Source organism: Nomascus leucogenys, chromosome 15 (assembly GCF_006542625.1).
Source record: "Nomascus leucogenys isolate Asia chromosome 15, Asia_NLE_v1, whole genome shotgun sequence".
NCBI classification, from domain to species: domain Eukaryota; kingdom Metazoa; phylum Chordata; class Mammalia; order Primates; family Hylobatidae; genus Nomascus; species Nomascus leucogenys.
In genome coordinates this window covers 4,019,541-4,163,719 of record NC_044395.1, presented here as the reverse complement: position 1 = coordinate 4,163,719, position 144,179 = coordinate 4,019,541, and the positions used below count along the sequence as shown (strand labels likewise).

At 42.9% G+C, this 144,179-nt stretch overlaps 1 protein-coding gene across 11 annotated transcripts; it reads right to left on the bottom strand.

Annotated features, from left to right (window-relative positions):
• Positions 1 to 54,976: 54,976 nt before the first annotated feature.
• Positions 54,977 to 127,363, bottom strand: SNX19 (sorting nexin 19). 11 transcript variants are annotated; one of them, XR_004033575.1, is made up of 15 exons: positions 125,120 to 127,363; positions 122,475 to 122,613; positions 121,119 to 121,219; positions 120,865 to 120,984; positions 118,766 to 118,896; positions 117,405 to 117,501; positions 116,732 to 116,912; positions 114,087 to 114,216; positions 90,913 to 91,097; positions 89,915 to 90,002; positions 88,027 to 88,852; positions 80,946 to 82,454; positions 65,032 to 65,195; positions 56,397 to 56,461; positions 54,977 to 55,314 (listed from the first exon to the last, which is right to left on the bottom strand). XR_004033575.1 is itself a non-coding variant. In XM_030828773.1 (12 exons), exons 1-11 carry the CDS (start codon positions 126,791 to 126,793, stop codon positions 88,720 to 88,722), a joined length of 2,979 nt encoding a protein of 992 aa, XP_030684633.1. In that variant the 5' UTR covers positions 126,794 to 127,357; the 3' UTR covers positions 86,180 to 88,189; positions 88,695 to 88,719. The 11 variants fall into 11 exon arrangements, 4 of the variants coding, with proteins under 4 accessions (XP_004092898.2, XP_030684633.1, XP_030684634.1 ...); XR_004033576.1 differs by having other exon boundaries at positions 82,320 to 82,454; XR_004033577.1 differs by lacking the exon at positions 80,946 to 82,454.
• Positions 127,364 to 144,179: the final 16,816 nt, after the last annotated feature.

Genomic DNA, 144,179 nt, shown 5'->3' with positions numbered 1-144,179 from the left:
TCAACATATGCAGAAAATCACATGAAAAGTCTAACATCTATTCCTGGTAAAAATTTCCAGCAAATTAAGAATAGAAGGGAACTTCCACAATCTGAAAACAGATACCTACAAAAAGCCTACAATGAATGTAATTCTTACGGTTGAAAGACTGTATGCTTTCCCCCTAAGATCAGCAATAAAGAATATCTAATCATACTGTACAGTACTGTACTGAAGGTTCTAGCCAACGCAATAAGACAAAAAAAAAAAAAAGAATTAAAAGGCATTTAGATTGGAAAGGCAGAAGTCAGACTGCCTTAACTCACAGATGACATAATTATATATGTAGAAAATCTTAGATATATGAAGAAAGTAAATAAGCTACAAAATGCTGCTAAAATGAATAAATTAGTTAAGCAAGATTGTGAAATCCAAGATCAGTATATAAAATTAATTATATACCCATATGCTAGCAATAGTCATTGACATTAAATACTGAATTGTGATACTGGGCCTTTCCTGGTCTCCAGCCTGATATATGTATATATTTTTTCTTTCTTCTTTTATCCCCATATCATGTAATAAAAGTTATATTGACTTTATATTAGAATGTTTGAATATTGCTAACTTTACATCCTAGTATTTAAGTACTGTTAACTTTATATTATTAAGTTATTAATATTAGTAAAGTGGCATCATTATTTAAATTATGGAATATTGAGAAGAATAAACATCACCCCAAAATCTTGCGTCTTCTTCTGGGGAAAAGTTTAATGTATTTTCATTTGTATGCAGAATACTTGTATCATGTTAGGTGATACAAATATTCTTGTAATTGTGACCACACATTCTTGACATGTTATTGAATACTTGACATGTTATTGACATATGTTGTTGACATCAGGCCTTCAACTGATGTCATTGTTATTGTATCTACCCCAAATTTATGTGTTGAAGACCTAATCCCTAATATGATGGCATTAGGAAATGAGGTCTTTGAGATTAACTGGGCTTAGATAATGTCATGAGGCCGGATCCCCCATGAGGAGATTAGTGCCTTTACAGAAGGTGAAGAGATACCAGAGCTTTCTCTCTCTGCCATGTAAGGATACAGCAAGAAGGAAGCTGGCTGTTGGCAAGCTAGCAAGAGGGCCCTCACCAGAGTGGGACAATGCTGGCCTTCTCATCTCAGACTTCCCAGCCTCTAGAGCTGTGAGAAATAAATGTCTCTTGCTTAGCCCACCCAGCCTATGGTTTTCTGTTATGGCAGCCTGAGCTTACCAAGATACCTGACTAGAACAAAAGACTGACCTCCCATAAGTAAGAATGAATTCTATCAGCAGACAGCCTTTGGACTAGAACCAGACATTGGCTCTCACCTGGGTCTCTAGCCTACCAGCTCACCCTGAAGATTTTAGACTTGACAGCCTCCATAATTGCATGAACCAATTTCTCAGAATAAATCTCTCTCTCTGTCTGTCTCTCTCTGTCTCTCTCTCTCTCTCTCTCTCAACATCCTATTAGTTTTGGTTCTCTGGAGAACTCTCACTAATGCAGTCACTTTGGAAAACAGTTTGGTGGTTTCTTAAAAAGTTAAACATCTACTCATCACACGACCTAGCCATTCCATTTACCTCAGGGAAATAAAGCAAATGTCCACACAAGGACTGTCCATAGATGCTTATAGCATCTTTATTTCTAATAGCCCCAAACTGGAAACACCCCAGATATTTATTAATGGGTAAATTGATAAATTGTGGCATATCCATACAATGGAGCAGCACTCAGCAATAAGGGGGAGAAACCATTGATACACACAACCGCATGGTGAATCTCAAGTAATTATAGACTGAAAGAAGCCAGGAAAAAGAGTGCTCACGGCATGATTTATTTTATACACAATTCTTGAAAATGTAAACTTATCTATAGTGTCAGAAGCAGATCAGTGGTTGCCTGGAAATGGGAGGAGGGACAGAGGTTACAAAAGAGCATGATGAACTTGGAAATGATAGATGTGCTTATTATCTCGACTGTGGCAATGCTATCGAATATGTCAAAGCTCATCCACTTGTACACTTAAATCTGTGCAGTTTATTGCATGTCAATTATACTCAGAAAAGCTGTAAGTGCCCCAAACAACAATGAAAACAAATCAGACACAGGCTATACCTTCATGGTGTTCACTGTTTAGTGGAATCATTGCTAACATTTACAGAGAGCTTCCTATGTGCCAGGGAGAGCAGTGTACAGCTCATTTCTTTTAACACACGGGTTGTATTATTATCTCCTTATTGTAGAGGAGGAAAGTGAAGTTAGCGAGTTAAGGCAAGTTGCCTAAACTCGCTAACTTCACCTTTCTAACCAGAGATGTGAGTCTCTGACTGCATAGCCCTTCTCAGGGTTATGTATGTATACTCAGATGTTAGTATAGGGGGAGAGCAAAGTATGAGGAGAGACAGGAGGGTAAATGAGCCTCAAGACAGAAGCCGAGGCCTGCATGCCAAGCTCAGGGGCCAGACCTTCATCTTGCAAGTCCATGGCTTTGCCAAGGGCTGCCATCCATCAGTCAGATAAGATAGAATCAGCAAAAGTAGATCAAAAGAAAGGAAGGATAAAAGGATGGAGACAAGAAAAGGATGAAAGAAAGGAAAGAAGAAGGGAAAGGAGAAAAGGAAAAGCCAGTCTTATATTCAGGGACTTTACATAATAATTTAAGCACAAAACAGCATACTTCTGGCTGCAGGGGACAAGTGCGTAGAGAGAGAACAGTCTCAAGGCTTGAGGCCTGGATGGATGAGGCAGACTGGGTAAGGTTGGTTTGCTGAGTCTCGTCCTCATATATACCTCCTACTTAGCCATTCATACTCTTCATTTTCCATGTGTTAAGGATAGTGGGGAAAATTCACTCTGATGATATACTGAGTCAGGAATGGCCTGTAATGCTGAGAGATGATGGGCAGAGTGGGAGGGGGGAAGGGGAAATCAGTCAATGTTCCATGGAGTTTCCCTGGAAATGCTGAATGATACCTTAGGAAGAAAACCTTGTGTCCCCTGTGGTCATAACACAATGACACACAGATTAGGGATGCTCACCCACAATGGGTAATCCCACAGACTTCAGGCAGAATGACTCACATGGGGGCCAAACAGAGAAAATATCTCCATTATAGTATTTTATGATGGTTACACATTACAAATGTATTTAACTTACTGTAAATGTCATACGATGGCTCCCAAAAGGAATTCTTTACTTTTAGAAAAATGAATATTCTTTTTTTCTGAAGAGGCCAAAAGGTACAATCTGAATAATCAACTTAAGACAGAATGCTATGGCTTGAATGTGTCCCCCAAAATTCATCTGTTGAAGCCCTGATCACCAATGTGATGGTATGTGGAGAGGGGCCTTTGAGAGGTAATAGGTCATGAGGAAGGGGCCCTCATGATGGGATTAGTGCCCTGTGAAGAAGAGACACCAGACGACTTCCTCCTTCCACCATGTGGGGCACAGAGAGAAGGTGGCCACACGCAAGCCAGGAAGCTTGCCCTCACCCAGGAACCAAATCTGTGCAATCTTGGACTTCCAGTCTCCAGGACCGTGGGAAATAAATGTAGGTTGTTGAAGCCACCCAGTTTGTGGTATTTTGTTATGGCAGCCTGAGCTGACTAAGAAACAGAACTACTGCAATTAATTCTGGGAAGAATGAAAATGGAATAATCTCCAAACATCACAGCCCAACCAAGCTACAGAGAAGACAAAGTGACAAAGAGGAGATAAATGTTCTAGTTGTGACTCTCCAACTAACATAACATGTGTCTTTAGGTGAGGCTTCCCTTTTCTGCCTCTTACTGTATTCAGCTATAATATAAGTGGTTGGACTTAAATGCGTTGAGCCCCCTCTAGTTCCTTCAGACTCTTCCCTTCTTTTTTATTGTTGGTGGAGTTGTTACGAACTATACCTTTACCTAGCCTAAATGGGTGACTTATATTTGTTCAAAGAGACTGAACAATTAAACATTTAAAAAATTTATTTTTCTAATTGATCCGTAATTATACATATTTATGGGGTACATAGTGGTGTTTTGATACATATAATGTATAGTGTGACCAGATCAAGGTTTTTTTCACATCCATAATCTCAAATATTTATCATTTCTTTGTGTTAGAAACATTCAATATCCTCCTTCTAGATATTTAAAACTATATATTATTGTTAACTATAATCATCCTACAGTGGAATAGAGCACCATAACTTACTTCTCCTATCTAGCTGTAACTTTGTATCCTGTAACAAATATCTTCCTTTTCTTCTTATTCCCCTACTTTTCCCAGCCTCTACTATCCTCTGTTCTACTTTTGACAGGAAAGTAAGTTCTTTCTTGAAAGTATGTTCTTTCTAAGAAATTATGAGATTAACATTTTCTTGGCTTCCACATATGAGTGAGAGCATGTGGTGCTTAATTTTGTTCTTGGCTTATTGCACTTAACATAATGTCCTCTAATTCCATCCGCGTTGCTGTGAATGACAGGATTTCCTTCTTTTTTATGGCCGAATAGTATTCCATTGTATATTTCACACATTCTTTATCTGTTAATCTGTTGTTAGATACCTAGGTTGGTTCCACGTCTTGGCTACCGTGAACACAGCTGCAATAAACATGAGGGTGCAAATGTTTCTTCAAAATACTGATTTCCCTTCCTTTTGGCTAGATTCCCAGTAATGGGATTGCTGGATTATCTGATAGTTCTATTTGTAGTTTTTGGGGAACTTCTATATTGTTCTCCATAGTGGCTATTCTAGTTTACATTCCCATCAGTAATGTATGAGTTCCCTCTTCTCCATATTCTCACCAGCATTTGTTATTTTTTGTCTTTTTTGTAATAGCCATCCTAACCGGGGTGAGATGTTACCTCATTGTGCTTTTGGCTTGCATTTCCCTGATGATTAGTGATGTTGAACGTTTTTTCATGTATTTATTGGCCATCCGTATGTCTTCTTTTGAGAAATGTTTGTTCAGATCATTTGCCCATTTTATAATCACATTGTTTTTTGCTGTTGAGGTGTTTGAGTTCCTTGTACATTGTGGATGTTAATCCCCTGCTGGATAAATAGTGTCAAGTATCTTCTCCCATTCTGTAGGTTGATCTTTTCACTTTGTTGATTGTTTCCTTTGTTATGTAGAAGCTTTATAGCTTGATAAAAACACATTTCTTTATTTTTTTGGTTTTGTTGCCTGTGCTTTTGATATCTTCTTTGTAAAACTTTTTCTCAGGCCAATCTATGTTTTCTTCTAGTAATTTTGTAGTTTTGGATCTTACATTCAGACCTTTAATCCATTTTGAGTTGATTTTTGTATAGATGACAGGTGGGAGTCTAGTTTCATTCTTCTGCGTATGGATATCCAGTTTTCCCAGCACCATTTATTGAAGAGATTCTCCCTTCCCCAGCGAGTGTTCTTGGCACCTTTGTCAAAAATTAGTTGACTGTAGGATATGTGGATTAATTTCTGGATTCTCTATTCTGTTCCATTGGTCTATATGTCTATTTTTATCCCAGTACCATGCTGTTTCGGATTCTCTATTTCTTTTTTCTTTCTTTTTTTTTTTTTTTTTTTTTCTGAGACAAGAGTCTCACTCTGTTGCCCAGGCTGGAGTGCAATGGGGCGATCTCGGCTCACTGCAGGCTCCGCCTCCCGGGTTCACACCATTCTCCTGACTCAGCCTCCCGAGTAGCTGAGACTACAGTGCCCGCCACCATGCTGGCTAATTTTTTGTATTTTTAGTAGAGACGGGGTTTCACCGTGTTAGCCAGGATGGTCTGGATCTCCTGACCTCATGATCCACCCACCTCGGCCTCCCAAAGTGCTGGGATTACAGGCGTGAGCCACCGCATCCGTCCTGGATTCTCTATTTCTAAATGGTTCTCATTTATCTGCAAGTTATGCAATTTCTTAATTTCAATAACAAATTTTCCTAAACCTGGGGCTGACTGCAAGAGGTTTCTGGGGCTTTGGCACAATCATAAGTGGTTAATACGTGAAGTGCCTGAGGGCAGGTTTGGTTGCCAGACAGCTAGTTTTAAGTTTTTAAAGAACTAAAACACCAGGGCTGGTTCAGCAGCACCTGTATCTCTCCTGTCATTTAGAGCTGCTTGTGGTGAGCTTGTGCCAGCAACAGGTGTTCAGGCTCAACTGTCATCACAGGTAGGTGGGCAAGACCAATTAGGCAGTGCAAAATCATTAGTGTGTGTAATTATTCCAGCTTCCCTTTGAAAGTCTGGCCATGGGAGAGATAGATGGACAGTAGAGGGGTCTGGCTGTCTGGGTGGGTGGAGGAAGGTGGGAGTGTTTCATGGAATTTCACAGTCTCCTTGGCAAACATAACTTGAGCCATTAGACTGATCTCATCCATCTTGATGTTATTTCCCTCAGCAAGCAATAACCTCAGCTTTCCATGGCCTGTGGTTTCTGTGAGTTGGGAATGAATTCCCTCACTCTGAGTGAAGGTGTCCAACTGGAAACAGAAAAAGCAGAAGTATTTAGTCCATAAAGGCTTTTTGTCATCAGGGAGTGGCCATAATTTGGAGGAGTCCCATGGATAAAGGTCACTTTGGACACCAGTATAAGCTGGAGGGGCGATGAATCAGTCAGTCAGGCATTCTTATAACAACACTTATTAAGCATCCGCTGTGCACCAGACCCTATACTAACTGTTTCATATACTGGAGATGAACAACTGTGGTTCTTGTGTTCCAGGAATTTATATATTAACAAGAAGGATGAAAGCAGAAACTATTAGACTTAATAACATGGATTGCAGGTATTCAACCACCTTGGCTTATTTAAAGAAAACAGCAATTTCTTAAGGGTCAGCCATGTGTTACGTCTTAAATATAACATGCTTTGGGCATGCAGAGGAAAAAGTGACCAATTTAAATGTTAGAGAGTTGTGAAAAAGGGTTTACTGAGGAGATGACATTTAACTTTGGCCTTGAAGAGATAATAAGATTTTGAAAATATTTTAAGAAGTGAGTTGCAAAGGAAGGAAATTGCATGGATTCCATAAATAGTTATGGAGCATCTCGTCTGTGCAGCATGGTATAATATGCTTGAGATACAATGTTCAGCCTATATAGCTGATAGTCTCTGTCTTCTTGGAATTTACATTCCAAAGAGGGAGGCAGATCCTACGGAATAAATGTCCAATTAATCATTTAACTACAATTCCGAGAGGTGCTACGAAGAAGCGAAGTCTGCTCTGAGAAAAAATAACTAGGAGCCTGACTTGGTCTGTGTGGCCCGGATAAGCCTTAGGTCGATTCTCCAGGATAAGAAAGAATTAACCAGAATAAGATACTAGTTGTAGACAGCATTCCAAACAGAGAAGTTAGCATTTGCAAAGACCCACAGTAGGCCAAGGAGGCAGCATTTTGCCCCTTTGGGATTTTAAGATTCTGAAGAGTATGCTTCTCTCTGATATAATCCCATTTCTAGGGCTCTGCCTCTCTCTAAATATACACCAGGAGACCTGGGTTCTAGATGCAGCCAAATCACTAAGTAGGGGATAAGCGAAGGTATTTTGGCTAGGAGTCACTAATCATAAAATGACTTAAATAGATCATTCCCGCAGCAGCTTATCGTGTTGTGTATCTAAAATAGTTTTATAAACAGATGCCTAAGGAAGGATAGCTCCAAGCGCTTAGGTTGGTGCTTGCATTTTGTGAAATTTCTATGTTCAGATAAAAACTTTAAGTGGAATTTCTTTTTGTTTCCTAGCTTGACTCAGCAATAGGAAGCATTTTCAGGAATGCTTATGGTCATAAACTTTGCTTTGGTCTGATGATGTTAGTAGTGCCCCTATATTCTGCTCCATCATTCCTTCCCTTCACCTGCAATCTAATGGTCATCTTAGTTTATTCTTAGACCTCCCGGATGTTCACCACGGCCCCCCTCCAAAAGACCTCCAGAAAAACTTGCTCATTAGAAAAAATCTGAGTTTGTCAGACTTACTGCAATATGAAAGAACACCATCTTTTTTTTTTTTTTTGAGATGGAGTCTCACTCTGCTTCTCAGGCTAGATGCAGTGGCTCGATCTCAGCTCACTGCAACCTCTGCCTCCTGGGTTCAGGCGATTCTCCTGCCTCAGCCTCCTGAGTAGCTGGTATTACAGGCACTCACCACCATGCCCAGCTAATTTTTGTATTTTTAGTAGAGATGGGGTTTCACCATGTTGGTCAGGCTGGTCTTGAACTCCTGACCTCGTGATTTCCCCCACCTCAGCCTCCCAAAGTGCTGGGATTACAGGCATGAGCCACTGTGCCCGGCCTGGAAGAATGCCATCTTGACAGAGTGTTAGCAGTATCTCAGAAAGGCTAAGTACGTTACAGGGTTTTAGAACTTGGACAGGGTGATGTTAAATCATGTCCTGAAAGGTAGAGAACTAGTTGAGATTGGGTAGAGTTGATGACATGTTAGTTTTGGGTTAATGAGACCAGTGAGGAGAGGTCTTGAGGTACGTCTTATTGGATAAGCTATTAGTCTTGTTAAGCAAGCTGTTTTATTGGTTCACCATCCTATCTTTCAGGAACAAATATTTTCTGGAGCAAGTCACTAAGATTTGTTTTGCCCAGCCACAGTCTCGTTTATTGATAAAAGAGGAGCATATATTTAGTCCCAGAACTGTTTAGCATAAGTGTGAGAAAACATGTTGGTTTCATTTCTCACAGGTCAGTCAGCTAAAGGGGACACGCATCTGTGTGGAAGGAAAATTATTTAATAAAACGAAAACAATAAAAATGAAAGCAAAGTAAAGTAATTAAGGCTACTGGTTTTTTCCAATTGTTCTTAGATTTTCAGCCTCCTTTTCGGATTCTTGCTGATTCTCCTTAGGCCTTATGCCCGGGAAGCCCTAGGGGAAAGGGGCTGAAAACCGTTGGGAGCTCTTACCTGAGTATCAGAGTCACCCACAGTTGTGGGGCACAGGCACTTTGCAAGTGTCTCCCCTTCCAGACACGTGTGGATCACCTCGGCAGGGCTCAGCGTGCTGGTGAAGGAGCTCCCAATGGGCTCCAGCTGGAGAAACAGTGCCCTGAGTCTGCCAGCTGAGGTCAAAATGGAGACAGGGCCGGGCGCAGTGGCTCGTGCCTGGAGTCCCAGTACTTTGGACAGCCACGGCTGGAGGATCACTTGTTGCCCAGGATTACCTGGAAACATAGCGAGACCCTGTCTCCACGAAATAAAAACAAAAACCTGAGTGAGACTGGCCTGCGATGCTGGAGAGGTGAAGAATGGAGTTGGGAGGGAAATGAGAGGCTGGACAGCTGGTGCAGCCCGAAAGTCTCTGTGCCTCTTTCACGGACTCTTTGCTTCCTGTAAACCGAAAATAAAATTATAAGCCCCCAACCCCCAACCATCTGAATGCCCTCTTTAGCGAGGACACTCTAAGATTTAACCTGAAAGACTGGTTGAGGCTGTGATGGGAAGTGAGGGTTGGAAATGCCTCATTAAACCTCTCTAGCATTAAAGCAGACCTTCAGTCTGGCAAGAAACATGTACAATCTGTTCTCTCTGAAGCCTGCTACCTGGAGGCTTCCTCTGCATGACAAAACTGTGGTCTCTACAACCTCTTATCAAAACCCAGACATTCCTTTCTACTGATTCCAGCTCTTTAGATAAACTCTTTCAACTAATTGCCAGTCGGAGAAATTTTAAATCTACCTATAACCTGGAAGCCCCTGCCCCCACCTTCAAGTTGTCCTACCTTTCTGGACCGAACGAATGTAAATCTTAAATGTATTTGATTGATGTCTCATGTCTCCCCAAAATGTATAAAACCAAGCTGCACCCCATCCACCTTGGGCACATGTTCTCAGGATCTCCTGATGGCTGTGTCACGGGCCATGGCCACTTATATTTGGCTCAGAATAAATCTCTTCAAACATTTTACAGAGTCTGACACTTCGTCGACACTCTTCTTCATGTCTAGCCACTTGCAGCCTTCAGTGAAGGACTGGATGCCATCATCTTAAAAATGAGGTGGTTGGGCCGGGCGTGGTGGCTCACACCTGTAATCCTAGCACTTTGGGAGGCCGAGGTGGGCGGGTCACCTGAGGTCGGGAGTTTGAGACCAGCCTGACCAACATGGAGAAACCCCGTCTCTACTAAAAATACAAAATTAGCCAGGCGCGGAGGCGCATGCCTGTAATCCCAGCTACCTGGGAGGCTGAGGCAGGAGAATCACCTGAACCCAGGAGGCAGAGGTTGCAGTGAGCCGAGATTGTGCTGTTACACCCCAGCCTGGGCAACAAGAGTGAAACTCCGTCTCAAAAAAAAAAAAAAAAACGAGGTGGTCACCCTCCACAGACAATGGAAACGAGTCTGCAGGTTCCAAGACTGTTGTACTCCACAGTCATGCTCTGTCTGTAGCTTCAACTAAAAACAAAATTCTGTGGACCTAAGCGACTAGCTGTGTACCAGGCTCTGGGAACACACAGTGAGTAGCACAAGCAGTCCTGCCGCGGGAGGCCTGGTCTAGGGGCTGCACATAAGGACAAGGACAATGTGGCTTGAGAAGTTCGTTAAAAAGAAGCCCGGAGGTCAGAACTCATGGGAACAGCATTTGATACAGACATGGGGCTAAAGGGGCCGGGGGTGGGAAGAAGCCATATCACACTATTTCTTTCAGAAAAAGTTGGATTTCATTTTTGAAATCTAACAAGTTCACTTGCATCCCTATGACAATTGTCTCACTTCTGAATCCAAATTCTTAGCTAAGGCATAAATAGCCTTAGCCTGGGCTTGTCACCAGATGAAGTCCAATACCTTCACCTCCAGTATTTTCTAAGGAAAATGTGTCCTTACGTCTCTGTCAGGGGAATCTCCTTCAGGACAGATAAGTTCCAGAGCTGTCCCTGTGTGTGGCACCCAGGAGGTTTTCACAGTGTGAGAAATGCATCCTTGGGAGATTGAGGATGGGTGAGAGGCGCACAGTGTTTTTATAAAGTGGAAGTTGGCTGGGGGAATAAAAGAGGTCAGAAATGTGAACTACAGAAGCAGGTATATTATGAGGCAGCAAGAATACACATCTAAGTTGAGAATCTGAACATTAATCCCATCCCCTTGAAACAGTCAATGCTTGACTAGTCCCTAGAAAAATTTTCATGGACCCCTATTTAAAGAATATTCATTTAAAAATAACTCTCATTTGCAAACTTAGCTGAGAAGCACTCCATTCAGTATTTAGAATGCAGGAGTCACCCCTCTCCCAAGTTTATGGACCTCCCTTCTCTCCTTTTAAAAGAACATACATGTTTAGGCCAAAGAGTGGGCTGGGGCAAAGATGCCAAAGCCCACAGGCTGAGTTCCCATTCCCCTCCTCCCACCCTGCACAGCTTCCCTCACCTGAACTGTGGAGACTTCTAAAGCAGGGGCACCACTCTGCCTTGGGGTCAGTCCTTTGGGGAAGTTAGTAAGGTTAATTGAGCCTCAGGCTGTTTCCATGACAACAAAACAAATGGTGTGGTTCATAGAATCACAGTTTTGCTACAGCTGAAAGAATTTCAACCTGTCCAACACTTATTTTATAGGTATGGGAACTGAAGCCAGAGAGATGGGTGATTGATGTTCCCCACGTTTCACAGCTTGTCAGTGGCAGAACTGGAGCTGTGAGACAAGGCTTCTGATTTTCAAAACCAGGGCTGCACCTGCAGCAATGAAGTTATTTGACACACAGGGAGAGAACAAATGGGTGGACTGATTGTATTGTTCACTTTTCACCTAGCTGCCCCACTGTCCTTTAGGCATGCTTGTGATTTCTTCATCTGGGAAACCAGATGACCATGTACATCTCAGGGATTTTCAGAGGAACTGCAGCTGCAGATGACTGAATAACTCTCCTAAGAGTTTTTCACAACCTTGATCACCCCTCAAGTAGCCTCAGAGTCCCCAGGATTCCTACTGGGCTAGAGCTGGACAAGAGTCTGAAATGCTTCTAATTATTCCAAATTACAGATGTTTCAAAATGAAAACCCTGAGCAAAATCAGCTGCTTCTCTGGAGCTTTTTCATTTAATTTGGACTTAACTGCCCATTCCACACTTTGTACCTGCTGGAAATTCCAGAGGATCAGAGCAGGCCAGCCATGACCAACTCCCAATTAAAGACCCCCGTCAGCTGCACCTGACCCAGACATAAACAGCCCTCCATGATTCTGGGAGAGGCCAATACCTGTTGTCTCAGCCTGTTTATGCTGTTATAGCAAAATACCTTAGACTGGACAATTTACAGATAACATACATTTATTGCTGACAGTTCTGGAGGCGGGAAAGCCTAAGATCAAGGAACTGGCAGCTTTGGTGTCTGGTTTTGTCTCTGCTTCCAAGATGGCACCTTGTTGCTGTGTCCTCACGTGGCCACAAGCACAAGGGTAAAAGGACTTCGACAGCTTTCCCAGCCCTTTTTTAGTTTTTTAATTTTTATTTTACTTTAAGTTCCAGCCCACTCATAAAGTCACTAATCCCATTCACAAGGGATCCACCCTCACGACCTCCTAAAGGCCCTACTCTTAATACTATCATATTGGTGTTCAGGTTTCAGCATGAATTCTGGAGAGGACACACATATTCAAACCATAGTCTCTTGTTGAGTGGGACTTCAGAGTTGGAGAAAAACACATCCCCCTTGCTTGGACACCATTACCTTCCCATTCCTCTGTCTGAAAGGATCCTGAGATGTGTCTATAGACGTCAGCACGATGGTACATCTGAAACTGAGCCTCCACGGAGCGTGCAGATGAATCAAGTCTAAAGAGCGAGGAAAAAACAGAAATGAGTAATTGGTGAATTTAGGAAGAATAGAGAGTTCATCAGGGTAATCAGAAACAGTTTTAACATCAAAATTAGCAATCTCATTTCCTGAATCCATGGGTACTTATGTCTCATCATTTTAGAAATGCCTATAATAAATCCTTTAAAAATAAATTCCAGTAACTTTGCAGAAAAATAAGAACCCAAATGAATATGACAATTATCTAGAGTTTAAAAATATTAGGATGAGAAGGGATTTTTAGAAATCATCTGTAAAATGCAGATGATACACATACCACTTAGAATTTTGGTGAAGATGAAATGTTAGAATGAACGTGACCCACTTGGCCAGAGCCTTGTAAATACTATTATTATTTCAGCAAATATGGTTTGATCACTTTATGGGCCAAGGAAAGATGTGAGGTCTGAAGAGACTGACTTGTCTGTGGTCAGACAGCTGCCACTGAACAACCCAAGATTAACATCCTTTAGAGTGATGCCCAGTATGGAATCCTTTCTGCTTTGCACAGTTCCAACACCCCACAAGTTTACATCAACATATTGTAACTCAACCCCAAAACTCTAGAAAATGCTAAGGAAGATGAGATTTTCTCAAAGACTCCTGGCACATTTCAGTCACTACACATCGTTTGAGGTTGCTGGAGGCATCACGGAAGGCTTTACTTCCACCAGAGCCTCGGGCATTCATGTTGGTTAGGGGGCTGCTCAGGAGCGCCTTTGGGAAGAATTGGGAAGAAGGTGGTTAAGGCTTACATGGTAAGTGATGCCTTTTGAAAAGGACGTGATGAAGCCTTCTCTTTTACCCCAAATTTCCCGAAAACTCACCTACAGTGGTTATTTACTTTGGCCTCTCTCAGAATCACTGGAGTCTGCTTCATATCAGAATTCTGAGGAGCCGATTAGGGAGAGAATATGAGTTGGCAAAGCATGGGGTTGGCTGGCCAGGTTTGTCCTACCAGAATCTCCACGAGGGGCTCTTTAACGGAGAAAGGCAGAGGTAGACCACGCAACTCATGCACCTATTAAAACTTTCCTAATGACATATAAATCCTCTAACGTTTTTTAGCTTGGAAAAAAAGCTATTAAATACTTTGTTACTAAGATATTCTATTAAATTCATTCTTTTAAATGCTGGCATATCTTTCCCCCTCTATTCATTGGATTTGGCTATTTTTTTATAGCTTTAGACCCTTTCTATTCAAGTTTATGTTTAGCTGCTTTTTAAAATATATTTTTTATTCTTGTTTTTCCCTCCTTCCCTCCTCCCTGGTACTGTCCTGGATTTTAAAGAACATACTTCTGGGGAGGATTGGAAGAAAAGGCTGAGGCTAGAGCTTGCTCAGTCATACATACCTAATCACAGCCATTCATCCTTCACAGCATTCCATTCCCTCTTTGTGTGTGTGTGTGTATGTGAGTCTATCTATATATATGAAGGCTGAGATATATCAACTTTTGAAAAAAAGATGGGTAAATTAAATGTATTTATAATTTTGCATTCCGTTTCTTTGTTTTCTAGATGTCAGCTGAGGCCTCCCTGCCTCTCTTGAGATGAGGCAAAATTAGCAAGAATTTCCCACCACTATGGCCAATGGATTTCTGAAGTTCCCGCCAATATTTCTTTGAATTCATGGGGAGGGGACAGAGTGAAGCTGTGTTCTTAAGGCCTCTTCTGTGTCCTGGGCTACTTCTTTCCTGCTTGCCACTTTGGCTGCATTTATATCCCATAAAACTCTTGTCCATTCTAGAAATTAAAGAAACCAAAACACCCTCACATAAAAAATTACGGTGAACAGAGAAGACATTTCTACAGGTTTTAGGAGGATGGAAAAGGAGTATTAAAATTGATGTATGACATAGAAACACAAACAGCCCCACATAGAAGAGTAGGCCTTACCATTCTTCAAATGTGCTTTGGCCACACTGTCATTTCACTGGCATTCCTGCCCTGGTACAAACCCTTGCTATTTCCTTGGCTCTTCTCTTTCCCTTCCTTTTAAGAACAAAGACTGAAAATTTCTCATTTTATTTCATGCAGAGCTCCCCTCTCCTTTCTCTGGTGTGTTGGTTCTAAGCAAAGGAGGCTTACAAATGTTCTTGCCCAAAATCTCTACCCAAGGGGAATTCTAGTGCTGCCCCTGTGAAGGTAGCTGCACCACAACTAATATTATTTTTGTATTTACTTCATGTTTAGTCCACATACTGGCTATTTTGTATGGCTTTAGATGAAAGCTATATACTACATATCTATAGAACAGCAGAAGGCATTTGTATTGCGAATCCTTTTGGATTCAGGGTTGTTCCTCTGATTATCTGGTAGGTGTTGTTGAAATACTGCCTGTTTTCTCTCTCTAAACCCGCACAGGAAATAGGGTAGGCCTCCTGGGGTGTCTGGCAAACTGGGAAGTGGCAAGATTCAGTCCACAGAAGTAGAAGTGAGGGTTTCCCCACAGGTGATCAAGAATGGCAAGAGCCCAGTGGTTCGCCTGAGTCAATAGCTCTTGCAGAGCACCAAGGATCATGCTGGGGAATTGAGATTAATTGAGAAATCCAAAGATCAGGAATAGAGTTTAAAAAGAAGCCAAAAAAGTGTGCCCCCGTGTGTATGTGTGTGTGTGTGCGTGTAGTGGGGAAGGGGCTCAGAGGCAAAGCCAAGGATTAGAGGCCAGGCAGAGCTAGAATAGCCTGGAAGGATACAGGAACATCTACAACTTGCCGTTTTAGACAACATGCAAGCAGAGGGCTGTTCCATCCCTCACAGGGACGTACAGGTACTCCTGGGCACCCTTTTGTCCATAGGAAGCCACGGCTCCTGTTCGAGTTTCGTGTTGTCAGGGTTCACTGGCATCGTGTTCTTTTGTCAGCATCAGTCACACCTCTATGATCGTTGTTGTTGGGGTAGTATTAAATGTTTGGAGTCCCCCAAGGGATTTTTACGGGGAGCAAGTTGTATTTTGAAATCTAAGGAGTATACTCTGACTTGAAGACTAGCTGCAAAGGCAGTTTTATACCAATAGATGTGTCTTGTGATGTAGAATAATTTGTCACTATAAAATTTGTAAATTACAGAACTCATTTATTAGCTTCTAGCTGAACCCTCATATTTAGGCATTTATTTTATTTTATTATTATACTTTAAGTTTTAGGGTATATGTGCACAATGTGCAGGTTTGTTACATATGTATCCATGTGCCATGTTGGTGTGCTGCACCCATTAACTCGTCATTTAGCATTAGGTATATCTCCTAATGCTGTCCCTCCCCTCTCCCCCCACCCCACAACAATGCCCGGAGTGTGATGTTCCCCTTCCTGTGTCCATGAGTTCTCATTGTTCAATTCCCACCTATGAGTGAGAACATGCGGTGTTTGGTATTTTGTCCTTGCGATAGTTTGCTGAGAATGATGATTTCCAGTTTCATCCATGTCCCTACAGAGGACATGAACTCATCATTTTTTATGGCTGCATAGTATTCCATGGACATTTGGGTTGGTTCCAAGTCTTTGCTACTGTGCATGGTGCTGCAATAAACATACATGTGCATGTGTCTTTATAGCAGCATGATTTATAGTCCTTTGGGTATATACCCAGTAATGGGGTGGCTGGGTCAAATGGTATTTCTAGTTCTAGATCCCTGAGGAATCGCCACACTGACTTCCACAATGGTTGAACTAGTTTACAGTCCCACCAACAGTGTAAAAGTGTTCCTATTTCTCCACATCCTCTCCAGCACCTGTTGTTTCCTGACTTTTTAATGATGGCCATTCTAACTGGTGTGAGATGGTATCTCACTGTGGTTTTGATTTGCATTTCTCTGATGGCCAGTGATGATGAGCATTTTTTCATGTGTTTTTTGGCTGCATAAATGTCTTCTTTTGAGAAGTGTCTGTTCATGTCCTTCGTCCACTTTTTGATGGGGTTGTTTGTTTTTTTCTTGTAAATTTGTTTGAGTTCATTGTAGATTCTGGATATTAGCCCTTTGTCAGATGAGTAGGTTGCGAAAATTTTCTCCCATTCTGTAAGTTGCCTGTTCACTCTGATGGTAGTTTCTTTTGCTGTGCAGAAGCTCTTTAGTTTAATTAGATCCCATTTGTCAATGTTGGCTTTTTTTTTTTTTTTTTTTTGAGACGGAGTCTTGCTCTGTCGCCCAGGCTGGAGTGCAGTGGCGCAATCTCGGCTCACTGCAAGCTCCGCCTCCCGGGTTCGCGCCATTCTCCTGCCTCAGCCTCTCCGAGTAGCTGGGACTACAGGCGCCTGCCACCACGCCCGGCTAATTTTTTTGTATTTTTAGTAGAGACGGGGTTTCACCATGGTCTCGATCTCCTGACCTCGTGATCCGCCCGCCTCGGCCTCCCAAAGTGCTGGGATTACAAGCGTGAGCCACCGCGCCCGGCAATGTTGGCTTTTGTTGCCATTGCTTTTGGTGTTTTAGACATGAAGTCCTTGCCCATGCCTATGTCCTGAATGGTAATGCCTAGGTTTTCTTCTAGGGTTTTTATGGTTTTAGGTCTAACATTTAAGTCTTTAATCCATCTTGAATTAATTTTTGTATAAGGTGTAAGGAAAGGATCCAGTATCAGCTTTTTACATATGGCTAGCCAGTTTTCCCAGCACCATTTATTAAATAGGGAATCCTTTCCCCATTTCTTGTTTTTGACAGGTTTGTCAAAGATCAGATAATTGTAGATATGCGGCGTTATTTCTGAGGGCTCTGTTCTGTTCCATTGATCTATATCTCTGTTTTGGTACCAATACCATGCTGTTTTGGTTACTGTAGCCTTGTAGTATAGTTTGAAGTCAGGTAGCATGATGCCTCCAGCTTTGTTCTTTTGGCTTAGGATTGACTTGGCAATGTGGGCTCTTTTTTGGTTCCATATGAACTTTAAAGTAGTTTTTTCCAATTCTGTGAAGAAAGTCATTGGTAGGTTGATGGGGATGGCATTGAATCTATAAATTACCTTGGGCAGTATGGCCATTTTCACGATATTGATTCTTCCAACCCATGAGCATGGAATGTTCTTCCATTTGTTTGTATCCTCTTTTATTTCATTGAGCAGTGGTTTGTAGTTCTCCTTGAAGAGGTCCTTCACGTCCCTTGTAAGTTGGATTCCTAGGTATTTTATTCTCTTTGAAGCAATTGTGAATGGGAGTTCACTCATGATTTGGCTCTCTGTTTGCCTGTTATTGGTGTATAAGAATGCTTGTGATTTTTGTACATTGATTTTGTACCCTGAGACTTTGCTGAAGTTGCTTATCAGCTTAAGGAGATTTTGGGCTGAGACAATGGAGTTTTCTAGATATACAATCATGTCATCTGCAAACAGGGACAATTTGACTTCCTCTTTTCCTAATTGAATACGCTTTATTTCCTTCTCCTGCCTAATTGCCCTGGCCAGAACTTCCAGCACTATGTTGAATAGGAGTGGTGAGAGAGGGCATCCCTGTCTTATGCCAGTTTTCAAAGGGAATGCTTCCAGTTTTTGCCCATTCAGTATGATATTGGCTGTGGGTTTGTCATAAAGATTCTCTTGCCCTTGTATTTTAATTAAAGAGTTTCTACATTTTGTTTTTGAAATATTTGTTTTTCTGATTATAAAGGTAACATATGTTCATCTGCATTCAAATAGTATAAAAATAGGTAACTTAAAAAGTTGAAATTCCTCTATAGTTCTATATCTCTAGAGATTGTTGTAAGCAGTTGGGCATATTTATGTAACTATATTGAAATTTATATTTTATATGTATTTTGAAATTTGAAATTTATATTTATATTTATTTATAAATGTACCTTTATTTATATAAATATGCTCATATAAATATATATTGTTTAAATATATTTATATTTATAAATCAATCAGTTCTACATGAATTTCTTAAACTCAAAGATATATATTAGACATCTTCACATTGATGCTGATAGATCTACCTTATTTTATTAGTAGTTGAATAATATTCCATTGTGTGATAATGTTAACGTAAATTAACCAAGATTTTATATGCAGTCCATTCTTATTGAATATTTATATTATATTCAATCCTGCACTAAGTATATTTTCACCCATTCATTGTGAATTCATATTTCCATAGAGAAAATGGAATTGCCAGGTTAACAAGTATGCATCTTTAAATTTTTATTTTATTTTATTTCATTTTTTTTTATTTTATTTTTGAGACAGGGTCTCACTCTGCTGCCTAAGCTGGAGTGCAGTGGCACAATCATGGCTCACTGCAGCCTCAGCCTCCTGGGCTCAAGCAATCCTCCTGCCTCAGCCTCTTGAGTAGCTAGGATTCCAGGTGTGCACCACCACACCTGGCTAATTTTTTTTATTTGTTGGAGTGCCAGAGTTTTGCTGTGTTGCTCAGGCTGGTCTCAAACTCCTGAGCCCGAGTGATCCTTCTGCCCCAGCCTCCCAAACTGTTGAGATTACAGGCATGAGCCACTGATCCTGGCCCTAAAATTTAAATATGTGCTACAAAACTGCTCTGCACCAATGTTACACCAGTTGATAACTCTCATGAAATGACTGTTTCTTCACCTCTGACCAATATGGACTGTTTTTCAACCTTGTAATTATTTGCCATTGATATCCAAAATGTGGACTGTTTTAGAATTCTTTTTTCTTTTATTATAATGAAAATAAACATTTTTCATATATTTACCAGTTATTTGTACTTTTATTCTATTCATTTCTTGTTTATGTACTTTGCTTGTGTTTCTACTGGAGTTTCTGTTATTTTTGTATGTATTTGTAAGAGTTTTTTCATTATTGTAGATATTCACCCATTCAATCATTTAACAAACATGGAGATTCCATTATATTCCAGATATTGTGGTAATTTCTGGAGTATTCTGTGGTGAATAAAATACTCGTCGTCCCTGGCTGCATTAGGAAGAGACAGACATCAGGCAAATAAACAAATACACATCTTATTATAAAGTGTGATTTATTCATTCATTCAATGAATTATCGGATGTCTACTAAGTGGTGGCACGGCAGGGCACAGGAGGAGTTCTCACCACTAAGTAGATTATGGTACAATTGTTATGAATTCTACATGATGATATGAGAATATTTATTAGGAAGACTGCACCAACTTTGATAATCCAAGAAGGCATCTCTGATAAAATTGTATTTGAGCTGAGAAATGGAGGAGAGGCCTTAGGGAGGAAGGAGAGCATGTGAAAAGGCCCCGTGCCAGGAAGGAGCACAGATACAGCTAAAGAGTAGGAGGAAGGCCAGCGGAGCTGTAGCACAGAAATTAAAGAAGAGAATGACTAAAGAGAAGATTGGTCTGTGAACTGGGGTTTGAGCAGGCTGGCCCTTCAGGGCTGTGATAATATTTTAAGCAACACAGGTTGAAAAAAACTGCAAATATTCTAATATTTATGATAAAAACCACAAGTCTGCACACACATTTTGTATTCACATACATGTATATAGATGCATCTGCAGGGTCCTGGGATTGAGTGGGCTTGTCAAGGGAGACTTAACTCTTACCTTCTTTTTATTTTTTAAATTTTATTTTAAGTTAAATAAAATGTAAACATATAATTGAAAATACATCATTTTACGGGAAAACTTTTCTGTAAGTTTTTAAAAAGGCACCAATCACAGTCAATTGAAGGGGCTCCAGATGGGCTTTATGTAGGAGGCTGCATTTTTGCAAGGACTTGAAAGCAGAAATGGGGCCAGGCATTGGCCAGTCATGAGCGAGTGTGTGGAGGTGGAGATTTCAGGACATTGTTGGGATATGGTGGGTGAGCCAGGATTTAGATACGTGAAGGGATATGGCTGGAGAGGAGGCTTGAGGAGACCTTGGATTCAAGTTGTTTTTATTGTATTCCATAAACAAAGAGGAGTTTATTGAAGACTTTTGACCAAGGCAATGACATTATCATAGTTATGATTTGTGAATTCCAACCTGGCACAGGCGTCTGAGATGATGTAAAAAGAAGCAAAACTCTAAATGGGAGAGCTAGTGAAAGGTGAATGTAGCAATTTGGCTCAGATTTCCTGATGTCTTGCTCTCCATAGTACCAATAAAAATGAGAAAGCAAGACAGACATTTGCAAATGGAGTTTAACAGTGCAGCAAATTTGGAAATCATAATTTTTTTCTTTATGGAGTAATAAAACAGCCGCTTTGTACCATGTATATTGATGAGCCCACAGAGTCTGACTGTAGAAACCAGCTTACAGAATTTTTCTTAGTCCATTTGGGCTGCTATGACTCAATACCTTATCCTGAGTAATTTATAAACAATGGAAATTTATTTCTCACAATTCTAGAGGGTGAGAAGTCTCAGATCAAGGCACTGGCAGATACTTTGTGTGTGGTGAGGCCTTATTCTCTGCTTCCAAGATGGTGCCTTGTTGCTGCGTCCTCACGTGGTGGAAGTTGAACAGCAGAAGGGGTGAACTCACTCCCTCAGGCCCTTTTATAAGAGTGCTAATTTCATTCATGGGGGCAGAGCCCCCATGGCCTAACTGAAGTGGTGTCGTTGTCTAGGGTAAATACCCGAGATTTGTTGTGTCATGGCCACAGAAAACTGGATGCAGACACACCAGAGTGAGGTTAAGAGTGCAAGTTCAATACACAAAAGAAAGAGGAGAGCTCTCTGTGGCAGAGGGGCCCGGAGAAAATGTGTTGCCACTTCTGCAGTGAAATGCAGAAGGTTTTATAGATGGGCTTGAGGAGGCGGTGTCTGATTTACATGGGACACGAAAGATTGGTTGGACCAGGTATGCCATTTACATAGTGTGTGAAAAGCTGGCCACCGCACTCTAATCTTTCATTATGCAGATGGGTTCTCTACCAGGCCAGTGCCATGTTGCCTGCTTCTTTACTGTCTGGTGACAAAGGAAAGGGAAGGTAGAGCCTCCATGTTGAGCATACTTGGCTTCCAGGTAGCCCTTTTCTATTGGCACAGCTGCCACCATTCACCTGTTCAAGCTTCCAGCTTGCTTATCTATGTCTGCAGCTCAATTTTTCAGGCTGCTCTTTGTTAGAAAAGAAATGATTTGGGGGCTGCTTTTTGTTAAAGAAACCTTGCTGAGGATGCTTTTGCCCTCACTATCTGCATAAATAATTTCTTTATTGTATCATAATCACCTCCTAAATGACCCACCTCTTAAGACCATCACCTTGGGATTTAAGTTTCAACATATGAATTTTGAAGGACACATACATTCAAACCATGTCAGAATTGTAAAACCAAGATAAGGTGGTCTCACGTATGGGCCACATTTTAAAATTGCATGTATGTTATATCCACAAGGTCCAGCAGCATTATAGGAAGAAGCAAAGGAATCAAACTATTACATTACTGAAAGCAACAGGTAGCATTTTATATGCTTAGAGGTTCACCTTAAAACCAAAGCATCATACATAAAGGCGTCTGGTTATGTGAGGTGAGGCTGAAGTTCGATTTCACCACGTCTGCTTCTGGGGCCCTCCATCCACATGAACGGAGTGCCAAAAACCCCAAAAGAAGGCAAGTGAAAAACAATTGGGCAGAGCCTTATCTCCAATCAGTTGTGGAGAAGATGAGAACAAAGAGATCATTTTCTCTGGATGCCTCTCTACTCTTCCTTAAGATTTAGGTCATCAAAGCCTTAGAGCTCCTTGTAGCGTCTACTAAGAAATCCTTTGTGTGTGTGTGTGTGTGTGTGTGCGCCAACGTTAAGAAATACTTATGTGAAAATTGTATAAGGTAGGTCCGTGAGAGATCATACCAGTCATTGAATATTTTAAATAGAGGGAATTTAATGCAGGGAATAGGCTCGCAGGGGCTGGATGAGCTGAGAAGCCACATAGGGGTCAAGGAGGTAACCCAGAGATTGCAGCAGCAGGAAACCACTACCTCTTGTGCAGCCGGAGGTAGAAAGAAAGGGGATGGCACTCTTAGATCCAGAGAACAGTCACCTCGAAGAAGCTGAAACCACTGCAAACCTGGAGCCAGGGAGGAAACACAGCCTGTGCCAGAGATGCCAGCCGAGGCAGAGAGGAAGGAGAGATACCTCCTCCTTCTCTCCTCCTGCCCTCCAGTCTCCTGCCAGGGTCCTCATGGCTGGACCGTCAGAGCCCAGCTGACAAGGGAGTTTGGGGAATACAGCCTGCAGGAGTTGGCTGTGTGATACAGTGAAGATGGGAAACCAGGAAGAAAGGTGAGCTGGCAAACAGCCCCAGGACTGACATGGTATCATTATTTCACCTTGTTTAGCACAGTTTCACTAATTTGAGTTTTCCATAGATTATTAATCTATCATTTCCTCCATTGTCGGGCTCTTCCTTTCTTTGCTTTTTTTGCCTTATACTTCTGTTCATTTCATGATTTCTTGGCTAATGAGGAAGCAAAATCCTAGTTTTCTGGGACACAGGCTTACTTCTCTGTTTCTAGAGAGAACCACCTTGTCTTAAACTAGAGAATGGATTAGAGGTAGAAAGGGTGAGAGTGTCCTCTGCTCCATGGAGCCTGCGCTCACCCACTGATTAGGTGTATATCACATCAGGGGGTGAATTTAGACAATGAACCAGGGCAGGTGAAGAAGGAAAACGGATTAAGCAGAGGTGACTCACTAAAAATTGTTAAGATGAGACTGGCCTTCCCACTGGCCGCTCCGTCTCTTAAGTATCAGGTGTCCTGTGCTCTTCTCTACTCTATAGCCTCCACAATCCCACAACGGAAACTCTGTTTCTACCAAACAGGTATACAAACAGACACAAGCAGTATCTATGCCTCGAGCAAAGACCATGAGCTGTTTATACCATCCTGTGGGTCTAGTTGAGTATTCCTCTTCCAGAGGTACTTGCATTTAAAATTTTATCTCAAGTTATGCAATGAAATGCCTCTATTAAGTAAATAATATGTGTAGGAAGTCTATTTCACCTCTCAAAGCATATCAGATGCAGGTCTGCTATTCTGCAGGGCAGGCCCTGGTTCTGAAGGGGGTCAGCTAAGACTGGGAGGACAGACAGAGTGAGAGGGAGGCTAGAGTGAACTACTGGGGAGCCGAGAGTCAGACAGCCGGGAGAGATGTGCCCGGTGCTCAAAACTACACATTTGTCATGGTTAATGTCAGGTGTCAACTTGACTTGATTAAGGGGATGCCCAGATAGCTGGTAAAGCATGACTTCTGGTGTGTCTGCGAATGTGATTCCAGTAGAGATTGGCATTTGAATCAGTGGACCAAGTAAGGAATATCTGTCTCCACCCAATGTGGGAGGGAATCATCCAATCAGCTGAGGGTCCGAATAAAACAAAAAGGTGGAGGCAGAAGGCAAATCTGTACTGTCTCTCTCTTGTGAAGCTGGGACACCCTTCTTCTCCACCTTTGGACATCAGAACTTCAGTTCTCTAGCCTCTGGATTCCAGAATTGCGTTAGCAGCCATTTGTGTCCTGAGGCCTTCAACCTGAGAGTAACACCATTGGCTTCCCTGGTTCTGAGGCCTTGGACTTGGACTAAACCATGCCACAGGACTCCCTGGTTCTCCAGCATGCAGACAGCCTATGGTAGGACTTCTCAGCCTCTATAATCATAAAAGCCAGTCCCCTGATAAATCATCTATCTATTATCTATCTATCTATCTATCTATCTATCTATCTATCTATCTATCTATCTGATTTATCTGTCTGTCTATCTAATCTATGTATCCTATTGGCACCCTACTCTCTCTGGCCTCTTGGGTTGTAAGTCACATCTCTTAAGATCTGAAAATCTTGATGGAGTAGATTTTCTGCATTGGATAAGAAAATGAGGCTAGTAAAGCCCCCTAATGAGATTTATCAGATGCGGTTAGAGGGAGAGTGGTTAGAAACCATACCACTTAAAGCTGCCCAGTTAGCTGAGTCTATCCTGCAGAATCAGGGTGGGCTCAGTGCCAAGGAAGGCAGGGGGAAAGAAGTAAAGGAGACTAAGTGATAAGGTTATATAAATAAAAATAGAAGGGAAAACATTGCCTTATCCAAAAAGAACATATTTACATTTTGATTTTATGTAATACACCTCCTGATCCACAAAGAGAATTCCCTAACCTCCCCATGCTATGCGATACCAGGCAAGGCTAATCCCTGAGCCCTGGTCAGAACAGCACTCAGAAAACCATCTGTATGGATTTGCTGGCTTTCCTTAACAGGAGGGCCGGCTCAACCCCTTCAGGGCCTGGTGAAGCTAAATTGCTGTCAGGCTGTGCAGGGAAATGCAAGAAGTTTCTTCCTCTATTACAAACGGGCTCTGTTCTTCCAGACTAGGGCTGCAGAGTATTGGCTGAGCATAAGAGCAGTTCAGGTTAGGAGTGAGGACTTGAGTGCAGAAGATCTTAAACTGGACTCTGCCCTAGAGAGAGAATCCACGAAGCACCAAGGACCTGTCCCGCTCTTGGACGCCCCCATAGGAAAGTGGCCCGGGCAGTTTGTTTTGCAGACAGTGGATATGCGGGGAAGAGAGTCAGTGAGGCCAACCCTGTTGTCTGGGTCATAGTTGGGTCAAGAAACAAATTTTGTTCAACAGGAACAACAAGGAAGTAATGCTATAAACCAATCAAATTCTCTCTCGGGAAGTGAGAATGTGTGATGCGCCTAAAAAGGAGGGCCCATCAGGCTTAGACTCTGCCGGAAACATCAATGGGTCCTTTTTCCAGCTCCCAGTGCAGTGTGCAGCTTGTCCCCAGCGTGGGAAAGCTGAATCCTAGTGGGCTGTCCAGATGCTCGGAGGCTTTCTCAGCTGCTCCAGTTCCCCATGTATCTGGACAATGACCCTCGGCCCCAGAGCTAATCTGGGCATGAAGTGTTCTTGTGATTCCAAGTCCACTAATAGCATTTTAAAAAATTATCCACTGTGAGGTGATGATTAGCTACTGTCACTTCTCATGATCACCCTCCCTCCTCCATGCGTATATGCCTCCATGCATATATGCCTAGCTTGTTAATGATCTATAAATCTTCTAAAATGACATCTCAGCTTAAGCATCTTAAAAGTTTTCTGAAACCTAATGACTATAAGGGACTAGAGCAGAGTCTCTGTAGAACATTTGAGGTCATCCTCTCCAATCAGTGGCATTTTTCAGAGGACCTGCACCTTCCTTGCATGGACCCCCAAAGCTGTAGGTACCTGGCCCTGAGTGAGAGGCAGAGCAAGTTTCTCCCTGAGCCTTACATCACCCACCCACCCCCTGCCCCATGGCAGTAGCAGGAGGGTGTGACATTCTGAGGGCCTAGGTGCTTGTCATCTTGACCTAAGTTTGCCTTGATATGAGTTAGCTACATGTGCTTTGGAAAAAAACAAAAACAAAAACAAGCCAACCTGGTGAGAAAGGCTGAGATGGGATTGCTTCTCGGCCTTTTGGGTAAGCCAGGTGGAGAAAGCCTGTGGTGGGAACTGGAGCAATTCACTCTGGGCACTTGTCTGGTGAGGTCTGTCGCTGGCTGCTATGCGGGTGGACCCTGGAGCTCTGCTCCCTGCCTGCTTAATCCTACTTCCATCATTGAGGAAAACAAACATTTTGGCCATATTTACGCAGCATTTGAATCACATTTTAAGTAATAATGCCAGGTCTTATGACTAGAAGACCAGTGATAGCAAAGAAAGAAGCACAAACAGTAGATTACAGGTGTGGCCATGAGACGGGCTCCTGAAGGTCATTGCACCCACCCCCATATTTCCACCTGTCCTAAGATTTCCAGAAAGAGGGAAGGACTGCAAGGAGGCACATTGTTTTTAAGTGTCAATTTTTTAAATGGAGAATCTAATTTTCTGAAAGCATTATTGGTTAGACTTTAAAGGAAGGATTTATGTTCCTATGAATTGTGTAGAAAGGAATTTTAATAACAGAGAGGCAGTGTGAGGCAACATGGGCTGAGATCGTAATTCAGGGACGAAAAGTCTTTCCAGGAGGGATTAGCAGGCACTGCAAACTCTCTCTGTTACAAGAAAGCACTTCTATGTATTGGAGTCCTGCAGTGAATACACTTACAGGCATTTATTCACACAGTTAATAAATAACCCATTGCTTGCCCTTGCATCGATAATAACCAAGATCTGAATGCTAGGAATCCACACCTTGCTGGCTGCAATTTGATTATGTGGAGCAGGGTTTCTCCACTTCAACCTCAGCATTTAGTAATATTTTGAGCTGGGTCATCCATTGTTGGGGTGGTAGCAGGGGTGCTGTCTTGTGCACTATACAATGTTTAGCAGCATCCCTGGTCACTCTCATTAGAGTATTAACCACTGGTACTCCTCTATAGTTGTGAAAACCAAAATGTTTCCCAACATTGCCAAATGTCCCCTCAGGGACAAGTCCCTCTCCTCCCCGCATGTTGAGAACCACTCATGTAGAGGAATGACATCTTTTTCTCCAATGTTTCCCAACAATTAAGTTAGCTCTTTGGGGAGCTGCAGAGGGGCAGACGACGTCATTCCCAATAATGCTGATTCCCAGCAGGCTAATAGGAGTGGGACGTGCTAACCACGTGCCTGCCTGAGTTAATGATTCCAGTCTGGACAGGAGGAGTGGAAGGTCACTATGGCAGCAGTCAGTTTCACTCCCATCGCAAGCACCTGGTTTTCCCATGAACAGCCCTGATCAAGTGCTGAGTGGGCCGGATCCTGCTGAGGCTGAGAAAATATGAATTCTGGATTCAAAACATTAAAACAACTCATTGGCAACAGGCAGTGGCTAGAACAGAGATGAATAATTACACCACCTCCCTAGAAGAACACTCTTATTTTTACAGGAAAGAAAGCTCTGTGTGCTGAAGCAGAGGAGTGGAGAAATGTTGTCCACAGAAAAAAAATGCTCCCCAAACATGTGACATTACCCCAAGGGCTCTGAACAGAGGCACAGAACATCAAAAACAGACAGACAAAAACCTCTTGGCTCTATAGACATAGTGGATGCTTGCTCTACATGTGAAAAAAAAAATGTTTCTGTGGTCAGCAACATCTGAGTGCTGTTGGATGAGGTAACCCTGGGGTTGCCATGGAGACATATTTCCTAGTGGTGCCTGCATCATGAAACTGCATGAAGTTGCTTCTCATCTGCAGCTGAATGCCTCGATATTGAGGGAAGAGAGTCATTTGCAAACCAAGACATACCACAAAAGAGAACAAAGCTGTTGCAACAGGGAGACTCTCCAAGCCCTTTCCATCAACAGATCTCAAAGGTTAGTTTGGACCCAAGGAGACCGATGTGGGGACAGCAGTAGCTTCTGAACATACAGCAAAGGTGAGACAGAGGCAGAGTAGAATAGAATATGCATGAAACAGGCATGCAAGTCTCCGCCATGCTAGCAGCCCACATCCAAAGAGGCATCTGTTTTGAGCACCCCTCTTTTGAAGTGGAAGCTGGCCCCTATGCTCTGTCTTGCATTTTGGATTCACAAAAGAGGAAACATTTCTACAGCCACAAATAGACTAGAAAAACACTTTAAAAATCCACATCTTTGTCAACACTTAATATTTTCCATTTTCTTAAATCATAGCCATCCCAGTAGGTATAAAGAGGAATCTCAGGCCGGGTGCGGTGGCTCATGCCTGTAATCCCAGCACTTTGGGAGGCCGAGGCGGGCAGATCATGATGTCAAGAGATCCAGGACATCCTAGCCAACATGGTGAAACCCTGTCTACTAAAAATACAAAAAAATTAGCTGGGCTTGGTGGTGCGTGTCTGTAGTCCCAGCTACTTGGGAGGCTGAGGCAGGAGAATCACTTGAATCTGGGAGGTGGAGGCTGCAGTGAGCCGAGATCACACCACTGCACTCCAGTCTGGCGAGAGACCAAGACTCCGTCTCAAAAAAAAAAAAAAAAGAATGTCATTGCGGCTTTTATTTGCATTTTTCTAACGGCCAATTATATTGAACATTTTTATGTGTTTATTGCCATTTATACATTTTCTTTGAGGAAATGTCTACTCAAGTCCTTCTCACGTTCTTTAATTGGGTCGTTTCTTTTTATATTGTTGAGTTAGGAGTTCTTTATATATTCCTGAATATTAGACACTTACCAGATATATGATTTCCAAATATTTTCTCTCATCCCACAGGCTGTCTTTCATTTTCTTAATAATGTCCTTTAATGCACAAAAGTTTTATATTTTGATGAAATCTGATATACTTTTTTTTCATTTGTTGCTCGTGTTTTGTTGGCATATCCAAGAATCCATTGCCAAATCTAAGGTTATGAAAATTTACCCCTGTGTTTTCTTTTAAGGGGTTCATGGTTTTTACTCTTTTAAAAAAATTCAACTTTTATTGTAGATACAGGGGGTGCATGTGCAGGTTTGTTACAAGGGTATATTGTACCCAGGTAGTGAGCATAGTAGCAATACGTAGCTTTACCCCTCGGCTATCTTGCCTCTGCGGGTTTTCTCTCCATGTATGGGAAATCTGTCACATGTCCCAGCTCTAGCCATCTTTCTAGCCCCTTCCTTTCTGTAAAGCTTTCTCGGATCCTGACATATTGAAAAAAAAAAAAAAAAGAAGAAGAAGAAGGCTATACCTATACATCTTTCTAATTCCTCTGAGGTCTCTTTGCATGTGACACTGCATCTCTTCCCACCAAAAGGTAGACTCTATTTCTCTATGCTTTGAATCTCGGGCTTGACCATGTGGCTTGTTTTGGCCAATGGCCGATATTGTTACATGGGTATATTGTACCCAGGTGGTGAGCAATAGGTAGCTTTAGAAAATGCTGTTGAGGATAAGACTCGACTGCATTCATGGGGCCTGAATTCTGCTGAAGTACGTTTCATAAGAAATCAGGCTGTGATGCCTAACTCATGCATATGCAAGTGGTGATAGGATGCTGCTGCGTGGGTGTTTCTCACAAGGAGCAATCGAGGGGATCCAAGACAGGTGCATGAACGTTTCTAGATGAAACTCAGGACACTGCCAGTCCCAGTGGCTTTCTCTCTAAGGATGAACTCATACCCAGGGAAGACTGGAATCAGCCTTCAACAGGTGGTGCCTTGTGGTTGATGTATCTGCTTCCAATAAGCCAAGTTTTACAGTCTGTCAGTGGGCTGACTGCAGAGTTATAAATGTTGATCTCATAGAAAAGAAACATGAGTGGTTGACACATCATGTTGTATCTGTGTCGTTCTGTGCTCTGGCAGCTAGACCAGCCCTCGCTTACAGCAATGGAGGTGATATAAAAGCAGAATAATCAGATTTTAATTATAATGGAGATTTCTCCACCCCATGGGGCTCTGGAGGGCAGGACTATTGTGTGACTTCTGGTTTCCAGGGAAATATATTTTCCTGTGCCACTGCTGAGATGCACTTTGTAAATGCTCCCCAAAGAAATACTGCAGAATGGGATGGCTTCTGGCTTTTAATAACCAGAGTGAGAACTGATAAAATATTTGAAAGAAATGGTAACTGAAGAAATACATAGGCTTCAAAATAACACTTTTAAGCTCTCAAGACTTTACCAAATCAAAGGATTTGTCTGCAAATATGATGGCTTCAGTCTCCACTTTATGGTATGTCTAATTGCTAGAAGAGGTGGAGAAAGAATAGCTCATCTTAAGAACAACTCCTCCCCTGAATGCTCACTACATTTGAGGGTCTGCCTCACTTTGCTTCCTGGCAAGATATACTTCCATCCCTGGTCTCCCTGTCCTTTTCAAGATTTTATCCCAACCTATGTTCTAGCCAGGGATGCAAAGGAGAGAATCTCCCACCTCTGATGCAGGGAACTGTACATAACCTGATTAAGGGGACAGAACCATTCATCACCTGGTGCAGGAGACAGGACTGTCCATCATCTGAAACAGGGACAGAATCACCCTTCACATGAAATGCAACACAATCATCCATCACTAGATGCAGAGGACAGAACCACCTATCAATCACCTGATGCAGGGGGCAGAATCACCAATCATCTGATGCAGGGGGCAGACCCATCTATCACCTGATGCAGGGACAAGGCCATTCAAAACCTGAGGAGAAAGAGAATTACCCTTAAATCTCTGCCTGGATGGGGAAATCCTTAGGATCTGAGGCCACTCCAGGGACCTGTCTTCTCTCTGTGTCTGCTTCTCTCTTTTCATCTGCTCCTTCTCTGCTCTCTGCCAGCTGACCTCCTCACCCTCAGCTCCCACATGTCCAGTTTGAACAGGGTTTTGGATGCCCCGTTTGTCACTGAACCTCAATGTGCCCTTCACCTTCACCTCTGCTGTTCATGCCTCCATCTCCAGATTCCTCTTCCCAGCTTACCTCTCTCAGCTCACCTTTTCAGGACAGGCCATAGTAGGTCTTTGGAAGCCTGTAGACTGGCTAGCATAGGTCTTTTGACTGTTGAGTCAGTGGTGGTGGCACTGCAGAAACAGGAGGAACAGGAGGAAACAGGCAGAGCTGCAGGTGGAGCAGGTTCTCTTGGGAGGGCTGTGCCCCTACAAGTGGAGGTCAACCTCTTAGGAGGCTATTGGAGACCGTCCAAGTTCTTAAAGACAACACACTCCATCTCCTCCATGACTGTGTTCCAACTTACTTTCCCAACCTTCCACTAGCCCACAGGAAGCATTTGCTGGCCCTTGCAAACGCCTCAGCTATCTTGCCTCTGCGGGTTTTCTCTCCATGTGTGGGAAATCTGTCACATGTCCCAGCCCTAGCCATCTTTCAAGCCCCTTCCTTTCTGTAAAGCTTTCTCTGATCATGACTTACTGAAAAAAAAAAAAAAAATGGTATACCTATACATTTTTCTCATTCCTCTGAGGTCTCTTTGCATGTGACACTGCATCTCTTCCCACCAAAAGGTAGACTCTATTCCTCTATGCTTTGAATCTCGGGCTTGACCATGTGGCTTGTTTAGCAAAGGGGACACAGGCAGGAGCTTAAAAGAGTATGCTCAGGGCTTTCTCTCCCTCTTGCTGATAGAAATCTTTCATGAGAGGAATCTAGACTAGACTTCTGGAGAATAAGAGGCCACACAGAGAGAGGTCACGCCTTTCCCAGTCATCCTAAACACGTGGATGAGACCATGCTCAATCACCCAGCCCTACTGAGCCAACCCTGAGCGGAGCTGCCCAGCCCACCGCAGAGCTGTAAGAAGCATTAAGTATGTGTTGTTTTAAGCCACTAAATCTTGGAGTGGTCTGTTATGTGGCAAAAACAAACTGATGTGCCATCCCTCCCTATTCCCCATGCTGGAATCTCTCTCCCTTCTGGAACCCCATAGTATTTATCAGTATCTTTCATTAAGTGTCTGTCGCCTTCTACATTTTCTCATGATTGTTTATGGAAATACTTAACACGTATGGGAGAGTAAACTACTTGAGGGCTGAGTGCATTCTCAAATTCATTTTTGTATTTCTTCCAAGCTCTAGTCTTGCAGCATCTGATTGACCCCTGACACGAAGCAAGCCCTATAACGTATATGCAGGAATGAGAAGCAATGTGGAACAGTGATTTAGAACACCAGTGTTGGAATTTCTGAGTTAAAACCCCAGTTCTGCTACTTACTAACTGTGTCTTCTTGGGGAAATTATTAAGCCATTTTATTTTGCCACAGTTTTCTCATCTCTAAAAAGGGCATAATACTGCAACCTACATCATGGAATTACTATGAGGATTACTTGAGTTGATGTAAGTTGTTAAATATCAATAAATGAGAGGCACCTAGTGCTGCGTCTGGCCCACCCAGCATGACGAGGCCACATCATGGTCCTCTCGGTTCTCTACAGCCACCAAATGTCATCATGTCTCTCATCTACTGAGTGACAGGATCTACTGGCAACCTACTGATCTGATAATCCAGCATGAAGAGAGATGGCTGGACTCTCCCCAGGCTCTTCTCCCTCTATGGAGCAGAGGGGTATTTATTTAAAAGGGAGCCTTCAGGAGGTAGGTGGTAAATGTGGGCCTTTCAAGCCGTTAGGACAAGCTGCAGGTGCCTGCTCTATCTTGCATGACTCCAGTGATACTGGGAAGATTATGGTACCTCTCTCCATCTCCATTCCTTCCTCTGTAAAATAGGGTAACTATCTGCTTCACAGGATTGGCATGGGGCATAAGTATGCACGGCTCAATTAAGAACAGCCTTTACTACTCGTTTTCCTTCTCTCTTATCTCAGACACTTGCATTTCCACTGCAATGGTCCTGGCTACGTGGTCTTGCCTGAAGGAGACATTAATTAATGCTGGATATCTGCCAAAGGCCCCATTATAAATTCACCTAAATTTAGGACTGTCTGGAAATACCTTCATCTCCTGTGACCTTAGTTTCGACTTCCACCTCCATATATGGTGGCCATTTGCATAGCTGTAAAACAGGGCTGTGGCACATGACCACGTCTCCTCCATCCTGGGCTTGCCACGAGCTGCAGACCTGCGCTGAATGTCAACCAGAACATGAAAGAGAGTGGTGCTGGAGAGCACGGCTGCAGCAGACTCGATTTAACCTTCTAAACATCTTTCCGAACTCTTCACTGCTACAGCTACCACTGTAGTCCAAGCTCGTATCATGTCTTATCCAAACAACTGCCACTGCCTCCGTCTCACCCTAAGACACATTCGGAAAGCAGAGCCTACAACAAGGGCTTCTGTGCTCGTTGCTTACTGAGGAGCAGCCCCAGGAATCAGAAGTGAGGGGCAGGCAGAGTGGAAAAGGAGGGATGGACAATACTGGGTGTGTAAGTGAGGTTACTGGTTGGGCGCCTAGGGCCTACCTGGAACCTTCTGAGCCTTCACCATCCCCTGCACCTTGCTGAGGGTTGCTCCTGGAAGCACGAACTCCCCTGTACTTCCAGATTGTGCCTACGCATGGGCCAACAGAGCTCATGCAATCGGAAGCTCTGGGGAAGAAAGCACTTGAGGTTGGGGCTGTTAGTGTGAGGTGGGGTGAAGCAAACGTGGAAGTTTCCCCCCTGGCTGCAGCTGGACTCAAAAGTGAGACTGAGTGGGCATGGGCCAGGGCACTGCTCACTCCTTGCTTTTCTCTGCCCTGGAGCTACGGTGACTGTTTTTTCAAAATGTAAAAATGTATCTGTCACAGATGCTTTCTCAACGGTCAGGATACAGTCCTAACATGGCCTGGGAGACACTGACCCAGCTGTTGCCCAGCTCTGCCCGCCACACTTGCCTCTTCTCCTGCCACCACTACCTCCCTCTCTGCAATAGGGCCACGCTGCCTGCTCATCATTTCAACAAAAGTGCCTCTGCACATGCAACACCCTCTTTCACTAGTAAAGCCCTATTTGTTCTTCACTTTTCAGCTCAGGCATCGCTTCCACAGAGAAGCCTTTCTAACTCCATCTCTAGGATGGGCCAGGATCCCTTGTAAGCCTCTTTGAGAATCTTCCTTTACTCACAAGGAACTGGTGTCCGCAGCTCCTCCCCTTACCTGGAGTGAGGTGGGGGGCCGGGAACAGAAGAAGGGAAAACCAGTTCTCACTGCATACTTCCAGGATCTGTGGCCACTTATACTATGTTCTTGTGTTGCCAACTAAAAATATTAGGTGATTAAAAATTAATCAAACTAATAAGAAAGTGCCAAAATTGTTAATGGTTATCTGAGCTTTCTGGTGGCTTTACGCATGAAAGACCCTCCTTCTAGATTCCTGCCTTTTTGCGGTTTCCTCTCTTCTCCTGCGTCCTCTCATTGCACAGCTGGCGTCTCCCTTTCTGTGGGACCTGTGCTATTCTCTTCCTGAGACTAGCTAGGTCCAGGAGAACATATCTTCCTGGTTCTTTGAGTGCATGTCACCCTTTGTCCAAGCCTTGGGCTCCACCACTCGTTACGGGCTTGCGGGAGAGAGCCTGCAGTACGTAGCGTCGGGAGGAGACACCTTGCAGGAACCTCTCAAGGAAGCAGATGTAGATGTTTCAGCCACCTGGTTTAAGCAGATCACAACACTTAGGCAATAAATTTGACTTTAAATCTCTCTGTCAACTACGACCAAAAAAAAAAAAAAAAAAAAAAAATTCGAGGGAAGTTTTCTGATTTGGAGAAATTACATCCAGGAGTGTCTGTTTCGTAGGTTTGGGAGAAGTTGCCAATTTTGAACCTTTCTTTCAAAAGATTCAGGCTGTCCCCGCAATCACTTGGTTTTTTTCTTCCTTACTCATTCCTGGTTTTAAGCTCTTCCCCCTGGGGACACCCCGCTCCTTTTTTTTTGCCTTCCTCATTCTCTTCTGCCTTGGCGCACCCCCTCTCTTCCCTCTTCCATTCCCCTCCTCCGTGTTCCTCCTCCTTTTCTTCTCTCCATTCTCTTTCCTCCCCACCTTCCTTAATGCTCTCCTCTCTCTTCATCTTCGTCTTCTCACACACCTCCCACAGGGTTCCCATTCCAGGGGCTTCTGGCAACTTTAAAGACTTGAGAGAACAAAAGTGAACTCAGCTGTCACTAAATATTCCTCCCCGCTCCCCCACCAGTCCCTTCCCCCAAAGGCTTCGGAATAGTTCAGGCTCCAGCTGTCTCTCTTTTTGTAAATGAGCCTCTGCCACATTTTCCTTATAAATAAGAGCCATTCAGAGCAGTTTTCTCTTGAGCTGAGTGAGGGCCGCGAAGTGTCCATCCCATCTGCATTCCCCAGCCCACCGTGCCGTGCTGTCAGACACCTTCCAGCCACTGCGCCTGAGGCCCAAAGGCAACCCACGGTTCCTGGCCAGCAAGCCCACGGTGAGTGTGGCACCTCCCACTGCCCTTGCACCCAGCTTCAGCAGCCCTGCCCACCAAGGCTCATGGAGCCTTGGCCAGGGAAATCTGCCTCAGGCTTGGTCAGTGTTTTAGGCAGAGGAGTCACTTCTGAATGCAGTTTAAATGTCTTTGGCAGCAACAGAACACGAAGGTCTTTTAAAGCAAGTCGTCCCCTATCTGTCAGAACGGGGAACCAGTTAAGATTTTATTACACTTTATCTCCAGAGGTGGGGGTGGCAAGGGAGAGCTCGGGAGTTATTTGCCATGTGTGAGATAGACTAAGTCCTGAGGCTTGCTAAGTTTATACATCACCAGTTGCCAGAGTTCCTTTTGCTTTTTACCCTGGAGGGGAAAAATAAAACATTAAAACATCCACTTACAGATCAATTGCATCGTCTGCTGCTCAACAACACATGGGCTAGGACAGGAGGCTGCGGGCCAGGCCTCATTATCCGCAAAAACGGGTGCAACCCAGACAGCCTCTCCCTCCAAAGCCGTGACCCAGGGATTGCTGTCCATGCAGCTGGAACAATGAGCACTTGTGGGGGTCCTCCCTCCATCAGTCTAGGGCCAAAGGATATCAGCTAGGGCCCCGAAAGCAATACGAGGTCTTCTACCAATGTTTTATTTTTCTTGCTTGGCTTTCTTTGAAATTTACATCCCAGAAGAATATCCTGGAACTTTTATAGATGAGGGAGTTCCTTGGGAGAGATGGAAAGGAGAGGAAGAGGAAATGGGAAGAGATTGGCGTGGGTGCAAGGAGGAGGAGGTGCAATGATGGTTTAAAGGAGGAATGGAGGATGGAAGTGGAGTGGTGTGCAGAGCTGTGGTGAACTCAGCCTTGGAGCTGGGCTTGGCGGGGTTGGACAGGCCCTGGGCTGCAGGCAGGGGATCCTGCACATTTGAGGTACAGACTTTCAATCCACAGAGGTGTGTGTGTATCGCCCCACTTGATCCCAGCTTGCTTTCCTTCATTCCTTTGTTCATTCATCTGAAAGTCCTCATGAGCACTTGTTTTGTGACTGTTACTGGGGACACAGCAGTGTACAAGACAGGCACGCTTCTTCTCCTCTTGGAGCTTTCGACTTGGCATCAGCCCATTTGCCTCTGTGAGGAAAGGCAGTCGAAGCACCCATGAGTTGTTCGACTCTCAGAATCCAGCTTTGCCCGTGGTCTGACCAAGGCTGAGCCCCAGAGCTGCCACGTGGAGAGGCTGCTTGTCCACAGGCACAACTCCTGCAGGGCACAGCGGAAAGCGAGGAGGCGTGCTGCTGGAGAAGGCCTAGCAGCAGTAACCGCCACCCTGCCAAAACCTGCCCTAACATGGAGAAGACCCAGGCAGCCAATGGCCTCCTGAATTGGGTTGTTTGACAAAGCAATGAATGTAGCCTGGAGAGAAGCGGGCTGGGACTGCAGGGCATGCTTTAGCTATCTTCAAAGATCTGAGGAGGCCATAGAGGGGGCACGGTGGAGGTATGTGTAGTGGCTCCAGAGGACACAGTTTGCAATGCTTGCTGGAAGTTAAAGAAAAAGGAGTTTGGGCTTAATGTAAGAAAAAATTATATAAAACATAGTAATGAGCTCCCTGTTCTTGGAGGCAGACAGGCAGTGTCTGCACCAACCTGCTAGTGATGGCACAGAAGAGGTGGCTGCACTGCATGAAGCTGGGCCTGCACGGTATGCCATGCTCCTTCCAATTTTAATACCGTATGATTCTGTAAAACACCAAGAAACTTTATTTTTAAAGCCACAAACCACTTATTTTTAATTTGGGTGTTCCTTTCCCATATTATTATTATTATTTGTGGAGTGGGAAAAAAAATGTTTCCAAGGCCTTTCCCTTCTTTGCTGCCTCTGAAAAGCCAGACCTGGGCACGTTTTCATATGAGTATTTTACCCTAGAAACTCCGGGCAAACAGGGCCCAGTGCCTTATGCACTGGGAAACTGCACAGCTCTGAGATCCGGAGAAGTGGGTAGTGTTATCTCCAGTTTATTGTTCATTCTTAGAAGGTGCTCTGATGATGATTTAACTGTTTTCCTGTCTTGGTTTGAAGAGGCAGGAATTAAATGCCAGTGAGTATGTGTAACGAGAACTGTATAACCCTGCCCTTTGGGAAGGGTGTGTGGATCAAAGGTGAAGCTAAAATTACTCAGATTATGTAGACCTGCACTTTGAGGTTCTCTGGAGCAAGGCTTGTGATGCCTGGGACAGCAGTACTGGCAACAGCAGGCCTGGTGCCCTGAAGCCCCTGCTTCCTGCCTGTTTCTCTGGAAGCCAGCTGAGCTTCGTGGCCACTCTAGAGCACAGCCTTGGAGCCCCTCTCCGCACACACGCATGTGCTGCCTGTCTCGGGTTAGCCATGGCCCATGAAGCTATCTCTGACTCCTGGGCAGCCAGAGGTGGGGTGGGGCGGCAGGGTGGGAAACCTCCCAGGCACCAACAGTGACCTTGGTGAGGCGCTGGGGGTGAGTCAGATCCTCCTCACAGACTACACACGGCTGCCACCTCCTGGAACTTGCCATAACCCAGGCAACTCTCAGATCCTGGGCCTTCACTTGTGATGTCAGGGATGGGGGCATTGCAAAGGAGGGAGGCAGGGACAGCAGCTGGATGTTACCTGCTCTCTACTCAGGAAACCCAAGGCTGGAGATGGCTGCAGCTCTAGGCGCCCTGGGGGCTTCTGCCAGTCCCGCCTGGCTTCCCTCTTGGAATAGAGTGGAATCCTCGCAGGTTGATAAAACCAAGCCTGATTTCAGGAAAGCGGGTGTCCTTTGGGGCACCTTTGATTTATCCTGCCCTCCTCATCCACATCACGCCCCACATTGGTGAAACCATGGCATGTTTTCCAAGAAGTCCTTTCTCTCTCTCTGAGCTGAGGTGCTGTTACAAGCTGTTCAGAGGACCCCGTGCCCTAGTACCTCTGACACAGGCAGTTGCTGTGGCCAAGGAGAGGCACCAAAGACAGTGGCCCTCTCTAAAGACTTGGTGACTCTAGAGCCAGAAGTCAACAGTGGGATGGACAGATCATCTCCAACTCCTGTCTTCAAAATGCACCTGTGTTTTAATGGCTACCCAGGGAAGGAGATCCAGTCACTGGTTAACATTCTGCGATGGTGTCTGATAGCCCTCATGAGCTCCAGAATGTTCCTAGCCCTCTTAGACTTTCTTTTTGTATCTTCATCACTCCGACATTGGTGGTCTTTCAGGCCCTGTTTGCTGCAACACTGACTGGAGCCTTCACATTTAAGTTCCTAATGAAATCTTCTCTTTGACTTTTGCTCATTTATAAAACTTTGTGCCAGCTCTTGGGGTCCAGAGAAATCAGTTTCTAGACCAAATGCCAAGTGCTGTCTCCCAGATCTGCAGGTGAGGGTAGTCACTAAAATGCCAAGTGACCTGTTTGCAAGCAGACAGCTGAGGGTGACCTTGCTGGCTGGGCTAGGCCAAATGGGCTCCGGCAGTTCACTGTGTCTCATTTCTCTGCTATTCGACCTGGTTCACATTTGGCCGGGGGGACTGAGCCCAGGCAGTGGGCCCAACTCAGCGGTGTCCTCTGGCCTCTGCACAAGATCTTTATCATGAAGCTAGGCAAGGGCTGTACAATCCTTTCTGTTACTTCAGGGTAATGGTCAAGGTAGGAAGGAGCTCTGGCTGACCTGCCTGGAAGAACAGGTTGAGGTTTATAAGGTTGATTTCAGTGGTTTTGGGGTTTAATGGAGAGGGGCTGGCTGATGATGGCCTGGCCATAGCACTGAAGTCCAAAGACCCAAGGTATACAGAGGTCAAAGCTTCAGGATGGGCAGGAAATTTGTGCAGGCCAGCCTGGAGAGCCTTCTTAAGTCTTGAGGATGGTACATTCCCCAAGGGCAGTGACCATTTCGTAAATGTATTTTCACTCCCTTAGAAAACTCAGCACAGTACTGTCACACAGTATACAGACGATGGTCAAGAGCACTGAGTTCCAAGCCCTGCTCTAGGATTTAGCCTTGTGACTTGGGCGAGTTAATTAAATTATCTTCTCTGTGCCTCAGTGGGCTCATCTGTTAAATGGAGATAATAATAGTACTTGCCTTACATGACTGTTACAGGGATTAAATGAGAGGATAAGCAATTACAGCAGTGTCTGGCACATTTGCTGATAGTATAGGCACACAACAGGTATTGATTGAGTGAATGGCTAAAATTCAGATGGAATTATATTGCAGGAGGACTAAATTCCTAGTTTGAGGCTGTTTATCTCCAGTGCTTAATTTCTGGTATTTGTCACCTATTTTATATGCTAGAGAGTTTCATAATTATTTAAATCATGTCACCAAGACAGCCTGGAAGAAACTAGTACATGTATTGAAACCCCTTCCACCTCAAGGCTGTAAGCTGGGGCCAGGCGTGCACTGCCGCCATGTTCTCCACACATGTTTAAGTTCACGGGCTGAAATGTGCAATTCTTTGCTGTTGATGGAGCTACAGCTGCCTGGACAGAGCTCGGTTACGCTGTTCAGCCCCGTGCTGCAGCTGGCTCCTCTCATGACCAGAGGCCAACATACATCCCATGGTTTGTTAGGGTCAGGACAGCCACCTGGGACCACAGACCAGAATGCTGCTCACTTATCTCCTTGGGGATTTGTATTTAGCCCTTGACCTTGCTGGCCCTCTGCTCTGGCCACCTGAGAAAGCTGGCACAAGACAACAGGAAATTGGAAGCTATGTCACAGGTCAGGTGTCCAGGGAAAGGCCTGAAGGTGACCACCCTGGGTGTCATGTGGAGGGAAGGGAGGACACCCTGGCAGGAAAGCCTGGACTCAGCTTGGGCTGTAGCCAACCCCTCTCTCTTCAAAGCACCCACCAAAAAAGCTATAACAGAGCAGAATGGCTGGGCCTCTCTCACCCCTTCCTTTCCCGCACTGAGCTCACTTGTGCACCGGCCTCATGACTCCCCTGCCAAGTCCCTTGGCTTCCCTCCGCAGTCTGTGGAATCTGAGCAGGATGATCCCTGGCCCAGCTGTTAGGAATCATTTTGAAGATGAAAACAATTAAGCTGGGCAAGAAGCCCACCACCGAATCCTGCCGCCTTTTTTGCACCCTTGCCCATTGTTCTCCTTCACCCCTTTCTGGGTCACCTTTTCTATCTATCCACGAACCTGCCGAGAACATTCACTGACAGTGTGCTGGCTTTGGAGGCACCCGCCCAACCCTGTGGATTTGGAGATCCTGGGGTGTGGGAGGAAGGGGTAACCGGATTCTGGAAGCATCTCCCCCCACAGGACGCTGGGCCAGATTCAGCCAAAGTGCTGGCCATCTGTGTAACGTTGCTAAGCAGTGTCGTTCCTGGACTTGTCCTCCCTGCCCTCTGGGCATCAGAACTCTTGGTGCTGACGTAACAGATGTGGACACTGAGGCATGTCTAAGGAAGGCTGTAAGCCGTTTATCCATCCACCCTAGGCAGCCCTTCAGGCTCTACAGGCCAGAGAGCTCACTGCTGCATCTAAAGAAGTTCCTCAGATATTTTGAATGCTCCCTGCAAGGGCAGGACTAGCTGAAGGAAGTGCTAGACAGGGCCCTGGGGCTCTGGACTCCAGCCTGCGAGCCAGGCAAGGGGATGATGGCAACATCTTTGGTCTCTGGTGCTCCACACGGCTCCTGAACTCCTCTGGACGGTGTCTGTCTCCCCTGCCCCCCAGGCCACTGTTCTTCCCGCTGCTGTGTCCTGGTATCTAGGACAATGCCTGGCACATGGTAGGCTCTCAGCAAATTTGTCTCACTAAGGCTGACAATGCCCACTTTCTGCAGCAGGGCCAGCATCCTTTCTTCACGTTAAGGCGTTGCTATTCCTTCTTCACCTGGGTTATTTGCCTTAAGTATCAAAGTCCTAAGCTAAAGAAACAAAACGCTAAGGTGGCTGATTTCAGGCATCGACAAGGGAGAAGGCCTGTCTTGGGGAAGGAGGCGGCAATGGGAGCTTCGGGAAGACAGAGAATGCTTGTGAGGCTCAGCTCCCCAAGTATCCCTAGAACTTCTTCATTATCTCTGTGGCCCCAGGAAAGGGACCCAGACGCTGGCCCGTGCCCAGTGTGAAAGCTGGCAGCAGGCGTGCAGGGGGAGCTGGGAAAAGCAGCTCGAAGTGCATTTCTCAGTGCATTTCTCAGCGTATCACCTTACTCTGATCCACCCTGTTGGTGAGGGCGGCTGTCCCGCCCACCTTCACAGCTGCCGGGGTGTGGCTGGGGAGGGGAGCCTGGGCTGTGAGAACAGATGATTTCAATTTAAGCAGCATTTGGGGAGAGTCCTGTTCCACTTGCTCATTTTTCTTAGCACTCCCCCCACCCCTGCTCCGAAACTTGATTCAATCAGTGGTGGATGGGAAAGGCCTGTTTCCATGACAACCCCACTGTGAGAGAGAAAATGAGCCACAGAGCAGGCTAGAATTTTATCTGGAAGAGGGCACTTGGGTGGGTTTAGAAATGGAGGCCCAGCACACAGTGCAGTGGGCTCGCATCCCATGGGGGGACATCAGACCCTGGAGAAGGCATGGAACACGGGGTGCCATCAAGGATGTTTATGCTCAGAGAGACACACCTGCTCATTGCCTGGTTTCCATTAAACCTGCCTGATCTCTCTGGGCTCCAGGCCTACTGCTTGGGTTTATTTTCATGGCTGATGTAACCCAACCAGACTGATGAGTCTGGATCTTTCTCTTTTATGTACAGTGCTTCCTGTTTAGTTGAGCATGTTCAATATTTCTGTGCACATTCATTTCCCATCTGATGTTTCCAAAGAGGACTCTGGTCTCCATTTCATCTTCCAAGGTGAATGCTCTGGAGCCCAAGGACCCAGATGTGTTGATAGAATGCATGGTGTGGACGTTGTTCACAAAGGTTCAATCCAAAGGGAGGGGATCTTTGGGAAAGATTAAGGGTTTCAGTTCAACCTCTACACCCTTTTAGAGTTGTGGAAGTTGAGTTCCTAAGGAGAAATTATTGGCTGGACTTGGCGTCCCAGCCTGTGTCCAGAATGAGATGTTCAGGAAAGGTGTTTCTAGGAAGCACGTTGCTCTGAAAATGTCCCAGTCTGGGCTTGAGGACTCAGGATACATCGACCGCTATCATTCTCTGAGGTTCTCAGTCTGCTGGTTTCCTTGGAGATCTATATGCAGCCCAGCTCTGGGCCTGGCAGAACTCATGGCCCTAGGTTTGGAAAAATCCCCAAATGTAATCTCCTCCAAGGGTTTTGCCCTTCATTCTGAACTCCATGGGGCCTTTTAAAGTAGATTGAATCCATATGTTTCTGATTCATTTACACTTAACTCATCAGAATGTTCCCTTTTTTTAAATGCATGATTTGTTGTCTTAAGATGCCTTTGCAGTCTTGTTTATAAGCACTTCTTTCCCCTTTAGAAACAAGATACTATGTATTGTCAAGGCATGTGTTGGGGTGGCTGTGGTAGAGACCTTCTAGTTTCAGGTCTGAGTCTCGTTTGGGTTCCTAAGAGGAAATGCACTATTTTTGCAGAGCTGCTTGGTTTGAGTGTTAAAAGATTTCATTTATGCTCTGAGCATGGGTTTGACAGCAAATATTTTTACTCCTTCTCTTAGGGTGGAAACTCAGTGAATGCTGCTTCCGAATAGCAAAGTAATCTTGGGAAAATTACTTAATCCTTTTGGTCCTCCAGTCTTTCCTCTGTAAACTGGGGATGAAAATACCCCCTACGTCACAGGGCTGTCATGGCAATAATGTATTTCAAGATGTTATAAAAACATGAGTCATAGAATTAGCTGGGGTTCCTCTAAACAAGCCCATGCATTGCTCTAGCCTTTCCTTCATATGTCATCCCTTGGGTCCACTGTACTCCAATTAATACATCAAGACTCAGCCCAAACATCACATAGTCTAAGACCTTCCTTGTATATCAGCCTTGACCCCCCAAGAACAGTCCATCAGTCTCTCCCCTGTGTTCGTGCAACACCTTACCCACGTCTCTATCCTCCGACTCATCACTTGTTAGCAATTTGTTTATATAGCCCTATTTTCCCTTTATAAAACTGAGATCTCCTTGAGGGCAGGAAAATTATATTCATCTTGGTATTTCCAAAGACATGGACAGAGTCTGGCTCATGGAGGGGCTCAATAATAGTTGAAAATAAGAAAAAAAAGACAGCAAAGGGAATACAATGCTATAAATTCTTTTGGGAATTCAGGATGAATCCAGTTAACTCCACCTGGCTTTGTAAGAAGTGAGGCTAAGGATAAAGTAATGAGTAAGATTTCTCCTTTTTTCTGTAAGAACTGTTAATGCCAATTAGAGGGCAGCTTCCAAAAACCACCAGTAGCAACAGCACACTTCTTCAGTAACTGTATCAGCTCCTTTAGTCACGCCCAAGTTTTTGAGACAAAACTAGAGATACCCAACCCATAGGGTCATATGTAATAATAAATATCAAAGTCCTGCAGTAGAATTCCAAGCTATTTCCTTCTTTAAGGTATATCATGTGTAATGGGAAAGAGGAAAGTCTTTTCCCATTTTACGAAGGATTTTATTGTCAACACTGGTCCTCTCCTCTCTCTCAATCCATAACCTATGAGCATAGCCTTGGAGAAATAAAAAATAGGTCCATATAAATTCAACATTCAGAGTCATCGAAAGTTAAATATGTAAAAAGCAAAGTGTGACTGCTAGTCACTGTAGATCTTGGGGCAACAAAGAAGCATTGTAAAGATCCCTGCCTTTGAGTATTGGTTGTAGATAAAGATGCACAGCTAACTGCATGGCAGAGAAGATTTTGATAATTGCTAAAACAAAGGAACAAAGCATGGGTACAGAGGAGGGAAAAGTACCTATGACCAGTTTAATCTGGGAAGGCTTCATGGGGGAAAGGTGGTAACATTTGACCTGAACTTTGAAATACAGCTAGAACTTGACAGATGGTAATAGAGAGAGCTTCCAGACAAAGGGAATAACCACCTGAACATAGTTCATAAGGTGGACATGTGCAGAGCATATTTTATGAACATCAAACAGACCAGGCTGGAGTGTATAGTTACTGGAAGGAGCAGTGAGAAATTAGGCCAGACAGATAGGCTTGGGCTTGAAGTTAAGGACTTAAGACTTTATATCACTATTTTTTATTATGGAATGACTTTATCAGAACTATGGTATAGAAAGATCATCCAGGCCACAGTGTAATAATAATAGTCATCCTTTACTGAATACCTGCTATATTCAAGCAACCATTCTAACTGATTTATATGAATTAATTCATTTCATTGTCATTTCAATCTATGAGGTAGATTATATCCCATTTTACAGATGAGTAAAATGAGGCACAGATAGGCTGGGTGATCTTCCCAAGTCCAAACTGCCAGAAATCAATAGAACCAGAATTCAGATCTTGATTTTTGGCCCCAGACCCCATGCCCTTAACACTTAACATTCTCATAGCAAAGAAGCAGAAAGCAGGCAATTAGAAGCTATTTCAGTATCTAGTAACAAGTTCTGAGGGCTGAATGGAAACAGTGGTTTAGAAATAGAAAGAAAACAGGTATGAATGATACAGTAGAGGCACTGCCCCCAATTTGCTGTGGAGTGGAGGATGGTGAAGGAGAGCAGAGTCAGAGAAGACTTTGTGGCTTGGGATTTGAACCACAAAAGGCAAAGTAAATTTCAACGGGAAGGTGAAGAGTTCAGTTTTGAACATGTGGAACATAATACACATGTGAAACTATCTTGCAAACCATTGGAAGTGTGGGCTGGAGAAAGTTTGCAGCTACAGATGTTGAAACATTGTGGGAATCATTGAAGCCAGAGTAGGTCAGGCCATCAGGAGAAGCACAATCTCTTTGATGCCTTGTAACATAAACTCTCATCATTTTTCTTTTTCTGGTTACTTAAGGTATACAATTCAGTTGTTGGTTTGAGATCTTTCTTTTTTTAAATGTAAATACTTACGGCTACAAATTTTTCTCTTTGCACTGCTTTCACGGCATCCTATAAGTTTTGGTATGTTGTATTTTCATTTTCATTTATCTCAAGGTATTTTCTAATTTCCCTTGTGATTTTGTCTTTAACACATAGGTTGTTTAAGAGTGTGTATTTAATTTCCACATATTTGTAACTTTCCAGTTTTCCTTCTACTGTTGATTTCTAGTTTTATCTTATTGTGGTTAAAAAAGATATGTTGTGTGACTTCAATAATTTTAAATCTGTTATGACTTGTTTAAATCTGTTATGACCTGAAGAATGTTCCAGGTAACACTTGAGAAAATATGTACCCTGCTGGTGTTGAGTGAAGCATCCTGTATATGTATGTTAGGTATAATTGGTTTGTAGTTGTTCAAGTTCTCTGTTTCCTTACTGATCTTCTGTCTGGTTGCCTTACCAATTTTTGAAAGTAGGGTATTGAAACCTTCTACTATTGTAGGCATGTGTACTTCTCCCTTCGAGTCTGTCAATGTTTGCTTCATATATTTTGGAGCTCTGATATCTGGTGCATACATGTTTATATTTGCTATATCTTCTTGGTAAATTAACTCTTTAATCAATATATAATAAACTTCTTTGTCTCTTGTAAAGTTTTTAATAGTATGTTGTCTGGTATTAGTATAGCCATTCTTAACTGTTTTTTGCTGATATTTGCATAGAATATTTTTTACTATCCATTTTCTTTCAACCTACGTGTGTCTTTAGATCTAAAGTGAGTGTCTTATAGGCAGCATATAATTGGATTATGCTTTTTAAAAAATACATTCTGGCAACCTGTGCCTTTTGTTTGGGAAGTTTAAGCCATTTACATTGAAAGTAATTAGTAATAGGGAAGAACTTTCTTATGCCATTTTGTTATTTTTCTGTAAGTCTTATAGCTTTTTTTGTTGCTTATTTCCTCCATTCATTCTTTGGGTTTTGTTGATTTTCTTGTAGTGACAAGTTTTGATTTCTTTCTATTTTCCTTTTTTGTATATTCTATACATATTTTCTTTGGGGTTACATGGGGATTACATATAGTATCCTAAAATTATAACATTCTATTTTGAATTGATACCAAATTTACTTCAATTGCATATAAAAACTATACTTCTTTGAAACTACTCCCAATACTTTATGTTATTGAGGTCACAAATTATATATATAGTGTACACATTAACATAGATTTATAGTTATTTGTATGTACTTGTTTTTTAAATACCAAAGAAAATAAAAAGTGGGGTTATAAACCAGAATTACAATGCCAGACTTTACATTTGTTCATATCTTTACTTTTACCAGAGATCTTCATATCTTCTTTGAGTTACTTTATAGCGTCCTTTCTTTTCAACCTGAAGGACTCACGTTAGCATTTCTTGTAGGGCAGAACTAGAAGTAATGCATTTTCTCAGTTTTTGTTTTGTCTTTATTTCTCTCTCATTTTTGAAGGACAGTTTTGCTAGATACCGTTGTGTGTGTGTGTGTGTGTGTGTGTGTGTGTGTGTTTTATTTTGGGACTTTAAATATTGTACAACTGCCTTCTGGTCTCTAAGGCTTCTGATGAGAAACTAATCTTACTGAGGATCTACCATATATGATAGATAACTTTTCTCTTGCTCTTTCAAGATTTTCTTTGTTTTAGCCTTTCAGCAGTTTGTCTTCAATGTGTCTCAGCACAGGTCTTTTTGGTTTTATCCTACTTGAAATTCATTGAGATTCTTGAATTTGTAGATTCATGTCTTTCCTCAAATTTGGGAAGTTTTCAGCCATTATTTCTTCACGTAAGCTCTCTTACCCTTTCTCTCTTCTCTTTCTGGGACTTCCACAGTCATATATTGATCCTCTTGATAGTATCTCTAAATCCCTTATCCCTTAGGCTCTGTTCACTTTTCTTTATTCTTTTTTCTTTCTGCTCCTCAGACTTGATAATTTCAAATGTCCTGTCTTCAAGTTTACTGATATTTTCTTCTACCTGTTCAAGTCTGCTATTGAAACCTTCTAATTTATTTTTCATTTCAGTCTTTGTATTTTTCAGCTCCATCATTTCTGTTTGGCTGATTTTATAATTTCTATCTTTTTGTTGATACATTTATTTTGTTCATATATTGTTTTCCTGATTTTCTTTCATTCTTTTTTTCTTTTTCTTTTTTTTTTTTTTTGAGACAGGGTCTTATTCTGTTGCCCATGCTGGAATGCAGTGGCAGGATCATGGCTCACTGAAGCCTTGATTTTTCTAGGCTCAAGCAATCCTCCCACTTCAGCCTCCTGAGTAGCTGGGACTACAGGCACATGCTACCATGCAGAGCTATTTTTTTTTTTTTAAACAGAGACAGGGGTCTCGCCATATTGCCCAGGCTGAGCTCAAGCGATCCTCCTTACTACAGCCTCCCAAAGTGCTGGGATTACAGGCATAAGCCACTGTGCCCAGCCTCCCTTCATTCTTTATCTATGTTTTTCTTTAGCTCTTTGAGCATATTTAAGAGAATTGTTTTAAATTCTTTGTCTTATATCTCATCCTTGTGTTTCTTCAGGGATAGTTTCTGTCTTTTTATTTCTTTGAACGGGCTATGTTTTCTGATTTTTTTGTGTACCTTGTGATGTTTTGTTGAAAATTGACCATTTGAAAAACAAACAAAAAAAACCCAAAAAAAACAAAAAACCCGTAAACTTCTCCCAGTCTTCGCAGGCTGGCTTTGTGCCAGAGCCATCCTCATCTAATTAGCCAGGCTTGTGTTCTGAGCCTTTGGATCTGAGGAGAAAGATTAAGGTCTTCTCAGGTCTTTTCTGAGCGTGCATCTTGCCCAGATGTGCATGGCATTTCTATCACCCCATATACACAGCTGTTTATACATGTCTTAATTCCCCAGTCTTACCTCAGTTTCTCCTCAGGGACTTAAATTGTCTACTCTACATTTCCATCTGTCAGCCCAGGTATCTACAAGTCTTAGTCTCTCTGCAGCTTTCCCAAGCAATGCCTGCTACTTCTCACTGCCTCAGCTCTGAGTTAGGTGCAAGAGACCAATCTTCAGGAAGCCCTCAGATAAGTTAGGACATTGTGAATACTCACTCCCTCCAATTCAAGTGATGGGATTGAGAACTGCCATCTCCTTCAGACCAAGATGGTGGCATGTCAGAGGAAGGAGGGAAAGGGTGAGTAAAAATACCCCAAAATTTTCTACCATTTTAAACTTGACTTATTTTTGATTGGGCATTTTCTTGACTGCTGTAGACCTTTGACTGTTTTTCATAGCTCATATAAGAATACTTTATCCTGTTTTTGTTTTTTTTGTTTGTTTGGTTGTTTTTTTGTTGTTGTTATGTCTCTCTGAGGGAACAAGGCTTGATACTCCCCAGTGTGCCATTTTGCTGATGTCACTCTCCATTATCATTTTTGTGACTCCTTCTGGCTGCTGGATACGCTTGACAGACCAAAATGAAGGCAGACAAGAGAGTCAAAAACTATGTCTCTTTTCATGTGCCATAACAGATGAATTTTTCCCATGAACAGTATCTATGCTACTCAGGAATGACAAGCTATAAAGAATGAGCATATATAAACAGAGGCCTTGGAAAGCCCCAACTCTTTAAATCTTAACCGCTATTCCAAAACATCAAACAAACCTATCCTTGTATAACCCTAATGTGAACTTTGATTTTGCCATGGTTGAGGTGATTTTGCCATGGTTGGTCCCAAAGCATATCTTGTTCTGGATAGGCAGCTGTGAAAATACTAACTTTCTTAGCTTGGGTTCCCCCGAAAGCAAAGTCGTTTATCTGGGAGGTGATTCCAAGTTGCAGAAAAGAGGGATGAAAGAGAATGAGAAACAGAAGAAGAGGCCAATGTAAGAATGTTGCACTGATGCTGCTGCCATGCACATTGAGAGCTAAATTTTGCTGATATTCCTGAGAAATATACAGAACCATCAACCCCCAGGAATTGCCCACAGAACAGATGGGAAGCCAGAGTATTTATTAACTGTCAAGGGTTTCCCTTGGGGAAATTAACTCCTTCTCTGATTTTCCTCTGAGCTGCATATGTACCTGGGCCTGTCTCTGAGGTATTACGCTGCAGGTGGGGCAGTAGTGGAGTCTGCCACTGGTCAAGGGTGTGTGGGAGCTGGCTAAAGTGGTACTCCGTGGCAACTGGGGATGCTGATGTGTGTTGGGAAGAGTCAAGATGTCCATAGAATGGCAGTCAGGTGACAGCCTCATAAGCATAGATGAGGTGCTCTACCCAACAGAACTCAACAGTGTAAATGTAGAATCTCATCTTTTCTTTTTCTCCTGTTTCCCTCCTCTACTTTTTCCTCGTCAAATTTCATCTATTTATAAAGAATATTCGTGCCATAATAATATGGAACTGAATTCCATGCTTTTCCAAGCCACTGCAGTTACACAAGTTGGCCCCCCACCACCTTGTTTTCTTAGCTTCTCAGTGACTGTTAACCAGAGATACATATTTCAATCCCAGAGAGCAGTCCATAGCATATTCTTGGGCTTTTCAGGGTAACTTTCTATATGTTGAAGAAGCAAGAACTCAGGGTTTTCCAAAAAGCTGTGGGTCCGAGTGGTTAATCTGTACTGGTTTGCATTAGTTTACGTGTGGGAAATGCAACACAAAGGAAGTGCCCAGCAACCCTGCACATAACGTGCAACCATTCATTCCGACTCTTTTCCCTGAGGATTTCTTTTGGCTGAACAGCAAGCTCTCTGGGCTCTGGAACCAGAGAACATCTCTAACATAACATAAACGCTGGGCAGCTGCTGGGAGCTGGAGAGGGCTCAGTCTGAACAGCTGTGTGAGGTTTGACCTTGGGGAAAACAACACCAAATCCCACCACCATAGGCTGGTTTCCATTTGGACTTAGTGCAAATGAGGCATAATAACAATTAAACAGATATACTTGGAAGGGAAGGAAATTAAAAAGGCATTTTATGTGGGGTAAGAAGAGTGGGTAAAGAGAAGAAATTTCGTGTATAATAGCTGAGAGAAGCTTTTCTGGAACTGATAGAGGTAAAAACTATTATGGGTTGTTAGCTTTATGAGAGTAGGAACTTTCACTTTTCCTTTATGTGATTCTGTACTGTTTAAGTACATTTGTTTATTACAAACATGCCCGATTTTCTAACCCATCCCCCTAGAACACAGAGAGACCCTGCAATTGTAGAAGTGTAGACATGTGAAAGGAGAGGGGTTGAGGGGTGAAGCTGTGTTTTAAGACAGCCACAGACACTGATTAGACAGCTTGGGATGCTTCTTTGAGTTGGATACTCAGTGGTAAACATCTTGGCTAAAAGATGTCCTGGGAAAGATTATATGAGGACTTGGGGCTTTAAATCTTGGGAGAAGACTTTTGTAAGATCACTTGAAATTCCCTAGGAATTGCTTACAGCACTATCATAAAAGGAACAAAAAAATCCATGTGAAAATATTAATCATAGGAGACTGGAAAGGCAAAGACATTTGTGGCTGTGGACAATTTCAAATAAATTTTGTTGCCTTCCTTAAGCAATGCCAGCTGTGGGCCTGCTTTCTCAAACCAAGATGAACTGTAAGAGAAGAAAGGGGAGGAAAAGTCCCTCCCCCATACAGAGTTCAAGTGTGTCTGAATTAAGGCAGCTAAATTCTATTATTTTCATGTTCCTCAAATCACTATTGCAGGGTGGGGCTCATAAAGGCATAATAAATGTTTGTTCAACTAAATATTTCAATGACCCAAAGTCTATGTGGATTAAGAAAATTAAAATTATGTTCTATTTTCCTATTGAATTTGAATCCTGAGACTTTACTAAGCTTTCTCATTGTGTTTTTAAATGGTTTCTTAAACAAGTTTACCCAAAGGCTTGGGTCATTCAACGAATGTGTTTGCTTTATGGCATAGCTTAGCATGAGCTTTGCTGTCAGATGTGAGTTCTGGCTCCACCATTTACTAGTTATTTGACTGGGAAAATGGTTTAGCCTATTTAAAAGCGAAGTTTCTTCAGTTACAGAGTGGGTTTAATAACTGTACCTAATCTATGGAAGTTTGGTGATTAAGTGAGATAATACTTATAGAATACCTACCTCAGTATTTTTCACAGAGAAAGCAATGAATGTTAATTGTAGTTGGTCATCAATATCCTCCTCCTCTTCTCCTTCATTATCTAGAAGAGGGGTGGGTAAACTAGGGACCACTGCTAGCTTTTGTAAATAAGTTTTATTGGAACACAGCCATGTCCATTTGCTTATGTATTTTCTATAGTGGCTTTCATTCTACAGGGCAGAGTTGAGTAGTGGTGATAGAGACCATATGACCCGCAAAGCCTAAAATATTTACTATCTGGCCCTTTACAGAAAAAGTCTGCTGATCCTTATTCTAGAAGGAAGAAAATCTAGGGATGTGTTTGTACTTTTCCTGAGCTTAAATTACCAGAAACTCATAGCTTTGATTTGAAGAAACTAGATGAAGAGTTTGAATAAACCCTTAAAGCATGGAACATTATGTTTTCTTCATAGATTTAAAAAATATGCTTAGAGGCAGAGATGATCACATGCTAAGAAAGACATGGGGAATCTTTATTTTTTATTTTATTTTATTTATTTATTTTTTATGAGACGGAGTCTCGCTCTGTTGCCCAGGCTGCAGTGCAGTGGCACAATCTCGGCTCACTGCAAGCTCTGCCTCCTGGGTTCACGCCATTCTCCTGCCTCAGCCTCTCCGGGTAGCTGGGACTACAGGCGCCCGCCACCACGCCCAGCTAATTTTTTTGTATTTTTAGTAGAGACAGGGTTTCACCATGGTCTCGATCTCCTGACCTCGTGATCCGCCCGCCTTGGCCTCCCAAAGTGCTGGGATTACAAGCGTGAGCCACCGAGCCCGGCCGACATGGGGAATCTTTAAACCTAAACATTTTACCTGAAGAGAAAGAACAGTTAGAATCTTTTGGCTTAACAGAAAAGCCACAGAAGCAAGCAGAGAAATCCTAATGAGTTAGAGGACAATCATTTCCAAGGATTTTGAGTGTGTCTTAAGTTATTTTATTGAAATAAAAATTCCTTTTTCTGAGTTCAGAGGCATAATCTGGAGAAGGTCAGAGAGCACTTATAGCCAGGAAGTGTTTGCACATAATAACAGATATGCTATTTGTTCCCAGGAATTTTTTTTTCTTTAAACCTCAGAGTTAACATAGTCAAATACAGAGCAAGTGGAATTCCTGCTCTGTAATTCTAAAATTGTCTTTTTAGACTCATAGAAGAGAAAACAATCTAAAAAAAACCACCTGGAAGAAAGGGTGACTACAGTTGATGACAACAGATTGAAAAGAGAATTAAAAAGGGTCAAAAAACCCACAATGCTTTCAAGATTAGATAAAAACTGCTCTGGGCAGATGAGCTAGAGAGGGTAAGAAAGACAGAGGACCTGCCTAAAGAGAAGGGTTGGTATGGCTCAACATGAGGCCAGGGGAACCATAAGGACAGCGTTAGTGATAGCATTAGAAGTTGGCTGGCTTCGGGCCACAAGCACCACCCTTCAGTGGGGCTTTGTGAGCCACACAAGAGTTGAGTGAGGGGACCACCACCCTTTCCTGAACACATGACATGTGTCTCTTGGCCTAAGGGGCTATTTTAGATGATCTTGTCTAGAAGGAATGATGGACGGCCCTTTGTGCCCTTAAACTTTGCTCATCTCTTTTCAAACTACCGCATATAATTCTCACGTTAAGGGCTAAGGGTGTGTGTGCATAAACAGAGAGTGGGACCTTGGCTACTGCAGAGTTGAAGTAAGGTAGAACTAACAGTTCCCAGTGTCTGTCCTGGGGCTGGAAGACAGTGCAGGGTTGATGTTAGCTGTAGATCTCCCCCAAACCAAGACTGTGGTGGGATCCAGCCTGTGGAACATAGTAATGGTTAAGAGGTTGTTAGGAAATTGATATGCAGAAGTTCCCAAGCATTTCTCATTTGTCTCTTAGCTTGTCCTAAGGTGTGTAACAGTGATCATGTAAAGCACTGGAAATACTGCTTGCAGGGCAAGTGCTCAATGCATGATCGCTAGTTGATTTTTTATTTTTCAGGGAAACAGAACAGATATGTTAGATATAGATATATACAAGAGGGGATTTACCATGGGAATTGGCTCACACAATTCTGAAGGCTGGTGAGTCCCATGATAGGCTTGTCTGTAGATTGGAGAACCAGAGAAGCTGGTGGTATGATTCAATCTGAGTTCAAAGGTCAGAGAACCCTGGTGGGGGATGAAAAGAGGAGGTGCTGATATAATTCCTGGAGTTCAAAGGCTCAAGAACTTGGAGTCTGATATTCAAGGGCAGAGAAGATGGATGTACCAGCCCCCAAAGAGAGGGAAAATTCACCCTTCCTCTACCATTTTGTTGTCCTCAGTGGATTGGATGATACCTACCCAACACTGGTAAAGGCAGATTTTCTTTATTCAGCCTATTGACTCAAATGCTAATCTCTTCCAGAGACACCCTCACAAACACATTTAGAAATAATGTTTCACCAGCTATCTGGGCATCCCTTAGCTCAGTCAGGTTGACAAATAAATTAACAAACACATTGTTATTATTTTTATGGTTGAAACCAAACTGAAAACTTTGTTTTTTGCTGTTTAGCAAATAAATTCTATCTGTTTTTTAAAAACAAACAAGCAAAAGGCACCTAACCCTAACCTAAGAAGTCAGCACAGCTTTCAGATCCTCACCCCTAGAAAGCTCTTGTCCTGGCTGCTCCCTCCTCCTTGCTCTGTGAGAAATTTCTTATGCAGCTATGTGCAGGATGATCCGTGAGCCACATGTGGACTACCCCAATCTGCTTTTTGTTCCTAATTCCTGAATGAGCAACTGAAAATTCCCCATGTGATCACTCCCTCTACCAGCTCTTGCTTTCCCAGAAACACTAGGCTTGCTGTTTTGTACATTTGCAGGATAAAAGAAATGTAAACATTTAAATAATAATGTATTTTTAAAGGCATAATGGGGTTAGTTAAGTAAAACTACCCATCTCACATCATCTGCAGAAGAAATCTAATAAGTTTTGGGGTTCATTGGGGAACCAGAGAATATTCAATTTTATGAGAGGATTAAGTTTTTATTGAATTACGTCTTTATTCAAGGCGCTTTGGTTCATCTACTAAAATAGGGAGTTTAACTCAGTGATCTTTGGACTAGTAAAATGAAAATCATGATAAGAATCTTTTCATAAATCAGTTCTTTCTTTTCTTTTCTTTTTTTTTTTTTTTTTTTTTGAGACAGAGTCTCGCTCTGTCACTCAGGCCAGAGTGCAGTGGCACAATCTCGGCTCGCTGCAACCTTTCCCTCCTAGGTTCAAGCAATTCTCCTGCCTCAGCCTTCTGAGTGGCTGGGATTACAGGTGTGCGCCACCACGCCCAGCTAATTTTTGTATTTTTTTAGTAGAGATGGGGTTTCACCATGTTGGTCCGGCTGGTCTCGAACTCCTGACCTTGTTGTGATCTGCCCACCTCAGCCTCCCATAGTGCTGGGACTACAGGCGCCCGCCACCACACCCAGCTATTTTTTTTTTTTTTTGTATTTTTAGTAGAGATGGGGTTTCACCTTGTTAGCCAGGATGGTCTCGATCTCCTGACTGAGATCCGCCTGCCTCAGCCTCCCAAAGTGTTGGGATTATAGGAGTGAGTGACCGCGCCTGGTCTATGAATCCATTCTTTCAATAAAGACTCTGCTGGGGCTGAGGGCTGCCAGATATTGGGTGTCCCTGAAGATGAAGCCAGTTGTGTCTATTGGCCTCTTCTCCAAATAGCCAAAGCAAGTGTGCTCAGTGCCCTGGAGTGGCCCAAGGGCAGGGGAATGAATAGTAAAAAGTGTCTCAAGAAAACTGAGTTCTAGTTATGGTTTTTCCATTAACAGTTGAGGCTCCCAAGCTTCTCTGGGCTTCAATTTTATCATCTGTAAAAATAAAGGCATACGACTATTGGTGATCTCAAAATACTGATCTCATGTCAAGTTAGTGACTTAAAACCCCTCCAGGAGAGGTTGTTAAAGGTACCCATTTCTTAGCATAAATCTGGAAACAACCTAAGTGCCCATGAGTAGGGGAGTGGTTAAATAAGTTGTGGTATATCCAACCATAAATGCCCTTTGAAAAGTATGAATTAGATCTGCATGTGCTGATATAGAAAGATCTCTAAGGAATATCATCAATTGAAAAAAGTAAAGTACAGAGCAATATATATGGCAAAATTCCTCTTGTGTAATATATGTGTGTGTGTGTGTATCTGAAAATGCATATATATTTATATATAAATGCACATATATATATGGCACAAACTTGCTTTCAGTTATTGTTTACATGGGGGTATACATGAAACTGTTTAGAGTGTTTATCTTAATAGTCTAACAGCTGTATGGGCAGGGTAATATTTAAGGTATTGCTAATAACAATAGTAATGTTAATAGTTAAGGGCTGATTCACCCCACCTATTTCTGATGTCTTCTTTTTTTGTACCCGTCAACATTTATCTACTAATGTGTTATAACAAGAAGGGGACTTGGTACTGTGGGCAGAATACTGAATGGGCAGTAAGTGGATCCGAGTTTAAATCATATTCTAGTTGAACATTCTTGTGCAAGTAACTTAACTTCCCTGGATCTCAATGTCCTCATCTTTTAAATGTGGTAGTAGGACTAGCAATGAAACATGGTGGTTCTATTTTAATTTGCAGGTAGTGTTTATAAGTTATCCGGGGAGACACACAGGAGCGTGCACACACACACACACACACACACACACACTCAAATATAGAAAAAATGAGTAAAGAGCATTGCTAACTCTCAACAAATACTTTAAAGTTCTTTCTTAACACTATGGGCTACAGAGGAGAAATAACCTTTATCCTTGAGGAATTTTATGATCTTGTATGGGAGACAAAACAAATTTGTGTGAACCAACTAGAGAATAATATAAAGCCACATATGACAACCTTGGATTAACCTCATTCTTACGGAGCTCCCTTTAAAATATTACTCACCTGAAACTCAAGAAAACCAGACTCGGCAATAAATGTAAAACCCAAGTCTCTCGGCCACATTTGCACTGAAATGTAAAATAAAGGGTTAGACAGGTACAATTTCCTTCGTAGTGATAAAATCCTCTGATTCTATTATATAATCTCCAAAAGCAGGTCCAAACTGAATAATTTTTTTTCCCCTGAAACTAGATTCCTCCCTGTTTAGTAGAGTCCCCATTTCCAATTTAGGACTTTGCCAACCCCATACAACTTCTTTGCGCAAAATTCCCCAAGATAAGGTCAAGGAGAAGGCCTTACATTACGTCAGCCCCATTATCTGAGCTCGAGAGCCTCCCTTGGCTCCACCCTGTCTGGGCAATGCAGTGGGAGAGGGGACTGGGCTGGGGGTGGCCAGGTGGCTGTCTAGCCTGCCTGGTCACAAAGACCCCAGTGAGTGTGAGATGAGCACATGACAGGGGCTCTGGGCAGGTCAGACTTGATGCCTAACTTGACCCCGCTGACAGCCAGAGTTTGATAAAGACATGATTGAGTTGGGGATTTCTTTCTGACAGTTTAATGGATGGCTATAATTAGGGGCCTCCTCTGAGGGTGTGGAAATACACAGACCCCATTGTAGGGAGGCTAAATGCTACAAAGGTCAAGGCCAAAATATGGTATGAAAGAAGCTCAACGTTTTCCAACATACAGGAGAAGTAAGTCAGCAGTGAAACGTGTTTACTGAGCATGATCAAGCATAGCCAGTTCTTTTTGATGGTTGTCATCAGTGGTGGGTCTCTGAAGCAGAGTTTCAGTCCTTGTGGCTCCAGAGACTAGCACTCTAAAGGTGGAGTTGACAGGACAAACTTCCCACCTGATCTCAGAAAGCAACTGACTTTCTTTTCTTCTCTTGGAAACATCTCCTTGACTAAAAATAATAATGACAACAACAATAACTGAGACATACACATCGAATTTTAATGTTAAATTTAAACAGTATTTGTCGGTTTGTTTATGCTTCTTTGTCAAAATAATGATTAATGAAAGTGGCTTTAAGCCCTAGATACTTTCTGGGATGTTTTAAAAGACTTTCTCTTAGAATAAAGGAGTCATGATGTGCCAGCCATAATAAGATCCAACTAACAATGATCAAAAAAAGTACAGTGAGTAATGGCAATAATGTTCTCATTAAAGGAAAATAGCTCACAACTTAGAAACAGAAGGAATTAGTGAAACTCCATCCATCGAGGGCTCATAGGCTGCCCTTGGAAATACTCTTACCTGGTCACAGTACTAGTGAATTCATTTCCTGGTTAAGTTTGTAAGGTAGGCATCTTGAAAGACATTCATTAATCAAAGAATCAAATAATCCCAGGGCTGAAAAGGATTTTGGAGGCCCTAGAGTGCCAAGAGGCTGACCCACCTCTGCCGTATGGATTCTGATGAACAGAAGCTCTGACTCCTTTACACTGCCTATCCCAATCTGGGTAGCTATGAGTATTAACAAACTTGTCCTGATACAGTAGTCTCCCTTATCTGCAGTTTCACTTTCTACAGTTTTAGTTACCTGCGGTTAACCACAGTCCAGAAATAGTAAATGGCAAATCTCAGAAATACAAATAAGTTTTAAATTGCATGCCCTTCTGAATGGCATGAGAAAAATCTCATGCAGTCCTACTCCATCTCACCCAGGACGTGAATCATCCTGTTGTCTGGCATGTCCATGCTGTCTGCGCTACTCACCCATGAGTCACATAGGAGCCGTCTTGGTTATTAGATTGACTGTCATTTGTTTTGCAGTGCTTGTGTTCAAGTGACCCTTAGTTTACTGAACAGTGGCTCCAAAGAACAAAAATAGTGATGCTGGCCATTTGAACATGCCTAAGAGAAGCTGGGAAGTGCTTCCGTTAAGTGAAAAGTTGAGAGCTCTTGACTTAATAATGAAAGAATAAAAATTGCAAAATTAAAGTTGCTGAGATCTACAGTGAGAATGAATTTTTTACCTGTGAAATTGTGAAGAAGAAAAAAATTCATACAGTTTTGCTGCTGCACCCCAAACTTTATCATAGGTATGTATGTATAGGAAAAAAACATAGTTGGGGTTGCTACTATCCTAGGTTTCAGGCATCCATTGGGGGTCTTGGAACATATTCCCTGTGGATAAGTGGGGACTACTGTATTGAACTAAAATCTGTTTTGTTTTTTTTTTTAACCTCCCACTGATTGGTTCCATTCTACCAATTGGGGTCACATAGACCAAGGCTAAGTCCCTGTGATACATGCTACTAGGACTGGCTACGTAATTTGCAGGGCCCAGTGCAAAATGAGAATGTGGGGCCCATGTTAAAAATTACTAAGAATTTCAAGATGGTAACAGAGCATTAAGCCAAGGGTGGAACCCTTCTAACTGCAGAGCTCTGTGTGGCTTTACAGGTAAGCACACCCAGAAAGTTGGCGGAGTAGGGAACTTTTTGTTCTGTTTCTGAATGACTGGATTTGGTACAGTGTTAATAGAAGGAAACTTTATTTTTCCTCCACTTTGTGTTATAACTCTTTTTCAATTCCTTCTTCCTTCCTGCAGATCCCATGGAATATTCTGGTCTTTTGCAGATATTAAAAGCCCAGTTCAATATTTTATTAAACTCCAAGCTCTCAATCACTACCTTTTCCCTGGCTGGGGCTGGGAAACTTGTAGAGACTTGCTTCTTTTCTTTGTTCTCCTGGCTGGTCTACCTCCCACTCTTCATGTTGCTGTTGGCTCCTTCAGGGCTGGCCAGGGATAGAAGGAGAAGGGCAGCGGATGGGAAAGGTCTTCCTTACTTGGTAGGCCCAGGTGTGATCTGGCATAAGGGCTCTCTGAGCTGAGCACTCAAGTGCTCCTCCTTTCTTTCATGGGTACATCTCTGGGTTCTTCTAAGCTCCTCCTCTGGGGACTTTGAACTGCAGTTTTCTGGTGCGGGGATGCCTCCTTTGGCTAGAAGTTGATGACATTCTCCCAGCCCATGGCTGGTGGTTCACTGCAGTCTCCTGCTGGGGTTGTCCACCCTGCACTCCCTAATTCCAGTGGTCCTCTTGGATAGAGTTTTCAAACTGCCTCATGCTGGTCTCTTCCTCAGGATTCACATGTGGACCTTGGGAAACATGTGTTTTTGCCCTGTCATTTGCATAGTTCCCTTCAGTCTGCCAGCACAGCTTCTACTCCCTGCCCACAACCAGAAACTCTCTCCTTCAGATTTTCTTCCAAGTAAGTGTGACTCAGATACCAGTTCCAGAATCTGCCCCAATTCCAAGGAATATATGGCAAGCCTGTTAGAGGTTCTTTGAAACTCATCTCAGTTGGCCTGAGTAGTGGAGGATTACGAGGGCATTTCAGCATACAACTTTCTTTACTTTTTTTTTTTTTAAGGAAGAATTTTGCTCTGTTGCCCAGGCTGGAGTGCAATGGTGCAATCATGGCTCACTGCAGCCTCAATCTTCTAGACTCAAGCTGTCTTCCCATCTCAGCCTTCCCATCTCAAGTCCTGAGTAGCTGGGACCAAAGGCATATACCACCACACCTGGCTGATTTTTTTTTTTTTTTGAGAGATGGGGTCTCGCTTTGTTGCCCAGGCTACAAGTTTCTTTCTGAAGAAAGCTTACCATTTGTTGCTCCTCCTTAATGGATACTTAGTCTTTTCTTATATCATCTGGAGATGAGTGATAGACCAACGCAAGCAGAACAAATTATTGGTCTTGCCCCTTTCTCTAAATTTGAAGGTAGTTGGCACCTATTGTGCTTAGTGTTAGGGCTTTAGCAGACAATGAGACAATAAAGAGAAGTCCCACTTGAACACCCTGTTATACAAGTAATGGACTAAGAAACATTTGAAGATAACTACAGCTATGGATTCAATGTTTGTGTCCCCCACAAATTCATGTGTTGAACTCCTAACTTCCAATGTGGCCATGTTTGGAGATAGGGCCTTTATGCAGGTAATTAAGGTTAAATTAGACCATGAGGGTAGCGACCTGATCTGGCAGAATTTGCATCCTTATTCTTAAATCCCTTTCTCTCTCATGTGCCCTTCTCTCTCCACCATGTGAGGACATAGTGAGAAAGGAGGACATCTGCAAGTTAGGAGGAGGGTCCTCAACAGAACTAAATTGGCTGGCACCTGGATCTTGGACTTCCCAACCTTCAGAATTGTGAGAAAATAAATGTCTGTTGTTAAAGCCAGTCTGTCTATGGCATTTTGTTAGTCAGCCCGAGCTGAGTAAGATGACTACTCTGCACTTTCGTGAGTGTTGCCTTTCTAAATGTGAGCACCTGCCATTCCTTTAATCCTCCCCAGCAGACCAAAATCTGTTTGCTCACCTCTCTGGACAGGCTCTAGTTTGTTACATATTGGAGTCACACTTTTCACAGGAATTGTTCACCATGGAGAACCATGAGCATAAGTGGAAATTGTGTTAAGTCACCTCACTCTTGGAAACCTGTTTGGTTGTTCTTAAAATGTAAATATAAAATGTGAGATTAGTAGGATAAAGAAGGGTTGGATGCACAAACATAGAACTAGGATTACTCTCTTGTAAACACAATTTAGATGGTTGTCTTTCTCTTTTGCTGAGGTTGCATGGTAGAATTTGGGTAACGTAAATGCACTTTTGATGTAATGTGACTGTACTCAACTTAAAGGATGGTGCCCAGATCTGAACATGCTATCCCAGGGTGGTCTCCTGAGCAAAAGGAAGAGGACTCTCAACCCCAGGACCCAGAAACTGTAGTTCTCTGAATGTTTCCTGAAAGTGCAGTGATGCTGGTGGCCTAAATCCATTCTGCTGTCTCATTTGGTGTCTCATTTTCTCTATTTTATCCTTTCTGTATGCTTTTTAAATGCAGGCACAGAACTCATACTTACATCTTTCTTTCAGATTCTGTCCTTTGATGTATTAAAATATATTTATCACTCTTAAAGTATCTCCTCACATGATGCTTATTAATTGCAAAGAGAAAAACAGTTAACTTTACAGAGGGGAAACCTGACAGCCTTCCCCATAAGCAAATGACCAGTCTAAGGCACAGTGGCATCATGTGCCTCTGGATACTATGCACTGAGAGGACATAACACCACTGTGCATATTGCTAAAAAGGCACAACCTCCATCGAACCTTGAGAAAACACTAGACACACACCCAGATGGTGGAACATTCTATAAAAGTATATCAATGTCATTAAAGACAAGAAAGACTGAGGACCTAGCTCATAGATTGGAGGAGATTAAGAAGACATACTGACTAAATGCAATGTGGATAAGGAAAAGGCCATTGGTGGGAAAATTGATGAAATTCAAATAAGGTCTGTAGATTAGCTAAGAGTATTGTATAAATGATAATTTCCTGGTTTTAATAATTTTACTAAGGTTTTGTAAGATTTGAATGTAAGAGAAAGCTAGAAAAGATTTTCACAATTTTTCTTTGAGTCTATCATCATTACTTTAAACTAGAAGTTTACAAATTGTATTTATTGGGTCCCTCCTCTGTGCCACTCTCTGTGCTGGGAGGAGAGCAGTAAACCAGACACAAGCTCTGCTTGCAGAGGCTCACAGTAGACTTTGCAGAAGATCAAGCAGTCATGTACTATGTGTTATGATGGGTGCATGCATACAGTGCCAGAAAGAGCAAACAGCAGGGCTATTGGCTGGAGAAAACGGGAAGTGACATGGAAACTGAATCCCAAAGATGGAGTGGAGCTATCCAAATAAACAAATGGCTTATGGAAGAGAGATATGGGAAGCTGTTCAGGCACAGGGGCAAACTGTGCAAAGGCAGAGCCCGTTGGGGAACTGTAGGAATAGATCTGAGTGCATCCTCAGTGTGCTGGAGGGCAGGAAGGGTGCGTTTGAAGTCTGTGAGCACGAAGGGGAGCAGAATGCAAGGGCCAGCCCAGGAAGGTCTCCTGAAGAGCTGCTAAAGAGCTGGGAATGTGAAGCCATTGAAGGATTCCAAACAGAGATTTGAAATGAGATTTATGATGTTAGTGCATGCACTCTGGTCACTGAGTAGCTAATTGACTACAGCCAACAGTCAACGGCTAGTCTCTGATTCCAGTCAGAGTCAGTGTGGCCAGGCGAGGCTATCGAGGTCATCCAGATGAGTGGACAGTGGCCTGAGCGGGTGTAGAAATCAGTAAATGCCTCGGTGTCTTTGTGAATCTCACCTCTTTCCTAAGAAGGGAAAAAGAATTAATGTGATTACCTACCATGAGCTGAGTTCTGCACTGGACACTTCAGTCTCATCATTCCTTTATGTGCCTATCAAAGCCTGATGTTAGAGGGATAGTCATCTTCATTTTAATCATAGGTAATTGAGGCTCTATAAGGTTCAGTGGTTGACATCCACTCCCTGCATCACAGAGGGGTGAATGGCAGAACTGAGATTCAAGTCCAGGTCTGCATGGCTCCAGAGCTCATCCTCTATTTACTGTAAAATTTCACATATAATCTAATATTATACCCGTCAGCCTCATGTCATTGGCCAGTTGTCATGTGTAAGGTTTACAATCGAGAGAAACTAGTCTCCAGTGGCTCCTATTTCAGGTCAGACAGACTGTAAGCACACACAGAGCAGGAATCTGCCCGCTTGGTCCAGTGCTGGGCCTGCACAGTCCCAGCGGTGAGTTCTCGCCACAGCAGGCAGAGCTCTGCCCCGTACCCTCCCTAGCCCCTCTGTACCCCTGGCTGCCAGGTGAGTGGAGCTGTGAAAGTTTGCTCCACGCTCTTCACTTAGTGTTCCAGTTAGGGAATTATTGAATGGTCTTAAGCTATTTCTCATTCAGATTTGTGGCACACTTACTCTCTTTCACACTCAGCTGTGTTTCATGTTCAACTTATGTCCAGGTTCAAACTATTTCACAAGATGGTTTTAGATTATAAACTAAAGAGACCAAAAAGGCGGGGACATTCAAAAAAATTAGGCCTCAAATTATACAATTTCATGACTAAGTCTGCAAATGTAATCTTGTGTTGCCTCTCCTCTCTGCTCGGGGCCACCGTGATATCTTCCTGGTGTTTTCAAGTGAGGTTCTGGATATTTATTCTGAAGACCATTCTCCCTGACTTCTTATGTCTTACCTCCTTTTGCCCACAAAGAAACCTCTTTCCCTCTGATCACGTAATGTTCCCTCTCAGACTACATTGCTTTCCAGACCTTTTCATTGCCAACACTTCCAGAGGTCTGTCATACTCTCTTCATAAATGTGCCCAACATGGTTCCTACCCCTCCACCTTCCACCCACTTCTGGAAAGAAACACACTTTTCCCAGAACACTTTAAGTCCAAGCTTAGGGAAGCCACTTAGCTCCCAGAACCCATGGTAGATACAGTTGCAGGTAATTTGAGTTATATCCAGCACAGCAACAAATTCTTACCAACTTAGTCTTCATGAGCAGATGGGACCCAGTCCTCCTCCTAGCCCAACTGTAAGCAAAAAAATTATAGCAAAGCCTTTGCTTGGGGTCTTTTGGGACCAAACCACTTAAAAATAGAATATCCCAGAGAACATTTTAATCCTTATAATTGAGGTATTTATCATCTAGAAATGTAGCCATTTCTATGTTGCCAGGTACCTTAGGCTATTTGAGTAAGACCTCAATGCTGGGGTGGTTGCTATGAATGCTAGGCCAGTCACCTGGGTGAATAGCAAAATAGGATTTTAAACAATAGCCTGGGCAGGTCCTATGCAAGGGAGAAATTTGGCTTAACCCAAAATAATAGATTTTTAATGGTGGAAACTATGGGTAGCATATTAGCAGCAGGTGAAAAATTTTGTGTGGGAGGCTTCTGCCTTCCAAGCAGTCCTGTTTGTCTGCTTGTGATCCAGACCTTCAGAATTCGCTATCATGTCCAGGTAGTTCAGTGCAGGTGGGAATATCTCAAGTAACGTTTAATATTTAGTGGTGAATAATTTATGGTTTTCTCAAACTTCCTTTGCTCCTTTGTTTATTCATTCATATAATCAGCAAATGTTTATTTGGGTACCAGAGATTCAAATATGAGATTATTACTTTTAAAGAGTTTATACTGTATCAGAGAGAAAGACATTTTAGTGGGAAACAGTGTACAATCAGTAAGAGCTATTGTTGAGTTATGTAAAAGGCCCCGTGGAACACGGAGACAAGAACAAATTCTGCTTGAGGATCATGGGATGCTCTGTGGAGGAGATTGTGTTTAAACTCGCAGCTGGACACCTTCACTGAGAGGTGAAGGGAGAAGGGCGGCATGGGAAGAGGACATTTCAGGCAGGGGTAGGGTGACCTACCATCCTGGTTTGCTTGGGCCTGAGGGAGTTGCTGGGGATCCAAAACTTTCACCGCTAAAACCAAACAGTTCCCAAACAAACTCATGGTCAATCGCCTTAGAGAGGGGGAAATTTATGCTAAGTATGAGAATGGTTTGGCCCTTCCCATTTCTACAATAATGATCTGTTCTATGTAGTCAATGTCTCTTTTCTCTTTAGATACTTTTTTTCTTGCCTAGCAAAAGTTTTACTTTTATGGGTTATTTATAGTGAGAGCTTTAAGATCCACTTTCTATAACACGTCACACCTCATTTGCTCTCCTAAACCAATGCAATGCTTCATTGAGTCCTTAAGCAGAAATGAAGAACTGAGATCTGTTCTTACCTCTTTCTTTTAGCTACCCTTCTCTCTTTCTTGTGCCTCTTTCTTCTTTCTGCCGACTTCCTTCTCCTTCCCAGTCTCTGTCTCTTTCTTCAGCACCAAGTACCTTCTCTGTTTCTGAGGAAGCAGCAGAGGAGTCTGTGATCCAGAGAACTTGTTCTTGGCTTCTGGAAGCAGAGATGCAGGAATGGACCAATAAGGCATTAAACAAATTCATTTAGAATCTCAAGAAAGAAATATCTAACAGTATAATCATAATAACAACATTTTGATTTCTTCAGAAGCACTCCAATAGCTTCACCCGCATTAGCTCATCTTTTGCAGTGAGGAGGTGCAATTCCCTCTAGCCTGGCGGATTCTGTTTGGTTACAGTATTTATAGTGGCTCCTTTTCAGAATCTGATTCTCTGCCCCTTTCTCCTAATGAATCTCCATGTTGGTAGAAATACATTTATACCTTCCCTCCTTTAAAAATGGAACATGACACTAGAGACAGAGGGCATCCTAGTCCCAATCATCCAAGTTCACATATGTAACACATCTCTGTATTGTATATTCAGATGCGTTTTCCCATCTCTATACCTAACAACCACATGAACAAGTAGAACTTTGGGTGGACAAGGAATGGAACCACACAGAAGTTTAAAAGCTTAAAACAGAAGTGGGGGTCAGCTGAACAGCCTGCAGGTCCTTGAAAGTGGGGCTGTGAGTGCTGGGTCCCTCAAGATGCCCTCAGCACAGTGCCCACCCAAAGGAAGAGCTCACTCTATATGTGTTGACTTCCTGATTGATGTGTGCGCAGTGAGAAGGAGTCAAACCAAAGACCACGGTTCTTTTTTTTGTATACATTTTTTAAAAAATTATACTTTAAGTTCTAGGGTACATGTGTACAATGTGCAGGTTTGTTACATATGTATACATGTGCCATATTGGTTTGCTGCACCCATTAACTTGTCATTTACATTAGGTGTTTCTCCTAATGCTATCCCTCCCCCAGTCCCTGACAGGCCCCAGTGTGTGATGTTCCCCTTCCTGTGTCCAAGTGTTCTCATTGTTCAGTTCCCACCTATGAGTGAGAACATGCAGTGTTTGGTTTTCTGTCCTTGTGATAGTTTGCTGAGAATGATGGTTTCCAGCTTCATCCATGTCCCTACAAAGGACATAAACTCATCCTTTTTCATGGCTGCATAGTATTCCATGGTGTATATGTGCCACATTTTCTTAATCCAGTCTATCATTAATGGACATTTGGGTGGGTTCCAAGTCTTTGCTATTGTGAATAGTGCCGCAATAAACATACGTGTGCATATGTCTTTATACTAGCATGATTTATAATCCTTTGGGTATATACCCAGTAATGGGATGGCTGGGTCAAATGGTATTTCTAGTTCTAGATCCTTGAGGCATCACCACACTGTCTTCCACAATGGTTGAACTAGTTTACACTCCCACCAATAGTGTAAAAATGTTCCTATTTCTCCACATCCTCTCCAGCACCTGTTGTTTCCTGACTTTTTAATGATGGCCATTCTAATTGGTGTGAGATGTTATCTCATTGTGGTTTTGATTTGCATTTCTCTGATGACCAGTGATGATGAGCATTTTTTTTCATGTGTCTGTTGGCTGCATAAATGTCTTCTTTTGAGAAGTATCTGTTCATGTCCTTTGCCCACTTTTTGATGGGGTTGTTTGATTTTTTTCTTGTAAATTTGTTTAAGTTCTTTGTAGATTCTGGATATTAGCCCTTTGTCAGATGGGTAGATTGCAACAATTTTCTCTCATTCTGTGGGTTGCCTGTTCACTCTGATGGTAGTTTCTTTTGCTGTGCAGAAGCTCTTTAGTTATAACCCATTTGTCTATTTTGGCTTTTGTTGCCGTTGCTTTTGGTGTTTTAGTCATGAAGTCCTTGTCCATGCCTATGTCCTGAATGGTATTGCCTAGGTTTTCTTCTAGGGTTTTTATGGTTTTAGGTCTAACATTTAAGTCTTTAATCCATCTTGAATTAATTTTTGTATAAGGTGTAAGGAAAGGATCCAGTTTCAGCTTTTTACATATGGCTAGCCAGTTTTCCCAGCACCATTTATTAAATAGGGAATCCTTTCCCCATTTCTTGTTTTTGTTAGGGTTATCAAAGATCAGATGGTTGTAGATGTGTGGTGTTATTTCTGAGGCCTCTGTTCTGTTCCATTAGTCTATATCTCTGTTTTGGTACCAGTACCATGCTGTTTTGGTTACTGTAGCCTTGTAGTATAGTTTGAAGTCAGGTAGCACAATGCCTCCAGCTTTGTTCTTTTTGCTTAGGATTGTCTTGGCAATGTGGGCTCTTTTTTGGTTCCAAATGAACTTTAAAGTAGTTTTCTCCAATTCTGTGAATTAACTCATTGTTAACTTGATGGGGTAATCTATAAATTACCTTGGGCAGTATGGCCATTTTCACAATATTAATTCTTCCTATCCATGAGCATGGAATGTTCTTCCATTTGTTTGTGTCCTCTTTTATTTCGTTGAGCAGTGATTTGTAGTTCTCCTTGAAGAGGTCCTTCATATCCCTTGTAAGTTGGATTCCTAGGCATTTTATTCTCTTTGTAGCAATTGTGAATGGGAGTTCACTCATGATTTGGCTCTCTGTTTGTCTGTTATTGGTGTGTAAGAATGCTTGTTATTTTTGCACATTGATTTTGTATCCTGAGACTTTGCTGAAGTTGCTTATCAGCTTAAGGGGATTTGGGGCTGAGACGATGGGGTTTTCTAAATATAAAATCATGTCATCTGCAAACAGGGACAATTTGACTTCCTCTTTGCCTAATTGAATACGCTTTATTTCTTTCTCTTGCCTGACTGCCCTGGCCAGAACTTCCAACACTATGTTGAATAGGAGTGGTGAGAGAGGGCATCCCTGTCTTGTGCCAGTTTTCAAAGGGAATGCTTCCAGTTTTTGCCCATTCAATATGATATTGGCTGTGGGTTTGTCATAAACAGCTCTTATTATTTTGAGATACATTCCATCAATACCTAGTTTATTGAGAGATTTTAGCATGAAGGGATGTTGAATTGTGTTGAAGCCCTTTCCTGCATCTATTGAGATAATCACGTAGTTTTTGTCTACCAAAGACCAAGGATTATAACTCTCCAACAAGCAGAAATACAAACTGGGAGAATGTTGTCAGTGGCACTTCCTCCCTTACACCACCAGCTTTTATAATTATTTCCCATGATCCTAGTGTCCTATTGACTCTTTTTAACCCCCAACAGCCCAAAGCTGTGGTGCCCAAACAAAGCTTCTGTTTTCCAGGAAACAGCTGATATTCCTATTGTTGTATTCCTTAATTTTATTCTGTAAGAGTGGGAGAGAGAGTACAAGTACAAGTAAAAGTACAAGTAAAGAGAGTACAAGTAAAAGTTACAGGTTCTAGCATCAGACCTGTCCTCCACTCCTGGCTGTTGCTTACTACCTGTGTGACTTGGGCAAATCATTTTTTATCTCAGAGCCCTTTCCTTTATCTGTAGAACAATGATAGCACAGATTACCTCAAAAGATTGCTGTGCAGTTCAGCTGGGATAAGACTGGAGACATGGGGTCTTCAGGGACTCGGGCTGAGTGAGCAGCCCCGGAACCACTTTTTTGAAGGTTACTGGTTGGTTGAGCCAAAAGGAAAAGAGAGTTCTGAAGGATGTCTCATTAGCACTTTTAAGTGGGTAGTAGGTTTGCTCATGTCTGATTGGCTAGAACTGGTCACATGGTATCACTCAACCAGGATGAGTCTGGGAAGTACAATTCTCACAGGTGCCAGGAAGGCACAAAGCTGGGAATATTTGGTAATTAGTACAGCATGCACAGTAGCTAGCACTATGACTGGCACATTCTTTGTGCCACTCCATGCCAGCTGTATTTTAGTTCAGATCTGTTATCTATAAAATGTTGTACATGTATTGTTTAATATATTCAAAAGCGTTAATTGCTGGTAATTGATATATTACGTCCTCCTTTTCAGAAGTTCCTACAGCTTAATAGAAATTCCTGGAGTGACTCAACTCTCAGCCAGTAACTCAGTTAGTGGAAAGATTTGGGAAGTTTTCTGAAGGAGGTAGAATTTGAACTGGATTTGGATGTTTGGGTAGCATCTCAGTAACAAGCTATCAGGTAGGACTTTCGACGCATGGCACAGAGTACCTGAGTTCTTTGCTTTGCGCATGCAATTTATTTATTTATGATTTGCCCATTTGTTTATTCATTCAGTTATTCATCAAATGTTTACCAAATGTTTACATGTGCCAGGCACTGGAGATATTAGCGTGGAAGAAGGCAAAGATGCTTCTCTTTGTGAAGCGTGCATTTTAGTAGAAGACACTAAACCAAAAAAAGAGAGTAAATATAGTAATAGTATAGTAGGTGGTGATATGGTTATCAATGAATGAAGCAGAGCAGGGGGTAGACATGCCAGGGTTACAGAGAGTGGGAGGGTGTTGCTATTTTGTTCGGGGTGGTCAGAAAAGCAATAGAAGAGGCAGGCTCTGTGCCAATCTAAGAGAGGAGCATCACCAGCAAGGGCCACTGCTCTGAGGGGAGAGTCTTCTGGGCCTATTTGGGGAAAGAGTGAAACGGTGGAAAGAACAGAAACTAGGAGCTGGGTTATTATCAGGGTTTTAATCTTGGCTCCAGTATTGATTTGCTGCTGTACTTGGAGCTGGCAATAAATAAAGTGGTTGCAAGGATCCACTGGTAGCTAGGCTGCCTGGGTTTGAATCCCAGCTCTGCCCTTTACTAACTGGATAAGTGGGGCGAATTGCTTCTCTCTCCAAGCCTCAACTCCTCCATCTGTACATGGGGGTGGGGACCCTCATACTTCATGCAGTCTTTGGGAGAATTAAATGAGTTAATCCACATAGAGCATGGAAACCAGGCCTTGACATGTTGTGAGCCCTCTCTGATGTTAGCTATTGCTATTCGAGCAAGTTATTTCCCCTCTTTGGGATTTAATACTGTCGTCCAGCAATTGTAAGCTTTGGAGACATGGTCTCTTTAGCTTCTCTCAGGAAGTCTGAGGCTAATTTGTAGGTTATGCTGTGGATCATTAGCTTGTCATTTGTTCTCTCCTCAGGAACTGTGTATTTTCAGAGTCTTCTTGCTGGATTTAGCTTCTTTCCAGTGAAGTTGAGCATGGGATCTTTCATTTGTCTTTGCTAGACTTCCACTTCTCTCTGCCTCACTGGTGGGCTTTATTCCTTCCTGGAACTTTGCAGACTACTTCAGTACATTTTGTTGATTAAAAACATTCTCTCCACAAACTTCAATACACTGGCAAAGGATCTCTGTAGCAGAAACTTTAAAACATGAAACTGCAGGCTGCTTTCTGTTTGGAGACCAAGCATCTGGGAAAGATGCCATTTGAACTAAGGGTGCACCAAATCATAGACACTCTTGGATGGCCCTTCCTGCAACATAGTCACAAATGCCAACAAGCATCTTACTGCTCTAGCCATGTGCTCTGGTTGCTTATCATATAAAATAGTGCATTTGAGAACCCATCCTATCCTTGGTCTGAACATTTGTCTCCCTCCAAAATTTACAGATTAAAATCCTAAACACCAAGGTGATGATATTAGGAGGTGGAGCCTTTGGGAGGTGATTTGGTCTTGAGGGTAGAGCCCACATGAATGGGATGAGTGCCCTAATAAAAGGGGCCTAAGGGAGCTTGTTTGTCCCTTCTGACATGTGAGGTTACAGTGAGAAGATAGGGTCTATGAGGAAACGGGCCATCATTTGACACTGAACCTTGGTGTCTGGACGGTGAGAAATGTGTGTTTTTTTTGGTCAGCCACCTGATATGGTATTCTGTTATGGCAGCTCAGACACAGTCCTGCATCTTTAGAACTCAGGGTACACTGTGTGCTCCATCAATGCTCACGACCATTTGGTACTCACGCTGGAGTGCGGGGGTTCGGAATGAACACTGAGACCAGCCGTGCAGCATCTGTCCTCTCTTTCTGTGAACAGTGCCATTCTGTATGTGACATGGACTCCTAGCTTTAGACCCTACAGATCACGGTGCAGTGTCTTTCACAGAATAAGTGAGGGTACTAGTGATACTAAGCTGGGTGATAAACCCTACTAGGCCCCAGAGAGGTGCGGCCTGCGTGGAGTGGAGAGTGTGTGGCCAGGTGAAGCACCCCAGACAGAAGTGCCAGTACCACCATCCACTAATTGGGGGACCTCAGCCATGCACCTGAGCTCTGGGCCTCATCTTTCCCATCTATAACATGTGGGCATGTACCTTTGTTTTGACAAATAAATGACAATATATGCTTTTAGAAACTGGTGGCTACTAATCTTATGTAAAGAATGTGTGTATTTATCTTGCCAAACAAATACATGGTTGCTCTTCAATTTCAGATCGTGACAAGTTGATATCATAATGAATTTGTCGTATTTCTTGGTCAGGGAAGGAGAAAAAAACCAGCGCCTAGTGATGACACCAGGTCAAGGTAAAACCTGGCCACGGGTGGACCTGGCTGCAGCGTCTCTTCCAGTTCTCCTTCACCCTGGGGATTACTCATTTATCTCTATGAATGTAGATTTATGGACCTATAAATGAATATATGTGTTAGGGCCACCATTGCTTGTTGTAACTCCACAAAGCATGTTGACCACAAAACCTATTGAGGGCCATGGGGGTCCAGCCTGCAACCCAGCCCATCTGCACCCTGCACCCTTATCCACCGCCTTCCTTACCACTGCCCACCCACATGCCAGCACTGCCGTGCGGCCTCTGCTGCGGCCGTCCCTTGGCCTACACTGCCCTTTCCTAATCTTTCCCAAGGCGACTCCTAACACCTTTAAAGACTGCCTAGAATCACCAGGAAGGCTTCGCTGGCCCACCCCTGCCCGCCTGGCTTCCCCAGGCTGGGAGAAGTCCTTCTGGGGGCTTCTGTGTGCACCTCTGTGCCTCCACGTCCCTCCCCACACGGTGACTTTGTGATGATGCGCTTGCCTCCCCTTTCCATGGATAATGAATTCACCCAGGACAGGGCTTTGTCTTTTTCATTCCTGAATCCGAAGCTCACCTGCTACTAGAGAATTTGTGAATTTCCGTTGAACACATGGAAGGCCTAGGAAGCTGTGGGGGAGAATGAATGACTTTCTTCAAGGCCTCCTGGCAAAGCAGCAGTGCAGTGGGAACCGGAGCCGGAGGACGCTGGCTCCTCACCTAGAGCCCTCCGTTGAGTCAGGGTGGCTCTTCTCTCCCATACCCAGCGTCCGGCGCTTGGCTTTGTTTCCCGGAGTGGGTGGCACTGTTTGGCCGCCACAGGCACAGCATCGTCTCTAGGCATCGCCCTCCGCACCCAGGGATGTGGTGTCCCCAGTCTTGCCTTTCTTGATGGCTAAAACAACAGCGCCACCTTCCGGCCTCAAGGAAACCGGGTGTGGCCGGACCTGGGAGACCTTGGGCGCCCTCTTGTGGAATTTCAGAAGTTGGGCTGCGGAAATGACTCCGTTATCCCCAGCTGGCCGACCATGAGGCCCGCTGGGCACTTCACCTTTGAGGTTTGAGCGGTTCAGTGGGCCTGTGCAGGGAAAGCCAGCCTAGAAAGCAAGCCTTTACAGCCACCTTGGCGTAGAAGACCAGAGGCATATGAGGTGAGGCACAGGGGACATGTCATGCTCCCTGGAGACAAAATGTCCAGAAAGCTCCTCTAGGCAGCAAATAAAGAAGTTATGAAAAGGAACCGTGGAGAAAAAGAGGTGAAGAGAAAAGAAAGGGAATGTTATTCTGACCCACATGCCTCACCGCTAGGGCTGAAGTCACTAACAAGGCCATTTAGCAAGAGCAGGCTGGAGTTGACAGCCTTTCCCCAGGAGTCTGCTGGTTTCCAGGTCCCCCGGTTTGAAGCACTCAGGAACACACTCAGCCCCTGAATCTTCACTCAGTTCCGTGGTGTTACTGGCAATCGTTGGATATCCCTGGCTGGGGCTCAGCCTCGGCTCCGGTGTCAGCTACATAAGAATCTCAGCATCTTGGGAACGTGACCTCAACTTGAAATACACTTCCCTGAAAGGATTACTTTGTTTTGGGACAAGGCTCATATCAATCTGTCCTGCCAAGAGATTATTGCAGTTAAACTGTTGGTTTTCATTGCTGTCAAACATAATCTTACAAGGAGAGAGAGGGGCAATCACCCTCAATGCCCAGCTGCAAGAGAAGACTTTTGATATGGGCAGGACTTTTCCTGGCACTCTCTGGAGAATAAAAAAGGAATATGTAGAATGGCTGTTGTGTGATTAATGCTTACACCCACAGTGCGACTGAGCCATTCCCAGGGGTGCACTGAGTGGGATCCCTCCACCTGCAACGACCCTGCTGTCATTTCACAGGTGCCCGTGGAGAAGGCCCATTGAAGACCTGGGGCTGAAAGTGCAGCTCAACTTTGCACATATGTTTGGATTTCCTCTCTATTCCAAGGTAGACAGTCCTCAGGGTTTGGCCTAACACAGAAAGGATGGGAAGAATAAAGAAACGGTGTTCCAACAGTATTTCTGCAGATCTAAGCTACTGAAGGGATGCTAGACCAACCAGTATAGATGCTTCCTTTTCCGTAATGCCTCGAAAAACACTTGGGAGTGTGAAGGAGTGAAATTTTATGCTATTGGCCTTGTTCTCATTTGCTTTTGATTATTACAAAATTATTCTAACGCAAAACCCATAAAAAACTGGTAACTCAGAATCTCGCCAGATGAACTGTTACATCGGACTACGCTCTAGGAAGAAGTATTAAAAATCAAAGACATTAACTTTCCAAGTGTTCATTTCCATCTGTTTTCCCTCTCTGGGACTCAGTTTCCTACTCTGTACAATTGGGATGGTGACCTACTTTCAAGGACCTTTATAGTTCAAATGCTTTTTGGTTCTGTGAAAAGAAGCCTTATATCATCCCATGGTGGGCTGCATGTCACATTATCACACAGAGTGGTCCTTGCTTTACAGAAAAATATTCATTTGCTCATTCATTCGCCTATCCACTCATTCAACAAACAGTGAGCACCTACGATATTCCTCACACTGCTGAAGGCAGAGCTGTAGGGTGAGCCGTAAATAAAGCAAGGTCCTGGCCCTCACGGGGCTTGCATTCTTATAGGAGCCACACACAATGAAAGATTTAAACATATATAGTGTAACCTGAAGTGACGTAAGCCAGGCACAGAAAGACAAACACCACATGGTCTCACTTACATGTGAACTCTAAAGAGCTGAATTCATAGAAACACTGAGTAGAATAGTGGCTAACAGGCTGAAGGGTTGGAGGACTGGGGAGATGTTGGTCAAAGGACACAGAATTTCAGTTAGGAGGAGGAAGTTCAAGAGATCTGTTGTACAACATGGTGATTACAGTTAACAATATATTGTATATTTGAAAATTGCTCAGAGTATATTTTAAGTGTTCTCACCACCAAAAATCATATGAGATAAGACATATGTTAAATAGCTTGATTTAGTCATTCCACAATGTAAACATATATCAAAATATTATGCTGTACCCAATAAATCTATATAATTTTGTCAATTAAAACAATTAAATGTAGTGTAATGTAATATAGTATAATAAAAGAATATAAATCAATAGTAAGTGCTATGAAGAAAAATCAGCAGAATAGGGATTATGGGATAAGGAATGCTATTTTTTAGACACGGTGGTCAGGAAAGCCTGAGAAGGTGTCATTTGTGCAGAGACAGTGGAGTAGGGGAGTGAACCATGCCGGTTAGAGGAAAGAGCAAATGAGAAGGCCTCATATTCAGGCATGTGCTTGGTGTGTAAGGACACTGGGAGACAGGGGGAACGAGGCTGTATTCCTGGATGTGGTCTTAGGTTTTGATTCTAAGATGGCTTTAGAGTTTAAGAGCATTCTCAAGAGTCAGTGTTGTGTGCAAGGCTCACTGCTAGGCCCTGGGAGTACCCAGAGATAAAACACAGTCTGTGCTAGAGGACATTGCTAAGGGACATGCACTCATCCACACACGAGAAGGTACTGACGGTGGAAGGAGGCGTGTGCCAAGCATCCAATGCATGGTGCAGACACTAGTTCTGAAGGAGCTCCAGAGATGGGGACTTGGGCACTCAGAGATGCCTGGGCGAGCAAGGGGAGTTTAATGTGGACCTTGAGGAAAGGACCAGGCAAACTGAGAGGCAGACTGTTCAGGCAAGGAAGGAGTGAACAGAGGGAGTCGGGAGAAGTGGGCATGGCCTCACCGGCAATGGCTTGGTTGGAACAAAAGCATGTCACAGCAGAGCCATGGGAAATAAGGGGTGTGAAGAAGCTAACCAAGGAGGAAGGATGTGGCCTGATTCCTCAAGGCTGGATAAGAAGGCGCTCCTCTGAATTCAAATGAGATTTCATGATCAACATGGTTAGGACTTTGATGCTATTACTCTAGGAAAGGGTTAATGGTTTCCCCTTGAGGCCTCATTCTCTAAGCGCTGAAAGGGCTGTTTACCTCACAGGCCACTAGGCCCCACCTGCCCCAGAGGCCCAGTTAAGGAAGGATGTGGCTGCTTAGCGCTGCCTCCAGGGTGGAGCCTTCTCGTGTGAATGGCTGCTCTCCACACTCTGCCTAAGTCCTCCAGGTGCTCAAGGGCCTTGTGACCAGAAATCACCTTTCTGAAAGCCAACCTGACTGGCCCAGGAGTGAGCCCATCTCCATCCCAGCCTGTGTTTTCCTGTCCCTGCTCCTGAGTATGAAGATGTGCAGGACCCCAACTTACTGGAGCACGGCTTGGAGCCTGGGGCAGCAGACCCTGTGTCCACTGAGAACTGTGGATGTGGAATATGCCCAGGACTGCATTCTCAGCCGTGCCTGCCAGCCGCACACTGGTGCCCGCCTGCTGCACCATCTATGAGATAATGTCTCTCCATTTTGGGATTGTGACATAGTTACATCAGACCTCAGTGGCCAGTGCTTGCATTCCAGGCCTGAGATCAGTGTGACAGCAGAGAAACCTGAGCCGCGAGGGACATTCTCAGGCTCAAAAATCACAAACCCGACAGGGAAAGGAATTTGATCAGAAAACGACACCATTTAGGTTATTTTAACGCCTGGATCTGAGCTGCCCTTTAAGCAGAGCCCCTTCTGTCGCAGGACTTTATTACCAAGTGACCCCGGCAGATGACTTTCATTTGTTTTTAACTGTAGAACAAGGTCATGTTTGCTTCGGGCATACTACATGGAGTGGACTTTGGGTGACAGGGTAAGGCCTGGCTCAGGCCTGTTTTTCCTTGCACACAGCATGCAGGCTGACAGGGCAGAGGCCAGGTTCTGAGGCTTTGTAGCAAATGACCTCCTGTGGGTGCAGGGAGAACTTCTTCCACTCTTGCACATACAACTCCTAAAACTTCTACCTTTACTGAGGCACTATACTGTTGAATGCCACCTAGGCAGTCTTTGATCATCTGAAACTTGCAACTAAGAGGTGGGAAGAGACAACTGTTAACCACTTAGAGGTGACCATTAGTTCACCAGTCAATCAATTTATGCATCAAGAAACATTTGTATATCTGTTTACTAAGCATTTTTTATGTGCAGGAGAGAGTACATACCAACATACAACATAGTCTTCCTTCTTAAAAAGTACACAATAAAGGTATGAGAAACAAGATTTGTATTCAGAGAACTCTAAGACAAATGGTCAAATATTCAAATGGCCTGGCACTAGTGGTAATTCCAGCGGACAAACAGCATGAGAAAAGGCCGGGAGACATTAATAAATACGTGCCCATTGCAATGAGTTACCCAATCAAGCCCCTTTACCTCCTTAAGATGGCAGATTAGAAGACCCTCTTCCCCAGAAGAGTGGGAAAGTCTGCCTTCAGGCTGTCAGTAATACTAAATAAGAGTGCTTGATTTATAAATTTTAAAAACATAAGAAGGTTTGATATTCTGCCCAGAGCAACGGAGGGCAGCGTGGTTTACCAGCAAAAGGACTGAACAGAGTGCCAGGAGCCCTTAGCTCTAGACTTACTGAACAGAAAGACCTTGGGTGAACTTTTCATTGAAACACTGAAGGCTTTAGGTTCACACCTGTATATGAAGGATAGTCCTGGTGTAGGGCAGCAAAAATGCCACGGAGCTAGAAGCTGGAAGACCCAGGTCCTGGCTTTGCTAATAATAATGACATTTATTATGCACTGTGTGCTAGAGGTTGTTCTTAAATATATTAGCTCATTTAGCTCCCTTGCCCACCCAATCTCTGTGAGGAAAGCACTATTCTTATGAGCATTTAATGGACAAGGAAACTAAGCTACAGAGGTGTGAAATCACTTTCCTAAGGCCAGAGAGCTAACTACTGACAGAGCTGGGATTCTACCTGGTTGGTTGTCGGCACAGCCCGTGTTCTTAATCTCTGTGCTGCTGCCTCCCAATAAACCGGGGGAGTGATCCTGGGCAAAAGACAAGCTCGCTGCATTTCAGTTTCCTCTTCAGTAAAATGAGGACATGAGTATTAATAACTTGCCAAATTACCTTAAACAGTGATTGTCAAGATCTAAATAAGATATTGGATATGAAATACTTTGTGATATAGAAAGTCCTATACATGTGTGAAGTCTATTCCTCAGACGAATGATGAAAAGATGAAATGAGATGGCTGATGGGAAACGCTCTGGGACATGAACATAAAAGTGTGACTTGGATGATCAGTGCCACCACCATCCTGGGAAAGGCTAACTGGCAGTGAGCAGGCTCTTGGACTCCATGAAAATTTAAGGATGTGGCTTCTTTTTCATATCTGTATGGTATCTTTAGTCAACTTGATTTTGGCAGGTTTAAAGAGGAAAAATGAAGGATAGGAAGTTTTTATCCTAGAAGCCTAGAGAAAGTGAAGCATATTCCTTTCAAGAAGAGAATCTCAAGGTTTCTTTCCTTTCTTCCTTCCTTAAATTGAGACCCAAATGAGGTGGAAGAAAATCTCTACTGAGATGAGACGCATTTTTAGGACACACATGGAGACCATCATCGTTGTTCCAGAATCTGGCCATGTGCTAAGAGACAGCTTCTGCTCCCTATCAGATATTACCAAGCTGGACAGCATCTTTTCTATGATCCAGTTCAACTTCTGTGTATGGAAGAAACTGAGGTCCAGGGAAGAGAGAGATTGGTCCAAGATCACCAGAACCCACAACTACAAGGCAGCTCTTCTGATGCCAGGCAAATGTGTGTTCCTCCCCATTTCACTGCCTTTCTTTTGGGTGGGTTTGGGGTGAGTTAAATTTTTATGAGAATCTACATCATAATCCTGTGACAATTCCAAAGAACAAAATGATTTTTTTAAAAAATCTCTTCTTTGAAATGGCTCCACCTCTGCCTTCATATTGCCCGAAGAGTTAAACAGACACAATCTGGATGAGTCTCAAAGATAGTAAGAATCACCTGTTTTCTTGTGGTAAGAAGGTGCTTCCAGAAGGCTGATTTTTCACTTCTCAGGCCTTCCCTTTTCACACACTGGGGGCAGAGACTCTCTCCTACTGACAGGAAAAGAATTAGCCTCCTTTGGTGTTACTGCTCCTTCCCACTTTAGCTCAGCATTATACACACAAAACGGGTGGGTGCGGAGCCCTTTCACCAGGGACTGGGTTGCAGAGTCTGTTAGTGGAAAAAAAAGCAACACCCTTTTTGAGCCTGGAATTCATCAGATTTTTTTCCTGTGGCGATACAGAGGCCCCTTCACCCCAGCAACCAAGAGGCTACAGCTGGATATGTGCTTATGAGATGGGTCATAGTTAAGAGCTGCCAGCCTGGGGTCTGTTTCTGGGACATTTCCACCTTAGATTAGACAGGCATTGGAGTCAGGAGCTAGCTGGTTACTGTAGCAACAGGACTTCAAAGCTTCACATTTCAGATGGAAGCTGCTATGCTATGAAACTTGCTCAGGACCCACTTTTTCTCAGTTTGAGGTTAAGTACTCCTCCGCCCCCCACACCCGACCACACCCCATGCCCAGTATACTTTTACAGCAGAGAGGAGGTCTGGAGGAGACAAGGGCCTAAGGCTTCACCCTTGCTCACTTGGAACTAGGCATTCTTGCTGTCATCTGGTTTAGTCAAGGGGGTTGTGAGGGGTGTGGCCTCCATCGCGAGTGTAGGAAAGATGGAAAGAAAATTGCCAGATGGGGATGAGGATTCCAAGCCTATCAGGAGGAAAGAAACATGTTACTCACCACCACAAGAAGGTTGCCAACTTCGTTTATGGATCAGCAACTGCTGGTAGGCAAAGTCTGTTACATGCCTGTCACTAGGCTATGCACCCGAGGATGGAGGCACTAGCTGAGGCTTACGAGTCAGAATAGATAAGGAGAAAATTGTCTGCCATGGTATATGCTGGAAAAACTCTGGGAAACGAGACAATCTGCCTCCAAGGGATTAACAGCCCAGTGGGGAAGACAGACCAACAGGCAAACCCTAAGGGCAGGTTAGAAAGAAGCTTGACTAGTGTAGGTCATTCAAAATGAAGACAGCTGTGTATGTCTCAATCAAGCTGTGTGGGTCCAGCCAATTTAAGATAAACTGTTTAATTACCTTTTATGTTTTAAAAGGAAACTTCTTCATTACATTGCCTATCAGTGCAGTTAAGTAAAAAGGCACATGGAACTATATGAACAGATGCCATTAACGGGTTTTTGCTTTTACATATCATCTTTCCCATTTGAGCATTAATTACTCAGTATTTTCTCATCAGTTTTCAGAAAGTTTTTCGAGGATAAACTTATAGAGGGATCTGGGGAGAGGAAGCTTTATTGGGATCTCTAGGGGCTATTTTATATTTTCCAATATCTGAACTGTTTTTACAACAGGTTTTCCACAGAAAGCTCAACAAGTCACTAAACTTTCTGAGTCTCAGAATCTGGGACTTAAAATCAGGGGAAGAGATGTGAATGGCTAAACTTTCTAGTTGTGTGGATAGTTTGCAACATATAAAGAATTGGTCAAAATGTTTATTCTTAGGGTCGGGGGTTATTCTGACTTCACAGAAGGGAATATCTGGCCAACTTTCCTCATAGAATATCAATTGTGGAATCAAGTATAGGGAATATCATGCATTTAAGGTTCACATATAGCCTTAAGTTGATGTCCATATTGATTTAACTATCAAAAAGGCAATTAGATTGTGGGGTAGCCAAGTTACCCACTAAAGACTGATGAGCTGATATAGGAAAAAAAAAGGGTTAAAGAAAAAGCAATTTTGAAGTTCCATGAGAACAGGAGAAATGACAGATATGAAGAGTTTTTTGAAGAAAGTTTCTTCTCGGTTGCTATTTAGTTTTAACAAAGGAGTTTCAGAAATGAACATAGAGAAGCAATTGGGTGAGGCTCCCTGCTAGATGAAGAAAATTTCTATCACTTGGGAAAAATCCACAGAAATCCTAATCCTATTAAAAACTTAGGTCATTCCACCCCAACAGTACTCTTTCTTCCATGTCCAAAACCATACGTGGAGCTTGCTTGTGTTTCAATACAAGCTCTTGCCTCAGTCCTCTCCAGATTACTAAAAGGAGGTATATAACCCTGCTCTTCAGCAGAAAGACCGCAGGTATTCCTGCTGCATCTGCATATGCACACTTACTTCCCTTTGATCTGTGGCAATGAGCTCTGGTGCTGCAAATGTCATATGCCATCCGCAAACCCACATGGATGCAGGGTACACACCTGAACAGGGGGTAGCCTCTGATGAAAACATTTGAGCAACAGATTTCTTTATCTCACCCAAACAGATCCACTGAAAAGGAAACTTTTTGGGTTCCCACCCACACGCAAGATGTACAAAGCTGTCTGGGGCAGGTCTGGTACAGATTAGCCAGTGCCCTCCATTGGAATAAGTAGTTAATTTCAAAGAGGTACGGTGGTTTCTCCACATATCTTCACCCTTCAAGCCTTACCTGCAAGCCTTTCCATAAAAGTCACCAGCACACTATCTCTGGGATGTGGAAGGTTGGGAGAAAGGAATCGACAAAATGAAAGTAACAGTATCAAGATCCAGACTTATTCACAAATTTTGCCTCTTAAACAATCTTTAATTAAGTAAACTTTAATATTTATTTTGTACCTATCATGCACTAGGTATATACATATAGTTAGGGGGCATAAGGACATAATAGGACTAAAAAAGATAAAAGACATGTTCACTGCCCTTGAAGAATTATAATGTCTTACTGAGGACTTCATATACATGCACATTGACTAGACAGGCAGTGTAGATAACTGAAAAGAAAGTGGGAAGAGTTTGGGCTGGTGCAATCAGACAGTGCTTCTTGAAAAAGGAACTTGAATTGGTCCTTACGGCCAGAGGTAGCCTACTTGCCCAGCTGGAGGAGAGAAGGTAATCTACCACGTGGAAGGAAGGACAAGAACAAAAAAATGAAAGCAGGAAGGAACATGGTGGTTTGGGCAGAATAAAAAATCCCTAGATTTTTGTGGAAGTTTCTCGTCTAACCTCCTGCCTAAACCATCTATAATACATTCTGTCCCCAAGAAAATGCTCTACTGCCAACTACGCCTATGTGATTCTCCTAGAGATGCATGAGTCCTTAATGAAAGCTGCCCTCGCTCTTCTTGAAAAAGCCACTTGCATTTATAGATAACAGAGGGTAAACTTTAAACACAACTGCATAAAGTGGCAAGGAACTGGCCTGCCATCAGCTCACTGAATTTGGATTCCATGCAAGCAGCATGTGTAAAGGAGGTAAACTCCAAAAGTGTTTTTCCTCCCTTAATAAGGCCTATTCTCCTTAGTGTCAAGGTATGAAAAGCAGATATTTCATATCAACCTTCATGGTTAATCTTTTTGATAGTTACAGGTGCAGGATGATTCTTCACCCAGGGGTGCGGGCAAAAGGGCTGATTACCTATGCTCACAGGTCACCATATCCAGTTCAACACACTATAAACAAGTCATTGCTTCTGTCGACATTTGAGTCCTTTTGTCTGCGATCAGGGACTTCTGTGTCTATCTAGCTAGGTCTTTACTCTCATGGGTTAATCAAAGTTTCTGGAAGTAATCACAGCCAACTCTCCTTTGCTTATAACAGGGTGCAGCAGTAACATGGAACATAAGGTGGGAAAAAAGACAAAAGTGTGGATGATTCATACATTATTCACAAACTTACCTCCTTAATCACTACAACACTTTAATATTAAAATTAGCTTACACTTCGTAAACAAACACTGACTGGTGACAAAGGGATTGGGTTAAAAGGAGCAGATAATGTCACTTCAAGAAATGTTTTCTAAGTTTGGATCTTGATTACTGTTACCTTCGTTTTGTTTTTTTAATTCTTCCCTCCTAAGCTTCCGCATCCCAGAGATGGTGTGCTGGGGGCTTTCATGGAAGTGCTTGCAGGTAAGGCTTGGAGAAGTGAAGACAGGTGGAGAAACCAGGTTTCGTCAAGCTGTTGAAGAGACATCAAAGCCAGGAGTAATTCTCTGCATCCTGTCACATGCTTGTTTCTGCCTCCAAGAAAGCAGAGTTAAAATGGACTTTCAGACCAGAGACAGGTGAGGATGACAGGGAGGCACTGCAAAGGCTCCGCAAGTCTGAAAATAGCATAGTGTGTCTGCCAAGGTGACTGCGGGTGCCCAAATTTCCCCCACCACTTCACAGTGGCCTTGGCTTTACACACTGTTGCTACCAAGTCACTGAAGGAAAAAGATTCTGATGATTTTCACTTGTTTCACGCTTGACAATTAAAACATTCTTCTGGATTTCCTTTTTCTCTTAAACCAGTCAATGTTGTCTTTGTGTAATAAGAAATATCAGGTAAGTCTTAGGATGTGGACATCATGTTTGGGACAATGTCTCCCTCACGCCTCTCTCATCCTTTATACCATAAAAGAGTGATGGCAATATGCTAGCTGAAATTCACCCTTCGATGGTTTCATTTTCTTGTCTACAAAGGCAGGGTGAGCGACTGCTGCCCTGTGATTTCTGGCACTCCCAGTGGAAAGGAAGCAGAGGGGCCAAGTTATGGCAGAGCGCGCCCAGTTAGGCCTTCGACTACAAAAGTATCATGGTTTCCCTTCCTCCCCAGTTACCATTCTTTCCCTGGTTCCCATCCCCTTCCACATCCAGCAGTGTGGGCTGACCTTCCTTTCCTCATCCTGGGAAAACACATCTTGCTCCAGTGCCAAGTTAGATTGGACAAACAGCCGGTGTGGAGGGGGCTGTGGGAGGTACGGCTTGCCAGGACAGCTTGGCTGAATGGGTTCCTGAAACAAGGCATCTCCAAATGCTCCCTGCCCCTCAAACAGCAGAGGAGTGTGATAATCATGCGGTCAAGATTTTTAGAGCATAGCACTTACACTTTTACTAGGCCTCACTCCGGACCTATTGAATCAAAATTTGCATTTTAACCCGATCCCACATGAATCACACACACATTAAAATTTGGTAAGCAGTATTCTAACTCACTAGACCACAGGTCCACAAACTGACTCATGGGACAAATCCGGCCAGCTGCCTATTTTTGTAAATCAAGTTTTATTGGAACACAGCCACACTTGTTTATGAATTGTCTACAACTGTTTTTACACTACAATGGAAAAGCTGAGTAGTTACAACAGAGACCATACTGCTGCAAAACCTAATACTTAGTCTCCAGACCTTTACAGAGAAAGTTTGCTGGCTCCTGTACTAGACGGTAGACTCCTTAAAAGTGAGAACCTGGTCTTGTTCTGCTTTGTAAGGTAGAAGGGCAGTTCAGTATAGTGGATATACATGTAGGCTCAGAGGCTGACTGACATGATTTGTATCTAGGCTCTGCCACTCCCTTGCAAATGACTGTGGGTAAGACAGAACCACTCTGTGCCTCATGTTCCCCACCTATAAAATGGGGATGTATTAGATTGGTGCAAAAGTAATTGCATTAAAATGGCAAAACTCCAATTACTTTTGCACCAACCCACTACATCAGAACCTACCTTTAAGGGTTGATTTGTGGGTTAAATAAGTGAAGATATGTAAAGACTTTAAGTAATGCTCTCAGAAAATGTTAACTATTAGCTGGTACCAGGCATTTTGAGAGTAGACAGGGGATTTGCTGAATGTTGGCAGAATGACCCATCCCTAGAGCAGACATTGTCTATCAATATCCATTCTCTGCTTCTTCCTTGCTAACATCAATTATTTCTGTAGACATCTGACCTTCATGGAAGATGACCTCATCTCTGGGGGAAAATACTAGTGAAAGCCAATCACAATGCCATTCTCAGTGTCAGTGGATTGGCATGAGGTGGGTGGTTCTAGCCAATGAGTCATAAGAGGTTTTTTATTTTATTTTATTTTGATTTGGGGTCTTACTCTGTCACTTAGGCTAGAATGCAGTGGTGTGATCATAGCTCACTGCAGCCTCAAATTCCTGGGCTCAAGTGATCCTCCTGCCTCAGCCTCCCTAGTAGGTGGAACCACAGGCGAAAGCCACCACGCCCCGCTCATTTTTTATATTTTTTGTAGAGACAGGGTCTTGCTATGTTCCAGGCTGGCCTTAAACTCCTGGCCTCAAACAATCCCCCAACCTTGGCCTCCCAAAGTGCTGAGATTATAGGTGTGAGCCACTGTGCCCGGCCTAGAAGAGGATTCTTGAAGGACTTCTGGGAAATGGTTCCATCATTCCTTAGAAGAAAACACAGAAGAGATGCTCCTGTTCTTTTATGAATTTTATCTCTGGGTGTGATGCCTGAAACTGCAGCAGCAGGAAGGCAGGCAGTCTGAGAGCATAGCTGACCTAATTAGAATGGCAAGGAAGAAAGACGGAAAGAATTCAGGCCCCTTAAGAGGTCTCAGAGTTGCTGAATCACCAAACTCCTGGGCTTACCTACTCACGTACTAATGTTATGAAAGAAAATAAATTTTCCTCATAATTTAATTCTTGTCCAGAGCATCCTGATTCATATAGCCAGGGACCATAGTTACACATATTTTTACTTCATCCAGGACCTAACAACTGGTGTTGGGTGCTATGAGCAAAGGAAGAGCAGTAGCTGGAAATGAATGACCTGGGTGTAGGACACAGGAAGACTCAAAAATCTTCTAGGCTATGCAAATCAAAACCACGAGATATTAATATCACCTAATACCTTTTAAGATGCCATTATGAAAAAACAAAACATTACAAGTGTTGGAGAGGATGTGGAGAAACTGGAACCCTTGTACATTGTTGGTGGGAATGTAAAATGGTCTAGTCACTATGGAAAACAGTATGAAGGTCTTCAAAGAATTAAAAACAACAATATATGATCCAGCAATCCTACTTCTGGGTATTCATCTAAAATAATTAAAAGCAGGGCCTCAAAGAAATAGTCATATTCCCATGTTCACTGCAGCATTATTCTCATAATCAAGGCGTGGAGCCAACCTAAATGTCCCTCAATGAATGAACAAAGAAAATGTGGCATAGACATACAAAGGAATGTTTTCAGCCTTAAAAAGAAAATTCTGTCACATGCTGTAACATGGATGAACCTGGAGGACATCATGCTAAGTGAAATAAGCCAGTCAAAGAAGGACAAACACTGCATGATTCCACTTATATGAGGCGTTCAAAGTAGTCAAACTCACAGAAGCAGAAAGTAGAATAGTGATTGCCAGAGGCTGGTGGGAGGGGAAATGAGGAGTTGCTATTCAATGGGTATAAACTTTTAGTTATGCAAGATGAAAAACTTGTAGCAGTCTGCTACAAAACACTGTGCTGCTTCTAGTTAAATGTACCGTCTCAAAATAAATAAATAATGTACTGTACACTTAAGAGGGTATATCTCACATTATGTGTTTCTTTACAACAATAAGAAAATCACCTTGTAAACTGGAAATTTCCAAAATGGAAATTGGAGTAGCTTGTATTGATTTTAAAATTTATACATGCTGTCACTCATAGGTGGGAATTGAACAATGAGAACACTTGGACACAGGTAGGGGAACATCACACACTGGAGCCTGTCGTGGGGTGGGGGGAGGGGGAAGGGATAGCATTAGGAGAAATACCTAATGTAAATGACGAGTTAATGGGTGCAGCACACCAACATGGCACATGGATACATATGCAACAAACCTGCACATCGTGCACATGTACCCTAGAACTTAAAGTATAATAATAAAAAAAATAAAATTTATATGTGCTCCTAGGCTCAGATTTAGGAATTTGTTTTCCATTTAGGTTTTATTAAGTCTAATCCAAAAATGCAAAAATGAAACTGTGAGTTATATGTGATGAAAAAGTACAGCTTTCTTGAATTCAAATAAGCAATAGCAAAGATCACATTTAGAATCTGACAGAAAGAACACAGCATCCCTGCCTCATCTTTTTTATAGATATTAAGAAAAGGAAAAGTAGTCTTATTTCAAATATCAAAACTCTGACTTAAATGAATAAAATTTAGTCACGAGTAAATACAAAAAACAAGCAAACAAAAAAACCTTCCTGGATTAGCACAGGCCCAATTCTTCCCCGCCTTTTATCACCCTGTCAGCTGGGAGTATCTTTTCCAGATACCTGTGGCTCTCTACCAATTGTTACTCTCTTGTTGTCTGAACCTGCTACCCAAACTTGGCAGGTCATTTTCAAAGCCAGATGAGTTTTGATTGTTCCCTTGGCAATATCCATTATTTCCCTCCTGGGTAGAAGGGGGATCTGAGGACAGCTTATCTTTTTGGGGTACATGGAGTAGAGGTGGGGACTCTTATATAATATGAAATAAAAATAAGTTCTTTGGGCTGGAAGTGTCAAAAGATTCCTTAGAATTTATAGCCACAGGGATTTCATGGTGTGTCTGATGTACTGATTTTGTGCCACATTTGAGCCAGAACTGGCAGCAGATTCAAAGCAACACAGGTGGCTAAGTACACATGAGGGGAAGGTATGGGGAGAGAAAAGTGGCATAAAATAAGGCTGTCCCCCTATGCCCATCGAGAATAAGATCTTAGCCCTAACTGAAGGAGCTTAATGATCAACTCTAACACATTGGCTGGACTCCTGCAGGTACTCACGGAAGGTAGAGGTGCTGAGCTACCTTTTCTTGTCAAAGTCTAGGGCTGGAGATGCTTCAAGAACTTTGGAGCCATAAAGTCACTGTAATGGTCAACTTCTAAGGCTAGAAGGGGCCATGAGACATCTCATTTATCTCCTTGCCTTTGGGCAAGAATTGCACACCTAAGCTTCCCGAATACATCAGACACAATTTAGGGTTAAAAGCCTCCAGAGGGGCAAAAAAGTAAAAAGATTTTACAATTTTCTTCCACAAACCACTTTAATTATGTGCTCATCATCTACTTCAGAATCTAAGAGAACTTTGACACTTGTTTTTGACAAGTGTCTTCTCATCAGTCTAACTCCAAGACCTTCCTCCAAGTGGTAGGCTCTGGTAATCCAGCGAAAGCAAGGCGCTAACAGGCGAGTGTGAAGCCAAAGGGCTCCCAGTGACATCCTTGACAGCTTTTTGCCAGCTATTCACATACATTTAATATACAGCACTTCCCTGTGACTGTCTGCATCCCTTTCTACCAGCAGTTCCTCCTGATTTATCATTCTCCAGCAATTCCCAATTGCTTTGCCTTTCTAATAGATGTTGCAGTCTGACAAAACACCTTTGCCTTCATGCTGGTGTTGTTAAAAGACTGATTATAACCATAAGGAACGAGAAATAAGATATTGTTGTCAGTTTGCTAATCTTCTCTGTTCAGAATAATAAAAGTTCTCTGTCAGAGACTTATGAAGGGAGATTTCACCCCACCCCCGCCCCCCGGCTTGCTAGTCCTACTCTTTGTGCATTCTTAAGACAGGAGGCAAGTGCTTTACATTAGAAAAACTGAGGCTGAATATGCAGCCTGTCATGCAATTTTGCTGAAGATAGAGGGTCAAAAATTCAAAAACTCAATTGCTCTAGGGCAGGGGGTTGGGAGCAAAGCCAATAAATAAAATGTGTGGTGCAAATGCCTTTCAGGAAAGGGTGTGAAGGGTGGGGTGGATTTACCAGAAGCTTTGGCAGTCAGCTTTGAAGTCTTCTGGAAAGGAAAGTGTAGCCTCCCAGGGAAGCAGCCTCATGACATCTTCCACAAGGCTGATGTGTTGGGAAACAGCAACACGTGAGCAAGAAGTTCCTTGAAAAATTTTCTTCCCTCCTTCTTCTTCTGGAACTGTTGGGAAACTAGATTGGACCCAGGAGTCTGGTTTTTGAGAATGGCCCTGAATGAATCTTTAGTTTCCGGGTAGGAACAGAGAGCTCAGAAGGTTGTGTTCTCCTCCAAGGAAATCTGGCCACAGTTTTTTTCCTGTTCTACCCAGAGCTTGTGTGCTGGTGGATTAAGCACATGTGTGCACAGGGCCAGGATTCTGGCAAACAATCTCAGGGAGGATGGCAAAAGGAGAAGCAAAAGGGGCTCATTCCTCTACCTCACAGCTTCTTTTCCCAAAGGAAACAGGATCTACTCACCAGCAACAATCCCAACATCACAAAAGGAACATGGAAATAAATGTGCATGCAACTGGGACACATAGACCCCTGTCACCTGCTACAAATGGAGCAGAAGTGGGAGACAAGTGAGCCACCGAGAACCTAGGCCTTCTTAGCTGTAGCCTACGTCAAGAGAGCACGGGCTTCCTGACTGGTCTCTGGTGGCCGAGGAACTCTACTTCCCTGACCTGGGAAGAAGGCGTGAATAACCAGCTAGGAGGAGACACCCATTCTCTTGGAGTTGCCTGGGGTATCTGAGGCAGAGGTGGTAGCAGCAGACTCCTCAACAGAGGCACTGAGGTCCAAGGATTCCAGGATGATGTCCCCAAGGCAGTAAATCAAATGCCTGAAACAAATGGACAAAAAACTTAGGGGCTGGCTCAGTCAGGAAACACAAGATCCTGTTTATGACATTTATTTTCTCCTCCCCCATCACCGATACCCTAAACTTCAATAGCCTGATGAAACCTCTGCCATGAAATTAATGTTTTTTAAACTAATAAAGCCTCTGACCCTAATAAAGGCAAGAATAGTTTTTATATAAGACCAGTTTTATTCAAGACTAAGTTTTATAAAATTCCATTTCTCTTTACATAGTTACATTAGCACTGCTCTGAAGAACTGTGATAACAAATCCTTGAGATGTCAGGTTACTAGATGCTTTCAGAGCTCCTGACTACTGCTGTTTCTCATAATTACCTTAAATTTATAGGCTGCTTTACAGGCAGTGAGGCAAAGCCAGGATCCTTGAGGAAGTTAATAAACACAGTCTACTTTGGGATAGGGTTTGAGTGCAAGATTACTCAATACTTCCAGAAGAGTAACAGCCCAAGGGATGGAATCTACCTCTTCTGGATTATTCTAGGACTCTTCACCCAGCATTTCTGGTCCCTTTATGAAATCCAACCTTACTATCTTGTCTACCTGATATGAAGCAAAGACAACTCCTGGTCTTGACATGAATCACAGCTTTGCTATAAGGCCAGGGGCTCATGGTGAACATCTTTACACGGTCTGTGATACACAGGCCAGGGTCGCTCTTGGAGCATTCACAGGGGCTGGCAGATGTTGGCAAGAGCACTGAGCAAGTACGCTGAACAAGCCTGGAGGAGAAGAGGTCATTTTCAGCAGCTCGTGTAGGGGCCTGCGTCGAGTTCTTCCAAACACAAATGGTGGTTGGTCCAAGAGTGATTTCCTAGCACATGATGACCTGCTCAGAAGCCTGATGGTGTGGATTTTACTTAGTGTGTGGATCTGGACATCAAACTCTGTAGTCAGTGCCCAGAGCAAGGAAAGACTACAATGCTATTCTTTGGAATGTGGGCTTTTCACTCAGAAACCTTGGATACCTCTGAGACCAGAGATGGCTTTAACTATGCTGATGTTGGAATAACATTTTTCCACTTACCTGTTGATGAGGGGTTGTTGTAGTGACTCCAAGACTAGACCCCAGCTCAGCTGGCATTTGTTCACCCCAAGAATTTCTACTACGAGATCTGAGGAGGAAAAAACAGGTGGAATTTGTGTGTTATCACTGAAGTTTTAGATTCTAAGGACAGTCTCTCCCCAGGATCTCTGCCGTTTTTACATAGGTTAGGTATTTCGGGCATACCTCTAAACCACACAGCCAAGCTAAAATCCTCACAAAACAGGAAAAACCTGAGAAAAATATGTTTCTCAAGTTAGGCGCCTACATAAGAATGGGCTTCAAAAATTATTTTGTAACCTGTCACTCAAATGCAGGTACTCCTTCCAATGTAACAGTTTAGGTTGGCAAACAGAGTTATAGTGATAAGGGTAAATAAAACTGATTGTCCAGAGCTAAGTTCACAACTGTCTCCTGGTTGTCACAGCCATAGGCAACAAACTGCCTTCCTGGCCCTCTAAAAACACAATGCAAGGAAAAACAACCTTCTCAGATTTTGTTTTTACTTATTGCTAAAGGCCATGTACCATACTCAATGGCTGCAGTTTATTAAGTTGGACTTTCTGTGAGACATGTGATTTTCTTCCTTGGTCCCAAAATGCTATGAATTGGCAGAGAATCTGAAGTCTTCATCTCCTGGAAATGGCTCTGAGACCTGTCCCTGCAGGCAGAGCTTCCCCAGACCTGCCAGCAGGTAGAGAGAAAGTTATTAACCTAAATATCTGCAGGATTGTCACCTAGTATTTAGGGTGCAGCCATAGAGTTCCTTTCCATTCCCTTGGCATCAGCTGAGCAATGGATAAAAGAATTGCAGCCCTGTTCATTTTCCTATTAGCCTGGGAAATGATGGGTCAACAGAGTTTTGAATCTAGCCACATTCAGGGCCCTTTTACAAACAGGAAAAGGTGCAGGGGTAATGGTGGCAAAGCAGAATGGAAGGGAAATGTGATTGGTATAATTGATCTCATTGGTCCAATTACCTGGGAGGACTCCCATCAGGCTCTGCAAAGCCTGTTTCTCAGCAGCCAGTTTCTGCTCTTGGGTCCTTACAGGCCGTGGAAACTTAGGCAAAACTCCACCAGGCCAGATGGACTCCTGAAGAAGCCGGAGGTACTGCACCCAGCGCTGTGGACTTGTTAAATTAGCTACCTGCACCTCTAGCCACCTGTGGTAGAAAAGAGATGAAAGCTTAGATAAAGCTGAAGGAAAGGAAATAACAAGGCAGCGGACTGACTGTTTATGGTCCCCCGCAGATTCGTATGTCAAAATCCTAACCCTCAAGGTGATGGCAGTAGGAGGCGGGGCCTTTGGGGAGGTGATTAGGTCATGGGGACAAAGGTAAATGCCCTTATAAAAGAAACCTGAGAGAGACTTCTCACCCCTTTTGCCATATGAGGACACAGGGAGAAGACAGCTGTCTATGAACCAGGAAAAGGGCCCTTGCCAGACACCAATTCTGCTGGTACCTTGATCTTGAACCTCCTGGCCTTTAGAAACTGTGAGAAATAAGTTTCTGTTGTTTATAAGCCATTCAGTTTATGGTATTTTGTTATAGCAGCCCAAACAGACTAAGATACCATGAATTACATGAGCAATCAGAACAGGACAAAGTCAGCACTGACTCTTGCAATGGAAACCAAGCCAATTCAACAACCTGGGATAACAGAATTTGAAGATGAGTAACAATAAGAATCGTGTTATTTATGGAGTGTTCACTATGTGCCATCTACTGTACAAGCAGTTTTACAGAAGAGAACACTAAAAGGGCCTCAGTCTCTGGGCAAGCCTGCACCTATACCTTCCCAGCTCTCCTCTGGCAAGGCTGCACCTATTATCTTTCTAGCTCTCCTCTGATAGGAAGCATTATAACCTTCTTGGTAACATGTACACACAGACTTCATAGCTAAGGACTTAGCGATCTTTATACAAATTCCTCTCTCTACCTCCCCAGCCATATCCCCTGGTCTTCAAGTCCTCATGACTGTCTTGGGGATTTCCTACATCTGCCCTTTGTTCATAATAGTTCTCTCACTAACAAGGGCCTTTTCCCGCCTTGCCTGAAGAGCAAGTCTCAAGTCTGCCCTTCTGGCAAGACCTGTTTCAACCCTACTTCCTCCATGAAATCCTTGACCATCACAGCTGGAAGTGCTCTCCTTCTCCATAGACCTCCTTTGGCAGGTAGTTCTGGAACAATTACTTTGGAATATGAATTTTTTAAGGTGTTTATAGCTTTACTTCTTCAACTAAATTATAAGCTATAAGAGTTCTGTGTCTTGTACTTTAAAAAAATTCCCCGCAGTGTTTGGTGCTCAAGAAATGGTTGACTGACTGATAACTCTTCTTATTTCAATGAAAAATTTTCCCTTTGTCTTACTTTCAAAAATGAGTCAAAATTTTCCCTTTGTCTTACTTTCAAAAATGAGTCAAAAATGAGGGGTAAGATATACCAAATCTGGAGTTCAGCTGGAAACCTAGAAAGTGGTTCAACATTATTCTTTATCTGTTCCTGCATTTTTTTCAAAGTGATATGGTCAGAAGTGAGGTTCAAGGCTGTTGAGGCCTCCCCTTCACCCACCTCATTTAAGACTGACATAGCTGTGTTGGTCATGGACGGACAATCAACCACTTCTATTCATGCACGGAAGACTCGTTTGATCCTGCACCACATGGCAGCTCATGCCATCACTCCTCGCTCCTATACTCGAGTCACTTGTCACTCATCCAAGAGCAGAGGGGGCTGCCAAGGCAAACTTTATTTAACCTCCACTCTGCCAGACAGTCTGCATTCCACTCAAGCTGGGCATTCCAGCCATGGGGGCTGCAATCCCCCAAGCCCAAGGCTCACAACTGATTCTAAGAATAGGAAGTGTGTAAGGTAATAGCAGGGCAAGAATGGCAGCCATCGATGGAGATCTAGAGTGGCACAAAGCTGTTCTTGTCCAAAATAGCCATCACGATCGTATTTGTTATTATTAGGGCTGCATCTCCTTTTTATAGGGCTTTTCATTCAGCGAGCCTAAGACGCCTGATGAAAGGGATCCAGTAGCAAGAATTCCTGTTCCTGTTTATATAAGAGGGTCACGAGAGGGAGGTGGCTGCAATGACCTGATCGGCTTCTCTGCAGGGGATTAAGTGACCCAAGGTCTCCTTTCTTCACCTCAAGCCATGTATACTTCCACAATTTTTGCTGAGGAGAATGATGTGTCTTGGGGTCTCATCTAACTGTCTTGAGGGACAGGGGCAAAGTCTTGCAAACCAAAATCTTCAGCCACATGATCCTTCCTAGACTGAACATGTTACACGCCAGCAAGCCTGGGTACCTCAGCCATCTTCTGGGCATGTCTTACAAAGCAAGAGTTACATTCTTTTGAATGAACATTAATTTATCTGATGGGGACAGGACCTCACATGGCATTATGACAAGGATATCCTCCTTGTTCTCTTGCATGGTGATTAAGTGTCTCATGTATATGTGTGGGGTGCAAAATGAATTTTATCATGTGGCAAAATATAAATTTATAAACGTATACAAATCTATAAGACAGCTTTTCAAACTCTAAATGGAAATGCTGGGGAGAGACATAAAAGTAGGAAAAGTAAAAATAAGCACCTGATGATGAGGATGAGTCTATGAGTCAAATAAATTTGTGGGAGCTAATAAGCACAACTTGCTGACGAAAAGGACTGCCACCTCTGAGTAAGTATCAACTGCTGATGAGACAAAGACACTGTCAAGCACTGTACACACAAGGCACAGAACTGGCCAACAGGAGGCCCTGGAAACAGGCAGGCCCAGGAATGTAAGAAACAGGACTTCCACAAACTGGCAGAAATAAACTCCCTCCAGGCCTACAAAGAGGGACAGAGTTTGGAAAGCGATTTCTAGTCCCTGGGAGCTGCAGAGTGCCAGCTTTCCTTATTCTTCTCCACACTCTAAAGATAAAAGACACAAACCACACATTTGTACCACACATGGTTTCAACATTTGCTCTCTTTCCTGGATTCTCCTCTTGCCTATGTTCTGCCCACCCTTCCCCCTGTCAGCAAACAGAGGCTTTATCCTAGGCCTTTGGGCTCAGCATGGTCTTATTTTCTAGTCCCAGGCAGCCTGTGTAGAAGACCAAGTGCAACAAATCTTTCTTGTTCACAGAACTTCTGAGCGATGGTGTCTCGTTAAAAATGATGAGCATGCCAATCTGGAAGGAAAACATGATAAAGAGCAAACCAAAAAAATCACCACCACAACTGCCACTGCCCTCACACAATACAATCTCTAAATTTTTAAAGCTGTAATTCAATTTCTAAGACATACTTTATTATCACTCGCAATGCCTTTCTTAAGTTGTAAATGGCTGTATTCAGGGATTTGGTATACTTTGCCTTGCGCAACACCTGGATGGAACCAACTGCCACAGGTTCTTGAGAGTAATGAAGAAGGTGGAGATTTCTTCATCCAAATCTCTTTCCTCTCCCTTTCATCCCTACCTTCTCTTCCTTTGGTTCTGTCATCCTTCTCTAAGGTAAAGCTCCATACACACCACCATTTCATTATCTAACTTTATTAACTCCCCTAATCATGCTTGGTTTATTTGGAAACTGGCTAGAGCATGGAAGACAAAGACATTAGGTGTAGGATTGTTAAAAGGGACAGACGTCTCAACTCCTCTCCATTAACTCTCTTCATCTCGCTATTTCTACACTGCATCTTTCTATTCTTACCACAGGAGTGGGAAAGTTAAAAAGACATTTGTATCCCTATAGAGCTCTCTTTAAGTGGAAGGGATGGAATTTATGTGTCTGAAGTCTAATACATCATAGGAGGTTTTCCAGCATCAGTTTCTGGACTTTGCTGGTACCATTTACTATTAGGCTGACAGAAATCTAAAGCTTCAAGGTCAAAACACACACACGTTCCTCTTACTATTCATTAGAAATTACTTATAATAGGCCGGGCATGGTGGCTCACACCTGTAATCCCAGCACTTTGGGAGGCTGAGGCGGGGAGATCACCTGAGGTCAAGGGTTTAGACCAGCCTGACCAACATGGTGAAGCCTCGTCTCTACTAAAAATACAAAAAAAAATTAGCTGGGCATGGTGGTGCATGCCTGTAGTCCCAGCTATTAGGGGAGGCTGAGGCAGAAGACTTGCTTGAACCCAGGAGGCGGAGGCTGCAGTGAGCCAAGATCATGCCACTGCACTCCAGCCTGGGTGACAGAGGGAGACTCCATCTCAAAAAAAAAAAAAAAAAAAAAAAGAAATTACTTATAATAAATCATTTACTAAATACAAATGCTATTGTTTATGTAATACAAGATGCATGAAGTAAATATGCTAAAATAAATATGGTAGAGAATAGCCTCAGATAGCACTGGTTTTATTTTCCACCACTATTCCAGGTCTGATATTTGATTTAGAGATATCTCTTTCTATTATCCTGCCTTCATCCCAAAGAAGAGAAGAAAAAAGAACCCAAACCAGGTCTCTTGTGTCAAGCCATCTCTGAATGATTCAGAGCCTTACCAGGGGGCCTAGAAATAGCCAGTAAAATGGCCAAAAAACCCCACCCCACAACCACATATTGACCCCAAGACATTCAAGAGCTTCACTTATGCCAGACAGGGGAGAAGAGATGATGTGGAGATCAGGGCTTGTCAGTAGCTGGGACTGCACATCCACTCCACGTTCAAGGGAACCTGGTCTGAAATAGCCGCAGATAGAGGAATGAAGTAATGACTAAAAAGGAGACAGTTTAATACTAGGGCTTAAGATGGCACTTCAAGGTTAGCAGAAGGTCATTTCCCATCAAAACAGCAGAATCAAATCTCATGAGTAAGAGGAGAAGGCTTTAGAGACCATGTCTAATCCAATTAGCCAAATCCCCTTCATTTCTTTTCTAAGACAGCAGCTATGGCTGAGTGAGAAAGGGTCTTGAATCAGTATGGCTTAATGAAGAGGAGAAAGGGAAGAAGATACTAAAGTCATAAAACAGAAAATAGTCATAAGATCCATACCAACATTCTAAACAAAAATGCCTGGTGCAGTCTAAATACAAGGAAAATAACAGGTCCATTCCTTCCAGCCTATTTATCTATTGGCTGTACCTCTACAGACAATCCAAGGGCAATTATGCTCCAACGTTAAGATACCAAATACAGTTCAAAGGAAAAGAGACAGAAAAGGAAGATCAAGTTAAAGCTTCTACCATCCTAAATACACCTTCAGTAAATTAGAAGTATTGACTTATTTTATTACCCTTAGAGCAGGGTTTTCAACGTTGGTACTACCGATACTTTGGACCGCGAAATCTTTGTCAAAGGGGCTTTCCTGTGCATTATAAAACATTCCACAACATCCCTGCCCCTCCTCCCCTCAAACTAGATGCTAATTTTGCCAACCAAACATGTCTCCAAACATTGCGGCATGTCCCCTGAGGACAGAATTGCTCCAGTTGAGAATTACTGCCTTAGACTTAGGGACTTTTGGATATAACTGTATCAGGCTACTTTCACCGTCATTTTAAACCTGATGGTTGTAGCGCAATGTTTTTCGACCTGTGGGCTGGACATCATTAGAGGTCATATAATCTGTTTTGTTGTCTGTGATAACATAAAAATGCATCTCACGTTTGGAGACACTTGTTTCGTATGTATGTACATATGTATGTATATATCAGATAGGCGTGCATGCATATGTGTGTATGCACCTGTGCCTATGTATATGCTCACAGTGGGCTGCAATGTACAATGCATTTTTTACTGTAGGTTGAAGTTTTAAAAAAAGTTTGAAAAACACTCATACAGTGTCAATAATTAGGAGTTCCGAGAGAAAGTAGGAGAAGCCCAAGCCACATTTTTAGCTTCCTGGAAACGCTCCCGATCTCCACCCACCCAAGCACCCTGTAAAATGTTTGCAGGGGCCTCAACCATGAACACTGTGCTCTGTACTGCCAGTCCTAGCACATAAGTATGAGTATTGGCTCATCCAATCAGTAGCAGCAATCTATAGGGTGGGAGAGAAAGGAGGTCTTGGAGGTGATGGTGTAGATTCAGGACATTCTCCATTAAACAAACTGTTTTTGCCAATTTCACACCTGATAAAAGTTACACTTCTTTTCTCTCTGATGCCATTCCCAGGCCTCTGTCTTCCTGCCATGGCCCCTTCTTGTGTTTATAGACAGTTCCCCCTGTCAGCTCTCAGCTCTAGGCTTCTGTCCTGTAACTATCCAGACCCAAGTTACTCAGCTGTGTCTGAGAAAGTTCAACACTGCTACCCTCTGACTGTGTATCTAGGTCACCACCCTTTCCTGCCCGGTGCTGGGGAAGAATGAGGAGGAAATGAACCCCAAGGGCAAGAAACTACCACTTCTTTCTCCCAATGACTACTGTGAAATTTAAAATGGCTCAGAGTTTGCACAATTTCTTCTCTGATTTTTGCTTTCATGTTTTAAATCATGGATCCACGTCTTTGAATCATGTACTTTAAGGGAAGACTTGACAGTCGCCTAAATATCACAATGTAAGAATCTTGAGTTCCATACATTTCTATCTAGCCACAAACAGTTTTTTTATTTTTAATTTTTTTTATTTTTTATTATTATACTTTAGGTTTTAGGGTACATTGCACAATGTGCAGGTTTGTTACATATGTATCCATGTGCCATGTTGGTTTGCTGCACCCATTAACTCGTCATTTAGCATTAGGTATATCTCCTAATGCTGTCCCTCCCCCCTTCCCCACCCCCCAAAACAGTCCCCGGAGTGTGATGTTTCCCTTCCTGTGTCCATGAGTTCTCATTGTTCAATTCCCACCTATGAGTGAGAACATGCGGTGTTTAGTTTTTTGTCCTTGCGATAGTTTACTGAGAATGATGTTTTCCAGTTTCATCCATGTCCCTACAAAGGACATGAACTCATCATTTTTTATGGCTGCATAGTATTCCATGGTGTATATGTGCCACATTTTCTTAATCCAGTCTATCGTTGTTGGACATTTGGGTTGGTTCCAAGTCTTTGCTATTGTGAACAGTGCCGCAATAAACATACGTGTGCATGTGTCTTTATAGCAGCATGATTTACAGTTTTTGTTTTTGATTAGTAATGTACACATCACAGATATAAAATTAATATGTATTAAAAAATGGAAAGATTCTTAAGGAACTTCAAAAAATCATCTGTTCAACCTTAGTGGTTTTTCCAATCTCACCAACTCTACATATGAAAGCATTGGGCACCAAAAGGAATGGCTTATAAGAACATACAACTTGAGAGTTGGAAGGAAACTTAGAGGTTATCGTATCCAGTCTCCTCCCAAAGCAGAAACCTCCACTGCAATATAGGCATAGACAAGGGTTGGGTCCTGTGAATCCAGAAACTTGGGCTTTTATCTTAGTTCTGCTACCCAATTAGCAATGTGACCTCGGGCAAGTGGCTTAATTCCTTAAAAGCATAATCTAAATTCGTTGAAGATGCTTCTTAAACCTTGCCAACCCAAATCTGCCTCCTTGTGTTAATAAATTCTAGTCATTGGTCCCATTGGTCCTAGTTCTACTCTCTGGAGTTACCAGATATTAGGTTAAATCTCTTCCAAAAGACAACATTTTACATTTTTAAATTCAGCTATTATTTCTCCCCTATGTCTCTTCTATAACCTATACATCTGTGATTTTGCCAACCTCAAAGACACTCAATAAATGTCTGAGGAAAGGAGAGAAATGAACCACTCCTCAACCTGGCTCCATCCTCCGGGTGTGCTGCTTTGTTTTTCTTTTAAAATGATGTGCCCAGAACCAAACAGCTCTGAGATGTGACCTGACCAGCAAAGAATATAGGGGATTGATGCCTTCCTTGATTTAGACACTATACTTCTTATATAGCCTAAGATTGTGTTAGCTTTGTGGCACACCCGTCAAAAGCACTGACTCATATTGAGTTTTCAGCCAACTAAAATCCTAAGGCCACATATGTACATTTAAAAAAAAAATCGTGTGCCCCTCTGTTAAGTATAGTCTTGCCCTTCTGTATTTGTGCAATTAAAAAAATCTAAATTATAGTTTACAACATTTATTTCTACCAAATTCCATCTTGTTGGCTTTAGATTATCATTCTAAGTTTTCTAAATGTTTTTGAATCTTAATTTTCATCATCTAGAGTTTTAACTACTCCTCTAAGATTAGAATTACTTGCAAATTTTCTGATGAAAAAACTGATCAGGATAAGATGAAGAGCAGTGCTCTATTACTAGAAATTTCCCTCTAGGATGGCATCAGTTTATGATATTATTTAATACTCTTGGGCTAAAGACACTCAACTAGCCACAAATTACTTAAATGTACTATAGTGCAGGCAACATATTCCATTTTGTCCATATGGATATTATGGCAAAAGCTTGTTGGAATCCATATACAATGTAACTACAACTGCATGCTAATCAGGCAGGGCACACTCCTACTGAACCCATAATGGTTTCTAAGGTTCCCCATTGCCCTTCCCAAATGTTCACAAACATCTATTTCATCATCTGCTTCAGAAATTTCCAGAGATAAATGTTGGGGTCAAGAACCTTTAACCATTTTTTAAAAAGGCAAGATATCTGTGCATCTCTAACCCATATGGACAAATGGCAATGTTTCTTAATGACTTTAGGTCTTTAATGTTAAATATAAATTTGTTAAGTTTCATGGGATATAATTCATCTAGGCCATGTACAGCTTTAAATGTACAAACTTTAAAATAGGTTACATGCTCTATTATTATTTTCATTTCTATTTTGGTCGCCAATTCTACTTTAATCATGTCTGTTCAATGCTTTTTGCTAGGCCATTTTCCTTGACAAAGAAAATAGAAAACAGCCTAGCAAATAATAGACCCATTCATTCACTGCTGAATGAATAAATGCTTTCACCATGTAATCAGTTAATACTACAGCATCTGTCCCAAACAATTACCTATATATATTTTTTCTTGTTAGTAACATGTGACATGTGTATGTGTTTTTCACCTAAGTCTTTTCCCTTAATATTTATCTACAACCTCAGCTCCTTCTGACTTGAAGCTTACTGGACCCTGTTCTTATTAGTTCTATTACTACTATTTTTGCATTGTTCAGTATGTGTCTCCTCTTTCAATTTTTTAAATATGTTCACCTAGAATCTGATCGCAGTTAACTACGCCGGTTTCATTTGATGCTGACTCTTTTTCTTCCTCATTGGAAATGTGTGTTTAATTTGTTCATTCATTTACTCAAAGCACTGGTTGAGCTTCTTGTAAATGCCCCCCACCCCCCAAAAAAAGACTATTAAGGTTTTGAAGGCAGAAATCTTATGTAATTCATTTTGACATCTCCTTTAGCATTTAATAGTGTCATTCACAAATAAACAATCAAATATTTACTGAATGAATCAATCCTGTTGCAAAACTTTCAGTGATACCTTCTGGTGAGAATTTTAAGTTAATCTGTTCTTACAGCATGTAAAACAGTTTTTATCTCATTCTGTTATGCTCCTGTGAATTCCAGTACTCTCATCTATCTCTGCTTTCCTTTCTGTGTCAGCTGTTTTTCACAATATCCAGTTTTAACTTTATCTGAATTTTTTTTGTCAACGTCTTACTCTTCACTGGGTTGATGGTCTGCTGACAAATATATTCTTTCTACTATTTTTGAGTTGTATTCTGTCTGTGGTCAGAAGTCCACCATGTGACTAATCATATGTCATGGCACAGAAAATTTAAAAACTTTGCCTTGGTACTAGCTACAAAGTTAGCTATTCATTCTATGTTTTTGTTTTTCTTCTAAAGAAACTTACAGATAGAAAAAAAGTTGAAAATATAATCTGGGCCTTAAGTTTTCTATTAAAAAGAATCTCAAAATTATTAGGGATATAGTACAGGCTTCTCTGGGTGTCATCATTTATTTTTATATAAATCAGAGTAGACACTAATCTACTACTTTAGTAAGCAACAGGATTTTAACCACAACCCAGATATGCTGTTCAGAAAGACATTACCCCATCTTTTTAGTTATGCTTCTCAATCTGCAAGGTGGAAAATTATGTGAGTCATTCTTGATTTGTTTCTTTCTCAACCCCTAATCCAATACCACATAATCATTTAAATAGTCACGAAATATAGGTGATCCTACCTCCTCAATATCTCATGAATCTATTACCCCTTTACCATCTCTATAGCAATGATCTTAGTTGAATGCCTCATCACCTTTTCTATCAGTGAAATCCCTCCCTAATTTGTCTTCCTGTTTCTAAGTTTGGCCCCTTCAATTAATTAATCCTCCACAGCACTATTTAAATGATTTTTCTCAATTGCAAATTTGCTCATGTCATCATCTGTTTATGTTTTGTAAACTGTTTCCTATCAAATGAGTGACAAATGTTTTGTTCTTGGAATGACTCACAGGACTCTGAATGAGCAGACTCCCTTTAAACTCTTCACTGTTATCACCAGCCATTATTCTTGCCTATCATATATTCCTAATCAATCATACTCAACTTCTTTGAGTACCACAAGTAAACTATATTGTTTTACTGCTCTGCCTTGAATGCTCTCTCTCTCTCTCACTGTCTGCTGGCAACTCCCCACATTCTTTAAATCTCATCTCTGATGTCATCTACTATAAGCCTTCCCTGGACCTCTCATAATTGACGAATCCCTTCTCTGAATCACATATAGAGTTCTTTTCAAAGCACTGATTTTATACTACAACTCCTATTTGTAAGTTTGCACCTCCAGTTGGATATCACACTTCCTATGGTAGGGGTTTTGGGTCCTTTTTTTTTTTTGTATTTTGATCACTTAACAAAGTGCCTACCACAGGGAAGGCAATCAATACATTTTGGTTACTAAGTGAATTCATGCTGTATATGAGACAAACACTGGTCTTAAAACATGGCACACAGTTCAAAATAGGTTCTGCAGAAAGCATACATCCCAACACTTACAGCAGCAAAAACACTGAGCTCTTAATTATTCATGCTTACGGAGGAAGACAATTATAGATTTTAAAAAATGGACAATATAAAAATCCTTTGTATTTGGCATTCCATATGTGTTTATATACATGTCTGGCAGACTTACTTTCCTAATAATCTTTTGTTTAGGCTAATAATAAAATGAAACTGTGGGCTAATACACCAGCGATAGAGCTGATGCTGTAACGGGTATGCTAGATAATAAGTCAGGTGATCTAGAACTAAGAATAATCCATGAAATGGGCATTCACATCTGGCTATGCATTCCTCTGGAAGGGAAGAGAGCTGGAAGGCAAGGGAGTGGCTCAGCCATGCTTCTTATCTCACACTATAAAGCCTGGAGGAGAGAGACAGCTGCCAGTAGCCTATGTTTGGTCAGTTTTCCTGGGAAATAGGCCCAGAGGATAGAAGAGATTGAAAGTCAAACAAAAAGTAAAGGGGGGTTATGAGGACTATGAGTCACACTTGTATTTTGGGAAGTGCCTCTGATGGATGGAGCAGCATCGAATTGATTCCAACCCATTATCTGAAACTAGTAAGAAGAAAAGAGAGGAAGGTCGCAGAATGGGGGAGGAAAGACCAAAAGCAAAGGTCAGGTTACCTTTCTAACAAATGTAGAATGAGAAAAAGACACTTGGGGACTGTGTATTTTTAGGATAAATAAGACCGATTGTAAAGGGAATGCTCTAAAATTTTCTATACTTCAGTATTGTGACATGTTTAAGATTTCAATCTGAAAGTTTTTTCTTTTTTCTTTTTTCTTTTTTTTTTTTGAGACAGTCTCATTCTGTTGCCCAGGCTGGAGTGCAGTGGTGCCATCTTGGCTCACTGAAACCTCCACCTCCTGGGTTCAAGCGATTCTCTTGCCTCAGCCTCCCGAGTAGCTTGGACTAAGGGCATGCGCCACCATGGCCGGCAAATTTTTTTTGTATTTTCAGTAGAGACGGGGTTTCACCATGTTGGTCAGGCTGGTCTGAAACTCCTGACCTCAAATGATCCACCCACCTTGGCCTCCCAAAGTGCTGGGATTACAGGCATGAGCCACTGCGCCCAGCCGATCTGAAAGTTTGCTATACACAAATCTAGTGTGCCTCTGAAGTCTTTCAAGTCAACCTTTTTTTTGGCCCCATACTATGTTGCTATCGACATACTATAATCCAGTTCTGAGAAAATCAGGACTGACAGACTTTAGAAATAACACTGAAAAGCGACAGACAGGTTTGAACCTGGCTTAACCACATAAAAGTCAAACAAACTCTCTGAGCTCTGGCTTCCTTCATTATAAATTGGGCAAATTCTTGCCTTGCCTTTTTCACAAAGTTATCATCAAGATGAAATAAGAAAAATCAAAAGTATTTCTAAAAGTGCTTGTGTGTTTGCACATGTAAAAGAGAAAAAGACTACTTCAGACCTTCTTTAAAAATCCAACCAGGTTCAGGGAACTAATGATGGCAGGATCTGGAGTAAGCTTTGCATTTCATGCCTCCGTTTTTGCACTTGTAAAGCTTACTCTTCCTGGCAGGCTCAGGGAAGTAAATACTGAAACCAGTAAAGCATTTGGTACTCAGTAGTTAAGAAAATTGGGAAGAGGCCTCAGGGGGTTTTGGATAATATGAAAACTCTATTTCTGAATCCTTCCTAAAACCAGACCTCCATATACCAAACAATAAAACTTTCACTGCAGAGACTATAGGATCCCAAATGTCTCTGTCTCTTCTTTCCTTGTCCCCATGTGAACAGCAAGCCTGGCTCATTCTCAGTCCCCAGGTAGTTATCCTGACCCTGCCTTTCTCAGCAGCAAGGGCAAGGGCAGAGAGGTGGGGCGGGGAAGGGGGAAGGTAATTAAAATGGCCACCCATTCAGAAGAAAATTGAGTCCGTGGAGGGGAAAGGGCAGGGAGAGGGAGCAAAACCCTTAGTGCTGAAGCACCAGGAAAAAAGGCAAGACCCGAAAGAGGGAAGAAGGCAGTAATTTAGCGGTCGTCTTGACAACCAGAGTCCCTATTGTTCACGGGGGCTTTACCTCACAGGGAGATCTCCCTGTTCTGCTCTGCACATAGAACCCCCACCACAGGAAAGGAGGATGGGAAGGGAAAGGCTGCAGGAGGCAGAAGTGATAAGTAATTATGTGCTCGCAGAAGGGGCTGTCCTCCAAATTTCTACAGATATTACAGATAACAGATTTAGAGTGTGCTCAGCCATGATTTGGAAGAAAATTATTAGGGATTTATTTAAATCAGCAGACATGGTAGGACTTCAAATTATGCTGTGAAAATGACTAGAGGAGGCTGGAAAAGACCAGCCTTGAGGAGAATAAAGAATACATATATGAGAAGCAGATACCCAAGATAAACAAAGAGAAAAAACACTGAGAGGGGTGTAGAGGAGAAGGAAAAGTGACTATCATTAACACCACCACTTTGGTGTAGAAGAGCTACCCAAAAGTATTTCCAGTTTCCTGTCTACAGGCTGAATTGTAAAACCTTTCCAAGTAGAAGGCCGTCTATCCCGATACGAAGGATGTAGGGACACCGAATGGCAACTCCAGAATCTCCACAGAATAGAACTTTGGGAGCACTGACTATGGGTAGAAAACACAGAGGAGTAATAAATAAAACTGGAAAACAACAAAAAGGAAACCTGGGGGAGACAGGAGGCAGGTGTTGAGGAACTTATCTTGATGCTGCATTTGCATACCAGCCTCCCTCCCAGGAAGGCTGAATTTTCCCTGAGAAATCTTTCAGGGCCAGCATTATATTAGAGTTAAAGTATATTTCCCACCAATTTACCCAACTCTCTCCCTGCTCCAGTACCAAGTAGCTCTACTTCTCCGAAGGGCACTTGGAGAAACCTACAAGGACAGAGGTAAAGATCAAAAGTAAGCATTAACATACGGTTGCTTCTCCAAAACCAAGTTAATGGGAGAGAGCCAAACGGTCTCCATCCATGGCTGAAAGCAATAGGGAATGTCCTTGATTATGTAACAGGTTGATAAGATTCCTAACATCGGGGCTATTCAGCACTGACAATCTCCATCTTAGTGAATACGTAATGTATAAGATTTTAGGGTCACAGGAGACCCTGAATATAGGTCCAAGTAGTTTATAGAGAATACTGACAAAATTCTTGCAATTCAGATGTCTGGCTGGTGTCATCACCACAGACTCTATTCTGCTCACTCTGTTCTGAATGAATCAGCTCCAGCACTGAATTTTTAACGGGTGGGATCCACTCAAAGGGGCAACTTCTGGTCATCCACACCACTCAGAGAAGCAAGCATATGCTGAAGATGCATTAGAGCAGAAGGAAGAAGGGGGAAAGATGAAAGAACAGGGCTTATCTAAAAGTCACTGGCACTAAGGAGTAGGCAGATAAGTGGCCTCTAAACCGTGGAGCAAGTCAGGGAATGGCTTCCATAGTGCTGTATCAACATCAGGGCAGGGGACCTATAACTGCAAAACAAACAGGTCTTCCTCAAAGGACAGCGAATGGTATTGTTTAACCTGCAGCGCCACCTGGTGCCCAGAGGGAGAATTCCTGTGCCCACGCCATGCAGCAGGAGTTTGGTAGGTTTTTGGTCACCTATTTGAAACAACAAAAGCAACACACATTCAGAAAGAAGCTGGCTAAAAATATTCCAGATTGCTTTTTATTTGAAAGTAGAATGCCCCTTCTCCCGTTTTAAAAATGTCTTAGTGTCTAGAATATTATTTGGCCTAAAGCAGTTTAAATGACACCTATCTCACAAGATCTAGCTGTTATACCTTCTTCTATAAAGCCTCCCTAACATTTACCTCTAAATTATCTCTTATCCCCCTAAAAAACTTCATGCACTAGCCTATGATTCCCATATCGACAGTAACAGGCAAAGGAAGTTAAGTGGTTTGTTCTAAGTCACATAGCCTCAAAGCAAGATCTGAATTCAGATCTGACTTCAAAGTCCATGTTCTTGCTTTCCATGTGGAAGGAAAGAGGTGGAGAAAGTACAACAGCAGGAGATGCTTCCATAGAGGGTAGGCTCGGTGGGGCTTCATACTGGGAGGCCCAGGTTGGGGAGGGGCGCTGCACTCTTTGGAAAGGAGAGAGCCATTAGAATGGGAGATGGCCTGAAGGGCCCCCAAACCTCTGCTTAGGCCGTACCATGGCTCTGGGAATCAGAATTCCCCAATTAACTGAAGATCTGGGTATGCCCTGTGTGGAGGGAATGAAAGATTCAGTTTCCATTTTGCTTCTGTCCCCCTGCACTATTGAGGAACCCCTAAGATTCTTAATAGTGATAAGCAGAGGGACTGCCTCCAGTAGAATGACGTGTGATCTTCTGTGTTCATTTATTTGACACAAATTTATTAGGTGTCTTCTATGTATGGGGCTGGGTGTTGAAGACATAATGGTAAAAAGACACAGTCCCTGCCCTCAGGATGCTGACATACATTCTAAAGCTGTCATCAAAATGTCAAAATCTTAGTTTTCTGTTTGCAGTCACAGATGGGCAAGAGACACCAAGAACCTGACTTGGAAAAAAAGGCTCTGAGGTTTAAATACCTCATGATATTCTGTTTTTTTGTTAACTTTTACAATGAGCAATTCTGTACCTCTATTTGAGTATATGAGACTTCAAGAGCACACACACACAGAAATGCAAATGCAATGCACAGGCACACGGCTGTCAGCTGCCATCTGCCTGCTACAATCTCAAAGATATATTCCAGTAGAGACTGTTACTACGTGACAGGAAAGGCATGATGTCTTCATCCTAAGATGGGTGTAGAATAAGTGACACCCAAGAAATATGACAGGCAGACCACTCATATGACAGGGGAAACTGCTAGGGCCCACCCTGGCCCAGTCTATAGCAGTCAAGAGCTTCCTTTTGGCATGGCCTAACGGAGGAGGCCTGGGACAAGCAGCATTCCTTCCCAAGGAGCCACAGTACAATCTAAGCAAAGCCATCAATGAGAAAAATTAATTTCAGCACCTCTAAAAACAGCCCAAGCCAATGACTGGAGAGCCAGAAAATAACCGAGAATTCTGAAGACTGCGCTTGAGTTAATTTTGTATTTGGGAGTCTTGCAAAAGTATGCATATTTCTAGAAAAGCTGTGCATAGGAAGAGATCAGGTATAAGACATAGCCAGGCCTCAGAGCTGAACTGGAAGAAAAAGTTACACAGCAAAGGAAAAAACTGTAATCTATGCTTCCTGAGAAACTCTGAGTCTTAACGTTGATAATCTCTTCCTGATTGTGAATAGGATGTAAATAGAGATAGCTAAGAGACAATCTCTGGCTCAGAAGTGCTTTAAAAATAAAATCAGAATATGCAGACAAAAATAATTTCTATGCTACCATCAGATACATGTGTCCCTGAGAGTAGCCGGATGGAAAGCAAGAGAGGCTAGATGGGAATACGGCAAGGGAACTTTCAGGTGAACCCAATTCTAGTGGCCACTGCTTTGCGGGAAAGCTTGCATGGAGGGGAGGCAGGGCAGAGCAGTGGGAAACACATGAGCTCTGAGGCCAGGATGACTTAAGTGGAATCTTAAGGTGTGGTGGTTACAACTTTTATGATTTTGGGAACGTTATTTTATCTGAATGTAATTTTCTTCACTTATGAAATGTAGAACTATATGTCTATCTCATAGAATTGAACATTAATATAAACAGTACATAGCTGCTTTCCTGGTATTAATATTGTAATAAACGTCAGTTCCTTTCCCATTGCAATTACTCGTGCCCTTTTGGTGGCAGACCTGGAGGTTCTCTTAAGAAATAACCAATGTCACAAAGAACTGTTATCCACCTGCTAGTTAGACATGCCCACCAGGAAAGAGGCCCTTGAAGTAGAGTTCCACTCAGAAAGCACCTTGATTCTAGAGCATTCTAAGAGAATAGTGGAAGCAAGAGGGTTCATGGTCAACCTTTCCCAACTGTCCTTAGGGGAGATGGACATTGCGCCTTGCAGCACAGCACTCTCCAGTGCTCCCAGACTCTGCCACAACTCTCCTGACCTTTCCTAGGAGACGGTTTATAGAGAGACATCTTCTCTAAGAAAGTGATTCCAAGGTCTGGTGTAAGGTCCAGAGCTTGCTATCAAGTTTCTCCTGGGTCCCCTGCTTGCTGGACTCCTTAAACCTGCACATCCTTTCTTTTTTTCTTCCTCTCTGTATACTTCCTAACTTTACACACTTTACACTCCCCTCTGCCAGAACCCTCCCCCCTCCTTTCTGCCAAGCCATTCCATTCCCACATGCCCCCAACACTCACACACACACACTCTATCTTACACTCACACACACACACACACACACACACACACACACACACACTCCCTCTTTAACTGAGAAATCCTGACGCAGATGCCAGGAATGTGTCTGCTGCCCTTTTGACACAGGTCTGATGCCATCGTCGGGGCCATGGGGAGGGCAGCGCTGCGGACATGGCATTCACGTATTCTGCTGCTGGCGTGGTTCCTATTTTTATCGTGGCATTGCTCTGGGTGTCCAGGCAGGGCGCCAGTCCAGCTTCTTCTCATTCCTTCACTTATCGGGGCTCCATACCAATCCTACCCCTTACCTTGGCTGGATCTTCCTGCCCCAAACCCCCTACCATCAATGGAGCACAGTGTATCTCTCCTCTTTCCCTCCAACCCAGTCTAACTCTGAGTACTTGCCCAATTTGCTAAATCTGATTCTGATGTTTGCAGAGATATTTTCAAGTTTCTTCTGTTTTCGGGCATGAGCAGAGTTTGCACAAGCCGGATTTGCTCCTTGGCTCAGACTGCTACCCGCTCTCCCCTTCCCCTCCCTTTGTCTCTCATTCCAAATAAGGAGTGCTTCTTGTTACATAATTGGATGTTCCCAGCACAGAAGCTGACACATGAGGTTAGGCGCACATGCATGCAAGACTTCCCTTTGACTTAACAGTGCCTTTTTTGGGCATCTAACTTCTCTTCAGCTCCCCTCCCACTTCTCTCCACATCATCAACAATCAAGGGAGATTTATAAGCCTGGCTCAGATCAGAGCTCTTCCAACTTTGGCTTAGAAGGAGGGGTTATGAGGTCGAACTTATTCTGTTTTTTTTTTTTTCCTTTGCAGGATAGAGTGCGTGCTTGTAATTTGACAGAAGTCTGTGGCGTCCAAGGCAGTAATGTACATAGGTCTTTTAAAGTTGCAAGATGGGTACACAAAGTTGGAAGCAGAGGAATAAACTTGCCTGCTTGGGGATAATAATACTGGAGGTTGGAAAATGAGGATATTTTAAGGAGGAGATGCACTCAAATCTGGTGATTATAGCATCCCTGATGGTCAAACTGCAGTGTGTTCTAAATAACTAGAGAAGTGGCAGTACCATGTGTGGCACCAACACCAACTATCCTGCTCTTTTAAGCACGGAACTTAAAGGAAGAGAACCCAAGTACCCTGCAAAAGCATATGGCTCAGCTACCCGTGGTTTCAGGGAGGGCAAACATGTAGTCTCCTAGGCAGCAGTCATGGGGATGGCAGACAACGGGACCTCATATCATGCCTTTTGTGGGAGATGCAGGGGGTACAGTGGAGAGGTGCTGCAGCTCTGGAGATGTCAAGTTTCCAGCACATTGGCTTACCAAAGCAAATAAAGCTGAACCATGTAGCAATGCATACACCACTTTTTAAAATTAAAACCTGCAACTGTCCCAGGGACAGTAACATGGGCTGCCTTTAGACTGCAGCAGTGCCCTTAGTTTAGCTGCAAGTGTGTCGATATGGAGATGCACTTTGGATTCCACAAACTGCCTGATAATCTCCAGTACTTGGAGACCAAGATTTTTGGGTTGGCTTTTATCCTGCTGAATTGCAGGGCAAAGATCTGATCCCGAAATTTAGACAATCATCACAGCTATAAATCAGAAAAACCTGGGTTCAAATTCTGCTTGTGATATTTATTAACCCTGTGATTTTGACTAGATAACCCACATTCTTTATAAATCTTAGTTTCCTTGTCTTTAAAATGAGGGTCATAATACCATTTTCGCAGGACTTTTGGAGGGATTAAATGGTATTAGGTTGGTGCAAAAGTAACTGTGGCTTTTGAACAGCATGTGCATGTAGTGTTCAGTACAGTATTTGCGCTAAGTAAACTCTTGATGAACATTTGCTGGACAGCAAATATGCTGATGCTGATGAGGTTATCAACGTTTACACTCTGAATGCTAAAATGAGTTAGCTCCATGTCTATAATGCACAGGGTGCTTGCAGGTATGGGACCATGGGCCCCCAGTGCCAGATCTTTGGAAGCTCTGGTGGAAGAACCGGTTCTTTCTTTAGATATCATGACTTCTAGCTTCCTATCTTAAGGAGGCTTCAGGAAAACTGTAAAACCAGCTATAAGGTACTGCAGAAGAGGGCCAAAAATGTCATTAAAAAGATGGGAAAAATGATTTGTAGGGATACATGAATGGCCTCAAACAGAGAAGTGTGAGATTCTTCATCTAATTCTAATCTGTGGAAGCTTGGGTGAGGAGACTGCTAACAAGATGTGGTCCTATTTTCATTGCTGCTAATACAAAACCAAATGGGCTAAGGATAAAGTTGGATTCTTAGATATAAGAACTTGTTGACAGGAAGGGATATGAGATAACTGAACATGTATAAAACATCTTCACCTGGAAATATGTACAATGAACCAAAGATAACAGGCCATAGTTACAAGTTTTTCAAAAGTAACTAGCTGCAAAATTCTGTTCTTGCACAATATTCACAGTGGCTTCATTCAAATTCACCAAATATATTCAGAGTTTTCCCACTTTTCCCATCACAATAATGATGCTTTTCCATAAAATAGAATAAGACAAAACAAAAAAACAAAAAGTCAGAATGTGAAAAGAGGAGAAAGTCAAGGGAAATTCAGCTGTAAGCCCTCTCCCTCATTTCCTTTATGGCATGAGCTACATTTGGGTTTTGCTAGTCTTCATTCACCAGACTTTACCCAGCTAACTGGAGTTGTGGTTGTAGTTGGGGAGTGTCAGGGATAGGAATGGAAAGGTGAGGAACCTGCCTGGGCAACATGGTGAGACCCCATCTCAACCAAAAAATTAAAAAAATTAGCCAAGCATGGTGGTGTGTGCCTGTGGCCCTAGCTACTTGGGAGGCTGAGGTGGGAGGATGGCTTGAGCCCAGGAGGTTACAGAGAACTACGATTGCAGTGCCACTGCACTCCAGCCTGGGCGACAGAATGAAATCCCATCTCACTGATATTTCATATATTGACATTTTACCCTCAATATATGAAAAATGAAAAAGAAAGAAGTCTCACAGCCTCTGCTCTGAACTCTAAAATGAGCCCTGTCTTTTCCATGTTTGCCATGCACCTGGAACTTGCTTCCCTCGTATTTAACTTTTCTGCCTTAGATCTCCCAGGGCCCTGGCTACATGAAATAGTTCTTCTGTGATCATTCTCTAACTCCCAGAATATAGGTATTTCTCCTTTATCTGGACTAGCCCAAACCCTTGAATATTCTGAGTTATTCAAACTTCAGGTAAACTTTTTCCTACCCCTTTTATATAAGGATCTCAATCTTTTTTGAATTTCTCCTAACTCATCTATACTTTTATCCTCATACTGAATAATTTCTTGTGTTTTGAAACCAATCTGTCATGTAAATGACCTCAAGGAGAAGGGCTCATTAATGGTCACATACTAGCTAGTTTTGAGATCTTCTCATTTTGTTTTTTTAAACCACTTAGAAGATTAGCAAAGGGAAGCCCAAAAAAAGAAGAAGAGAAATGAAGGCCTAATTAGTGACATCCAGAGGTCACAGAATAAAACTAAAGAGACTATACTTTCAAGTGTAAAGGTACTGGGAAGGGAAATGTTTATTTCTTTATTAAATATTTAATGAGTACCTACTGTGTCCAGGCCCTGTATAAGCTGCTGGGGAGACAAAGCTAGTTCTGGTCCTTAAAGAACTAATAGTCTACACAGGGTTTCTCAAGCTTGATAATACTGATATTTTGGGCAGGATAATTCATGTTGTTTGGCATGGTGGACTGTCCTGTGTAGCTGCAGGATGTTTAGCAGCATCCTTGGCCTACACCCACTAGATGCCAGTAGGCATCCCACATCTCCTACCCAGTTGTGACAACAAAAAATATCTCCAGATAATGGCAAATGTCCCCTGGGGGACAAAAGTATCCCCTAGTTGACGACCACTAGTGTAGGAAAAGCAGATCATTTATATAAACACGCTGTGATAAGTATTATTATCAAAACTTCGCATGTTAGAGAAGACGACTCCTTAATTCTGGGGGAAAGAGAGCAGATGCTACAGAAGGTTTCACAGAATAAATGACATTTTATGCTTAATATATGAAAAATGTTTTGCAGTAGGCCAAGCAGACAAGAAGAGGGAAAGTTAGGAACACAGCAAAGGAACAGGGAAATAACAGGTAGAGAAAGACCATTCGAAGGCAGATACAGGAAGATGAGCAAAGGCCTGGGGGTAAATGACCACAGAATATTCAGGCAATGATGGACGTTTACATGGTGGAAAATGAAAAATAAGACTGAAACCAGATTATGCCAAGTAAGAAAGGAGGTGGAATTTTAATATAAAGAAATAAATGCACATTTTAAACAGAGTGGAGCCCCTTTTCAAACAAAGCCTTACCTAGAGCCCCAGTATATTAAACTGATCAAAGTGGAACTTCTTTGGTCGGGTCATGGTCCACTCAGTTTTCCCTGAGCTTCTAAGTTGGCTTCAGAAGCACTTCTGCAGAACCCTAGAACTCTAGGACACATATTGGAAAAACCACTTTTGTAGGTAATAGGATACTGCTGAAAGATTTTAAGTGCAGAATATATGTTCAGATTTGTTTTTCAGAAAAAGGCACTCTAGTGGCAGGGCTGAATACTGAGTAGGAACAAGGGGAAAAGCTTAAAGGGACAAAGACCAGTCAGCACTTTATATGTAGGTTTCACTTGGAGATCAGTCTTAAGGCTACAAGGTACATGAAAAAAGCACACTGGCTTTGAAGTTGTACAAATCTGTTTTAAAATTCTAAGTGTGCTACTAATGATGACCTTGGGCATGTTAGTTGACTTTGCCAAGCTCTATTTTCTCATTCTGTAAAATGGGGCTACCTACCTCACTTGACCACTATAAAAAAAATACATGTAAATGGAGATTGGGCGCTGGCATAGATAAGCGCTTAGCAAATATAGATGTGCATCATCTTCTTTCACTTGGCCTCTTTATGATTCAATTTTATTAAACCTCCTTGATCCTATGTAACCTAGAAAAGGGAGATTTAATTGCTTGCTGTTAATAACTTTTCGACTTGGTAAAGAATAGATACATAATTCTTTTTTATAAGGATGTATTTTTTGAGTGACCTGTTAGCATGAGCCTCATGCTAACAGAAGGTCAGCATTTGGCTTCCTCTTACTTTGGGATGTGCCAAGATGTCTCATAAGAGGGAGTTCAAAACAAGGGTAGCCAAAACCCAAGCACTACGTGTGTCTGCCTGGCTCAGAGAGAGTGTTTCTGGCCTACTTCAGGTTAGCAAAGCTTACATCAGTTCCATAGTTAGAATGTCAGCAGCTAAAAACCACCTGTGTACAAATCTTTCAGGAGATCAAATGGAGTGAGGATTACAAACACTGGATTAGAAAAGCCAACTTGCAAATCCAAATTTCCCTCTGTTCTTTACCATCCTGTGTCAGTAAGTACTTCAGCTGTGAATATTTATGCCCCTCTCAGAGAAAACAATCTTTATTTCAAGAGCACTGATCTGTTTTCTCCTTTTCTTTCCCACTGTTTATCATCACAGTGATGACATAATGTCAGTTGAGACAAATGTCCACCATAACCAAGTGAGAGGTGCAGGGCTGGAGGATATAACTGGGTGGAAAATTGAGAGGAGGACAAGTTCAGCTAAGTATTTTAGGATCACACACAGTGTCTGCAACTCAGTACATTATGCCAGAAGTCTTACAGAACCAGATACTTTCAAATTGTAGACAACATGGTAGTTAATAAAAGCTTTCTGATACTCTCAAGGCATTTTTCATCCCTGTAACCCCTGTAACACAGAATCTATCTTCTCTTACGGCTGCAGATTCCCTGGAGACTATTCAGCATTGCATCCCCCTTCTCTGCAATTTGAGATTCTGATGTGAGGGAGAATTCAGCAGTCTTACCTTTGAACTAGGGTCCCAAAGATAAGACGAAGAAACTTCTGCATGTTTTCGGTACACAGCCATTTCCACTGTTCTGTTAGTAGCAAGAGGAGCAGATCCAGGGCTGTGTCAGCTAACTCTGTCTCTGTTCCTGAGGGATAAAATGGCATCAAGAGTAACTCAGAAAAGGCCCATACTTGAGGAACATCTTTCAAGGTACTGGGTGGCACCTGTGTCTCTCTACCTCCTGCCAATCATCTGGTATTTTTGCAATCCCTCTACACTCAAATCAAAAGATGTTTAACTCATATCTAGAAGGTTCAGTGACAGGCTCAGCATTTCTTTACAGTTTTTATTAATGTTCCTGATATTGTAACCTAATCAATGTTTCTATGTTTTTAAAAGATATATATATCTATCTTCTAATTATATATATATATATATATATATATATATATATACACACATGCACTTATTTTGCCTACTTAGTTTCTATTTCTTCTGTATTTCCCCAGGATGCTGAATACTTTCTGTTCCAAATAAAATCACAGCTAGTGACTAAGTGTAACTGGCAAGGCCTCCTCTCTTTCCAACCTTGCATTCCACTCGCCCCCACAAAGCATTATGGAAACACCGTGGCAGAAGTAGGGAAAGAGTTGGCATTCACTTTCCTGAAAAACCTCCATTACACAGAGCTGTGGGGTTAGGATTCAGGAGGGTTCAGTCTGATTTTGCGATAACATGTGGTTCTAGGAAGAACACCACACCTCTGGTAAAATGCCATAACAATTACTACATTCTTCCCTGTTTCAAAGACTGTAAGGGCCACAAATGAGCTTATACCCATGCTAAACTAAGGTTTCCTGAACAAATGTATTTTGTGGAAGGAAGCATGTGTTGTTTAAACCTGTCCTGGGGTTCCAATGTCACTTCTGATTTGCCTCCAAGTATGTGAAGTTAAGGAATGGATATGAGATATCTGGTGCCACTGCTGTGATTAATGTTATAAGTAATATCAACAATGACTTTGTTAGGGTAGGACAAATGGATATTCTGTGGGTCACATTGCCCAAGCTCTCCTTGAACATGAATGACTTCTGATTTGGACAGATCTACTAGAACTGAATCATACTTCCCTCTTAACCCCATATAATACATATTTTCTTTTCTGTTTGTATTGCAAGGATTGGGAGCTGATATGTTGTTTGATTTCTAATCATCTTCTCAAAGATGGGATATTGCGTTCCTTGGGAGACAGCGTCATCCTGAGCCTTAGTCCTCAATTGTATGATTTCCTCAGGTTCCGCATCTGCTTGGAGCTGCCACCATGTGGTAACAATTAGTTACAGCAGTGAAAAATAAGAAAGCAAACAAGGTACCACCAAGTCAGTCCTCTTAAAGAAAATGGTAGATTTTTTTTTATAATCATATGAGCATTTTGAGTCTCTCAGAGATAGAAGGAGGGTTTCAGGCCTAAACCATCCCTCTAGAGATATGATGTTCAACATGTACAGGCTGGACTTTGCCTAGAATGATATTCTTACCACATTGCCCCTGCCCCCTGCCATCTTTACAGTCTCTTAGAGTTCTCTGATGCTTTCACTGTCATATCACTTCATTTAGTTAACTGTGAGATATGTGTGAAGGGATGGGGCTGTCAACCTCATTTTTCACAGACTTAAATCGAGGCCCTCAGAAGAGATGTCAGGTGATTTGTTCATGGGCACCTCAGAAAGAATAGTGAAATCAGCTTTTTCCCCAGTTTTGAATCCAAGATTTTGTGATCTTTTATTCTCAACAGAGGGCTTTATCTTTATGGAACTGATACACTTATTTTAAGTTCTTGCTCAGTAAACATACTGATTAATATCTAGGGCTTTGAATTTTTCTTCTATGGAGTACACATCTGCTCTTCTTCTCCTGGAAGGCAAAGTTGCTCTGCCTCCAATGCATATAAGGAGGAAGTAGAGCTTTTACCTCTTCTCCCTCCCTACTTTATGTTGGGTAACTAGGTGGTATCATCTGCCATGGCAGTAAATAAAGATAAAAATAATAGATCTGGGGAAAAAAGACAATTTCCATCTTGAACACGTTACATTTCAGTTGCCCTATGGTATATCCAAGTGAAGATACACAATACTCAATATTTAAGGCATCACCATACACGTGTTAGAGCTGAAGCCAACAGTACAGCTGGGGTCACCCTGGAAGAGTGCGTACAATAAGAACAGCGAGCCAAAAATCAAGCTCTGGCAGGTGGATCATGGAGCCAACAGAGTGGACTAAGAAGCCACAAGAAAGGCATGAAGGAAACCAGGAAACTGAGACACTAAGGGAAGAAAGTTTCTAAAGAATTGCAAGAGTCTGATATGCCAAGGCATGCCAAAAATAAGTTCAATGAGCTATCAATATTAACAGCATGATCTTGTCCTGCTGGATTAGAACTCCCTATGTTTGTGCCCTGTTCTGCTGCTTGATTCCGCTGTGACAACTATGTCCTACTCATCTCTGTGCCCCAACACAGCACCTCCAACACTGGAGTTCAACACATGGCATGCTCAGCTGAATGGAACAGAAATCAAAGTTACAAACTCATATTATCCCAAGTCCCAAGTGGATGCCACCCTGGCTCCCTTCTCCATGGGAGCAGAGACCTCGCCACTCACCTGGATCGCTGTTGCTGGGGACTTGGGCTGGCACAGCTGCATCTGACACGCAACTGTCCACACGTCCTTTGGGAGGTTGTTCAGGATCTTTTTCTGGGGCTTTCGTTGGCTGCATTTCCAGTAACTTTGTCTGTTTTTCAATAAAAGATTCCATCCCAGACATGGATAGAGTCTCAGACTCCTAAGAAATAGCCAGTGGCATATCACATATGGAATGCTGACAGTAGGGGAGCAAATGCAGCACTCTAGGTTTCCCTGCCTCTCCCCTGCAGAAGTACCTTGGGTATAAAACCCAACTGATGCCATGACTACTTTAGGAAAGATTTTATTTTTTACCCAAGTTGCAAGTAAAACAGGCCTGCCCTGGGATTATCATTTCTGCACACATTTTTGGTCATCCATTTTTTTTTTTCAGGAACTAGCTTTCTTTCTTATCTTGTCATCCATTATCCGAAACCCACCATGGTTAAGAAGCCAACCTGCCAACCCAGAACTGGTAAGAATTCCAAACCACTTAGAGAAAATACTTTTAGCATAAAAGTTGGAGATCCAAACGTTGATTAAGTCATTTAGCAGGACATTTCTGACTTTAGAGAATATCTCAACTGCCTGTAACTGCAGGACCAACATCTCAGATATTTTTGCCTCACATTCTCTGGGTTTTGGTTCTTACCACATTGCCTTCCTGGAGACAATAAAGAATCTTGTCTTGTGCTTCAGTCACACTTAGTGTTGGAGAAATTTTACTGGATGAAAACCTCAGCCTGGACCTGGTACAGAAACGAAGAGCAGAAACAGGATGTAATTTATGGCCTTGAGCCCCACACTAAGGGCTGGCAAGTATTGATAATAAATCACAACAAGTATATCCATACTTATTCTGGGGAGCTTACTGTGGTCAGAGCTGCCAGGAAAGACTCTGCCCTGCAATCCCCCAAACAATGTATATTCTGGCAATTCTTAATAAATAATGAAACCCATACACTAAGCTATGTCTGCAGTGTGCTTGTGAAATGGCTTCTGCTAAGTAAAACTGGCATCAGTATGAATTATGGTTATATTCCTGCAGGATAGATTAGCTAACATATACTAGGCACTCACTAAAAATTTGCTGAAGATTAAACAGACAGGTGGCATAGAGCACGTTTTTATTATTGCTATTCATGGTGTATCCTTTTTGGATATCCATTTATTCCCCTTGTGTTCCAAATAAAACCAGAGAAGGAACTGCAAGTGATAACATCAATGTTTCAAGGGACAGAGACTCATAAGCACAGGTATCATGGTCATCCTTCAATACATGGGCCCAGTTAAGAAAAGGTTAGGTGCTGTGAGTCTGTTATTGCTGGCCCACGAAACATAAGCACAGAGTCACACACACACACACACACACACACACACACACACACACACACAGATGCTCTCTCTTTCTTCATAAGGACTCAGATATAGATGAAATTTCCAGTAAGGGTACATGTGGTGCCCTTGCTTGCCACATATTGGCTTTGAATGCTGCCAGGGAACAGCTTGGGCCCTAGTGCAGGAGAGAGTAGCAGTAGTCAACCAGTTACTAAAATAGGCCCTGCAGGTTTCCATTCTAGCCCTTTCCTGTTTATTGCTAATATATGCAACTTCTGAGCCAAGATTTCCAGAAATGATGGCAAACAGAGATCAGTTATAAGCCTTAATTCTTAGTAGGAAAGAAACATCTCAATTTTCCAGGAAAAGAGAAAAGAGAATATCCTAGTCAAAAGAGAATATTCCTCCTAGTCAAACATCCCTGGTCAGTTGGGCCCCAGGTTCCCATGGCAAAACCAAACATTCAGCAGTGCTGCCTCTGCAGCACCGCAGGCTCCCCGGGGTGGAGCACTGAGGAGCCTGGGGTCTAGCTTTGCCTAAAAACTGGTATGTCTAACCCACCTCCACTCCTCTAGGGCTTGAGAATTGGCTCAAGAGAGAGGTGAGCGTTGGCTGAGGATTGGGGATCAATTTGAGAACTGGGGAAAGGTCCCTGGGTAACTGAGGGCTTCTCACTTGCTAGCCTTCTTGCCTTCTGTCTGGGACTTGCTTTCGGTCTCGGCCTCACTCAGCTCCTCTGTGGGGCTCTGGGGTTCAGAGCGAGGAAACGCTGTCTTCAAGGTGTCCACAATGGCACTCACCACCAACTGTAGGGGTCAGAGGTGCAGGGTCAGTCCATCCACATCCACAGAGGGAAACCGCCAAGCGAGCAGTTGCCTCACAGCACTTTATGCAACAGGACGAGGAGAGGGGCCGGGCTATCTAGCAAAGCCTTATCCAGTAGGAAGGTTGAATGACTTCCTGTCAGCTAATGACTTAGTGACAACTATCTTTCCTTTTTTCCATGGCCATAAAAATCTTTTTCCTTGAGGAGTAAAACAAACAATGCCATGGGAAAAGAAGCCAAAGCCAATAGTGAGAGAAATAAAAACCTAAGAGTTCTGTGGGCTGGTGATGTATTTTTCAATTTCTTCCTTTTTATGTAAAAAAGTCATTTCTAGTTTCCAAATCGATAACACCTTCATCAAGATGTGCATCAGTGGAAGTACATAAGTAGGAGTATAAAGAGAAAGGAAGAGTGAAGAAGATGATCAAAAATAAAAATACAGTTTAGGGGCATAGGTAATATTAACAGGCTTAGAGTAACTTACACAGAGCAAACAATCAGTTTTTCTAGTCAATTCAAACAATTTCTATTCTTTAGGTACAGAAAGAATAACAAAAATCACTCAGGTCAAAACTAAGATTATCTGGAGTTGAGTTGTTATAACTTATCTACTCATAAAGACCAAATAAAATAATCCTCACAGAAGATTAAGAATAACCTCTATTTCTTCAGAATGGCAAAATGTCATACAGATATTTGCTAAAAAGGACAATGTACAAACAAAACCTTAAACTATCAAAGAAACAGAATGAAACATTTACTCTTCCTCTGGTGCTTCTTGCTAATTAACACTCCTGGCTCAGAGCAGCACCATGCCTTCTTTGACTTATTCTTGTGGTATTCCTCCATAAGGCGTAAGCTAGCATAGCCAAGACAAGGCTGAAGAGAGTGGTCAGCAGACTACAGTAAAGACTGGGGGAGAACAAACCAGGGAAAGAACACTGAGGATGCATGAATTTAGATAATGCAGCTTAGAAAATACAACCTGTTCTCCAGGATCACAGAACTGTAGTCTGTGAGGGTGGGGAGGTCCTCATCTGTCTCATTCACTGATGTATGAACAGCAACTAGTAGAGTGCCTGGCTCAAAACAGGCATCCAGTAAGTAGATGTGGAAATAATGGATGAATGATATCTGCATGGAACTCTGGGCATTTACCCAGTTGATCCCTTTTTAGTTTGTAGTTTTTTCCATAGCAGTGGATATCCCCTAACACCTACTACATGAAATTCTATTTTATTTGTTGCTCCAAGCCTAGATGAGAAGAGGGAGGCTCCTCTTCCACCAATGCGTCAGTGTTTACCAACCCTATAAAACACACATCATTTTTGATAAACATAAGCCTCAGACTTCTGCCCCAGAGATGCTCATATCAGTTGGTAATCACTGCTTACAAGCTCTGACATATTACACAAATGTCCTTCTTCCACCATCTCCATAGGTGCTGAGATAACCTCTTGAAAAAGATACAATTCTCTCCATACTCTGTTCTCTAGCGGAGAACCATGACACCACTCTAAATCCAGCCTCAGGTCCTGTCTTAGGCTCTTTTTCCTGGGTGACCCAACACTGGAAATGAACTTTACCTTCTGAAAGACCACCCCTCACGCCAGCTATCTGTGAAGACACAGACCAATCTTTACATGCCTCCAACAGTGCAACAATATAATAATACCCCCAGGAGATATGTGTATACTTAAGAGTGTTGGGGTCCTGTTTCCCAGCAGCTGTTCCCTGTGATTCAGCAAGCTGATGATTCAACAAGCTGATGATTCAACCAATATTTGGCAACAGGTCTTGACAATTTAAGTCCATGTTCTATTGATGCCTCTGTGCTACCCCTTCCCACACCCTACTGCTCTTATTTTTCAAGCACTGCCTCCATTCTGATGAATCCTCCCCATTTATAGATCAAAACTAAAGCTGAGCACAGTGGCCCTGCTGGTACCTTGTCTATTCTAGAGACCATAAATGGTTTCTTGACAAAGGCAATACGAGCATCTGTGTTCAGAGCAAGGAACTCCTGCACCTCCTCACTGTTAGCGATCTCCGGAATGGCACAGAGTTGCTGCAAAAGGAAAACACACACACAAATTTTAAAGAGAAATTCCAGTCCCCAAATCTCTCCACCTTAGCTTGGGTGTTCTGGGGTTACACACCCAGGTTAAAATGAGAACAAGGCCAAAAGAGAAGGATGCTGACCTTTAGGAATGATTCTAGGAGGCTCTTACGGGCTTCTACTCTGTCACTGTCCATGTTTCCAAATGGAAGATCTGGAAAGAGCTTTTTAGGACCCTTCACATCTTCAAAAAAAAAAAATCAAAATAGTCACTCATTTAACATTCACAGAGAGCTATTCCATATAAAACATATAAAGAAAACAGAACTATTGAATATATTTCCTTGGATTAAAAAAAACAATTTCAGGACTTCCAAATATACATATGATCCATACAACACTAAATTGTTATAAGAGAGGGCTCTAAAGTCCAGAGACCCAAGTTTAAATTTGGGCTCAATCCCTACTACAATAATGATCTTAGGCCATTTGTGTTATCTTTCTGATTCTATTTCTCTTCTATAAGATGAGGATAATGAGGGCACCTATCTCATAGGCTGATGGGAGCATTAAAAGAGCTAACACGTGTAAAGTGCTTAGGAGAGAACCTGGCATGTATTTTCAAGCTTGGCTCAGTATTAGCTATTGTGTTAAGAAAGAAAATACATAATTTATGTCCAAACTTATTAAACTGTTTATTTGGGTAATCATCACCATTTTTAAAAAACAAAGTAATCAGTTACTAATTCTTAAGAGTGAAATTTTATTACATTAAAAAAAATTTGGCCGGGCGTGGTAGCTCATGTCTGTAATCCCAGCACTTTAGGAGGTTGAGGTGGGTGGATTGCTTGAGGTCAGTAGTTCAAGACCAGCCTGACCAACATGGTGAAACCCCATCTCTACTAAAAATACAAAAATTAGCCAGGCGTGGTGGCGGGCGCCTGTAATCCTAGCTACTCTGGAGGCTGAGGCAGGAGAATGGCCTGAACCTGGAAGGCGGAGGTTGCAGTGAGCCGAGATCGCGCCATTGCACTCCAGCCTGGGCGACAGAGTGAAACTCCATCTCAAAAAAAAAAAAGTCCCCCATGCCTGAGAGTTGTCAAACAGCACACAAAAGATCTGGGTGTTAAAGGAAAGTAGGTAGCAACAACTTCTGTGTAATATTTTAATATTTAAAAACCACCAATCTATGAATCTGGAAAAGTTAATTTAACTCCTCACACTAACTTACAGGCACAGGTGGAAATATGAACACTTATTTTTTAATCTTAAACTAGATGAGGCTCCAGAACAAAGCAGTTGGCAGTGAAGGACTACTTCTGAAAGAATGTGATTGCTGCTGTCCAGCACTAAACTTCAAAACTCCTGAAGCAAACCCAGGGAGCAGGGAACCTTGAAATGGCATTCTCCTCCCTGATCCCTCCCATAAACCAACAGGCCAATCAGGGTGGCTCGACGTGGGAAGCAAACGGGCAGTAGGGGTTGGGGAAACTCCTGACTTTTGATGAACTTTCGTAGATCTGGTTTCTCCTCCAGACGGGTCTGCAGATTCAAGAACTCCCGATAGCGGCGATTCACAGTGTGGTAGGCCAGCTGCTGCAGGCCGCTGCTGTTTTCACCATCAAGGGCTGTCTCGTACTGTTCAATGAACAAATTGATTGACTGAATCAGCCGGGTTTCTGCATATTCTATTCTGGCTTTACTACTTGGTCAATGGCCACACAGCAAGAGTATGAAACTAAGAACAAAGGGAGGGAGTATGTTCCTATTCTGTTCCAGAACCTCCTGTATCTAATTGCTCAGAAAGTCAGAAATGAGCTTCACTCCTCCACACTACTACTTTCATCTGAAAGCTGCCTCTCCCAGATACTTTCTTTACTTATAAAAATGGCTACATAACTATTTTTCAAATGAGTATTTGAATAGAAGGCATAACATCCATAAAAATGATAGTGCCTCTATCACTTTTAAATTACAGGGCTAAACATTATAACGGGAAAACCATTTTTCCATTATACTCTCCTGTGATTATTTATATTAGTTAAGGGAAGAACAATTAATCCAGACAGCAGATAAAAATCATGTTTACCTGCAATAGATAAAAGGGTATTTGTTTTGTTTCAGGCAGATTAATTTTCCTAATTGTTATTCTTAGAGCCAAACTGAATTTTTCCTAAGTACCTAAGTATGTATCATCTGTATCACAGAAGTCACATGAAAATTGGAGATGTGATAAGGGGTCAAAGTCCACTGTCTTCCTAAGCTTAGAGGGCAGGGCTGGTATGTGGAAAAGACGACTTATACCTCATGTTCCCCAAAGAGTGAATACCACGGATAGCATGGAATCTGCAACTCAGCATGGGAGCACACTTCTTGACAGGGTAGTTAAGACACAACGAAACATTGTGGGAGAAGTATATATGTGCGCCTTCTCATTAGGAACAGGTTATTATTTTTTGGTTGAGGTATACTGTGGGCAAGCGATGGAAAAAACTACCTCCTTGTTGGTGGGACTTGTGGCTGGTGCTTTACAATTTTTTGGAGACAGATAGGGTATTCATTATGAGCTGATGTGAGCAAAGCAGTCCCTCAGAAAAGCATTGAGGAGGAAAGACCAGGTAAGAGCGACAGGTGGCATTCAGGGTGGGGCTCTCAAGCCTGGAGCATTTGGAACTATGAGGCTTTCTGTGGAATATGCTGCTCCTCGAGGGCCAATTTTCAACACCGTTATGGTTACTTCCATCACATAAACTGAAAACTATTTACTATCAGAAAGTATAATAATATTGTTATACAATTTAAAATCAGTTATATGTCCGTATAAAAATCTAAACCCAATTTCAAACTACTCATAATTGGCTATATTATTTTGTTCTCATTTTTCACTTTACTCTTTTCTAATGCTTAATTGAAGTAGTGGCAGATGTCAAAATCTAGCCAACAACAAAAAAGAATAATGGGAGAAAAACTGTGAACTTAAACATTCTATCCATCAACTTAATTTTTCTGCTAATGAGGAGGGAAAAAACCTGCTGTTTAATGTCAGTATAGGAATAGTCATTAAAAAAAGATGAAATAATCAGAAGCCAACACTTAAATGTGAGAAAGGTGCATGGCATAGGGACATCCCGAATTAGAGCAAAAAGGCAGGAAAATGTTAACAAAGTTATACCAGTCCTTTGAGGCTAGTCTCAACTATTTTATGACCTGACAGCTGTACTTCTACAATTTGCCTATAAGGAGTGTGTGTTTGTGTGTTCACACATATGCATTTCTAATTACGTCCATTCTGTCCTACTTGAAAATGTCATAATGTTACTTTCTAAAATGCTATGTCATGATGCAGCTGTGTTGAGCAGATCAAGGCAGGCCTTTTCCCTCTTACTTGGATTGGGAGTTCGGAAGAGTGTAGCAAGCAGGCTGTCCCTGGTGGTAGCTTTTGGACTCAAATGAGAGAAATTCAAGTGGAAGGCAAGTAAAATCCAATGGGTAGGATCTTGCCCAAGAATTTTCTTTCTAAACTTCTTCTTCCCTGCTAATTTCTTTTTCAAAATACTAGTATATTTTGTACTTTGTTTTAGGAAGGTAGGTTATTTACCTATGTCTGTCTCAGAAGATAGCAAGTTTTTGACTCTTGGAGGTGTTTAAGCAGACTTGGGAACAACTTGACAAGAGATAACATGAAGAGGGTTGGTTGGATTAGAGAGGCAATTCCCCCAAGATGGCCTTAGGACAGGCTGACTCCATGTTATCTGGAGAGTTCTATTTGAAATATAAAACAAATAAAATAGAGAATCCAGGGACCCCTCCTTAGAAATTCTCATACAGAATCCATCAGTCTGTCAGAATCTGTATATTTGAAAGGCAGCTCAAGTGATTTTGAGGTGCAGTCAAGTTTGGGAACCACTGAAAATATAACCCTCAGCATTCTAGCAGCCCTGAGGTTCCAGGATTGTTTGTGTGAGTACAGGATAAACGCTACTTTGCCTTACAGATTAGCTTCAGACCATTCACAGAGATAGATGCCTATTGAAAGAAACACTTCAAACTAACAGCATCTCTCCCCTGAGAACATTTGCTTCACTGACTGCTTTCCAAACCCACTCCTAGCCTGGGTGAGCACCCACAGCTTTAATCCTGTTACCTTCACAGTATAGAGTGTGTATGGGTGGAATCCGGTGCCACTGTGCTCTCGGGCTGTAATGGTGCCAGTGATACGAAGGTTCTGGATGATAACTGGACCATCGGGACTGCTTAGGGGCTCAAAGCTGAAGGTGGCTGAGTTGAGAGGACCAGGTGGAGAGGAGGAAAGCAGAACTGGTGGCAGAGTAGGATCAAGGGAGCTCACATCATTGGTGAGATCCTTCTCTAAGCATGAGGGCCGTGAGGGGCAGGTCTTTTCTGGCCCCTCCAGCAAAGCTGTAACAGAGGCGGTAACATCTCCTTGTTCTATCTCCTTGTCTGCTGTGTCAATGTAGATCTCTGGGCAGGAATTGAGTGTGGAGACCGGCAGGCCTGTCTCTGTTTCTGTCCCTGGACCCTCCTCAGCCTCTGCTCCTTCAGATGCCTCACCATCTTTGGGTTCCAGAGCCTGGGAACCCTCTAGGGCACACAGGGCATCCTGAATTCTGTCGGAGAGAAAGTTGCCTGGGGTCATGAGCATGATGGTTTCTTTGCCCAGTTCAGACAGCGGAGACTCCAGCTCTGAGTCTTCACATAAGAACAGGGGGCCTCGAAGATTTGGCTGTAGGAAATGAGATGAGTTGTTTCCTACTTTTCTTTCTTCACACATCCCACCCAAATCTCCCTCTACAGCTTCGTGGCCTTCTTCAACCTCTGGAGAGGGGCCTGCAGGACCCTCTGGCTCACTGTAACTTAGGAACACTGGGGCTGCTACTGGAGAAGCTCTCCCTTCTGCGAGCTGCTCTACCTCAGCAATCAGTGGCAGAGATGTGGGCACTGAGGGCTGTTCGGGGGCACTGGCTGGGCAGGGTGCTGGATCTCTGGCCTTGGAAAAGATACCCACGAGTACAAGGTGGATCCAGTCAGGATCTGACAGCCTGCTGATCAGTGGTAAGATTACATTGCATGTGATGAGTTCGACCACTACATGGCGTCCGGTACGAGTCTCCAAGTGGGGCTTGGGCACCAGCCCTTGAAGCAACAAATTCACAACGCCACGTGTATAGATGACTTCAGCACTGGGGCTGTGCACAGCAGGATGTGGGGCAGTAGCCCGGCAGTAAGCCTCCCAGAGGTGGGAAGGCTCAACTGGACCATTCTTCCCTGCAGTGGCCTCCTTTGCCTGAATGTAGCTCTGCAGGTGACAACCGCAGAGAGTCAGAACACTCTGGGCAAGAGCATGACTGTCCATCATGCTCATCCTTCTCCGAAGCTCCTGGACCAACCCTTTCATGGCTGCCTCCATTTCCTCCTCAAAGGCTGGCTCCTGGCTCACGGAACGGTACCAGGATAACACAAAATCTCGAATAATCATCTGGATGGTGCGGTTGATCTCCTGTTCCAGCTGCCTTTCTGCCTCAGGGCATGGAGGGCAGGTGGCCAATGGGATGAAGCGTTCCAGATGCAGTCGACCTGAAGCCGCTCCAGCAATGCTGGAGCCCAGCCATCCTCCCAGCACCACTAGCAATGCGGACAGAAGGCACAGCAGCCACACGTTGACCAGAAGGTGTATGACCAGGAGCCAGCCAAGCAAGACCCCCACAGCCATCAGCTTCCGGCTACTCAACAGGTTATTGAGGTGACAGCTGGATCCAGCTGGAGTTTCCTGGAACGGTGGCACTGTTTCTGTCTTCATGGCTGAACAGACAAGGTGGCTTCCCCAGATGCCAGCCCTCAAGATTTTACTTCAGAGTTAGGGAAGGGGAGCATGAACTGTGTCTCAGATATGGGGCGATCTGGGTGCTGTTCAGGGAACCGGGGCTCCGGGCCCTCAAAGTCCTACAGGCACTGCAAAGCGACAGCTGCAGCTCCGCGTCTCCCCATGACTACCACTAACAGGGCCCTCGAACTCGCCCCTTCCAGCCGAGGTGTGGCTTTGGAGGAAAACTCTGCGGCCTTCATACTGCCCCAGGCGGAAGGCCTCTTCGCGGCCTCGGGGCCGGCGCTGCAGGGCCCTGGGGCCCACGGACACTCACACACGCAGAGGGCAGCGGCCGGCGGAGACTGGGTCACACGCCGCCGGGAACCGCGCGCCCACACTCAGCCCCGACCTGAAGTGGCCTCATCGGGGTCCTCTCCGGGATCCTCGGCCCGCTGCCGCCGCAAACCTGGGCGACTGCGCTCCGCAGCCAGGCCTGTGTTAAGGCTGACCGCCGGCCGGCCGCCGGCGACAGCTTCCGGGTCGACGTCGACGGGAGCGAGGCATGCTGGGAGAGCGGCCGCGCGCGCTGCGAGGAGCGGCGCTGCCCCGCGCCCTCTGCTGGCGAGGAGCCGCCCTGACGGCACCTGCGCGGGGTGGTCTCTGAGCCTGCGCCTGAGCGCGCACGGGGCGCGTGCTCGCCAAGAGCTGGCGCAGATTCCCGAAGTGCCACAAAACAGAGCCGCCGCAGCAATCACCGCTAAGACCCAGACTTCCAGACGCTTAAAACGCGCCCTAGTTCTGGTTATTAAATGAAGCCTGTCCGTTACTGCTTAGGCACGCTGTCAATAATCCGGTTTATTTTAGTTTCATTGGCCTGATGTGTCTTAACATTTACCCGGTTTCCCCTAGAGCCTGTACCCCGCGTCCCCAGTACACAGCCTACCTCATTTGTTGTCAGAAATTGCAGAATATAAGGCATAAAACAATACAGAGATAGATTTATGTTTTACATTTCATATACTGTATCACAAAATCAAATTTGTGATTGAGGGTTATTTGCTGGTGACATTACACAAACAGGCAAATATTTTGAGCATCTGCTGTCTTCAATGTGAGAGGCAGGGTGGACAAATAGAAGCAGACCTTGTCCTCCAGGACCTCCTGCTAAGTGGGGAGGCCAGCGCTTTGTACGCGATTGGCTATCTAATAATGCCAGTCGGCGTGCGAGATAGTAAAATACAAAATATTATAGGAATTCAGGGGAAGAAAAGATCACTGTGGGTTGCAATGGTTAAGGAGAAGCTCACAGAAAAGGTGCCTTTATGCTGAGTCTTCAAGGATGAAGGTTTCTATTCACCTCTATCTCTTCTCGCCTTATCCTCCCCAAAAACATAGGAAAGGAAAGCAGAGATAGAGGTGTCCTTTCAGATAATCCTGTAATATATTTGCTTTGGAATATGCTCTATGTCGGATTGTTTCTGGCTTTAGCAAATTTGACTTCACTTGTCTACACAGGAACCTATAGGAAGACAAAATATCGGAAGCACTGACCAGGTGTAAAAAGTCTTAGTGTCAGTTTTGCGTGAAGCCAGCTTCCACATCCACCTTGGGCCCTAGGAGCTGTGCCCGCAGCGTGGGTCTCCTTTCCATTTAGGCATAGGATGCGCATCGTTTGCACAGAGCTGCTCATGGTTGCCCTTCGTCCACCTTCTCTGTGCTGTAAGCAGTCTTTCATCATCATGGACTACTCCCTAGATGTCTAAAGGAATCTTCAAACAAATCCCAACCCAAAACTCTGCCAACAAGAAGTGCGTTGCAGCTTCCTGTCTCACCCATTGCTACTGTTGGGGCAGAGACTTCCTTTGATACAAAAGAAGCCATCATTTAGATGTGACCCATAGTTTACGATTAATCACTTCTAAAGCAAATGGTTTGATTTAGGATCAGTGTCCACTAAGCAGACTGGGCACTCCCCTGCGATGGCAGAATGTGAATCCATGCTTTCATGGTCCATATCTTTTCACTGCTGCCTGCCTTCCCACAGAAAAGGAACTCGAGAAGTAGGCTCTGCCCCTCTCTGCCTTCCCAGGCCATTCTAATGTCCTCAGGAGCACTTAGAAAATGGCAACAATGCTCTGGAGAAATGTCCCTGCCACCTAGTTGGGAGCTAAAACAAATGTGAATGATGAATGGACTAACGACGGTGCTGAAGACTTCCCGTGGCAGTTCAAAGAGAAAGTTTACTTGGCAGCATAATCTGGAGTGTTCAGGGCAGTAAGGAAGTGACCTTGCAAGTGGGCGCTATGCCACCGGACCAGATGGTCTGGAGCGTCAAGGTAGCCAAGACTGCCTTCCTGATTCTGAAGCAGGTTTGATGGACATGCCCATGCACTTGTCATTTGGATGGGTGTGAGCTCCTGCCTGGGGGTCTGGGCAGGCCTTGGTCTCCAAACAGATTAATCACCGGGAGGAGGTGAGAGTCAGGACTGATGTGCCCTGGTGTGTGTATGTGGGGTGGGGAGACTTGGCCACACCACTCACCATCTGGAGACATCCTTCCTTCTTTCCTTTTCCCTATTTCTCAAAACATTAAAGGTATAGTGCTAGAGTGTTGGAGAAAAGAAGACAAATAAGATACAATAATTCTCCTCAAGGGACTCTTAGTCTAGTTAAAGGAGAGACACGTAAATATATAAATGTATTGAAACATGATCACGTGTGTAATGTGATGTGTTCTGATGTGTTGTAATAGAAGTACATACAATAACATCAAAATGCAAAGGGGGTGGTCAGCTGTGGAAGGGGGTGGCTCACAGACAGTTTTCCCTTAAGTTGGGAAATGAAAAAGAATTGAGTGTATTTTAGGAAATGTAGGGTGGCGAGAGCAAGGGGCAAACAGAAGGAAGGTCTTTCAGGCAGAGGCTGCTCATAAGCAACAGGCAGAGACCATGAGAGCAAGGGGGCCCATGACATAGGCCCTGCTGGAGCCAGCCCGCACCCCACTTCAATTTTCTCTCAAAATAGAAGACCAGGAGGCTTCCTAAAGAGAAGCTCAGTGATGGGGCAAGTGAGTGAGAAGAGGCGATGGTGTGGAATTATTGCTGTGCGATACAGAAAGGGAGCTATTGAAGGTCAGGTATAAAGATAAAGTGGGGGCTGGGCGCAGTGGCTCATGCCTGTAATCCCAGCACTTTGGGAAGCTGAGGCAGGCAGATCATGAGGTCAGGAGTGCAAGACCAGTATGGCTAACATAGTGAAACCCCATCTTTACTAAAAATACAAAAAAATTAGCCAGGTGTGATGGTGTGCACCTGTAATCCCAGCTACTCGGAGGGCTGAGGCAGGAGAATCGCGTGAATCCAGGAGGCAGAGGTTGCAGTGATTCGAGATTGTGCCATTGCACTCCAGCAGCCCGGGCAACAGTGAGAGACTCTGTGTGGAAAAAAAAAAAAGAGAGAAAGCGGGGCTGAGGGACCTATCTGTAGTGGCACCAATACATATGGTTGAGTTATTTTCTCTGGAGGTGTTTAGTATTGTATTAGTCCATTTTCATGCTGCTGATAAAGACACACTGGAGACTGGGCAATTTACAAAAGAAAGAGGCTTAATTGGACTTGCAGTTCCACATGGCTGGAGAAAACTCACAATTATGGCAGAAGGCAAGGAGGAGCAAGTCACATCTTCCATGAATGGCAGCAGGCAAAAAGAGAAATGAACTTGTGTGGGAGAACTCTTCTTTATAAAACCATCGGTCTCATGAGACTTCTTCACTATCATGAGAACAATGGGAAACACTTGCCCCCATGATTCAATGATCTCCTACCGGGTTCCTCCCATGACACATGGGAATTGTAGGAGTTACAATTCAAGATGAGATTTGGGTGGGGACACAGAGCCAAACCATATCATTCCACCCCTGGCCCCTCCCAAATTTCATATCCTCACATTTCAACACCAATCATTCCTTCCCAACAGTCCCTCAAAGTCTTTACTCATTTCAGCATTATCTCAGAATTCCACAGTCCAAAGTCTCATCCAAGACAAGGCAAGTCCCTTCTGCCCGTGAGCTTCCAAAATCAAAAGCAAGTTAGTTACTTCCTAGATACTATGGGGGTACAGGCATTGGGTAAATACAGCCATTTCGAATGGGGTAAATGGCCAAAACAAAGGGGCTACAGGCCCCATGAAAGTCCAAAATCCAGCAGGGCAGTCAAATCTTAACACTCCAAAATTGATTCAAAAAGTGGGTTCCCATGGTCTTGGGTAGCTCCACTCCTGTGGCTTTGCAGGGTAGAGCCTCTCTTCCAGCTACTTTCACGAGCTGGCGTTGAGTGTCTGGCTTTTCAAGGTGAATGGTGCAAGCTGTTGGTCAATCTACCATTCTGCAGTCTGGAGGACAGTGGCCCTCTTCTCACAGATCCACTAGGTGGTGCCCAAGTAGGGACTCTGTGTGGGGGCTTTCACTCCACATTTCCCTTCCTCACTGACCTAGCAGAGGTTCTTCATGAGGGCCAAGCCCCTGAAGCAAACTTCTGCCCTGGCATCTAGGCATTTCCATACATCCTTTGAAATCTAGATGGAGTTTTCCAAACCATAGTTCTTGACTTTTGTGCACCCACAGGCTCAACATCATGTGGAAGCTGCCAAGCCTTGAGGCTTGCACCCTCTGAAGCCACAGCCTAAACGCTACATTGGACCCTTTCAGCCATGGCTGGAGCAGCTGGGATGCAGGGCACCAAGTCCCTAGACTACACACAGCACTGGGACCCTGGGCCCGGCCTATGAAACTACATTTCCCTTCTAGACCTCTACGCCTGTGATGGGATGGGCTGCTGCAAAGGTCTCTGGCAGGCCCAGGAGACATTTTCCCCATTGTCTTGGGGATTAACATATGGCTGCTGGTTACTTATGCAAATTTCTGCAGCAGGCTTGAATTTCTCCTCAGAAAATGGGATTTTCTTTTCTATTGCATTGTCAGGCTGCACATCTTCCAAACTTTTATGCTATGCTTCCCTTATAAAACTGAATGCTTTTATCAGCACCCAAGTCACTTCTTGAATGCTTTGCTACTTAGAAATTTTTTCTGCCGGATATCCTAAATCATCTCTCTCAAGTTCAAAGTTCCACGAATCTCTAGAACAGGGACAAAATGTCACCAGTCTCTTTGCTAAAACATAACAAGAGTCACCTTTGCTCCAGTTCCCAATAAGTTCCTCATCTCCATCTGAGACCACCTCAGTCTGGATTTCATTGTCCATATCATTGTCAGCATTTTGGTCAAAGCCTTTCTACAAGTCTCTAGGGAGTTCCAAACTTTCCCACATTTTCCTGCCTTCTTCTGAGCCCTCCAAACTGTTCCAACCTCTGCCTGTTACCCAGTCCCAAAGCAGCTTCCACATTTTCAGGTATCTTTTCAGCAGCCCCACTCTACTGGTACCAATTTACTGTATTAGTTCCTTTTCATGCTGCTAATAAAGACATGTCTGAGACTGGGCAATTTGCAAAAGAAAGAGGTTTAATTGGACTTACAGTTCCACGTGGCTGGGGAAGCCTCACAATCATGGGGGAAGGCAAGGAAGAGCATGTCTTCCATGGATGGCGGCAGGCAAAAAGAGAAATGAACATGTGGAGGGGAACTCTTCTTTATAAAACCATCAGATCTTGTGAGACTTGCTCACTATCATGAGAAAAGCATGGAAAAAACTTACCTCCATGATTCAATTGCCTCCCACTGGGTCCCTCCCATGACATGGGGGAATTCAAGATGAGATTTGGGTGGGGACCCAGCCAAGCCATATCAAGTATCCTCGGTATAAAAGAGAAGCAAGCAGGAGGTGTCAAGGTAGATGAAGTGAAAGGAGAAAAGATTAGGACTTTCACATCCTGGGAAGAGAGTGGTTACAGTGGAAAATCATGGTGTCTAGGTATCTGGGAAGGAAAACGAAGCCAGGAGAGGGACAAGCAGCTGTGAGGAGAGGATGAGCTGTACTGGGAGCAAGTGAGTAAGAGCCAGAAGAAAAGGGCCTGTGGCTCAAGATTGGTCCATCAGAGCCTGTGTTTGTTCTTATGGCTGCTCTACCAAATGACCATCAGCTTAGCAGCTTGCAGCAAACATGTTTATTCTCTTACAGTTCTGAAAGGCAGGAGTCTAAAATGGATTCAGAGGGCTTGTTCCTGTTGGAGGCTCTAAGGGAAAATCTCTTTTTTGTCCTTTCTAGTTTCTACAGGCTGCCTGTGATCTTTGGCTTATGGCACCACATGCTCCAACCTCTGCTTCTGTGGTCACATCTCTTTCTCCCACCTTGACCCTCCTGCCTTGCCTTTTTTTTTTTTTTGATGGAGTCTCTCTCTGTCACCAGGCTGGAGTGCAGTGGGGCGATCTCGGCTGACTGCAACCTCCACCTCCTTGGTTCAAGTGATTCTCCTGCCTCAGCCTCCCAAGTAGCTGGGATTACAGGCATGTGCCACCACACCCAGCTAATTTTTGTATTTTTAGTAGAGACAGGGTTTCACCACGTTGGCCAGGATGGTCTGCCTTCTTCTTAAAAGGGCCCTTGAGCCCTCCCCAGTTATCTAGGAGAATCTTCCCATCTCAAGACCCTTAACTTAGTCTTTTGTTTCTTTTGCCAAGTAAAACAACATATCCACAGGTTCTGGGGTCCAGATGTGAACATATTTTGGTGGAAGGGGGCATTATGTGACCTACTACAGAGCCTACATGCCTAAGACGAAAATGTTTTTGTGATAATAAAGTCTGGGTGTGGCCAGATGAGTTTCTGAAGTAGGGTCTGGATAACCTAGGGCTAGGGTTGAAGGAGACATTTTGAGTCTATGTTTTGGAGAAGGATGATCTACATGGGCAAGGAAGTCACTAATGTTAGGGTAGAGAGGACCAGGATTTGGTACAAGTGTTCTCAGTAAGTGAGAAGAATGATCAGGAAGTTGGAAGGTGATGTAATACGAGGAGTGATATGGTTTGGCTCTGTGTCCCCACCCAAATCTCATGTAGCACTGTGATCCTGAGTGTTGGAGGTGGGGCCTGGTGGGAGGTGATTGGACCATGGGGGTGGTTTCTAATGATTTAGCACCATCACCCTAGCGCTGTTTTCGTGATAGAGTTCTCGTGGGATCTGGTTGTTTAAAAGTGTGTAGTGCCTCCCCCTTTACTCTCTCTCTCCTGCTGCCTTGTGAAGACGTGCTGCCTTCCCCTTTGCCGTCTGCCATGATTTTAAGTTCCCTGAGGCCTCCCCAGCCATGCCAAACTGTGAGTCAATTAAATCTCTTTTCTTCTTAAATTACCCAGTCTCAGGTAGTTCTTTATAGCAATATGAGAACAGACTAATACAAGGAGTAAAGAAAGTATGGTGATACCAAAATAAAAGAAGGAAATTGTGCGTAATTTGGGATAGAGTCATCTAAAAGCATCCGTGAAGAACTAGGATATTGCCAGGAGCATCTCCACATCCTGCCTTAGGCACAGTGATGGAGAAAAATAGCCACCAGAGGGCAGCAGAAAGTATGGCATCTTAAGGAGAAACTACATCTCACTTACTCATTCGTCATTCACATGTCTATCCATTCACCCCACGAGGATTAAGCCAGACATTGGGAATTCAAACATGGTCTTTATATAGTTTATCTAATGCAAGAGATGGATATTGACACAGTGTAAAAAGTGCTATAATCAAAATATGTCAAAATATGGGAAGGCAGAAAATTAGGAACAGTTACACAGAAGAGATGACTTTTGAGCTGGCCTTAAAGGATGGGTTGAATTTCCCATAAAGACAAGAGTAACAGGCCAGGCGCGGTGGCTCACGCCTGTAATCCCAGCACTTTGGGAGGCTGAGGTGGGTGGATCACGAGGTCAAGAGATCGAGACCATTCTGGCCAACATGGTGAAACACTGTCTCTACTAAAAATACAAAAATTAGCTGGGTGTGGTGGCATGTCTGTAGTCCTAGCTACTCGGGAAGCTGAGGCAGGAGAATTGCTTGAACCCAGGAGGCAGAAGTTGCAGTGAGCTGAGATCGTGCCACTGCACTCCAGCGTAGCGACAGAGTGAGAGTCCGTCTCAAAAAAAAAAAAAATAAATAAATAAATAAATAATAAAAAAAGGTTGAAAAAAAAAGACAAGAGTAACAGGTCATACTAGGAATAAGGGAGACATGAGAAATACTGAGTAAGCTCCCATACTTGTTTGCTAGGACTCAGAACAAACTATTACAGGCTGGGAGGTTTAAACAACAGAAATTTATTTCTCGCAGTTCTGGAGGCTGGAAGTCTAAGATCAAGGTGTTGGCAGATTTGGTTTCTCCTGAGGCCTCCCTTCTTGCCTAGCAGAAGGCCACCTTTTCAGTGTCTTCCGTCTGTGCACATGCATCCCTGGTGACTCTTCTTCTTCTTATAAGGACACAGTCATATTTGATTAGGGCCCACCCATAAGACCTTATTTAATCCTAATTACCTCTTTACATGCCTATCTCCAAATAGAGCCACATTCTGAGGTATACTGAGGGTTATGGCTTCAACATATGAGTTTTGAAGGGACAGGGTTCAGTTCATACTACCTCTTTTCTTCTGTGGTTTATGTGAATGGTCATATTTTGATTATGAGGATACTAAAAAGGAAGATAATAATTTTGATAATTCCCAATATATATTTTTTTTCATTTCATTCAAAAGTGGAAACAGCACTGAACTACAAGTTAAGGAGATCCAGGCTTAACTTCCACATCTGGCTGTATTCAATACTAAATGCTCGAATAGCCCCTCCCTCTGCAGAACAACCAGATACTGAATAGGAGACAGTTTTTGATGAGTTAATGGGCTCAAATGAGGACACAAAATAGGTGAGAAGTCCAAGGTACACTATCCCATCCCACTCTAAAAACAAAACTTTTAAATAAGAGCAAAACGAAACAGAAAACAACTCTGAGATGAGCGTAGAACTGTCAGTAGAGAGCAGATGAAAGGAGCAGGGTGGCCCCAGGGACAGATGTCCTTATCAGATCTGCAATTCAGGTTCTGAGCCTTGTTGCAGCAAGAGGAGGTGAAACTGAGCCCCTGACTCCACTTGGAGCCACGATCCTTGAAGGGGTTTGAAGAAGTTCCAGGTCAGTGGCATTTCCAAGCTTCTGGAAGACACAGAAGCAAATCCATTCTGGAAGAAAATATTCTCATGGTAAGACCATGAAATAAGCACACATTTAATATAGAGTACTATGAACTCTAAATCCAAGACCATCAATTACGAGAAGGAAGGCTAACATGAGTGAGAATCAGAAAAAATAAACAACAGATTGAGAACACAGGGACTGTGGATATGAATATTGTCTGCTGCTTAAGATAGAAGATCCATGTATGAGCTCAAAATGAATGAAATACAAGTATGTTCTAACAATAACAGATTGTCAGAGATGCCCATACAGTTTCAAAACATAGCCAAATGAAACTTTTATAAATGAAAAATATGACTACTGAAATAAAATGCTTAATGTATGTGTTAAATAGTTGATTATATCTAGGCAAAGAAAAAATTAATGACCAATAGTACTTGTTGAAAGAAATTAGACTATAGCATAGAGAACTAGGGAATTGAATATATGAAAGAAAAATGAAGAGAAATGAATGCTAAAATAAAAATTCTAATATTTATATGATCAAGAGTTCCAGGAAGATAATAAAGAGAATGGAGAAGGATAAAAATTTAAAGAGATTTTGGCAGATAATGTTCTAAAACTGGATGAAAAGAGATTCAGGAAGCATCAGTAATATAAAGTAGATCAAAAGGCCAAAATTTGATTGTTTTAAAAGACTAGTAAAAAAGAAAAAAATTTAAGTAAATTGATTGAGAATGAAAAAGAGATAAATAGTAAATAATATGGAGCCTGATAAAGGAGACATATTTACGTATGGAGTACAGTTAAAGGAATAACTTAATGACAGCAAATTTAAACTCTAAAACAAAATGGAAAAAGTTTTAGAAAAATAAAAATTACAAAATAATCTAAGAAGAAATAGGATGTTTGAATAAATCTACACCTACACTTAATTGAGAAATCTACACTTAATTGAGAAATTAAGTAACATTTTAAGGTTTCTCTCAAAGCAAATACCAGATAATTTTATAGGCCATTTCTCCCAACCTATTCCAAATAGAATAGGTCATTCCAAATTTATATAATCTTATATAAACTCCTTAAGATTTCTTAAAGTTACATACTTTGCAACTCACGAATATAGTGTAACCTTGAAATCAAGACTAGACAAGACAGAAAAAGAAAGAAAATGTATAGGTTAACCTCTCTCATCAACTTTTAGATACAAACATTTCTTTCTCTTTCTTTCTTCTTTCTTTCTTTCTTTCTTTCTTTCTTTCTTTCTTTCTTTCTTTCTTTCTTTCTTTCTTTCTTTCTTTCTTTCTTTCTTTCTTTCTTTCTTTCTTTCTTTTGACAGAATCTTGCTCTGTCACCTAGGCTGTATTGCAGTGGCATGATCTCAGCTTGCTGCTACCTCCTCAACCTCCTAGGCTCAAGGGATCCTCCCACCCCAACCTCCTCAGTAGCTGGGGCTACAGGCACAAACCACCATGCCCAGGGATTAATTTTTAAACTTTTTGTAGAGATGAAGGGGAACTCGCCATGTTGCCCAGGCTGGCCTCAAACTCCTGGCCTCAAGCAATTCTCCCGCCTCAGCCTCCTGAAGTGCTGGGATTACATGTGTGAGCCACCACGTCCAGCTAGATGCAAACATTTCTTAAACAAAGTATTAGCCAACTAAATCCAGCAGGGTACTTAGGTGAAACCCTGTCTCTACTAAAAATACAAAAAATCAGCCGGGCATGGTGGCGGGCACCTGTAGTCCCAGCTACTCGGGAGGCTGAGGCAGGAGAATGGCCTGAACCTGGGAGGCGGAGCTTGTGGTGAGCCGAGATCGTGCCACTGCACTCCAACCTGGGAGACAGACTGAGACTCCATGTCAAAAAAAAAAAAAAAAGATAACACAAGGGTGGTTTAATATTAAAAACTCTGTAATTGGCCAGGTATGGTGGCTCACGCCTGTAATCCCAGCACTTTAAGAGGCTGAGGCAGGCAGATGGCTTTAGCTCAGGAGTTTGAGACCAAGCTGGGGAACATGGTGAAACCCCGTCTCAACCAAAAATATAAAAATTAGCCAGGTGTGGTGGCGGGCGCCTGTAATCCCAACTACTTGGGAGGCTGAGGTGGGAGAATGGCTCGAACCCAGGAGGCAGAGGCTGCAGTGAGCCGAGATCACACCACTGCACTCCAGCCTGGGCGAGAGAGCTAGACTCTCTCAAAAACCACAAAACAAAAAAACTCTGTAATCATCAGCCCCTACATTAAATGAGAAAATCTACACGTTGTCTCAGTAGGTGTGGTAGAAACGTTTAACAATATTCAATATTCGTTCATGATTTCAAGTAACAATTATAGGAAGGCATTTCCTTACCTCAAAATATTATTCGGAATGGGAAACGTTAGAGGCATTTCCCCGGTTCAGTTATTTTCTTATATTTAAATATTTTAACAGCTCTATTGAAGTATAATTGACATAAGATAAATTGCAAATACTTAAAGTGCACACTTTGATAAGTTTTGACATAAATATATGCCAATGAAACCATCACCACAATAAAGGTAACTAACACATCCATCATCTTAAACTTTCCTCCTGTTCTCCCAGCATCACCCTGCCCCCTTTCCCAGGCAACCGCTGATTTGCTTCCTGTCACTTTAGACTAGTTTGTCTTTTCCAGAATTTTACATAAATGAAATCACATATAATGCACCTTGTTGTGTCCGACTTCTCTCACTCAGCATGCATAATTATTTTGAGGTGCATCCACGTTGTTGTATGAATCAGTAGTTTATTTTTTTATAGCTGAGTAGTATTCCGTAGTATGGATGTATGATAATGAGTTTATTCTTCACCCGTTGATGAATATTGTCTCGCTTTTTTGTTCTTGTTTATTACAAATAAAGCTGGTGCGAGCATTTCTGTGCAAGTCTTTGGAGATGTCCTTTCATTACTCTTGGGAAAATAGAGGTTAAGCATTCCTAACTCAAAAATTCAAAATCTGAAATACTCTGAAATCCAAAACTTTCAAAGCACTGACATGGTGCCACAAGTGGAAAATTCCATATGTGACCTCACGTGACAGGTCTTAGTCAGAACACAGTCAAAATTTTGTTTTTGTTTATAATTATTGAAAATATTGTGTAAAATTACTTTAGGCTATGTGTATAAGGTGTATATGAAACATAAATGAATTTTATATTTAGACTTGAGTCCTATTCCAAAGATTTCTCATGATGTATATGCAAATATTATTCAAACGTTCAAAAAAATTCAAAATCCGAAACACTTCTGGTCTCAAGCATTTTGAATAAGGGATACTTAACCTGTACCTATCAGTAATATGATAGGGTTGTGTGATAGGCATATGTTGAACTATTTAAGAGGCTGATAACCTGTTTTCTAAAGTAATTATACCATTTTATATTCCCTCCAGGAGTATATGAGGGTCCTGGTTACTCCACAGCCTTTCACATACTTGGTATGGGGCTTTTTTTATATGGTCTTTTTTATTTCAAACATTCTAATATGCAATTGTGTTTTTATTTGCATTATTCTAATGAATAACAATGCTGAACATCTTACAATGTGCTTATTGATAACCTGTATATATATTTTTGATGAAATGTGTTACAATCTTTTGCCTGTTTTATTGAATTTTTAAAATTACTATTGAGTTGAAAAAGTTCTTTTTATATTATAGATGCAAGTGCTTTACCAGTACCTTCTCCCAGCCTGTGGCTTGCTTTACATTATCTTTTGAAGAACGAAAGTTCTCAATTTTGAAGAAGCCCAATTTTTCATGCCTCTTCCCACACCTCTTTGTCACCAACTTTCCAATCATGGTCCACCCAAGCCCCTGACCATCTAGCCTCACCATTGGCCACAGCCTGTGAGTTGGTATATAATCGCACGACTGGCCACTTTCCTTCTGGGATGGCTAATTTTGGTTGTCAACTTGACTGGATGAAGGACTATGTAGAGAACTGGTAATGCATGATTTCTGGGTGTGTGCATGGTGGTGTTCTCAGACAAGACTGGCACGTGAGTCGGTGAGCTGAGTGGGGAAGGTCCTCTCTCAATGTGGGCTGGTACCATCCAATCAGCTGGGGGCTGCAATGGAACAAGTCGGTGGTTTCTTCTCTCTGCTAGAGCTGGGATGCACTTTTCTTCTCCTGTTCTTGGACATCAGAACTCCAGGCTCTCCGGACTTTGAACTCTAGGACTTACACCAGCACCCCTCACCTCCCAGGTTCTCAGGCCTTCATTCTCCTAGGACTGAGAGTTACATCATGGGCTTTCCTGTGTTCTGAGGTTCTTGGACGTGGATTGAGGCATGCTATCAGAGTCCCAGGGTCTCCAGCTTGCAGATGAATTCTCATGAAACTTCTCAGTTTCCATAATCACATGAGGCAGTTCCCCAAATAAAGCCCCTCACATATATGGGTATATATGTAATACGTACATATATATGTATGTATACATATGGATTTTATCCTATTCATATATAATCACATGTCTGGACACTTTCCTTCTGTGATGGCTAATTTTGGATGTCAACTATATATATATATATCTTGTTGGTTCTGTCCTTCTGGAAAACTCTGACCAATATACCTTCCAAGCAAAATGAACTAGGTGCACAGCTTGAGTTCTGTTCCATGGAAAGATTTCCCCTCAACACTATTTTTAGGGGTGTCTCAGAAAGGGGCTCTAGTACTGCAGTTGTCCATTCTGCATGGTGCTTGTGTCAGGCAGAATCGCCTGTAAACCAAGCCTGAGTTTTCTCTTCCTCCATCAACTGATTATGGGTAACTCCCCATAAGACCATAAGTACTGGGAGAGAGAAGGCAGTGTGGCAGGAGAGAAACCATAGGCATTTGGGCCACTTCTTCATGTAACTTACTTGTACCTTCAACTTCAGGGTCTACTTATGTTTATACCACTTCAATTTGGTAATGGAGTACCATTGTGTACACCCAGCTTCATGGCTGGTTCATCTGGATAATACTCAGCTCGTAATGCGCAACTCAGATTGCAGGTGAACGTGGCTGAGCATTCAGTCTCTACTAAAAACCAGTTTCAAGCCAAAAACTGTTCCTCAAAAGGAGACTCGTCATGTGCATATGATGGCAGGGCTTTGCTTTAAAATCCTGAGTCTACACTGTGATATACCTTTAATCTAAAATCCTGGGTCAGCATTGTGATATGCCAGCCAAACACTCCAAATAACATCTTTATCTGACACTGACTCCCCAACAACCATTGGATAGGATGGATCACTGGGCCTAACTTGCAGGGCAGCTTTCATGTCAGCTTGGACCTGTCGCAGAGCCTTCTCTTGTTCTCGGCCCCACTACGAAATAGTAGCTGTTTGGATGATTCAATAAATGGATTGGAGTTACACACCCATATGATAAATATTTTTTCTTCTAAATCTAGAGGGTCACTAGGCATTGTGCATAAGATATTTAGGGATATTTTGACATGTGTTACACAACTAGACTCCTAGAAATTTCAAGGATAGGGAAGACATCTGAATTTTTATCAGATTTATTTCTCATCCTCTGACATACAAATGTGTCTTAGCAATTAATCCACAGTAGCTGCCACTTCTAACTTACTAGATCTAATCAACATCATATAATCACGCCATCAATGTAATGGACCTGTGCAATGTCTTGGTGAAAGGAAAAGTGATCAAGATCTCTGTGGACTAAATTATGATGTAGGACTGGAGTGCCGATACACTCCTGAAATGAGACAGTGAAGGTGTATTGCAAGTTGAAAGTAAATGGCTGCTAGTGGTCTTTAGTAACAGGTATGGAGAAAAAACATTTTCCAGCTTAAAAACTGTATATCAGGTGTCAGGGTTTATGTCAATTTTTTCAAGCAATGAAATAACATCTGGAATAGCAGGTGCAATTGGAATCACCACCTGGCTGAGTTCATAATAACCCACTGCAGTCTCCAAGATCTGTCTGTTTCAACTTTCCAAATAGAAGAGTGAGAATGTGGTGAACATCACCCCCCAGCCCCCAAACTCAAGTCCTTGAAGTGGCACCATTCTCTGAAATCCTTCAAGGGATGTGGTATTGCTTTTGTTTTACTATTTTCCCAGGGATCCTGCCAGTTGCTAAGATGTCCATTCCAAGTATGCATTCCTGAACTGCAGAAATAACTAAGTGTGGACCCATGGTGAGATGTATCTTAGCTAAAACTTCATTGATCACCTGATCTCCGTAAGCCTCTACCCTGACCGAAGGGCCACAGTGACATTTTGAGTCTCCCGGAATTAGTGACAGTTTAGAGCCGGTGTTTAGTAATCCTCCAAAAGTCTGATCATTTCCTTTTCCCCAATGCATAGTTACCCTGGTAAAACTGGGTCAGTTTGGGAATTGATTGAGGGGCCATAACTCTGTTCTGGTGATTCAAGTTATTAGACTTCTCTTCACTCGATGTAGAATTCTTCCACTTAATTTAGTAGACCGCCCATCTATTTTATTTTATTTTTAAGGACAACAATCAACTAGTGATTACCATAGGTCTCTGTGAGTTAGACGATTCTGCTTCCTGCTTTTACTCTGCTATCCATAATGGTAGCCACATGGACCTCATTTTTGGTGATTAAGTGCCACCACTTGGCCCCTTCTACCCTGTGATCCAGTTCTCTCTGGATCTTGCAATCTCTTACATTGCATGTAAGTATCCTGCCTCTGAGGTAGCAGTTCCCACTGTTATTTCTGGCCTGCAGAGAAGAGTGACTACAGACCTCTTGAAGGATGCTAGGGCTACCTCCACAATTTATTTCTCATAGCTGTGGTGAAAAGAATGTCCCTTGGACCTTCCCAGAGTGGGTAAGCAGGCCTTATTCCATAAATGCACTCTGACATTCTAATCTCCCCAAGCCTTTGCGTACCTTCCTGTACCGTATAGCAAGGAAGAAATTCTTCACTTAGTGTTAGCCCACTTTTGGCTCATGCTTCAGCCAACCAACCAAACAAACATTTAGAGCCTTTTCTAACCCCTTGAGCTATAGCTTTGAATCTAGATTCTGCTCAGAGAGCACATATCAATAAATTTGGCCTGATGCAACTTTATGTTCCCTTTACCATTTTCCCACATGTTTAGTATTCATTCACACACGTATTCTGCAGCTTTCCGCGTGTATTAATTTAAAACACATCCGCTTCATTTGGAGTGTAGCATACCACCTCATGGGTCATACCTTGCATCGCACCCTTTGAGGCCTGCTGGGACTTGAATCTAGCTAAAGGCCTAGAAGCAAAGAAGGGTAGTGGGACGGTTCTGAGGAGAGTCAGCAGTGTCTTACGAGGCAATTCCCTGGGGAGGACATTAAGCTCCCTCAGGAAAAGCAGGGCTAACCTCCTCATACAAAGGTGGGAGGACTGCTGCTTCTATTGGCAAAGAAGATTCAGCGGAATTTAAGGGTCAGATATCCCCAGCTTCATGGGCCTGTCAGGAACCAGGCTGCACAGCAGGAGGTGAGTGGTAGGCAAACTGGCAAAGCTTCATCTGTATTTATAGCCACTCCCCATTGCTTGCATTACTGCCTGAGCTCCACCTCCTGTCAGTGGCATTAGATTCTCATAGCGGCGTGAACCCTATTGTGAACTGCACATGCAAGAAATCCAGTTGAGCACTTCTTCCAAAAATCTAACTAATGTCTGATGATCTGTCACTGTCTCCAGTCATCCCCAGTGGGACTGTCTGGTTTCAGGAAAACAGGCCCAGGGCTCCCACTGTTTCTGCATTATGGTAAGTTGTGTAATTACTTCATTACATATCACAATGTAATAATAATAGAAATGAAGTGCCTAATTAATGTGATGCACTTGAATCATCCCAAAACCATCCCACCCTAAGGGTCCAGGGAAAAATTGTCTTCCGCAAAACTGGTTTCTGGTGCTAAAAATGTTGGGGACCACTGACATTGACACTTCAAGTTCATTTATGCTGAACTTGAGCTGGGAATTTGGAGCCCTGAGATTAAGCTCATCATTTTCCTCACAGTTAGGAGCAAACAACTAGTTTCTTTTTTTTTTTTTTATTATAATTTAGGTTTTAGGGTACATGTGCACAATGTGCAGGTTCAAACAACTAGTTTCATTATACTAGTTAGCTGAACTAAAATGTTCTAAGGACCAAATATTAGGTTGGTGCAAAAGTATTCGTGGTTTTAATACATGGTCCCACAGAATCTCGCATTTTATTATGGGTGTGTGATTCGAGGTGTCCAATGGCGGTATTTTGCATTTTG

Excerpts from the sequence above, each read along its gene's own strand:
- SNX19 (XM_004092850.3), bottom strand. The coding sequence starts at position 126,793 with ATGAAGACAGAAACAGTGCCACCGTTCCAGGAAACTCCAGCTGGATCC. Across the intron at positions 120,985-121,118 it reads TCCTAGAATCATTCCTAAAG|CAACTCTGTGCCATTCCGGA; the intron begins GTCAGCATCCTT and ends TTCCTTTTGCAG. Across the intron at positions 90,003-90,912 it reads CCTGATGGGAGTCCTCCCAG|ATCTCGTAGTAGAAATTCTT; the intron begins GTAATTGGACCA and ends TTTCCTCCTCAG.